Source organism: Molothrus ater, chromosome 5 (assembly GCF_012460135.2).
Source record: "Molothrus ater isolate BHLD 08-10-18 breed brown headed cowbird chromosome 5, BPBGC_Mater_1.1, whole genome shotgun sequence".
NCBI lineage: Eukaryota > Metazoa > Chordata > Aves > Passeriformes > Icteridae > Molothrus > Molothrus ater.
This window is the reverse complement of record NC_050482.2, coordinates 14,934,809-15,040,601: the sequence shown is the minus strand read 5'-3', so window position 1 is coordinate 15,040,601 and position 105,793 is coordinate 14,934,809. Positions and strand designations below refer to the sequence as shown.

Genomic DNA, 105,793 nt, shown 5'->3' with positions numbered 1-105,793 from the left:
CCAAACCTCCTTCATTCTATTGTTCACTGTGATCATTACATTGCAAGGGTTCTATATTGCTAGAGTTTTGTACCTGCTTGATGTTTCTTGTAGGCAACTCCTCTAGGCACTGACTCTTCCTTATCCTCACAGTAGCCAACTAACTCCAGTTCCCCTCAACCAACCAATTCACCCTTTTAAAACACTCTTCTTATTGGCTACAGCTGTGGCCTGTTAAAATCAGGCCTGCTCCTAATCCTTAATAATTGGCTCAGCTGCAACTCTTTAGGGGGTAAGATTCCATTCTATACTACCTGTATGTACTTATGTTCTATCCCCCTACAGTTCACTAAACAAATTTTATTATGAGAGCCCATTTCCATAAAAGGCGGACAGTACTTCTAAACCAAATCCTTCTACAGATTATATAAGACCAGAATATCAGTTGTCTATCATTTAATGAAAAATAAATCAGAAAGGGTTTCAGGCTTATTTATGACTAAATGCTATTCTCCATCCCTGGAAAAGTAGCAACTGACCTGGTATGGATTCACTACTTTATAAACTCTCACCTCATCAATGCAAAGTATTTCCATCAAATTAAAGTTCCAGGAAGTGGAAGCCATATTCTGGAAGCTGCAGGTTAAAAGCTGGCTTTGCTGTCAGCCCTGACACTGCATTGCCTCAGAGCAGAGCACTGTACAGCAGTGCTTTCTCTGAGTTTGCAAATGAAACTGGAATCAGACCAGGAAGAATCCAGTCACTGACTCATTAAGTCGGTTGACCCTTTGGATGTGACAGACTATGAATCCATCAAAATTTGTTCAGTGGGATTTTTTCTGAGAGGCCTGTACCGTGAGGGATAGGCAACTTTGAGAAGGAAATTGTACCATGTGAATTCCCTGTATGTAGGGGGATAGAATATAAGTAAATAAAGGTAGTATAGAAAGTAATCTTACCCCCTGAAGCATTGCAGCTGGGTTAATTACTAATGATTAGGAGCAGGCCTGACTTTAACAGGCCACAGCTGTAGCCTGAAGAAGAATGTTATAAAAGAGTAGATTGGTTGGTTGAGGGGCACTGGAGTTAGTTGGCTACTGAGAGAAGAAGAAAGTCAGTGCTTGGAGGAGCTGCCTATGAGAAACAGCAAGGAGGTACAAAACTCTAGCAATATGGAACCCTTGCAATATAATGACAATAGACCTCTTGCAATGTAATGGCAACACCTGTACAAAGACAAAATACATTCAGAGTGCCTAAAGTTGACTGACACATGCCAGACATCATACTGGGATGTGGAAGTTGAAAACCAGCCCTTTCTGTTGCTGAGAAAGAGGATGTAGCTGCAGCGCACTGTCATTTGTAATTGCTTCTTTGCTTATTTCTTTCTCTATCTGTATTTCAAAAGTCCTATTTCCACCAATGTAGCTGGATGGGGTTTTTTTAATCTATTTTGTTCTGCTGTAAGTATTGAAATCTGCTGCACTTTGGAATAGATCCTCTGTGAAATGTTTTCTTTAACTTCCTCCAGAAATTTTAACAATTCCCTGACAAGCAGCATAGGGGCCAAGGTGATAATATTAAATTTAACATTAAAGACTCTTGAAAGTTGCATTAATAGTGATTTTTTGACCCCTTCAAAGCATTTGATATGTGGATGTGCTAATCCCCTGGGAAGTTTGGATTTTTAGTAGGAAGTGTTGAACAGTCACTAATTCCCATCACAAAGCAATGCCGCTGACTTTTAAAAAGCATCTGTAAGTTCAGTGAGGACTCTGCTTTCAATATGGCACTAACAACACATGGCCCTGGATATATGTAGGAGGCACTTCTGATGGTGCTCTGTGTGAAAGAATGGGAGTTAAACACACAGGACCTCTTTCTAGCAGCTTTCCAAGGTACCAGGCTGTTTTTACTAATGATGCAAAATTTCTGCACCTGCTTCTCTCTGCAGCTACAAATTACATCCCTAAATGAGGGAGATTTGAGCCCATCCGATTTTTGCTTGCATCTAAAGACAGGCACTCAGAGGCTGCCCTCGGTGGTGCCTGGTGCCTGGCAGTCAGGAGGAGCAGCTACACTGCCAGGCACAGTTTCAGGGGCTGCTGTCAGGGACACAGAGATTTTATGGTGTGCTGCACACAGCTGGAATGTGGCCGTGGATAGATACACAGGATTTAGGAAGGACAGGTGGAGAAGAGCCTGGGGTGTTATGCTTTACATTAAGGAGCTCCTTGACAAATGCAGTGCCCCAGTATCAAACTGGAGACAGACCTGCTGAGAGTTTCTGGGTCAGGATCACAGCAAGGAACAACCTGGGGGATGTTGTGGTAGATGAGGACTACAGACTGCAGACTAGGAGGAGGCAGGGGCTGAAGCCTCCAGCTTGGAGCCCTTGTCCTTGTCCCCACCTTGTCCCCTCAGGTGGGGATTTCAGCTACCTGGTTGTCTGCTGGAGGGGCAGCACTGGGCAGGCAACCCAGGATGTTCTTAGAGTGCAATTGTAGCATTTTCCTGCCACAAGAGCAGGGCAGTCATCACTGACTTGTTCATGCTGGCTTGGCTTTCTGCTGAGGAGCAGGGAAGAAGTGGGGTTGAGAGGGGTCACAGAGCACTGCTCAGGCTGTAGGTGGTTTGTCACAGGCTGCAGCAGTCGTGAGGTGACAGATGTAGCAGAGCCAGGAAGGTGAGCCACAAGACTCTGAGGAGATTGAGTTATTCAGGAAATAGCCTGTGGGAAGCAGCTGTGAAGGGGAAGAGTGCCCAGAAGAGCTAATTGGTTTTTAGAGAGAACTTAATGAGAGCTCATGCATCAGCTATACCATTGTGCAGGAGCACAGGAAGCTTCAGCTGACAGCCCATGGGCTAGGCAAGGACCATCCAGGTGAACTACAATACAGACAGGGAATATGCAGGAAGCAAAACCAAAAAGCACTGCTTAGGCACTGAGGAATAAATCAGGGAAGCTAAAGCCCAGCTGGAACTAAAATTAATGAGGGACATAAAGGGTAGTAAGGTAAAAAAAGATAACATGGGTATAAGATGGGTTCACAGGTGGATGGGACAGACAGCATAGTGAAGGGTGAAGTAATCAGCAGCTTTTTTGCACTAGTTGGCACATGTGAATCATGCTGTCCGGCCTTTGCACATATCAGCATGGGGGGGGGGGGGGGGGGGGGGAACAGAAGGGCAGTGAGAAAACAGCAGTTAGGCAGCACTGAGACATCTCATGGGCATTCAAACCCATGGAATCAGGTGGTGGTCACTCAAGAGCATTGGCATTGCTGGCCAGCAAGGTCACTGTCCATCATCTACAGAAAATCATGGCAAGTGGAAGAGGACCTGGTGACTGCAAGATGGTTAATGTTACATTTATTTTTAAAGGCAAGATAAGATACAGGGAACTGTAGGTCAGCCTGGACAGATCATTCTTTGCTTCTCCTGGGACATTTACCTGAGGGAGCACAGGGGTATGCTGGATAAGAAGACAGCTTTGCCCTCTGTACAAAAAGTGTTTGTACATCACCAAGAGCACATGTGGCATGAGTAGTGCTGGGACTACACTGCATGACTGTGTGAGACAGAAAACCACAACTGGTGCAGCCATGTTCATACTGCCTGCTGGGAATGATCCCAGGAGCAATGTATCCCCAGCCACCCTTAGGATTTGTTTCAGGTCCTGTTGGTTGCTCCAAAACAGAGACTGAAGTGATCTACTATTGTAAATTAAAGGTGACTCCGACATTGGTGAGGGAGAGAGAATGATGCATCTGACTCCATCGTCAGAAGGCTAATGAATTACTTTATTATATTTTACTATATACATTTCATCTAAATTGAATCTGCCATGCACTCACTCTTGCTCACAACTGCACAGAACTGCACTCATCTCTGATATTCCTTGTGACTGTCCTGTGACAGTCTGACACACACACACTTGTTGGCCCTGATAGGCCAAGGGAAAAAAAACATCCTCACTTTGGGTAAACAATCTCCATATTGCATTCTACTTTAGCACAACACAGGCACAGCAAGGGAGATAAGAATTGTGTTTTCCTTCTTCTCAGCTTGTCTCACAGCTTCTCTCTGTTCAGATGGCATGTGAATACCACATTCTACAATTTTGCACTTAGACCTTTTATGGATCAGCACGACTTCTCTCACTAGTGCTACCTTATTTAGCAGAGCAGAAGAGCCCCTCTGCTGACCATGTAGGCAGTTGTAGCTCCTGCCTCAACACTTCATACATGCTTAAAGAAGATGGTGTGAATACCACCTTGACATAGGAACTGGGCATGCTGCCTGTACTAAAGCATTCACTACAGAAAATGATGTCCCTGAGGGGCACACTCCCACGTGTAATGCCAACATAAATGTGAGGTCTTGAATTATAGAATGCAACATATGGTATTGTCAATAGAAACTATTGACAATAGAAACTATTGACAATAGAAATTGTCAATAAGGCACTTTTTGTAGAATGTATTAATATGAAATAGATGACGTAAAAAAGGATGGTGTAGCATTCAGTCTCCTCTAAGACATTAACAGTGCAGTTTGGGATGTGTGGAGCTTCTAGCTCTGACAGTAACACACGTAGGCGACATTACGTGACATTGAGTGGCTAGCACAGAAACGGCAGGTACCCGCTGTTAATTGATAGTAGAGGTATCCTCAATATGTCCTAGGGGAGCACAGCCAAACAGCCCACAGGGAGGCATGTAAGTGTACAGGTTTGGGGAGGTAATAGAATACATAAAGGACTGCATCTTGAGTTGAGCCATGACACTGGCATTCTTCACAAAACCACGACAATGTAAACACATTAAGAAAGTGTGAAAGGTTTGGCTACACTAAATGTGTGTGCTTACTCTCAACACTGAAGACTATTAAAGTTACCTTTTTGTTGCAAATCTGCATCTATACACTAATCTTTGTGATAATTTGATTTCAGAGGGAAATACCTAATAAGTGGGAAATTAAGTGGTCTATATTTTTCTAATGGTAAAGAAGTGGGCCTTCTCTAAATGAACAAGAGCTATTCAAGGAACACAATTTGGTGAATATATTTACCACTTATCAAAGATACAGTTCTGTGAATGAGGTGGTTATTTCTTAGGAGCAAAGGCAAGTACAAAGAATCATCATTGTATCATCATTTGTCTTACATTCATCTCTCCAAAACTGGCTATTAGAGAAGTTTGCCTTGATAGTACTATTGTAGATAACATAAGAGCAGGAGAGAAAAAAATAAAAAGATGCAGAAGAGGTTAAAAATGGCAGAGAAAGAAAAAAAATCTTGAACTACAGTAGGAAGAAGTCAGAATCAAAAACAAAAAAATAGGCCTGTTGGTTTCTGGAAACTTTAAAGCAGTGAAGTGTTAAATATTAAACCCCGAATGTTTCGGGGTGTGTCCTGCCTGGCTTCGTCTGGCCTCGCTGCTGGACCAAAGGCGGCAGCTGTGGCGTTTTTCACCCCAGAGATGCCTTTGGCTGGCTGGGTGCTGCAGCTGGGCACTCAGAACAAGTCCAGGCAAAATAGGAACTCAGTTTACCTTTGGTGGAAAAGATTCAGGCAACGGTGAAGAGAAAAGGAGTGGGTTCTGCCGTGTAGCTTAGATCCAGAGTTTATTGTAGCATGGTAGATTTCTGAATCTGGTAACCGCTCCAAACAGTCAGAGACAGAACCACGGCAGAGACCCCGGCCGCATGGTCTCGTGTTCTTTTTAAGCCCCGGGGACAGGGGGAGGGGAGGGACAGGTGAGGGCCAACCAGGTGTGAGCAGGGGAAGGGTCAGGGGATGTGGACGCTGGGACAAACCAATGAGCCCAGGCCTGGGGGGGGCATCTGCCAATCACTCAAGACCTTGCTGGAAGGTGCCAGGCAGGAGGGCAAAAGGGGGAGGGGGAAAGGTTGGCATACCTAAGGGGGATGGGATAGGTGAGAGGAAACGGGACGCACTGCAACATCGAAGATGGCAAAAAAGAGAGACAAGAGAAAAAAGACATGGTGAGTAAACAGGTGGAAATCTAAGTTTTAGACACTGATTCCAGCTGAGTTGGCTTAGGTCAAGAGAGTCAATCAATAAGCAGCTGCTATTGAGGCAAAAAACTCTGAACATCAATGATTTTGAAGAAAAAGAAGTGGAGTAAATAAGCAATTGTTTGTGACACAATCCCTCCCTCTACTCCCTCTTGCTGTTGGGATTGACATTGCTTTAAAAGCCCAACACCATGTGTTTGTCATCTGATGGTGAAGCTGGTATCAAAGAGCTTCCAGGCTGGTATTGGTTAAGAAAATCTTGTGCTGAAGCACAGGACAAACCTTTTCTAGGTTTCTTTGCAGGGACACACAGTCCAGATGGGTGGTCTTTAGATCTGCCTCCAAGTGTCAACCCCACCTCCAGACGTACAGGGGATTTTCCAGTAGGATCTCTCCTAAGTCTTTACGTGAGTTGGGCCCTTGGCAAGGCACAACACAGTTTTTGCTCTCTAGAGATGTGCTCCAGCCCCATCTTTCTATGGGGCAGGGACAAGGGAATGGAACCTTCTACTTGGAACCTTCTTCTCTGAACATCACCAGCCTTCTCCAACTCAGATAATAGCTTGCATCAGGAGCAGCATTTATTAGTACCCTCCCAGCTTGAGAGTTCAACCTGTGCCTGAAGGATGAAATTGCTGGAGGATACAGGCTGGCCCAGCCCCCACATCTGCTTTTTGGAGCCAATGCAGAGCACATGGGAGCAGATCAACTATCCTAGTGGCCATTTGTAGGTAAAGACTTAGATGCTCTCGCACCACCCTTTAATGTGGGTGCAAAGTTCAGAGCCCACTGGAAAGAGGCAGCAAATCCCTCCATCCTGGGCCTCCTACCAGCCCTTTTCAGCCCTTCCTTGCTGATGGAAGAGAGCAGGGGACCACCAAACTAGGCTTGGGTTTCTGCAACAATTGTCATGGGACACAGAGATGAAGACAGCTGTGAGCTGGGCTCTGACTCCTCTACAGGGATCAGCCTCCTCATGAGAAATAGCTTTCCTCAGCTACAGCTTCCTTCCAGGCAGATGCACTTTCGTCCCTGCAGACTTCTCTGTCTGCAGCTCTCAACACAGAAACGACCTCTCTGACAATGCCATTCCTCCTGTTCCTCCAAGCAGCACATTTTACACAAACCAATGTGCTGACAAATTCTGTTTGAACAGGAAATATTACTTCAGCATCACAATCATCTTTCCATTTTCCTTAATAAGCTTTCTGTGTTTATTACATTCTGTTTTGGGGCCAGCAGAGCCTCAAAACACTGTTAGGATTTTGAGCAAACAGCACTATTGGAAAACAGATCCTGGTCTGAAACTGTATAATTTAAGCAAAAACAGAGATAAGGAAAATGGAGTTTGCAGTTATGTTAGCTAAACTGTCCTCCTTGTTCCCCACCAGGGAAATAGAAGGGAAAGTAGCTAGGCTGTGAGATGGATTATTTTTTACAGGCATGCTGATTCCTCAAATTCATTCATGAAAAATGATCAGGGAAGAGAGGCACCACATTGAAGCACTGCAAATTACACTGGAACTTTCTGTAGTACTAATGCATCAGTGCCTGTCACTTGAAATTTCTGCATCAGTTATTTGGGAGTTACATGAATGGACAAAAAAAGTCATGTTTAGTCATCAAATACTCATAACTGATTTGGGTAATAGGGTTCATCAACAGACATAAAAGAAAGCATCCGAGACCTAGGATAAGAGAGGAGATGAGAGGATCCCCATGGGTGTGGGAAATCTTCAAGGAAAAGAATTACTAATGAAAGAAAATACAGGTTTTAAGTAGACCACTGATTTGTTGTATGGGGGAGGACTTCAAAAGAGCAATGTTCTTTCCTCACAGGTATTAAATTGTCTGTGGCCATCAAAACTGCTACTGTCAGCCTGTTTCTGACAATGACGCTTGGAACACAACTCATTGGACTCAGAGGAAAGAATGTTCAGGACTGGTACCCTGGGATGGGACCTGACTCTATCCCTTATTACATTGGGTGGGCAGCTGGAGCTCTTCTGGGGGATGATTCTGGGTGCTGAGATGCCTGTGTGGGTACACTGCTCTCTAGGAACCTCTGTTCCCCCTCCCTTTCTCATGCAACATTAAGAATCAATGCCCTGTTCTAGCTTTATTTTCTAATTGGTCACCTTGGTGTGTTGGACCATTGATTTAAGGTCTCTTCATTGATGGAAGGGATGAATTCTCCATTCTAGGGAGACTTTGACCCACCCCTTGAGAAAACAAATGAATTTATGAAAAGCACCAAAACAGACCTGTTGCCCAGGAGCAATACAAATGCCTGCTTGAGGCCACACTTTCTGGACTAAGGCATACTCACACCAGGTAAATCTTCTGAGCAGCTGAGAATCTCTCACCAGTCTCTGTTAAAATCTTTTTTCTCAACCATTTTTCCCTCCCGAAAATTTTTGTCTCTTTTTAAAAAAACCTAAACTGGCATGTTTTATGCCTCCCTTGTCATATATTCTCAAATACAACTGAAAAAAGAGCTGCTCAAACATCCTTCAGATGGGACTCAAAGCACCATGACTGAGAGAGAAGGAAGTAACAAGTGGAGACAATTTCTTGTAATTCAAGTGCACATTTCTGTAGCTGTAGCATGTGGTAGGACCCTTTGTCTTTCCCTAGCAGAAGTCAGCTGATAAAGATATCAGATTCTCCAGGGTGACCTAAATGCATTCTTGCTGTTATGGTCTGGTGTCTGAACCTCTGTGTTGCACAAAAATCTATTGCTGAGGTTCATGTGACAAGTGGTATTAAATTTACCAGTAGTTTTGATAAAAAAGAAGGCTATGTCTCATTGAAAGTCAATCTCTTTTGGGCCTGGCTTTACCTGAACAAAATGATAGAGGCCAAATATAAACTTAACTATCCTTCAGCATCCTAGGCTAGTAAAACAAACAAAAAAGTGTGCCAGCAATTTTATTAGCTAAGTTCTAGAAACTGTTTTATAAGAGGTTTTGAATATGTAAACTGCTATAGATCTTGTGTGCTACCATCCATTACTTTCAAGGCTTGAAAAGCTTCAACACCAATTTGAAGAAAAATGGTTAGGAAGTTTTGACTGTAAGAGGTAACATTCTTTCTGACTAATTATGTTGACACTTAGGTATTACTAATTTTTAACAGCATTTTCCTTCTTGATTCAATATAAGAATATGGTATTACAGCTGCTATTTTGATATCAACCTCTGCCATATGGAGATTCTGACTTTAAAAAGAAAACCAACCTGGTGTATGCCAGATACTGGGATGTTGCAGACATCTTTTTATGAAAATCCTTTTCTTAAGATTTTTTCCTCCTGAGAAGCTGAGAGGCCTCAGGAGCAAAATGTAAACATTGATTATCTGCTGCTGTGGAATGCAACAGGTGGATCTGTGATTGGCCCATCTTGGATGTTTATAATTAATGGCCAATCACAGCCCAGCTGGCTTGGACAGAGAATCTGGGACAGCTGCCTTTGTTATCATTCCTTTCTATTCTTAGCTTAGCTAGCCTTCTGAGGAAACTTTTTCTTCTATTCTTTTAGTATCGTTTTAAGGTAATATATATATATCATAAAATAATAAATCAAGCCTTCAGAAATATGGAGTCAGACCTCTGTCTCTTCCTTCGACATAAGACCCCTGTGAACACTGTCACACTGGGATGAATGAAAAAGCATTAAAAACTGATTTAAAATTGCAGTATATTAAGAAAAAGTGTCAGGTGATGTAATTAGCTAAAAAAATGCCAGGAAATTCTGATATTTTGTTTCCACATAATGAATTTGTAATGAAAAGCCCCATGACTTTCAAGTCAAGTTCAACTTCTTGAAGCCATGTGCAGGTGTGGTGCATTTTTAGTTAAAGAACACACAGACAAATGCCAGAGGGGGCAATTCTGCTCTTTTAGACTTCCTTGCACTGAGCAGTCAAAAGAATTTTAAAATTGATAGAGTACAATAATTTTTTAGAAAGCTGTCTAATCTCATTGGAAGTCCCTAGAGAGTGCACACATGTCAGAAAATTTACCTCATGTGTGGAAATCTTCATTTCCTAGATTACAGCTTCCAGCTGGAAACTTCACCTGCAAGCTATTGTGCTTTTTTTCTAAAACACTGAAAAGTTTATAATTTCTCATTCCCACATGTAAGCATTTATATGACATTGTCAACCACCTTCAAAGCTGAAGAAATCACTTTTCTTACATTACATATTGACAGATTTATTTTAAAATTCTTCTTTTTTCTGGCTTTAATTATTTCTGGCAATGACACAATTTTCAGTGTATAGACATGGATGTATTTCTTAAGTATAAATATTTTTCCCCTACTTACATTTCTGTCTGAAGATGGCACTGAAAACATTTTGGGAGGCAGCATAGCCAAGGAATTGTGAATAGGTGTGTACCTTTAGCAGCATTTTACAATAATATTTAGCTGTGTAGTAAAGTAGTGAAAACATGAGGATCAAGCAGTCCTAAACAGACATTCTTGAGCATCTATCCAGCAGTTTGAATGTCCTTTTGAAAAAACAGAGCATGCTTATTACACTGAATATGTCACTGTCATGCCCAGTAAGAGGCACCTGACACCTTTCTCCTGTGTGCTTCACTTCACCATTTAAAAGAGTTGTCTTGAATGAAAGGCTAAAGAAGATAACAACTGAGTTCAAGGCAACATTTTTGTTACCAGGAATCAGCACGAAGATTTGAAGCCTTGAACCTCTACCTTCACAACTGCCAGCCTTCAAAACAAGCTGTGCTGGCTGATTGTTATCACAGGGACAGTATGGAGCCCTGGCTACTCCCAGGGGCTGGACTGAAACTCAAGATAGTGCCCAAGTGCAGTCAGATAACAGGCTTAGGGTCTACTTCTAAGTTTGGCTTGGCTTTGGGACCAAGAAGGAGGTGCTACATCTATGATCTGTACCCTCTTCCTTAAAGAAGACCCCTACCACACCATATAATTTTCCTTCACCTCATTCAGTACAGCTGTTGTGGCTGGCAGGCTCAGAACCAGGGATTCTGAGCTCTTGTGTGAAATACAGCATTCCTATGCAGTTGCTAAAATTATCACAAGGAATAAAAGGAAGAGAGTGGAAATAGCAATTAACAGCTTACAGTTCCCAAAATGCTGATCAGAATTCTGTGCAATGCAGAAGAGACATTCCTGTGCATTTCCCCTCCTGAACATCAAAACCCTGTGACAAACTGAAGAATTATGAGAAGAAAAGGAACAACAGCCCTTAGAACTTAAATCTATTGCGGGTACTGATCTTCCCATCTTCACTTTTCTTCCTCCACCTTCCTTAATAAATGCTTTAAGCATTCAGTGTTGAACATACAAAGGATTACATTTACACTGATGTTGCTAGGATTATCTTCTTTACAGCCAGAACAGCAGCGAAAGCTCCCTGGAAGCAAACTTTGAGATACCAGAGAACATTAGCCACAGGATCAAAAGCACCTTCATGGCACATAAATCCTCCTCCCAAACGCCTAAAGGAGACTTCACAGTGTGTTCATAAGGCAGAGATCTGCTCTTGCAGACAATCTGAGGGTCTATTTCAAGTCCTAGGACTTTTGTAAGGCAACCTGCTGTTTCAATCTCTTTTATAGCAGGTAATTTCTAACTCACTACTTTGAAGAATGGCTTATCAAACAACTCAAACAAGGTGGTATCACAGAGGAACACCCTCTGTCTGGTTTGCATTCTCTCCAGCTATTCAGAGGTAGCACTTTGCTGAGTTTACAGTTTACACGCTTTGTAACTTTGCTCAGCTTCTTTCAGGCAGCTATTAGTGACAATTAGTCCTTGTCAGCCTCAGGCATAAACCCAACACCTGCCACGCATCCAGATGCTTCCTTGTGCCTTCGCAGGCATTTCTACCTCCTGCATGGCTCTGACAAACACAAATGCTGTTCACATCACATAGCTACAAAAATACCACAGGAAATAAAATAGACTCTCAAGTAACATGTTTGCAGTTTGTGAATAGTAAACTACACAAAGAGAAAAACCAAGCGTAAAAGAAAAGCCATGTTTCTTCTCCCATTTTCAAGTTCGTATTTTTCTTCAAGGGAGAAAGGCATTGAAAGGAAAACTTCACGAACATTCTTGCTCTTAAGTACGCCCACCAAGATAGGAATTGTCTATTTCACCCCAAAATCATACGTTGCCTTTTAAGTGCCTCATGTGAGCATTGAGAGTACAGAGAAATAGAAGCAATAAGGTGCAAGTGCCTTATGGAAACCCAGGAAAGCTGCTGGTGAGAGGAGGGGATGGCCTGAAGGTGTTATGGGAGCAGTAGCTGATCCCCTATGGGCAAATGTCCTGTGGAGGCCTTACTGATGACACATGGAGTACATCAGCCAGGTATCTTCATCCCAGGGCTCCTGGGCCTGGGTCTCCCACTGGATCCTCCTACATGCTTTTCCTTTGTATTACATCTTCCAAGACCCAATACTGCCTGGTCTTTTGCCATTTGCTGTGTTAATTGGACCGTTTCTGTAGAAGGGACACTATGAAAGCAAAGACTGGTTTGATGTTGTAGTATATGATAGAGATAATTCATGCTATTAATGGATAAAATATTGTAAGATCCAAACTATGTCTTTTGACCACCCCAGCCGGGAGCAGCATCTTTTTCATATTAATCTAGTTCCCGGATGACTTAAGATAACATCGGGCTCTTTAAGGTAAGAATGGAACCTTCCCGGGTGATAATCACCAGCTTCCCTGGGTTGGCAGGGCCGCTCAAGAGTGATTTTCACCTCGAAGATTGTACCTACCATGATGATTAATGGCACCACCCTGTTACATGTGAATACTGACTTCTCCAAAGTTCTCTGACAACATCTAGACACCTGGACTGGACTTTTGTCTAACTCTGCACATGTAAAGCCCCGGTTCTGCATGCGAAGGGACACAAAAGAACATTCGGTCATCTCTGCCTCAGGCAGAATAAACTGTATAAGAACTCGCTGCACGAAGCAGCATTGGTGAACAGGGGGAGAGTCTGACATTCGGGGGTCAGATCCGTGTGTTCACCCGGCGCCGAACCTGGACTCAGCACTGCCCTTGGCTGTGGGGGTTTTTGATGACCGAAATTCGGTCTCGCTGACAAATTAATAAATCATTGCTAAATTTTCTTATAAGTTTGGCTCTCGATTTGATCATTTATAACAATGTGGGGTTGGAAATGTCTGTGCAAAGAAGCATATATTCTAGCTTTGCAGTAATATAGCTCTAGGAATAAGATGTTTTTCAGAGTGAAATATCCATAATTATTTGTGGATAAATGTTAATGAAAATCTTGCAGCAGTCACCGAGTACCTTTAGGTTTCAGTTTCTAGTCATGTAAACTATTTCAGCCTCACTGATTGCTTCTCAAAATATGGAAGTTGCAAAAGCAATTGATATTAAAGTGGATTTATAATTTAGAAAACAGACTATGATGCAAAGGAATTAAGCATTTCATGAAAGAAGAAATGGAAATCAAAATAAATGGTAGATTTGATGTACAGTCAAATACTCATTTCCAGAAATAAGAAATTCCCTCCCCACCCAGCAGTGTGAACAACCACCAGGCAAGGAGCCACCCCAGGATTCTGGGGAGTCTTTCCTTGCACCCCTGTGACTGCCCATGGATTATGTTGGCACAATCATTTTGATCACCAAGTCCTTCTTGAGAAAGGGTGGTTACCTCTGGTTGCCAGGAGTAAATCCTATTTGCAACTTTCCAAAAGGAGCATTCATCCCTATGCTGGAGTCAGGGAATTCCAGGAGTCTTTGCTTATTTCACTTCTGGGGAGCACCACAAAGACATGGCCTCAGGATCATGAAGAAGCAAAAGGAAAATGGCTGGGACGGGGGTTTGCACATTGCAGCACTAACAGCTGATGATGCAGTTTGTCTTCTGAACCCAGAAGGGCAGTAGAGCAAAACAGAGGGCACTGTTCTGCCTCCATGCAAAACCTTGCTGAGCTCTCATCTCAAGCACAATTTGCAGCCCCACTCTCCACACATCATGAAGGAAATGTCAGAGAGAGGGAAGAAGCACAGAAGGGCAACTTAAATAATGGCAGGAAGAGATCAGCTGCTTTGCAGGGAGAACTCAAAATGCTGAGAGGGCATACAAGTAAAGATTACAAAAATCACTAAGCAGAGGAAAAGCTACATGCACAAGCTTTCCACCAAATCCTTCAAGTATCAGAACTTCAGATCACTCACTGAAAATAGAAGGGGATCAATTTAAAATGTATAAACTGGTTTTTTCCCCATGGGCTGTAGCAAATTTGTGGAATCTGTTGCCATAGAAAGCTGTAGAGGCCAAAGGTTCAAGTAGGTGTTGTACCAGCTGCTGAAGGAACAGACCAGGACTTTCCCCTCCAGCATCCCTCACACAATGAACGTGGATAGTATAGGAGTGCAAGTGGAATGGACGGCAAAAAGCAGCTAGACTTGTGCTTTCTCCCTAAACAGCATTTTAAATTTTCACCATCAGAGATGGGTGTCACACCATAGGACATTTATTGAACTCTGGGAAACCCAAAGAAATTTGCAACAGGCTTCAACTGATTCTCACACAGCACCCAAAACCAGCGCTTGTTCAACAAAACATTACTTTTTGTTTTTTTAGTATCTGAGAAAACTCTACTGGGGCAGAGAGCAAGTCCTCAAATAGCTGTTTGTGGCTTTCTTAAACTCAACAGTATTTGGAGTTATTATACCAAGAAAGTTCATCTGTAAAACAAGAAAAACAGACTCAGATGACATTCAGAGTTGCCTACTCTGCTCAAGACAAATCAATGGTGAAATGTACGTTAATTCCATTCTGAAATACATAGTAACAACATCACGCCAAGTATACCATCTGGCATTGCCCTCTCCTCATCTCAGTTTGCTGCATCAGCTTCTCTTTCACCTCTTTTGTTTAAAAAGTAGCTGACATGATCTTTCAACCAAGTCTACTCCTGTAGAGCTGTAAGTAAAGACTTAGATACAACGTGAACCTTATGTTCTCAGTCCTATGCCCTGCAATTGCTCTTCTGTGAGTTCTTTCATCACTGGGTAGGGTTTAGTTTGGATTTAATTTTTTGTTATTTTAAAATTCTTTCTCTTACTCTGCTTTCTAGTAGTTGTTTCTCCTTTTCCAGCCATGGTAGACATGTTGGTGCCATGTTGTCATATATTACAAGAGTTCTATTATCATTACATTGCAAGGGTTCAATATTGCTAGAGGGTTGTACCTGCTTGATGTTTCTTGTAGGCAGCTCCTCTAGGCACTGACTCTTCCCTGTCCTCACAGTAGCCAACTGACTCCAGTTCCCCTCAGCCAACCAATCTACTCTTTTATAACACTCTTCTTATTGGCTACAGCTGTGGCCTGTTAAAATCAGGCCTGCTCCTAATCTTTAATAATTGGCTCAGCTGCAACTCTTTAGGGGATAAGATTACTTTCTATACTACCTTTATTTACTTATGTTCTATCCTCCTACAGTTCCAGGCTTGTCAATCCAAAATAACTAGATTAACTGTACCACTACAGAAACTCCTTCACTTTTTCCTTTCCATCTGGTCCTGCCCTGATGCTTTTTCCTAGCCCTCTCCCAACTACATGTCTCCCTGGATGAACCACAGGCTGCAGCCAGAAGCTTCTATTAGTATTCCAGGTCTGGTGCTCATTTGCCTCAGCAGTGATTAGCTTAGCCTAATTCAACCATATTTGCAAGTTTATAAGGACAGCTCACTCTCTGATGCCTCTCCTTTGTGCCCAGAGACCTGCCTGGCTTTTTGACTGGATGTAGAGTCAGTGAAATATGTTTATAAACAATGTAGCATATTATAAATATATTCTATATTGAACTGAAATTATATTTTACTCACTTTCTGTGATGTTTATCTAACACTATCTTTTAAAAATATCCTAAAATACACATGACATAAAAGGTAATAGAAAGAGGGACAAGGGAAAATTAATGTCTCAAAATTTAAAGACACAGAATGCAGATTTTTAATTCTATCTTATTATTTATTTCAAACTGCCCACGAGGTCCACCCAGCTTGCCTATATTATTATTCATCACTGAAAAAGTTGTTTTCTATTGGTACTATGGTGGCCCCATCTGCAAACCTAGCTTTGGAGTGAACATTAATAATCTTTATGAAAGCAAGTGATCTTAGTCATTCTCAGAGTTACTTGGAACTGTGGAGATTAAACGTGGTATTTACTAAATAAGTATTTCTTTCTTTCCTTTAAGCTGGATGTCAGAAGGAAAGTTTAATTCTCCACTTGACTAGCCTAATTAGAACATTATTAAAATTTCATAGTACATGAACCAAGAGATGGACCCAGCTCCTGACAGAGCAGTGCTTGGTGTTATGAGCAGTCTGGTTCTCAATATTTGGAGCCCCATGTGCTTTCCATACTATGAAACCAACCCAGTAAGTTATACAACTTCTGCAAGGCTTTTTTGGTAATAACATTCTCTTAATCATTTTACATTTACACAGTTCAGTACTATTTGTCAATACTATTTGTCAGATATTAGGAACCGACTATGAGAAAGCATTTATTTTAGGTTTTATTTTAATCACATGACATTTAAGAATAACAGACATGAGCAAGTAACTCAAAGCAGGAGAAATTGCCATGCAGGAGAGCAAACCCTTTTTAAAAAGCTAGTTGCCTGGTGGGATGGTGATCAGCTTTTCAGAAGTTGAAGTTAAAATGACAAACTTAAGAAACCCAAAAACTAGAATCTCTCATTACCTACTTCAATGTACAGTCATAGCCTGAGCTAGTTTAAGTGCTCAGGAATTCTGCCTCCATCTCATTCCAGATCAATAAATGGAGGAAAAAAGAATTTCTAATCAAGACTGCAAGATGATTCAAAATCAGGTTTCTGGTATACCAACTGATGTGGGTAACATTTAGCCTAAGATAGCTCTTAGATTTTCACTTGCTACTGTTTAATGGTTTTCTTCTGCCACTGACAGATATTTTCGATTACTTTAATTTTAAGCCTTTGAAGTATGCCATTAAGAACTAAGTCTGACAGCAGCAGCAGCAAAGAAAAGATATGACAAAGTTATGCTACACATTAATGGAAATAGGTCTAAGGTCACACCTTATCTTTGTGCTCTTGTGCTTCTTAATCCAATGGTTTAGGAGCACTGAAAGTAGCAAAACTGAAAGGAAAGAAAAGAATAGGGAATATAAAATGCACATCATGGCAGGATAATACATCTGGGGTTTTTTCTCACCTTCATAACTACTCCAGCCTTTTTTCTGCCAGCTCTCCATCTATTACAGAACAGATACAATTCACCAAGAGAAAAAGGGCTGCATGCTGCCTGTTAGGATGGAAGAAAAGCGTTCAGAAGCCATGTTTGCATGGCTGTGAATCACAGGGCTTTGATAGGAACTGCACAAGTCCTATCAAAATCTATGCTAGATACCAACTGCATAGGAAAGGATACAGGAGAAAGAAATGAAGGAAAAAAATTTCAGGGATCTCAATTGTATTTTTGTTTAAATATTTTCTCTTAAGTTCAGTAAAACATATTTTGTAATACAAGCACAAAATTCTAAAAATGGGTGGTTTTCTGTCTAGAATAAGTGGGTGACAATATGAATACTGAATATCCAATTGGATTGTTCCAGGTAACCTGTGAATCAGCAAAAGTAATTTTGTGTGATTAATCTGAGGAATAACAGCAGCTGCACTCCATGCTCTAGCAATACAATTTATTTAGCAGATTTACAATCTATTGATAACACCTGAACCTAACAGCAACAACCAAAAATCAATGTGACTATTAATGATTTGAATTTGACCTGGCAAGGATAGTATTTACATGGCATGCAGGAGACTATTAGTTAAATCATGCAATCAAAATATTACCTGACAGAAATTGTGTATTTTAGAATATATTGTGCTAACATATGGTAAACATCTTGCTGTGTGAAACAAGTCCTGTGCAAGAGTACAGGTTTCAATATCTGAAGTCCTTTATCGTATGCAACTAGAGCTCCATTAGTTTTTGTACTTTGAATACCCCTGAACTAGGCCTTAAATTGAGCAAAACACCTCAAATGAAAAAGTGTAGCTTTTCTTTTAGTACTTAATCCATCATTCTTGGCATGACAAACATAACATATTCACAAGTACCAGAGTCTTCCACAGTAAAAGGTTGTTCCTTCACTTTATTTCCATTCACTTAGTCAAGTCACACATGAGAACAGATTCACCAGAAACATTTTAAGTGGTAACAGGAGCCAGAAAAAGTCCTGAAGAAATGCAAATAGAGGTAAGCGTAGTGAAGCAGATACCCAAATTTAGGAAATTTGTCATTACATCTACTTGGAAGTGGTTGCTTTTATAATGTCAGCAGTTAACCACAATTCAAACAGAAAGACTAAAAAGATATTTAGAGTGGTGACAGCTTCAGATTCAACAGATAAAGGAATTCAATGTCTGCTTGAGATATATGGTTCCATTTTCAGCTGTGATTGTTGATGCAGATAAGACTATTGCAAGACAAATTACATCTTAAAAAAATTATGTCCAAGCAGGTTCAGAAATATTTCAGTTCACTCACCCAAACAGAACAATATCCTCTATGCAAACAGTGCAATTAATAATGATGATGCTTTCATCAGCTTATTGCTAAGTATACTTCTGTGCTCTACATCAATCTGTCTTTTAACTCGACATTACAAAGAATCTTAAGTTTTTTTCACTGTCCTCGGGAAGTCATATTAACAAACAAAACCACTTGCCTTTTAGACAGTCGACTCTTCTATCCATGATAAATATGTTGTTCCATTACAGATTATTTTGGCAAGTGAAGGAATCCTCCTTTGACATACATGGCCCTAAACATTAATGTGCCACCCTGAAAAGTAGATGCTTCTTCTTCTCACTGAATTTCCAGGATTGGGTAATTCTGCTTGATTTTGGGCTCCTTTCAAAGACTAGGAGGGACTCAGAGCCTCAAAAGGTAGAAAAAGACATATCATTCAAAGGCAAAGGCTTAAATACCCATTCTTTATCTCCCTACATAAGCAATGTTTTATCATAGCAACCTAGCAATGCTGCCTTCTAGGTAGGCACAATGCTTCTTCAGCAGCAAGGAGAATCACAGCCTCTGAAAACAGGTTGCCTACTTTAGTGCCACAAGCACAGTCCTTGCACTGCACAAACTGTCCAAGTGGTCTGTGAGACCAGTTTAATTCTCAGCTGAAACATGATCAAAGTCAATCTTCATCCAGTGCATACTTGCAGCTTCCACAGTCTGCATCACTTCAGAGCTGGTACCCCACTCATTAGTGTGATCTGCTATTGTCCTAATGAGTCCACTGGCTTGTCAAGAGCCCTGTTATCTCAAACATAAAATAATTGTGTGCTTTTTAAAACTGCTCTCTCAAGAGTACAGGAAAATAGAAAAGCATGGTTCAAAATGATTAATTCACAGTGAAAATCTTTGAGCAGTACATTTAATTACCTAGACATTCTCAATTTATACCTACAAGGAGATAAAACCGTAGTCAACACTTCCAGAAAGCAAAAAAATTTTCCAGATCTTTGGGGTTTTTTAATCTCCTTTTAGTGGATTTCAATTGCCAAAATATCCCAGTTTCCCAAAGCTGGACATTTCTGTTACACTGGCTGCCAAAGTTCCCAATGCAATGCCAGTTTTTTTGATCAAGCTCACTAATAGTTCAGCTAAAACATATCAATAGTTTCACCAGCTTTAAGCCCACAATGTTACTTCACTAAAAGAGTATTCTGCATCAGTCTTAAAGCAATTGCTACTGCCTTTTGGCAACAGTGTGATTTTAACATGAGCAAAGTCAATAACTACCTGTTCTCTAGCTTGACACAGAACATGTGGAACTTCCCAAACTAAATTTGCCATTATACTTCAACTATGTAATAGTATATTTCATAGAATCAAAGAATGGCTTGGCTTGGAAATTCCCTAAAGATCATCTAGTTCCAACCCCTCTGCTGTGGACAGGGACACTTTTCCATCAGATCAGGTTGCTCAGAGCTCCATTGGGCCTTGAATAGTTCCAGGGACAAGATATCCACAACTCCTCTGGGCAACATGCTCCAGTGCCTCACCACCCTCACCATAAAAAATTTTGTCCTAATATCTAATCTAAACCTACTCTGAGTTTGAACCATTCCCCCTTGTCCTGTCACTACAAGCCCTTGTAAAAAGTCCTTCTCCATCTTTCTTGTAGGCTCCCTTCAGGTACTGGAAGGCCACAATAAAGTCATCCCTAAACCTTCTTTTCCCTTTTCCAGGCTGAACAAACCCTTATATTTATAAAGATTATGGTAAATATTAATGCTATTCTATTACAAAAGTACTACTTAGCATTTATATGTCTTTGCTATAGTAAAATTTTTCTTTACAAAGGAATTCAGAGTTCAGGAAGAATAATATAAAATAAAATAGGCAAGAAGAATTCCCTGCCACTTTGATTTATTGTCATACAAAACTTAGGCTCTACCCACAATTAGCTAGCTAATATCCTTTAGAGTGTACATTTGTTTTGAAAATATAAGATAAACAGAAAATAATTACACATGCTGATGGGTAATTTCAAACAATCTCATCATGACAATGTACAGGTTTATCCAGTTCTCCTAGTTGTCTTGTCTGGCTCTAATAAACCAAAGATTTAACTATTTTCCCCAGCAGCAGTACCACAAAAAACTACTCCAAAATCTGTTTACGTAAGACAGAGAGATAAAAAGGGAATAGTTCTTAAGGGAAAGCTTTCCAATAATTTTCCAAATAAAATCCTAGCCTCAAAACAGTTCAGAACTTAGATAATGAGAACACTAATGCAAGCTGTTAATTACTTTTTATTTCTGTGAAAATTGTAAGATATTTTGAGTGTAATTGGTACAGCTTCTCTACAATATTACTCCAAAGGCACTAGGAGGAGCTCTAATTGCTCCCCAAAAGACACTAATTTCCACCTAATAGCTATTAAAGCAGGCCCAGTTTATTGGGTTTGTTGATGCAGATTTTGTGTAACAAGTTCGAAATACACCCATAGCACAAAAATGCAACTTTATTACTAGAGCTAAAAAAGACCTCCTTCAGAACAAATGTTCCTTGTTAGTGTGGTCTTTCTCTGTACATATTTATCTCTATGTCTGTTAACACAGTTCATCCTGTACACATACTTTATGTCTTCCCTTCAGAAGTTGGATGGTGATGGCTACAGGTGACTTGGCCTACCAGGCTAGTAACACTGCCTGAGTGGATACATAATAATGCACATATATTATATAAGAACTTTTTCTGGTTTGGAAGAACACTATGATGACCAGAGATAAAAGGCAACTCTCTGTAGAAACCTGGTTTTAAATAGACATTTAAATAATATCTTTAACTCATTAGACATGCACATTTAAGCTAGATGTGGTTAGGTACCAAGAACTGCATTACAGTTACCTTAGATTACATCTACATGACCACAAACATCTCCCCAGGCAGCAATTTCCTCTTTGCAGCCCAAAGAGCACCATGCAGACCAAATCTCCTCTGTCATGTTCACTCTGTACTTGTAGTGCTCAGTGTCTATTCCATGCTCATAGGTGTCTTCTGACCTGCACACTTCTTCAACACAGCACACACACTGTGTGCGTTTGCCTGCCCAGGACACAGAAACAGACACCTAAAGGATGGCTCCTACCTCTGTGCAGCAGTCTGTACAGTGACATCTACTCTCACTGATCTTACTGCTACATCAGCTGCATTTGCTCCTTGTACTTCTTCCAGAGGGTCTCTGATGTCTTCTCTTTCTAATTTGTGGATCTGGCTTTTTCCAGCATATGGGATCAAGAGAATTGCTCCACACATCATAGGTTTTACTCCAGGTCAAGGGCCTGAGCTGCCCTTTTAGATATGTGGTACTGCTGTGGTAGGCCAGCTCACCTGAGCCACCACCATTCTGTTTCTGATAGGAATGACTAATGTATACACAGAGGATAAACAACAGTGGGACCACAATTTTCTGGGTGTCAAGAAGCCTAACATTTGCTATTTAGCACTAACACCCCATTTCCCAGGACACTATGCTGCCCTCCAGAGCTATGCCATCATAATAAAAGAAAGAGAAACCCATGTATGTACACAATGAACAAGTTTGGTGGGGAAGACTGAATAATTTGAATGTTGGTTTCCCAAATATATATAACATAAGGTTGGTCAGACTCTACCCCCTGCAGGGCCCCTAGCTGCATTGGAAGCATCAAGAAAAATCAAATCCTATTTGTTATCTTCTACGAGGTTCCTACCAAGAAATAAATGTCAAAAGCTCCATCAACCTTGGAAGACTGCTGAGAAAGATGAATACAGCAGCTGCACTTGAGACACCAAGGTCAGAAAGGTAAAGCCAAGATCCTTTTTCCAGGCACAGACACACCAGCCTACCCAAGGTTCAAATACCACCCTAAGGCTTGGGCAGACACTGTGTGTCTCCTCCTCATAAAAACACACAAGTACTCACTGATGCACTCCCACTAGCTTGACCACCTCAGTACCTTGTCCAGTGCATTTGTCAACTGACTACATGATGGCAAACCTTAAGGGGCTGGATGAATACGAATAGGCCCAATCCCAGGAGTGGGATCTGCTTCCCCAAACATGCAAAAGCTCTGCAGCAGTCCCTAGGATAGTTTCCCAAAGGAAATTACTATGATGTCAAATTGAAAGGTCAGTGCCATGGAGAGAAGAGCCATTTGCACACAGCTCTAATGCTGAAAGAAACAGTTGTCACAAGGAGAGAAAAACAGTTTCAGATGCTCAGCTCCAGATATAATTTGTACTTTTAAGATTAAAAACTGCAGCTGGAATTAGTAACAGTCTGGCAGCCATGGAAGCTGTAGAGAATCCTGGCAGTCCTGAGGAGATGATATTTCTGCCTACATTCAGAGGCAGAAGATATTGCTATACAGACCTGTGGTTAAGAAAACTGAATTTTAAAAAAAATGCCTAGGCAAGCTGAGAGATCAGTGAGGCCAGTATCAGCCCATGCAGTTTGAACAGGTCATCCTAAACAACAGCTGTAATTCTGAAAAATAATCTCCTCTCCAGTTGTTGTAGCATCCATTATTGGAATTTACAGCACAGGTTCCAATCACCTCTACCTCAAAAGATGGGCTTTAAGACATTCCATCCTGCATTGAAGAGAAGCGTACAGGTCCAATGAAATGGCAGCATCAGTGCCACCATGGCACTGTTATCCTCGGTGTATTCATTCAAAAGCCCAAGACATAAACATTTTCTTTCTTGGGTCCAGCTGCTGTTCACTAAATGCTACTCACATAAAAGTGGAGCTTTTCTGCATTCTACCTTCATCTTGGTATCAGGTAACTCATCTCTGCATCTACCTTCAGTATCCAGAAGGAATCTTCTCATGCATGAGTGACTTGGATATTTTGTCCAATTCTATGTTATCTCTGTTTTTTTCTAATCTGCTTCTACTTTGGCTAGATAAGGCTGCAGGGAGACCACAGCTTCTGCTTCCACTAGCTTGAGCATCTTAGTCAAGCTCAACATTCCAAAAAAAAAGCTGCTAACATGCCACCTTGTCATGCATCAAGGCAGCATTCTCTTCCTCCTTTGCTACAAGTCCTTAAAGTAGTTAATCTGGTCAATATCTACAAACTCAAGCTTAATTGTATTCAGTAGACACTCTCCCAATCTACACTCTTCCAATAATCCTGAAAATATATGCACAGGAGAAGTTAGTCCTTTAGGCAAGTAAGCCTTTACTTACATACCTTGGAAGAAGTCAGTGGACACACTCCAGTTCTTGCAGCCTACTGCTTTCACACTTGTAGATCTGTTTTGCAGCATCTGGAAGAGCATGGCCATTACCAGAAGTCAGGAGTTAGCAGAGTGAGTGGGTGATGCAAATTTTTATTTTGTCAGCTGAACTGTCATCTGTGGGAGCACAAGGTAAAGCTGAGAAAGCAGAGAAGCAGTACCTCTCTTAAGAAATATTGCAGATGTATTGGATTCTTGTGACACTGAGCAAAAGCTGGAGGAAAGGAATTAGAATAACTTTTTGGTGTCAGAGCTGTCACACAAAACTGAATTTCAGGTAGGGGAATTTAGGAAGGGAAAAGATAAAGTGAGCTGTTTGTGAGCAGGTCAAACTGAATAACAGTCAGAATATCAACAGTATGAAACTGTATAAAATGACAGCCTTTGCCTCCATCTGTCCAAACAGATCACTCTGTTGAGTTTGGTTTTGGCAGGGAATAAAGATTAAAGAGCTTAGACAGGGACTCTAATATGAAAACCTTTCCTCTTAAGACTGGAGCCACACTTGAAGTTTGTTGATGAGCAGAAGAGGGTAGCTGTTCCCTCCAGAGTGTCATTGTGCTGTTCCTCAAAGCCCAAACTTGCTGCAGCTGGCAGTAACACAATTCATACAATACAAATCAAGTTAAATAGGCCAGTTTAATGAGTTTTCTATATTGACTACCCATATCTTCAGGAACATCCAGGGACTCTACCTGCTGAACCTACCTACTCTACCTGATAGTTTGATGCTATTTATTAACTTTAGAAGTGGTTTTAGCATAAGCATCTCACTTACCAATTGCAGCTTGAACTCGTTTGTTATGTATCAGCAGTTTTCAACCACTAGCAATAATCTCCCACTTAGACTTGCTTCAGTGTTGCTTGTTTCCTGCTTCAACTTACAAGACAGAGCTGCTTCTAGACTTCCCTTTTAGATATTGGATGGCCCAAAGATCATGGAGTTCTTCCTGGGGATGAATGATGAACCTGAGGGAACTGGCTGATGCCATTGTAATGCTACTGTATAATCCTTGACTCACCACAAAAATTGGGAGGAATGCTTGAAAACTAGAAGGCGGCAAGTGTCATCCTATCTTCAAGAAGGGGGACGCAGGGGACTACAGGCCAGTCAGACTCAGCTTGATCCCTTGGAAGGTGATGGAGTAGCTAATCCTGGAAACCATTTCTAAGCACATGAAAGACAAGAATCATAAGGAAGAGTCAGCATGGATTCACCAAGTGCAGGTCATGCTTGACAAACTTGACAACCTTCTATGATGAAATTACTATCCTGGTAGAAAAGGGTGGAGCAGTGAATATTTAATAAGTCTTTAGTAAGGCTTTCCAACACTGTACCACAAGATTCTCACAGGGAAGCTGCCAAAGTATAGGCTGGATGAGCAGACAGGGAGGTGGAACAAAAACTGACTGATTGCCAGGCCCAGGGCGTGGTGATCAGTGGCATGAAGGCGAGCTGGAAGGCAGTAACTGGCAATGTACCCCAGGGGTCAGTACTAGGTTTGATCCTGTTTACCACTTTCATTAGGTGGTGATGTAAAGTGTACACTCAGCCAGTTTGCAAATGACACAAAATTGAGAGCAAGGGCCAAAGAGCCACGCTGCCATCCCAAGGGAGCTTACAGGCTGGAGAAACAGGCCAACAGGAACCCCAGGAAGTTGAATAAGAAGTACTAAGTCCTGCAGCTGGAGAAGAACAACCTCATGCACCAGGACATCAGGGGAGACATGACTAAGAAAACAGCTTTCAGAAAATAACCTGAAAGGAGTGTGAAAAGGGGACAAAATCAAACTCTTTCAAGATGTGCCCATTGACACAACCAGAGGCAAGGGTCACAAACTGAAACACAAGTGACATTGCTTGAACATCAGGAAACATTTTTGCACCATAAAGATGACTGAGCACTGGTACAGGTTGCCTGGAGAGGTGCTAGAATCTCCCTCCTTGGATACAGGGTCATAGTGTTGGGCGACCAGCTCTAAGTGGCCCTGCTTGAATAGGGTGGATGGACCAGAAGACATCCAGATGTTCACCCCAATCTCAACCATTTTGTGATATTTATTGCTTCCCTCTCAACTTCACTGAGCCACTGGGACTTTTTCTCGTTGTGATGATACCTTTCATTTCTTCAGCTACACTGACATTTTGGGACAAATTTCTCCCCAGTATTTGCAGAGTAGAGCCCTGGGTGTCAGATTAAAGCACCACACAAATGAGTAAGAACAGACCTGCCAGATGGTAAGGTTTGATCTGAGCAGTGCAAGTTTCAGCATGGTTTCCAGGGATCATCATCTCAGGGATTTCTGAGTCAAAAGTGAATTTTTGTACTTAATAGTAATTGAGATATTTTTCTTCTATGAATTAATCCAATCAGTTTTGGAACACATCTTTAGCTTCCACAATGTCCTGTGATGACCACAGTTCCACAGCTGAATAGGATGTTATGATGAATTATATTTTGCACCCTACCATGGGCTAGGTGGCTTTGACACCCACTAACTCTTGCACAGAATGAGAGTGGAAGAAGTTCCCTATGTAGTTTGTGCCATTCACAGCTTTACACATGCATAAACCAGTTCTCTCTTTGAGATCAAAGAGCCTGGATGAGGATTCAGCAAACTGTCCCCCATACAGGAATCATTTGATTCCTTGATCACAAAATCAGACACATATTCAATAGAATGTTTCCAGTTTTACTATATTCTTGAGATAACAAGAAAAATTATAAAGTGTTCAAGATGTCAGTACACCACAGATTTATACAGCAATATATCCATTTAGTGATGAACAGTTCAAGACAAAAAAAAGAACATGAGCAGAGGATGTTGCTGAGAGAGGATGATGTTAATTGCATCTAAGCTTCCCAATGGAGCATGATGGCTTTAAAGCTGTGAATAAGCCTGGGAAATGCAGCATTTCTACACAAGGCAGTGAAAAGGACTCTAAGGACAGAAGCAGCAGCTGCAAAGAGAGGAACAAGTAGCATCTACAGACTTTAACTATTCATGAGATAAGTCATAGCCACAGTATTGATGTTCAAGACCATAGAAACAAAAGTTATAGGTGAAATATGCAATGACTTTTTGACTGTGTGTATAATAAAATAAGAAAATACAAAGACCAAGTGAATTTTTGTGTAGAAAAAAAACCCCACCTATTACTGTAGTTTTCATCACCAAATATATCAAACAAGAGACCAATTATTTACTTTTATAAACAAGAAGGCAGAAAAGCTTCAGATTTTTGTGAAGACATTAATAAAACCTCCCTGACTCTACCACAGCACTCAGGCATGTCCCATTCACAAAACTGCTGGCTACTTTGGTCTGTAGCAGTATTAGGTTTGTTTAAAATTTGGCAAGCACTCAAATTTTGCTTATTCTGTCTCCAGGAGAACAGCTCTTCTCAGAAAATTTACACATTTCTTTTATTTTCAGACTGCTACCTTCGTCAGTTTTATGCTTCCACTGTTTGCCAGAGCAACTGAAGCCTGTAAAATATCATGTTAGCATGGAATGGCAGCAGTCACTAGATTTTCATGATAACTATCTCCAAAACATGTTCATACTTTTCAAAGATGTATTCATCAGCAGGAAATGTCAGCAAATATACTAGGTGCTTGGAACCTCTTGCAAATAAACAATGATTTTAATTTGCTAAAGATAGTTCAACATATTTATGTAGCAATCTCACAAAGCAATACTCTGATTATTTCAGCAGCTCCTGCAAGCAATGCGCACAGTGAGCATTTTTGTCCTAATAAACACTTCCAGGTCTAAGACAAGAAGTAGAATAGAAAAGTAAGATCTCAAAACAGAACCATGCTTAAAATAATGCTTCAGGTTTACCTCTGATGTTTAGAGAGGAACAAAAAAAATGCAAGATTGAACAATAAATATAAAGCTAAATACAGGGATTATTGCAGCAAGTGTAGTGAGACTGATGAATGAGGATGAATTGCATGAACTTTTTGTTAACCCTCTCTGCACTAAGAGGATAATATGGATATGATAATATGGCACATTTAACAGACTTTATTTTTTTTTTTAATTCCTAAAGAAAAGCAATCTGGCAGAGACAATGCTAATGTCAAATCACTGTCATCATAGATATTCTATTAAACACTTCTTGCATTTCTAACCTTGAAAAACCTTATACTTGAATATTGACTGTGTTACTTTTTTTTTTGGTGATAATGACTAGATTTAGTATAACAATCATATGCTTGTTATAGAGATTTGGACAATCTAGACTGTTAGTCCATAGCCCACCAGTCATACATACAACTGGTGCCCTGCTAAGTTCATTTGTAGCAAAGAGATCTGTTGTATAATGATTTAATCCTAGCAAGTTAGAGCATATTTGTTTTCTATGATTTCTGACTTCATAAAAGGCAAATAGTGCCTAACTAACCTAGTGGCCTTCTATAATCGAATTACTGGATCAGTGGACAAGGGAAAAAGCAACTTATGTATCTACCTTGACTTCTGAAAGGCCTTTGACACAGGAAATTGATCAATATTTACATGTGCCACAATCCAGATTTGGATATTTCTGTAATTTATGTTCCACTACAAATATTTTGTCTTATATACTTAACTTTCAAAAAATTCCACTCATGGTGGAATGATGAAAAAGATAATTAATTACAGTTTCTTAAATTAAACTAGCTCTGCAACAGATATTTTGGAGGAGTTGACTGTGATACAAAGTGCTTCACAGTCTCTATGACTGTCCCAAGTCAAAATCTGATTAATTGTACAGTAAAAACCTTGAATGATCTCCAGACAGGCAGAAAATAGGATGTGCCAAAAATAGTTAAATCCAAAATCTTCCATTGCACATACTTCAAAAGAGCTCAAAGCCCAATTTTTTACCAATAAAAAGACTAAGTCGAAGCATAATTGATCAAATAGGAATAAGATATTTACAGCCATTTGTAACCAATGTGATCAAAGGCAGAAATGTAAACCTATAGTAGCAGTACAAGGAATTTTAACATTATTTCAGTATTGCAGCAAGCAATACAGCCACATGAAGAAATAGATTTATAATAAGAGTGAAATAATTTCAGCTTGTGAGTACTAAAATGAACTCTCAGCCTCAAAGACTTCTTAATGATTGCAGATCCATTTACATAGTACATTCTCTCCACTGTTTTGTGGGAAAAGATTAGCAAAATACAACTGAAAGGAGATCACAAAGCAAGGATTTAATGAAATACATGACAAAAAATGAGGAAAACAGTCTTCCAACTAAAAATTAGTAACTTGCAACTTAAAATGAGTAACTTACTGCACTGAGTGCAATATATTTGGAAACCTCTGACTGACTGAAAAGTAATGCCAGTCAGCAAGACTGGACCAGGATTTTGGATATTGTTGCCTGGCTGCTGACCCTGCAATTTGGGCAACTGGCACAAAACTGCACAGAATTAAGAAGCAATACTTAATCTTTGAATGTAACATATGTGGAGATTAAGACTTACTGAAATTTCTCAGCCACCAATACACACAAAGTCAGCATAAAAGAGGAATTTTTTCCAGTCCAGTGATTTTCATAAATGTTTTTATAGCTTATAAAATTTGAACTGTTTTTGCTTCACTGATATTTTAAAAATATTCCTAACAATAATAATTCATACTAATCATCTAGGCTCAAAATTTTGCTCATGTCCGTTTTGTTCCAGTTTTTCATGAAACAAGACTGTTTTGTACATGGACTAGACATGATCCCTACTGTACATGAATCCTGAGAGATCAGAAATGAAATGCAAATAATTAATAAAAGACCAAGAATTGTTAATCTACAACTAATGGATGAGATTATCCAGCTGGAGGTTGGGACTGACCTCTTTTAATAGAATGGATATATTTGAGATTTGGGCTTTGCAAATGAGCCATAACTGAGGAAAGAGAATTTTTGCAGTGAGAGAAGAGGATTATGGTGAGGTGGATGCTGTCAATGAGACTCTCTCCAGAACTGGACAAATTTTGTTGGGAACAAATTATTCTGTGCAGAAAAAATGAGTTATTATCTGAGAGTATTTTTGAAGATGTATCTTATGGAAAGTACAACTACTGGCCAACATATTGACAACCCAGGTATTCACTCCTGTCACTATACTCCAAAGTCATGCATCCAAATATGGCCTAGTCTGGCTTTGCAGTAGACTTGGTGATACAGTATTCATCAAAAGCTTGAGGCCATACATCAACAGGAAGTCCCACTTCACTGATTACAAAAAGTTATAAAGAAATTGAAAGTCTTATTGCAGAGTATATTTGCAGAACAAAATCTCACTTTTTAGCATAGAAGGAGGAGGATGCCAGACCTCCTGAAACTGTTAAACACAAAGATCAAATACCCATCCAGAAACTCTTCAAGGAAATCACCATGCTTTGAATAGTAACAGAAGTCTGTGAGTCTTTAGTATTAGACTCTTGCACACAGCAGACAAAATCAGCTCAAATAATACTGTTAAACAGTACTTGTGACTGAGAAATTCACTGCTGGTTTGTGTTGTGTGGTACTATTGGCTGACTATCCAAGAGAAAGCAATGCTGCATTTGTCTATACCAACACACACCTTCTAAAACCAGCAGTGTTTAAAGACACTGACTACATCAAAACTGTGCCTGGTTCTTCAAAGAAGTTAAAAGAAATTTGCCAAGCAGTCTGCAGATTGATTTCATGACCTAGTTTTGTGCATTAGGGAAAGAAAGAAAAAAAAAATGGAAATAGATCAAATACAGACTTGCTCTTTTGGGGGATAAGGGGAGCAGAAAGGAATAGCTCTGCTTTCCTCCTAGTCCTTAGAGGAAGAAAAGAAAAATAACTGTAAGGTACTTTGTCACTCACAACCTCATTCACCTTGAATAAGACACATGAGATTCTCACATGAACAGCTGCAAACTTTCAGAACCAGCAGCAGCTGAGTGTCACTTTGCATACAATTGCAAGACTCATATGAACTCCCAACTGATTAAACCATTCTCCCATAGGTAACAGTAAAAAGTCCTTACAAGCTGTGTTCACATTACAAAATAATCCTAAGAAGCAAGCCTGGGAGTGGCCAGACATCTCATCTACATATTAAATACCCCCGAAATTCAAATGGCTCAGTCTAGAATGAAACCCCAGAGTGATTTGGGTAAGATACTAGCAGGGATTGCTTTTCAGAGGTTGCATGGACAAGATCTTGCTAATATCACATCACCATGTCTGTGCCAACAGATTTGTGGCTTCTGAAACTCTGACAAACATCTCAACACCATATTCTAGGGCATCCTATATTCATCCTTTCCTTCTTGCCACAGAGTCACCAACTTAGCAAACTGCAAGTTGCTAAGTTGGTGACTCTGTGGCAAGACCCATTACTTACCCATTACTTTGGGGCAGAGCCTGTGTCTGCAATCATAGCAGGGGAACATCAGAGCCCAATGCTGCAGCCTAAACCAGCATCACACAGAAAAAAAATGAACACTGCGTTACTAACACACCAGGAAGGATGGTCAGCTGCCCTTCCCTGCTATGATGAGCTGTTTAACTGCAAGCAGATGCAGCAGCATTTGATTGTGCATGGCCACTGCTCTAAGGTCTTCTGCTGCTACTGAGGCTCAGGACTGAAAGGGTTATGTGGCTTCTATGTCAGGCCCTCAACCTGACCATGCTCTGAAAGGAATGACATTCTCTCAGTCAGGCCTGCCTCCTTCTCCTCAATGCAAAGCCTCTGAGTTTCCATGGTGCCAAACTCCTTTGGTCCTCACACCTCTTTGTCAGCCACCCACACACATCATGCGGGCCAGGGCTTGAGCAGTGGCCTGGGAACAATTGTTCCTGTGGCATCACTGCTTAGGTGGACAGGGCAATGACCAACACACGTGAAGACCTCATTTTCCTTTCTATTTAAGAACTCATCTGGAACAAACTTATTAAAATTAATATTTTTCCATAGTGAACATCTGGCTAATTTTTTTCAACATGACTGAAACAGGACCACTCATTTATTCCAAATACATGTTTTGTTCCCTCTGATAGTGCAGAGCCTATTGCATAGTTCCCTTTCTAGCAAGTCTTACTGGAAGCTGGTGGACAGACCACTACTGCTGTAGGTAACCAGTCCCTGATATGACATAGAGAGCTATTCAGTGGCTGAAGTGAATGCCAAATCAATTCTGAGAGAGGCTTAATTACACTGCAATACTGACTAAAATAATAAGGACTTTGTACTCAGTACTCTTGTTAAGAGACTGCAAGGGAAAGAAATGAAATTGTGCCCTTTCATTTCCAGAGTTGGAACATCACCCATGGATGTGGTAGGAAGCCTGCCAGGAAGCCAACCACAGCCAATATTGATAACACCAGATAAATGCACATTACAGCAAGCAGCTGTGCCACTGGGTGTTGCACCCTTGGTGCCACAGGCTCAGTTGCCTTTCTCATGAGCACTTTGATACACATACCTTCTTTGGAAAGAGGCAAAAGCATGGAGGACTTGGCACACTTGCAATGAACATTAACTCAGATATTTGACTGACTTTGTTGTGGCTCGTGGTTTTTATCATACTGCTGAGATAAGAACAGCCAGTGTAAGCAGACTTTGTAGTCTATCACCACAAGTACAGGAACTACCTAAGTGTGCTCTGTTTACATGCTCAGTGTCAGTGACAGCATGCTGAGTATCACAATATACTGTTCATACAGCAATGCATTTACTGAAGTGATTGAGCCAACTGCAATGCAATTTCAATACTGCAATCATTTACACACAGTAGATGGAATTGTACCATTAGGAAGTTTATACACCTTAATGCTTTTCGAATCAGTTTAATAACACTATATCACAGTATTTGACAGTGCCACAATATTTTTTGTATCAGCATTGTGTAAGATCCAAGATAATCACTATCAGGAGTAGCAACAGGGATGGCAAGCACTGTGCCAAGCAGGAAAAGGGAGGGGACTGATGCTGCAGCCAGATGTGGCAGTAGGGCTTGACCTTCTTGCCACATGGATGCCTGGCATGAGTCGTGGCACTGGGGCAGGCACCACTTGTGCCTGCAGCAGTCTGGTGAAGGACCACAGGAAACAAACATGCCAAAGTCAAGAAATGTCTTAGGGAATAAGAAAAGTCCTCTGAGGGACGAGAATAGGAGTAGAGAACAAAGATGGGAGAATCTGCCAGAAGTTGGACTGAGAATATGCCAGGAGTTGGACTGAGAGTATTTCTTTGAAGAAAAGAGGGATGCTAACATATCCTTGGAAAAATATGAACAAGGGTTAAACCAGAGGACTGTTCCCTTCCAGTTCTGTTATTTGCTTCACTCTTGATTTGCTACTGGTGATAGACATTAAGAATTACTGTGAAATTAGAATAATGATGTTGCTTAATCTGAGCAGCATGCTGGTACACAAAACCTTGCAAAAATAATTATTGTATTTGATACAGTAGATAATTTGTCAAAAGATTCATGCAGTTAAACTTATTTGTACTAAAGCTGTTCCAATTATGAAGAGGGAAAATATTGATTAGAAGTCTCTTGCAGTGACAAGCAACAAGTTTGAAGCACTTAAATTCTCAGTTTCTCAAGAAAATTAATGAAGTCAACACTACTCCTGCTACTTTAACTGAGGAAATAATGAGGGCAGGCCTTACCACTGTCATTGTTGACAATTTTAATATTTTAAGAAAACTACTTGCCTAATTAAGAGCATTATCAGTACTCCTTTATGTTACTTTGAGAATGTTAGTAGATTGGAATTTTTTTCTAGTTTGAAAAAGGCAATAAATAGATAAACAACTGATTCAGAAAAATGTCTGCTTGGTAAAGCAAATGGGAAGTTTTATGCTCTTTCAGTGGTAAACTAGGACCTGCTATAGGATAGCTGAGCTATCATGTATCAGTTACTTGATACAGCACCAGAAGGCTTGGACAGACATAGGAACACTGATTGTCTGATTGCCTTATTGTCAATCATTTTATCTACTTGCAAATCTAGTGAGTGCTACTTAGAATAATTTTTACATTTAAGCCAATGAAATAATAGAATCAGAGAATGTCTTGGGTTGGAAAGGGACCTTAAAGACCATATAATTTCAACCTCCCTGCTGTGGGACACCTTTCACTAGATCAGGTTGCTCAGAGCCCCATCCAACCCAGCCTTGAACATTTCCAGGGATGGGGCAGCCAAAGCTTCTCTGGGTAAACTGTTTCTGTGCCTCACCACACTCACAGTAAAAAATTTCCTCCTAATATCTCATTTAAATGTATGCACTCTTTCAGTTTTCAGCCATTCCCCCCTGCCCTGTCACCACATACTCTTTTAAAAATCTCTCTCCCACTTTTTTGTAGGCTCCCCTCAAGTACTGGAAGGCTACAATTAGGTCACCCTGAAGCCTTCTCTTCATTCTTATAAAGAAAATTATTTTGATTTATAACCAGAGCAAAAACATGTACTAGACAACAATGCATTCTCTGGAAGAACTAAAACATCTAACAACCTAAAAACCTTTGTAGGAATTAGAAAGTTTATATTTTATCACTGCAAACCCAATAAGAATTTGTTCTATAAATTGCCAAAGTAAATAATTAACCATATGAATAACTGTCCATATAAGAGCCAAGAACCTTCTTCCTTACTAAAACCAGTGTGATCAATCCACTAATAACTGAACAGAGAGGGGAAAAAATATAAAGCTGGGTTATGATTTACCTTGGCACCACATTCTTCAATTCTGCTTCAGGGATTTACACTCATTTGCATCCCCATCTTTATTTGTACTCTTTAAAAAAGCTGATGACAGATAGACATTATGGTACAATGAAAGAGACCCATAAAAATTAAATTAGAAAAGATATACAAAACCCTAGACATAAGCAAAATGCCTCATATACGGCCCTGTAAACCCACTGGTGCTGTATAGTAATAGCTACAGTTATTAAGAAAATACTTCAAAATGAAATAAGAAGTAAAATAATCCCAAGATGAGCAGTGCTGCCCAGGTCAGACACAGTGCTGGCCTCTATCTGGTGAGGAAATTCACTTCTGTAGACATTGTAGTGTCTGTGCTATAAAGAAGTAGCATGAGTAGAGGCAGTACTTTCTAGGAGACCCAGCCTTATGAAGTTCACCATATTGCATAAACCAGTGGTTTTATATATCCTGTTGTATCCAAGGTCCATATATCTCAGCCACTCTGAAAGTGATGATTGTTTCATACTCTTTTTTTCAAGCAGTCAATGTTGTTTTATGTTCAGCTGTGGGAACTTCCTTTTTAAACCTACAACACTTTGCTAGTTGCCATGGCCAAGTGCAAATACTCTCAACCAGGTGGCCCCTAACCCTCCTCCTCACAGCTCTCTTTAACATAACCTTGAAGCCAGTGATCCAGAAATTTAGGCTTTCTATTACCTCCTTAGAGACCAGCCACAAGTCTGCTTTATAATTTTTCAGTTGAGGAGTTTTTTTCCCCTTAAAGGCCTGATCAGGAAAGTAAACACCAGCTCCTCAAGGAACTCATCAGTACAATCCCCTGGGAATCTTTCTTCAGGGTCAAGGGAACAGAACAGAGCTGGCAAATTTTTAAAGACATCTTCATGGAGCACACAAATTAGTGACCCCCAGGCACAAGAAATTTGGCAAGGAAGGCAGGAGATGGGAATCACTAAGTCTGCACCTGCTGGTGAAGCTAAAGGGCAAAAAATATGTGCACAGGCAAAGGAGGCTAGAGCAGGTAACCTGGGAAGAGTATAGGGATACAATCCAGTTGTACAGGGATGGGGGGAGGAGGCCAATGTGAAATTGGAGCTGAACTTGGCAAGGGATGCAAAGAACAACTGGAAGGGGTTCTACAGGTGTGGGGGGGCTTTTTACAAGAGCATGTAGTGACAAAACAAGGGGGAATGGCTTCAAACTGACAGAGGGCAGGTTTAGATTAGACATTAGGAAGAAATTATTTTCTGTGAGGGTGGTGAGGCACTGGAGTAGGGTGCCCAGAGAAGCTGTGGATGCCACATCACTGAAAGTGTGCAAGTTGAATAGGGCCCTGAGCAACCTGGTCTAGTGGAAGGTATCCCTGCCCATGGCTGGGAGGTCAGAACTTGATGGTGTTTAAGGTTCCTTCCAACCCAAACCATTCCACGATTCTATGAAATGAAAGCTTTGTCCCTTTAACAGAAGCTGTTTAATCAGCTGGATACTGGCAGAAAACATCCTGAACATCTCCTTCAGTTTCTAATTTAGAATCACAAAGTGCATCATCAGCTATTCAGCAGGAAACAGCAGGAAAGCTTACTTGGGCTTTGAAGTACTCATCTGCTCTGTTAACATGCAGACCATACAGAGTATATAGCAATGCAGTGTACCCCAAAGGATGATGAGAGGGAAAAGCAGGCAGAGGGAAGATGATTTTCAGAAAGATAAAGGTCAGGAACTCCAGGGATAGCCATTCTTTTGAGGAAATCCAGGTTTTCTCTGGCTTCCTCTAAGAACAGCATAGTTTCAAGCTGCCTTTGTTTAACTTAAAATGCCCACAGAATCAAAGGAACCATAGGCCATGTACTACTGTATTAGAAGTATTCCCACCACTAGGTGTCAGCCCAATTTAACATATGCACAAATTTCTCTAAATAAACTTTTATTTTGTTATACTTAAATACTTAATAATGAAAATATTTTTTAAAGGCAAGTAGAGCACCTGCTTTCAGAAAGGTACATTTCATAGAATCATTTAGAGTGGAAAAGTCTTTTAAACCTATCCAGTTCAATCAATAACCCAGCCCTGCCAAGTCCACCATTAACCACGACCCTAAGGGCCACATCAACGTGTCTTTAAATATCTCCAGGGATGGTGAATTAACCACTTCCCTGGACTGCCCATTCCAGGGCTTGGACAACCCTTTCAGGGAAGAAATTTTTTTCAATTTCCCATCTAAACCTCCCCTCACACAACTTGAGGACATATCCTCTTGTTCTATCACTTGCTACTTGGGAGAAGACATTGACCCCCACCTGGCTACAGCCTCCTTTCAGACTGTGGTAGAGAACGAGGTCTCCCCTGAGCTCCCTTTTTGCCAGGCCTGAACACCCCCAGCTCCCTCAGATGCTCCTCATAAGACTTGTGCTCCAGACCCTCCACCAGCTTCATCACCCTTCTCTGGACTTGCTCCAGCACCTCAGTGTCTGTCCTGCAGTGAGAGGCCCAAAATTGAGCACAGGATTTGATGTGCAGCCTCACCAGGGCTGAGTACAGGGTACCCTGCCCTGGCCCTGCTGGTCACAATATTTCTGATCCAGACCAGGATGCCATTGGCTTTTTTGGCCACTTGGGCACACACAGGCTCATGTTCAGCTGCTGTTGACGAGCACCCCAGGTCCTCTTCCACTGGGTAGGTCTCCAAACACTCTGCTCCATCCTTCAGCACTCCATTGTTGAGGGGTTGTTGAGACCAAGGCGCAAGACTCAGCACTTGACCTTGTGGAACCTCACACAATTGTTCTTAGCCCATCAATCCTGTCCAGGCTGTCCAGTGTCCTCTGCAGAGCCTTCCCACCCTCCAGCAGATCAACACTTCCACTTGGTGCCAACGTGTCGCAAACTGACAGGAGGCACTTGATCCCCTTGTGCAGATCATTGATAAAGGAATTAGACAGAGCTGATCCAAATACTGACCCCTGGGGAGCATCACTTGTGCCCAGCCACCAGCTGGATGTATCACCATGCACCACCACTCTCTGGGCACAGCCATCAGCCAGTTCCCTACCCAGCAAAGAGAGTGCCTTCCATCCATTTGGAAGCTGGGGAGATGGTGCACCTTCACTTACAGAGAGCAGTGGATAAGTATGGGCCTATTCACAGTACTTAATCTTTTTAAAATTTAAATCCCTGATAGCTAAAATGAGAGCTGAAAAGGTTGAGGTAGAATACCTGCTCTGCCACTGTTTTCTGAAGCAATGAATTCATTAACACCACAGAGCCCCTGCTGGTTACGACATAAAAGCAGAGGGACCATTTATCAGCATTTTGTGCAGGGGTGAATCAAATAACTGTCATATCACTTCTGAAAAGGCTCTGTCTGGGCACTTTCTGTCATTCAAATTAATACCACCCCCTCTCCAGCTGCAGGGTTAAAACACACAGAGTGGGGATGCAACAATGGAAAGAATATTTATTCAGAGTATTATGCCTTCAGTGATAAATATGCATGGGCTCTTCAAAGCAGATTTCAAAACCAAAAAAAGGTGGTTATAAAGTCTCACGTAATTAAATTTTCATTCTCCTCTCTGGGGGAAGCATGATGAGACAAAACTGAATGTGAAAAAATGGACCTGAGTGACATTGCTCTCTGTCAGAAAGAGCTTGCAAAGGAGAGTCCTCAGGCAATACCTAATAAAGCTTCTGCAGGCTCACCAGGTGGTGTAAAGCACTGCAAAGAAAATAATGGGAGAGCAGGAAGAAGGAGAAAAAAACCAACAAAAGACAAACAACAACAAAAAAACCTCAGGGAAAAAAACAAACAAAAAAACATTCAGAACCTCCCCCACAAAAACCCAAACTCACTGTCTCATACATTCCGTCCCACAAAACCAAACAGAAAGAAAATCCAAAGAGAGTTCAGCCCCCAAAAAGCCCAACTGAACTAGCAGGGATCCAGGGAAAAGAACTGTTCCAGAAAAACACCTTCCTTCCCAGCAACACAGAAACAACAGCCTTCAGTCTTTCCTTGCACACAGCCTCCCTCTCCTGTCAAAAATATGAAGTTTCAGTTCTGAAAAATACTTGTATCACACTGCAACATACAGTCCTTTCACAGCTGACCCAGAATCCCTCTCTGCATCCAATATCTGACCCTATAAGCACCATAGAGCATTTAAATCAGTGTTAACACCAAAGCTAGGAAGGGTGAAGAAATGAGGGACCTGCTACACAGCTGATAGCAAAAGCCAGTCAGAGATGGCTAATATCAAGGACAGAGTGAATTAAAATTTTAGCAGAAAATTTTATTCCAAACATGAAAATGTGTGTAGACAAGAGAGGGAAATGGGCCCAAGACAAGAAAATTATTTTCAGAAGAGACATTAGTGAGAACAGAAGACAAAAATGGCCCCTTAACAACCCAAATCAACCTGGAGCTCCAACCTGGATTTCATTTCTAAAACAAATCCTAGGAATGGGATGAGACTTAGGCCCAGACAGGGGCCATAGCTCAGACAAAAAAAGTTCTTGAGGGTCTTCTAATGTGTTCTCCAGCAGCTTGCCCTTTCCTTTGGAGTCCTCTTTGCAGCCTTATTCCAACAGAAGCTCCTATCCCAATCAACTTCTGCATGGAGCTAAAACAAAATACAGTTTTGTTACAGCCAAATCTAACATTGTGGTCACTTAGAAAGTTTCTCTAAGGATCAATGCATCCTCTATTCATATATTACACTGATTTCAAGAAAATATAACAATATGCATTATACTTTGGATGATGAGGCCATGGAAATTGCTAAATCAAACCAGAAGACTGTATGATGTGAAATTTCAGCCTGTGGCTAAAAAGAAATTGAGTCCCTGTCCTTGGAGGTGTTTAAAATAAAAATGCTTAATGTGACACTTAGTGCCATGCTCTAGTTGAAAAGGTGATGTTAGCCATAGGTTGGACTCAATGATCTCAAAGGTCTTCTCCAACCCAGTTGATTCTGTGACTCTGTACAGTCTTTTCAAACTATGTGCATAAAACAACACAACACACTAGAGCTGATAGAGAACAGAAGACATGGAATGAACACACTGAGACCCAACAGAAAAAGAACAAATTGTTTAAATTAGTTAGAGATCTGGGGCCCTTTGTTGTGGTCTTCATGTAAGCCATCCACACTCACTGAAGGAACATTAGAAAGAGGTCAGAAATATATGAAACTTCCAGAGCAGAAAAACATTTAAGAGGTGCTCCAGAGGTAAAGTCCTTTGCCCTTTTCTCATGCAAAGAATGACATTCAGACAACTACACTTTACTATCAGACCTCAATTTTCCTGCCAGACATCAACACAAGACAGCTCAGACACAATCTCTAATCACTTCTACAGATCATACAATGGTTTGGGTTGGAAGGGGACTTTGAAGACTATCTCATTCCAACCTTCCTTCTGTGGGCTGGGATACTCTCCACTAGACCAGGTTGCTCAGAGCCCCATCCAACCTGGCTTTGAGCATCCCCAGGGATGGGACATCCATAATTTCCCCGGGCAGCCTGTCAGGAGTGCCTCACCACCCCCACAATAATGACTTTTTCCTAGTATTCAACCTAAACTTTCTGGTTTTGAATTTGAACCCATTCTCCCCATTCATTCTGGTGAAGATACATTAATATCTTCATTGGATTTTCCTAAAAAAATCCAGGAAAACTACAATATAGATGCTTACCAAGATTACCTCATTCTTTCCATTCTCCTCTTATCTAAGTAATTAATGCGCTTCAGGAGACTTTTGCCAAACTCTACCAGACTTCCAGAGACTTGGCAGAAGCTGCCATCGTCTCCAACTAACACTCCAGGGAACTGCTACCTGCAGAGGAATGAACCTTGGGAGACATGTTGGAAGATCAGTGTTTGAGATACCTGATCTCTAGAAGTTAGTTCCTGTATTTCTTCAGGAATCTCAGAAACACTAGCACAGTTTTCTATTCTTTGCCAATATAAGTGGAAAGAAGAGGAATCATTAACTCAGGCTCAAGCTATCTAGCTCAAGAATCTACAGTAATTGCAACAAATTATCTACTGAAGGAACTAAGAGTGATCCAGGACTTCGAGCCAGCTGTGAGCTGGAACAAGCAGAGAGACTTCAACTATACAATATTTACTGTCAAGGTGCACAGAAGATACACACTGAAAATTTCAGACATCTGGTTTCAGGAAAGAGTAATGTGGTGGGGGCCAAAAAGGACTGTGGTGGGTTGACCCCACTGGAAACAGCTTCTCAGCAAAGCCACTCTCTAACTCACGTTCTTATCTAGAGGAGGGAGAGAAAACATTGTAAAAGGCTCTGGGTCAAGATAAGGACAGGAAGAGATCACTCACCAATCACCATTACAGGCAAAACAGACTCAACTGGGGGAAATTAGTTTATTGCCAAACAAATTAGAGTAGGGCAATTAGAGATGGAAATGAAGTATTAAAACACCTTCACCTCACCCCTCCCTTCTTCCCAGGCTCAACTCCACACCCTTCCACAGGGTACAGCCTTTCAGGAATAGACTACCTCAGTGTAGGTATCCCACAGGGCCACACATCCTCGCCCCTCAGAACTCACCCAATCCAGAAACCGAACCCACCCAATGCCAGAGCGCCCCTTGGCCGGTGTTTACAGCGAGGCCCTGCTGGGCGGACCCGGTCCGGCTCGGCAGCTCCATTGGGCAGCTCTTTCGTCAATCACTGTGAGGGGGAGCTGCCCGCGGGTCTGTTCTGAGTGCCGGGCGCTTGCGCGGGGCCCTCGGGCGTTTCCCAGGGGTTACCGGGGGCCACCCGCCCGCCCGCGGGGCCGGTCCTTGGCCGTGTCCATGGAGCGGCGCCGTGGGAGGGGCCGGAGGCCGCGGCAGGGGCGGCTCGGCAGGGCCGGGTGACGGCGGCCGGGCGGCGGCACTGCGGGGCTGCAGCAGCGGGACGGGCCCGCACCGTCCAGCCCAGCCCAGCCCAGCCCAGCCCAGCCCAGCCCTGCGCTCGTCCCGCCGACCGGCGGATGGGCACAGCGAGGGCAGCGGCTCGGCCATGGCCAGCGGCGGCCCCGAGGAGGGGGAGGCGGTGGCGGGGGAGGAACAAGCCCTCAGGAAGCTGGTCGTCCGGCTCCAGAACGTCCAGGAGAGGAAGCGGCTGGAGACGCTGGTGCAGACCCTGAGCGACCTGCTGGAGCTGGCGGCCCGGCAGAGCGGTGAGCGCCCTGCCCTGCCCTGCCTTGCCCTGTCCCGCCCGCCGCCGGTCGCTAACACGGTCTCTCTGTGGCTCTCTGTCCCCCCACAGCTCCCCGGCTCTTCAGCGGCAAAAACGTCCACGTGCCCCTGCTGCTGGTGGTGGATCTGTACCCGGGAGCGGCGGGCGTGCAGCAGGTCAGGGGCCGGGCGGGAGCGGGGCCGGGGCCGCTGCCCAGCTCCGGCTGCGCTCCGCGGGATGAGCGAGCGCCGGGCCCTTCCCGGGATAAAAGTTCTTGTTCCGCTTGTTGATTTCTCCTTAACTTGCCGTGTGTCTCCTGGGCCGCTTCGCGAAGTGCTCTGAGCTGTGGAAGGGCGCTGTCACCGCTGGCATTTAAAGGGACCAAGCGTTCCAGCTTATTGCAGACGCCACTGGCTGCGCCTCTGTTTTTACTGGCAGAAGGAGGCAAAATAGGAAATAAGAATTAAGCCATGTGAATACTTTGTAATGTAGGGTTCTAAATTACCAGTGTTCTCTAATATAATTTTGACGTGTGCATATTGAATTTTGCCATGGTTAGACAAACTTCTGAAAAGCATGATTTTATACTATGAATTCGTATATGTGTAGCTGTATCCTTGAGACTTGTGCTAGCACACGTTTTTAAAGGTGGGGGGAATATTTTAGCTAAGAGTAAGTCCTGCAATTTAAGGTTCTGCCTACCTGCTCCTGTAATTTAACATTGGCCCATTTGGACTAGGTGTGGCACTTGGACAATTCGATGTTATACTTATGGTACAGCTGCCAGACTTGTCATACAAAGCAGCTCCTTCCTGGCAGGCACATATTAAATATCTGACTATGCTATGCATAGAGGATATTTATAAGCTCCAGATTTCTGTGCAACTCGCTTGATGCTTTTTTTTTAAATTATTAAGCACTATGAATATGAAGCAGCAGTTTTTTTTCAAGATAAAGCTCATTAGTTTATAAAACCTCTGCCCAGAAGTCTAAACTTGGAAGTAAAACATCAATCATAACAAGAAGTAGGTGTTATGATAGCACAAGACTCTCAGAATTGCATAAAGAAGACAGTGATTAACTTTCATTTTAACTCTCTTAAAATACTTCATTCTAATGCAGAATTTTAAAATTAATTTTAATCTTCTACCTGCCTACATTTACAGTCATACAGTGTTTCAGGTCAGAAGTTCTCTACCTCCTTTGCATTACTATGTTGTGTTGCAGTGGGAAATTCATAGCCAGTGCAAAGCTCAAATCCCATTCCTCATAAAATGTCTTGGGCAGCTCTTCTTTCACATTCAGTTCTGATGTTTACAAACATTCACACTGTGTAAGTAGATCTCTGTCTTCTTGCTTCATTCACTGCTATTTCTTTGTAATCTTTGTGAATAAATTCTCACTTTACAGTGGTGGTGAAGTAATGAGGTCCTGATTTCAGTGCAGTCTCTTTGCACTTCTGATGATTTTTTATTGAATGAATAATTAATCATCCTCCTTTTACTTTTGGTATTTTAAAAAAATTGACTCACATAAGAGAAGAAACACAGTCAGAGACATACCTGAAGTGAGAATTTTCTTCACTCCCCTCCTTAACTGGTTACAAAGCATTGTGGGTTGATGTTGGAACCCTAGATGCAGTTCCACTAACTTGTACAGGGTTAATTTAGTAGATCAATATTGCAAGTCTGGCCCAAGTCAGACTGCATCCATAAACTCTGCAAGCTCCTTCACCAAGAGGAAGGTACTGGTGTGGAAAGCCAGTAGTTCCTGTAAGTAAAATATGTCTTTAAGTAGATAGGGTAGTTTTCTGCAGTTTCTCTGGCAATGATTGGAGCAGCTTAGAAACTCTAGAGCAAAATATGAGTGCACTTGAGTAAAGAGCAATCAGCAGAGCTTTATTGTCTTATGTAGATGGTGGGAGCCAATGTAATATAAATGAATTGCATGCTAGCAACAAAAAGGATCAGATTTAAAAATAATGAGTTTCATTGCTGCTACCAACTGTTTCTGAATATGGGGACCTGTTTAAATCTTTATAAGGACATCTTCTTTTGCTTTATTTCCCTTCCTTGTAACCTTTAGGATTTCTGTTTTTTAAAAGACCCTTGCTTTCTTACTTAATCTTCAAACAGCTAAAAAGCTCTGTTACCTCAGGTTGTGATTTTAATGTTGTAATATAGTCCACATATCAGCAGGTCAGATGTTTCCATTAGTCTTCTCTGGATCCACAGTTCTGATAAATATTTATCAATACTTGGAGTCCTAACAATCCAAATAAAAATGTTCAATGGGAATATAAAATTCATCAGAAACAGTTAATACAGAAAGGAATTTTCTAAAGTAATTAAGCAAGCTTGCATCAGATTTTAATTTTATAAGAACAGTTAGGATGCTCTTATAAAGTGTGACTTCTAAAATAAAATGTTTTCTAAGGAATAAGCAGTTTATCAATTGATAGTCACCTCTACAACGTTTTTGAAATTTGTACCTGATTGACTGTCACCAATAAACTCTATTTTGCTTGGAATATGGAAAATTAGGAATTATATATCTTCATCTTGGACTGATGCTTACTAAGACTATTCATTGTACCTGCATTTAGTTAGGACTCAGTCACACAGACCAACCTGAATGTCCATGGTAAGTGATTTGTAGTGTCATGCAGGGCAAGGCAGCTTGCTGTCCAAGGAAAAGTGTATGGAAACTGGCTAGTAGTCAAGCTCAGGCTGCAGACATTGAGGTTATAATTGGCTTAAAATGTTTATTTCTGCAAATCTAAACTGAAACAGAAACAAAAATACTGCAGATCTGGGCTGTGCTCACACTGCAACCAAGTATGTGAAAGAAGTGGAATTCCGGTCCCCGGGGAGCTGAATCACCTTTTGCACACTCTACAAAGCTGTCAGGAAAGCTGTCTAAATTCAAGCTCATGCTGTTCCTGTGGGTGACTCTACACTACCAGGCTTGTAATTCCATGTCTCTAGTCTTACTGATTGCAGGGTTAGGGATCGTGCACTTTATATGAACTTTGCTGTTAAACTCTTTGGAGGTAGCCATTTACATTCCTGTTGTTGGCTGTCCCATCTTGACCTCTTTGCTTTACATAACTCTTCTGTGAAAAAATGATCCAGTTATGTATAGAGTCTTTGTGACATATTATCTTCTGCCTTGACTCTATTCTTAAAGCACAGAGGCCTGCTTCCACCTTTTTATTTACTTACAGGCTCAAGAAAACTCACATGCCTTGTTATAATTCCTTTCTGTAAATCTGCTTCATCTTGACTTTTGACATTTCACAGTTCACTACTTTTCTTTCAATACGGAGGGATTTTCTTTATCAGTTGTTTCTTTGTACAGATTTTGCTTACTGCTTCCTCAATGCCGCCTGTGCAGTCATATCAGCCTGTAAAAATTCATAGGAGAGCAGATTTCTCCAATACAAAAGATCAAAGAGGAGCATTTTTAGCTTTTGCTATTATTTACAGATGTTTGAAAGTCAAAGAATTTGCATTGGATGAAATAGGTAGTTATTAAGAACAAATAGATTTGGTTTAGTTGTCTTTCACCCCTTATGATCTCAAAAACATCTACTGCCTTCATTACATTTTGAAAGTACACACTACTGAGAGTTGATGGCAAGAATATGAAATGTGTAGTAATTGTTTATGTATCTCATCCCCATTTTAAACACTGAGGGCCTTTAAAAACCTATACTTTATCCTTACAATTTGCAATTAAATAGCAAGTTCTTATGAAAACACACATTTTTCATTAAAATACACCTGCAATAGTGCAGCGGTTTTTCCTGGCCAATGATAACATACTGTGGAGCACATCTTTCTGTCAGCAACTCATTTAACTGTGTGCCCTTTATCCTCAAGCAGTGCTGAAGCAAATTGAGAGTGATGTGTTCCTGCAAGCAATGCAATCAGAAACATTAGCATATGTTTTACTTCCCTCTTTTAACTTTCCATGCCATTTGTCTTGTGTTAATTAATTTTCCCCTACTGATTTAGCTAGGTAACAGAACAGCTGTCTTGCAAAAGCTGAGGATATTAGAAGACAATGTAGAAGTTCCAAGCAGAATATCTATTCTAAAATAGCTGCATTTTTGTTTTACAGATGGGCTGGTCACTTCTTTGTAAATTAATAGAAATTTGTCCAAGTACTCTACAAAACATAGCTCCTAAGGATGTTGGGAAGGACTGGGAAGTACTGGGTGTTCACCAGTAAGTATTTTGTATACAAAGAGTCTGCCAGAATACTTGGTCATTTTGGCAGCTTATATATGCAATGAAATATATAAAGTTATTACATCAGCTTTTTTTGTGCATTTCTTCAGCCTTCAGAATGGGGCACAAAGAGGGATCTTATCTGTGTATTTCAATACCTGGTGCAGAAAGTAAAGGAGATTGAGCCAGGCCTTTTTTAGTGACACTCAGTGACAGAATGAGAAGCAAAGGGCCTGAATTGAAATATAGACAATTCCACTTACACATTAAAAAAAATCCTAAGTAACCTTTTTGGCAGATGCAGTATTACCTGGATGTTTGTGTGTGTTTTTTTTTCAAATGTGAGGAATTATATCCACACGCCTAGTGTAAATCAAGAAGAGGAGGTTTTGTCACACCTGTTATTATTGTCTATCACTGATCACCTCAACTACCTGTGAATTCAGTGGATACAATTACTTTCAGAAGGGATGGTTTGTTCTGTCTTTTTAGTAAATTGGGCAAATTGTGGTTTGGACTTGCTCAGCTCTCATCCATCAGCTTTCAAAGGAGGCCTAAGCAAGTTTTTTCTGGATGTCTGTGGTTAGATGGGATGAACACACACACAGGTTGGCTCAATTGTTGCCCAGTAGGACAAATGCTAATTGTAGATGTAGGCATGATGCACATGGGGGTTGGTTTGGGGGCTTGGTTAAGTGTTCTCACTCTTGAGCAGATTGCTGCCTTCAGGGCTGATAATGACAGCAGCCTTATAACCCTGTGAATCTGCCTCCATAGTCCTTACCACACTCTTCCTTGGAAAGGTTGCTGTTGAAAAATAGCATTAAGATGCATTTTGATTTTGTGGGGGTTTGTTTGTTTGTTTGTTTTATAGTGGCTAGAATATGTGGTCAGTAGGGGAATGAACTCCCCTGAAAGATGTGTTGGCAGTTTTTGTTGGAAAGCAAAAGTGATTTGGGTTGCTTTTCATGAGCAAGAAATAACTGAGCTGAAGCTGTGCATACTACAATTTCTTTGGCTGCTTAAAACCTTGTTAATTGACTGAAAGTTATCCTGAGAGCTGGAGATACTGCTGCTCATACTCAGGTCCCAGAAAAATGACTTTCTGGGACTGATCTTTCCTACAGCCTCCTCAGCACCCACGCAGTGTGTGCAGTTAACAAAGCATCCTTTTCAAACTCAAACTTCACTGAAGATCTGGTGATAGCACTGCTGTACGTGATTCCTTCTCAGTGCCATCATTTTAGCCAACTGTGTATCCCTGTCTGACACGTTGACAGTTTTCCTTGCTGTGGAGACACTTAGTGGGGGAGTGGACCCAGGCATTTCTGTCAGTGCCAAAAGCAGAACAAGCCAGCTAAATTATGTCTCATATTCCTTGAGCATGGATTGTACTGTGTGAATCAACACCATAATGAATTCATGCTGTTTACAGCAAGGCAGGAAACAGTTACAATAGAGAAGAAAACGTCATTTTTTCCCAGGAGATTTTCCCTTTTGTGTGTCTAACTATTTTGGGAGAATAGGAATATTAAAGTAGAAAAAGCATTTCTTTCTTTTGTCTTTCAGCTATGATCCAACTTGACTTCACTACAGTTATGTTTACAAATGGTAGTTTGCTATTGATTTAGGTGTGTTTGACAGAGAGTGTAATGAATAATTAAATAGTTGCTATCACTGTGAAGAGAAAGAGAATTTCCTTCAGTTATTTGCATTCTTTCACAAGCTTAAATAGCCTTCATGAGATGTTTTGTAATCTCTTATGTTAAACTTTCCTACAGCAGCAGAACTTTAGAAAGGTTTTCATCCTTCTTGGTTATACTTGAAATGGAAGGATAAATGGGAGGGAATTCTCTGAAAGTAAATTTGGAAAGTGGATGTTATGCCTATAACTGATGTTATACCTCTCATCAGATTTTGCTTCTTGTGTCTATTTTGGTCATCATAGCTACAACAATAGTGCTACAACAGAGGAGAGAGAAACTAGCAGCATCATAGTATGAAGGGAAAACAGTGATTCATTCCAGCTTATAAATTTAGACTTCAGCAAGGCAAACAACATCACTGCCAGAGCTGGGGTATGATATTTGGATGAAACTTCAAGTGCTGCTTATGTTTTTCAAGACAGGTCAAGAATATCAACTGAAGTATTACAAACTACTGCACAGTCTATTTTTATTAGATATTATATACGCAAAGATTCACATTTGAATATTATTAAAATTGCTGAATCATAAGGAAAAGTAAAAAAAATAAAGTTTCTTTAGTTTTTTGTGTGTAAGTCTATGCATTTTAATATAGTTTTTAATTACAGTTCCCCCCCTCCATTTTGATATAGGCTTCATTCAGTGTGATATCAATGCTTTTAATTTTTTTTTTTAAGAGGAGTTACAGATTTTTAGTCACTATTTTACAGACGGTAATTTGAGTAAAGGATATTGAAAATATCCACTGATTTTTCTGTGTCCAGTTCCATACATGACCTGAATTTTGCAGTACTTGGCATTGTTTGGCTCTCTGTTTAACAAGTCAGAACAGACTTACAGAAAGAACAGAGTGTGCAACTGGCAGCCTAGGAAATGTTTATTTTTAGTGGTTTGTCCAGCATCATGTAAGTGTTGTAGGGCTGAAACGTACGGTAGAGTTCATCAAGATGCTGTTCAAATTCTTCAGCTGGGAAGCTGCTGCTTCTATTCCAGCAGACCCTTGGTTGTTCAGTGTAACTGAGCTCTGGCTGCAGGCAGAGCACTGCTGTGCTGTCCTCACTCTGTGGTGAATATTAGAGAGCACTCCAATAATCTGCACTCACACCAGTGCTCTGCAGGGTAACCACCTCCTCAATGACCCTGCAGAATTAATTCATATAACTGACTAAAAAGTAAAGTAAATTGGATCAGTTATACATCAGTATTTTAATGAACTATGATCATAGTTGAAATTCTAATATTACTTCATTGGTAACTTGAAAAAATATAAACTGAAATAAAAGGTTTTTTTCAAGTTATTTGAGAGCTTTTTAAGGTTTTGCTAATTTCTATAACTACTTCTGTTTTCAAAGTAACTGTTTGATAAAAATTTGTGTGTATCAGTATTTCTTTAGCTATAACTCTTTTTTCCTTTTTTTTTGTCTTTAATTTTTAGGCAGATTCTTAAAATGCTTACAGTCCACAAAGGAAATATAAATCTTTCAGTAATAGGACTAAAAGCATTAAATCTACTCCTCATGTCAGGTATTGTCTGCTTTACTTTCCTATTTCATCTAAGACTTTAAAACACAGAGCTGATACCAAGTGTGTGATTGTACATGGCAGACTGGATTTTTCTCTCTGTTTTACTCCATGAGTCACTTGTCATTTTTACTTGTATACAAAATAATGAGTGCTATTTTGAACCTTTTTTTACCTAGGTAGGTATGAACTGTCTTTTGATGGTAAAGTTTTAGAACATCAGTACTATTGTAAAATGCTACCTTAAGAGATAACGTTGTCATGGGTTATACAAAGCTGGATTTGAACTGTCAGAGTAAACTTTAAGGAAAATATCAAAGAATTTTGGATTTTATGGTGTTTCAATGAAAATATTGAGAAATAATTAGTGCAACATGTAATCTCTTCTGCTGTTCAGACATAATTGCTTTCCTGCTCTTGGAAGAAGAGGTGGATGTGTTTTCCTTGGTATTTAATGCCATGCACACCTTCCCTAAAAATGAAGAGATCCAGCAGCATGGATGTAAAGCATTACACAAACTTTTTGAGAAAGGTAATTTATCTTGTAGTTTATGACATTAGAAAAATGTATAGATTGGGAGGGATGACAGATTTAATTTAAAGGCAATTAATGAATTTTTGCATTCCAGATTGGTTTGTGGATTATGTCTGTTCTTAAATGAGCTAGCACAAAGCAGACTTTCCAATAAATATCACAAATTCTATAAATTAGAGCAATGAATATGACATCTTTAAAAAAATCAAAGTGTCCCTTCATTTCTAAGTCCAAAGTTAACTGAAAAGATGGGATTTAATTTTGGTCAGTAACAGGAATAAAGAACAGTGACATTTGATTTTAATTCTCAAAAACAGGATTGTGTATTTAAGACTGGTAAATTTTAGTAATGCGAACAGTTCTAAAATCAAACAAAATGTTTGTACTTTAGAAAAATGATTTTTTCTGCTTTTACCCTGACAATGCTAAAAGGTGATCATGTGTCCATACAGTATTCCCATTTATTCTGAAAAATGAAGTCACCATGTATTGAATTTTTGCAGAAACCTCAGGAATTGTGCATGTTACAGCCAGAAGTACCTTTGTTGTAGTCCCCTTGCTTTGAATTGAGTTTCTTATTATTCAAAATAAATATTGAGAAATGCTATCACTCTGCTGTACTTCTTTGCTTCAAAGATAATCTTCAGTTCTTCAGATTGGTTCTCTTTGGCACCATTCTATATTGCTTTTTTAAGTCTTTCTCCTGTATATGTGCTTGGAATTATCTTCTCTGTTCTTTTTCTTTTCCTGTCCCTGAGTACTTTTGCCCTGCTGTATTTTCTCTTCAGTCTCCACAACAGTCTGAAATTCTTATGTTTTCTGTGCATGTTTTTGGTAAGTGCCAGAGTTTCACAGATCTGGCTGCAGGTACAGACCTGCATACCTTCTTCTTGATGGCAGCACCAATGTGACAAGTTCCTAGGATACTCCTGCCTTGTTTTCTCTACCTCTGAGCCACCTTGTCAGTTTTTGTTATGTGGATCTTTGCATAATCTTATCTTTAACCAGATTCAGAAAACAATTATGCTTGTGAAATTTAAGAGGTGCTCTTTCTCATCCTGGGTCAGTTCCCTTATCTGTGTCATTGCACAGCCACACAGTTTTGTTAGTATGAATAACAGGGGCCAGGAAGGGAAAAACCTTAAGCCATTAAGGTAAGATATTATTAAATTGAGGCTTTATGGAAAAAAGTCCATTATTAAAAATATATATATATAAAATGTGAGTATGCAAAATGGCATTCCCTAATTTTACTTTTTTCCACTGTATGCTTAGCTTTTCCCTCACTTATATACTGTTTTGGTTTGGACTAGCATTCTGTGAAAAAGGCTAAAAGACTTCTAAAATACAGATTCACAAGGTAGCATTTAAAAGTCAGAACTCAATTACATAAAGTGTAAGCTAGAAAAAGGTGTTTATAAAGTAGCTCAGTTTTTAGTTAAAAAGGCCATAATCATGGAAGATTATGTGTATGGAGAGTACTTTACTTTCTGTGAAACATAGAAAATAAATGCAAGGAAACTTGATAAAAACAGTTGTCTTTTCTCATGATGCACCAGGGTAAGAATTATTTCCTCAAAACATACTGTATGTCTTGCCTTTCAATTTAGTTCCAGAAGAGCAGCTGACTGAATTTGTTGAAAGCAAAGATCATATGATCATACTGAAAGTATTTAAAGAGTTTCCAGAGAAAGAAGAGGTGATTCTTCCTGCACTTAAATCATTACATTCCTTAGCTGGTCCACGTAAGTATTAGAAGTTATTTTCAATTCCTTTTCTCCCACACTGTGCATCAGCTCTTGCTTTCTGTAATTATAAAAAGTAATCTTTGTGTGATTGCAGAAAATCATTGAGAACTGGTTGGGAGTTGCCAGACAAATCACCTTCCTGTTTTCTTTGGGAAATACCCTCTTTTTAAAAATGGGCTATTTATGATATTTAACCATTGAAGCATAAATCTTTCCCAAATAACAGAAAGATACTTTCTTTCACCTGGAGTAAGTGGTAGCAAAGATGCTTATCATGGTTGTAGAGATTGAAGTTTCAAGACCCTGTCCTGTCATCTTTTATTACTTGAAAAATAAGATATATTTATTGACTAAATAAATCTTTAGTGAGTTTGGGTCACAGGTAAAGAATATTCTTGGCAAAGTCTGTCCCACAAAGGAAAATTGCCCATACAAATTCAGTGGCCAGGCCAGGGAAAAAATATCTGAGTTCAGACACCTGCTGTGGTCATTCAGTGGTGGCTGCAGTGGTGAGCACTGGTAGCACAGTGCATGTGGTACTCTTACAGTGTCCTCAGGAGTTATGCAGTAAGACTGGAAGAAAATGTCTTTGTTAGCTCTTGTCTTCCAGTAGCAGCAGTCCCTGTTCTATGCAAAATCAGATCCTGAGAAATGTGTTTGATGATTTGGGTCAATTTGTTGACAGCAATCTGATCTTGTTGACACAGAGGCAGGTTTTGTCAGCTTCCTGCTGACAAATTTGGGGAAGGACAGGGCAGGGTTCTGCTCTCCATGTCTTTCATGAGGTGCATAATGTTGTACGTCCTGCAGATGTGTTTACTTACAAAACTTTGCTTGTACATCCTGTCTGGCTCTATAGGAACTGTGCTGGCCCCATCAGTGCCCACTGAACAAGAACTAGACTGAAGTGTCCTGCATTTCATCAGACTCCAAGCTATCTAGTTCCTGTTTTTTAAAATTCTTGCTGTTCCAGTTAGTATTTAAAAAGTTTAGTATCCCTTGAGTCAGAAATAATTTTGCCCTAGCCCAAAAGTTAGTGCTGTTTTCTAGGGAGGAGGATGCCAGATTTAAGTCCTTTTCAAAACAGGAAATAGTTATACAAAGTGTAACAAGAGAAGGCATGAATAAGACCTGCTCAAAAGCAGGTATTTAATACTCTCTTTTCTAATATAAAAGATTGAAAACAGCCAGAGGAACAGAAGACTACTTGCACATGAGTGTGCAAAGCTGGTATTCCTACTCTTGGTTGGTGACATCCCTCAAGAACTCAACAAAATATATTCCTTTAAGGCCACCATGGAAAAGATAATTCAGTGTTAAGTACACACTGTAACTTATCCAGTAGCAAATGTGTCCCCATACCCTGAAGTTCAAGTCTCTATTCTGAATGAGTACCTCACTATGCCTTCTTTCATTAATACATACTTACACTTGGGTTATAAGAAATTGTAGGATAAGGGTGTACAATAACTCTTTAATCTCAGTAGTATTTGTGGCATGAGAAAAATGCTTTGCTGCTGACTGTCCTCCAAAGTGGAGTGGTGGATCACAGAATGTTACCCATCTAAATGGCAGGCACAGGGAGGCAGCCAGGCCTGAGCTCTGTTTAATAGGGAGGAAGAGTCAGAGGAAATTTACCTAACCCTAAACCAGCTGGGATGAGTCTCTATACAGAGTGCTCAGATCTCCTCATCCATTGTTGAGAGAACCTGGATAACCAAGTTTTGGTGGTTAAGATTAAATGAGATCTGTTCCACCTCTTTTTCTCTACCTTGTTCTGGGATATGGTGACTTGCTGCAGCTGTGCCATTGCTTGGATCTTGCAGATTTTAACATGCAGTTCATTATGCCATCTCTGTAGTGATCAATTTTGGAATCATCCAACTATTTTACTATATTCATAAGTATCACTTTTGAAATCATAACTTACTGTGGAGTGATGCAATACTGTTTTGTGGAATGTGTGTTTTCAGTTGAGAATGACATGATAAATGGCTGTCCTATTAAAGCGTTGTGAAAGGTACCTTCCTTCACTATCAAATAGAGTGCTTCAGAAATGCTTCCCACTCAGAGCTTGCTTTTTCATCTGGTAGGTTGTCATGATTTAGTATTTAGAGATGTATTATTTTAAAGGTTTGATGATCTTTTGAAAAGGGTGATTATCTTTAATCCTACAGTTGTGAATATTTCTCTTATGTTGTAATCAGGGAAGCCAAGCTGTTGAAAGAGCAATTAAGAAAATTTATAGACCTCAGCAGAGTAATGCTAACTCCCTTGGAGCTGGTGACAGGACTCCCTTTCATTTATTTGAGCCAGGATTTTGGCCAAGATTTCTTGGGTTCATATTCTGTCTCATACCCTGGATAGAAATACTACAAGGATGTTTTTCATACACTGTGTGTTAACTACCCTGATGCTATTTTGCCTGAAATCACTATATGTAAGATCACTCTGTCCTCAGTTGGAATGGATACATTCTGCCTTTGTATGGGCTCACATGATTGTCCTGTTGGTTTCTGTATCTCGCCTGAGTAATAAAAAGTAAACAGGGTGAGAGTGACCAAGCTCTGGCACAGTTTTCTTGGAGGGGCTGTGAAGTTTCTATCCTTGGAAATACTCAGAAGCCATCTGGACAACCCACTGTAGGCAGTCCTGCTTGAACACATGGGTTGGACACAGTGACCTTTTAGCTGTTCCTTCCAATGTCAATCTTCTGTGATTCTGTGAAATAGAATGTGTGCAATGGCTTTCAAAATATTGCAGGAACATTAGATGAAAATTTCAGTACCTTCAGGTACTGAACAACAGGTGTACAGTAGAACTCATTTGTATAAGAATAATAACTTCCTAACTTGCCCCCCTTAAAAAAGAAGGAAAACTCAGAAATGCATGATTAAATCAAATAAATTACTACAGAATAAATTTTATGGGGAAAAAAAATCTAAATCTTTTTTCTGAATTTTATGCCCCTGGGAATATTACTGAAATATTGTAAAATGTATGCTTGTTTACAGTCATGTTAGAAACACCATTTATAAGATTGATATAGTATTTATAAAACAGCTTGTTCACATTTAAGAAAAAAGCTACCTAAGATTAGTTTGGGAGGAGGTTTCTGTTACATGGCCTGATACAGAATGGGAAAAAACCAGAAATGTTAATCTGAATTTTGACTGCACATTGAAAACCGTTGGCTGGATAGGAAGAAAAATCCTAGCAGTCAATTACCATTCTCTAGGTGAGAAAGCATTGCTTTAATGAATAGTTTACAAATGTTCATCATAATTTTATAACCATATCAAGAAATAAAGCCACCTTTCTTTGAAGATGCAAGGTAAAAATTGCAGTATAGTCACAGTTCCCTAAATAAACCTATTTAGCTAAAGTCTGAATTAGAATCCAGTCAGCTTTTTTTCCCCTCTGTTTTAAGAAGCAGTTTTTGTTTCTGTTTCTTTCTTCAGCCAGCAATGTTGAAGTGCTCATGTCGGGAAACGTTCGCTGCTACAATGTTATAGTGGAAATGATGAAAAGTTTCCCCAGTAGTGAAACAGTTCAGGAAGTGAGTTGCTGTTTGTTGCACAAGCTTACATTGGGTAAGTTCACAAAGTTGTTTATGTAAAGACAGCTTATTCTGACTATGTAAGAGTTGGAGTTAACTGGGAGTGTTTACAGACAGCAACTGCTATTCCAGTAAATCCTCAGGGTGGTGCAGAGATCCTTGTGTCTAATGATGACCCTGACCACAGTCAATATGGTGTCCTTATGTGGTAAATATAACAATGAGCAGCTGCCATAAAAGACTCAAGTTAGGGGGGAGTAATGAGACAAAAAAGGGGAAGAAGCACAATAGGAGAATGGGAAATCAGTAGGTCTGATTCTGTATAAAGTTACTATAGAAAAGAAGAAAATTACTAAGGGATTTCATTTTTTGAAGTGCCAGTGGTGAATGTGTGAGAAACAATGGGTGCTACAGAATTAGTTGAAAAGATTCTGTAAAACTCTAGCTTTCCTCCTTGCAGTGTGTTTGTCTTCAGAGACCTGTGCTGCATTCCTGACAGTGATGATGCCTGTCTTGGGGCCTCCCTGTGCTGCAGCAGTGAATGAATCACTGGATTCTGGATTTGCCTTGACTTGAGCAAAAGTACTTCAGTTGTCTGGGCTAAAATGGGCTGGTGTCACATTATGAGAAATTATGTCAGTGGCAAAAAGTTGTGCCTCTTAGCAGCTCTGGTCTCACACTTGTGACTAATAAATCCATTTGAGCACTTGCCAAGAACCACGTAATAGGAAGTTCAAATGAAAATAAATATGTTTTTCCCCCTGCTGCATGCAAGCCCACTATGAGCAGCTGCCTGAGCAGCCCTCACTCCATGGCTGGTTCTTCTTCATCAAGAGTTAGGCTTCCCAATTTTTGCAGGTGGTGGTCTGAAGCTACTGCAGATGCTGGTACCAGTGCACGACTCCCCATAATAAAGTTGGTCCCATCCTTTCACCATCTGTTTCCACTTCTTCATGCAGATATGGCAAAAAATACAGATCAGACCTGAGTGCAACCTGGAGCAATTTCCCATTCCCTTTCAGAAATCTAGATAAGATTTTTAAGGAAATGTGGTGGCTGCTGAGGTGGTAGTTGCAGTGTGTTTTTGGCAAGAGGTGATGCTGACCTTGAACAATCTGCTGTGCAAGGATAACTGAAGATACACAGGGAAACCAAGCACTTGTGGGGACACAGCAGCTTGGTTGAGAGGCCTTGATCTAGCTGTGAGTGCAACCAGCCTGGTTTCAATCAGATGTTTGCCATGAGTTTGTGCTGACCAACAAAGAAGAGGGGCAGAAAAGCAGCCACAAGATCAATTTCTTCTTTGAGCCCTTCATCTTAATAAAGAGCTGCCTTAGTAGAGTTATGGAACAGGTGTTCACAGCACCATGCAATTATGGGAACAGATATAAAATTGTTAGGTGCTCCTGGAATAGTCTGAAAGTGTTGTTTCCCAGATTATTCTGATGGACACTGTCTTCCTAAACCCATGTTAACTGGCAGTGAAATGGTAAAGTTAGCATGTACTAGCTTCCAAAATCAGCATCATGCATTCTTGCTAATATGGTAATGGCTATCCTAGATTTGACTGTCTTTGGAATTTTAACTGGCTGATACCTGTTTGGCCAGCCCAAGTCCAGCAGAACTACTTGTCACATAGCCTAGGTTTATTAATTTCTTTAGGTAAGTAATGCATTTACACAAACATACCTTTTCCATTAAAATACGTTAAGAAACAGTGATGCTGATATAACATGACCACACAACTGATCTTTCACATTACTACTCTAATTCTCATTTTTGCTTATCAAGATTTAAATGAAGTTGAATATCAAAATAGAAGCCATAGCTATCAAACCATATTTGACAAAGTGAGTGTTGGTCTATTATTTTCTACATAATACTTCCAAACAAGGAAGTTATTTGAATTTGCTTGCTTTTTAGAGAGTGCCTTATATTCAGCCTGTAATACAAAATACTGTACCGCTTACAATAATTGTTATGCTTTAAATATATTTATTATCCAAAGGCTTTCTTCTGTTCCAGAAGGACTCTATTCTATATTTGTAATGCTGCCTTGATTTATTTAATGAGGGCAAAACCAGAGAGTAAACTAGGGTTAAATTACTTATGTCAGAGGATAAATCAAATAATTGCAGGAATTCAGGACCAGAACTGCGTTTGCTTCCTGGCAGGAAGTCTGCAAGTGATACAACAATTGTATTTTTCTTATTTTGATGACAGTGTGTGTTTCATTTTGCATTAAACTTCTGCCTCTTGTAAAAAAATTCAAAAAGACCCACAAAGAATGTAGATCCCAATTTTTTTTATCCTTAACCTCTTATTTCCACAAATAAAATTTTGATGTCAAGCCCTTTAGTAAGAAAAGCAGCATTTGTTACAAAGTTTGTGCATGTGTGCTGAGAAATTTATGTTAAATGCATATAAAGCTCTAGATATGTGCTTGTATTAATTTGATATCTTATCTGGTTTCAGGAAATTTTTTCAATATCCTTGTATTACATAAGGTTCCAGAAGTCATTGTGAAGGCTGTTACAACATATCCTGAAAATGCAAAGTTACAAGCTGCAGCTCTCAGTTGTTTAGCTCTTCTAAGTGAGTAAATGTTTGTCTACTTGTTAATTTTTTCACTCTAGCAATTTCCTGTAATAATTTCAAACTCCATTTCTTTAACACAAAAGCCTCAGGCAGGACAGCTTCAACAAAGCTGGATTTCCTACATGATTACAGTTTGCTGTTTCACTATGATAAGTCTGAGTTCATATCATATGCCCAACATCTGCACTGTGTTCAGAGCTGGTAAGTTATGTTGACAGATCTGAACAGAGCAAACAGAGCAAACTGTTTATTTATAGACAAATTTTGGATAATCTCTTTTTAACGTTAAGTCTCCAGTGATAACAGCACTGATTTGACATTGTGTTTGCCAGGTATGACAGTACTCGTACTGTCGCAGTTGATAGCAACAAATCAGTGCTTGTGCTTGAGTTCTGAAATCAATTAAAAGATGTAAACTTTTCCTTGAGTACAGTTCAGACAGAAATTAGTTAGCTAGTGGGAAAAAGTTAAGGACCTGATCCTTTTTGTCCTTTAGTAATTGTTCCATATAAAAGTCAGTAGAAATGCTGTTTATTTAAGAGGCCCCAAAATAGCAAAGATTAGATATCAATAGACATTCCATTGTGCCTCAGATATTATGCTCAGTGTTGGTATCTCTTTCTTTCCCTTAATTGCTGAAAAGCACAGGTAGAAAATTACATATTTCAAATTCTGTTCCACTTTCTGAGCTATTTCTCTCTTAGCAACTGCAATTTGCATTTGTTTTTAACAGCATTGCTTCAGAGTGTAGATGGCTCTGTAACAAGTGGTTCCATGCAAATGATTCACAGTTACATTTTATGTCTGTGGTATTCTGTACATAAATATGCAACAAAAAGAGCTACATGCAGGTCTTTTCAGAGCCAAAGCCTAGACTGACCTGTAACTCTGTGACATTTACTATGCTACACTTTAGTTTTTCACTCCCTTTATAACCTTGAAGACATTTTTCAAGTCTGCATGTCTGTCTCAAAGTTTCTAGCAAAAGATTTCTCCCTTCCCAGAAAAGGCTTATCTTCCCACTGATTTTCACACATTGCCAGTGTGAGTGCCTGCATGACTACAGAAAGGTTAAGACAGAGGTGTTTTGTTTTCACAGTAAGAATTTATTGTAAATATTTCATATTTCCAGCTGAAACAATATTCTTAAACCGGGACTTAGAGGAAAGAAAAGAAGAGGAGGAGGAAGAAAAGTTATGCTGGTTGGAAGCGTGTTACAGAGCATTAGAACTGCACCGAAAAAATACAGATGTGCTGGTGAGAAATTATGGGTGATGGGAATATGGAAAGACTGTATTATGTATTAAATAAAGTGTTTTGAAACATGCTTTTCTCATCTCTATCCTCAGGCAAAAAAAAGGCTGTAATGTCTGGGTTAGATTTAGAATAAATCTTACCTTTCTTGCCTTTCTTTGTTCGTCTTAAGAGGTTTTACTTCAAATCAAATGTAGGTGGTTAAGATGAGGCTTATACCTGAAACTTTGGCCATGCAAAGATTGTTTACATACCTCTTTTGTATCAAACAACCAAAAACAGGCCCATCAGCAGAAGAATTAATCTTGTCCTAAAATAGATATCAAAATGAAAATCGAATAATGAGACTGTCACACGTTTGTAACTCAAGCCTATCTAAGCTATAAAGAATATTACAGTGTACATTTGTTCTATTTCTACATAAAGTGCCTTGTACCTCTTTTGTGAACTGAAAAGCAGTCAAACTATTTAAGTTTTTTCATATATTGTTAATCTTCTAGAGGTATATTTTCTTAATCTTTTTGTTTTGGTTTATATTTAGGAGGCTGCGTGCTGGGCTTTGAAAAATCTGTTTCTGTATCAACGCAACCTTCACGAGAAGATTGGAGATGGAGATAATCAGTTAGTGTTGTCTTAAACTGGATTTTTGGAAATGAAAAAAAAAAGAGTACCTGTTGTTAAGCCATTTGATGTTTCACTTTTCAATTATGTTTAATTTTATAGTAGATGAAATGCATGATGATCAACCACACCTGGGAAATTTTCTTCCAAAGTGTGCTAACCTTGACTCAGGAAAATCTGCTAGTGTTTTCCTAAAGGGTCAGAACACAGCCTGTTAGAGCTAATTTTTACAGTTCATGAGGAATTTTGTCTTCTGATGCAATAGAGATAAAGAATGTAAGAGTTGGGTAAACAGACAAGATTAAGATACCTAGCATGTAAGGAGTGTAGAAAAGCAGTGCTCATTTTCCCACAAAACAGATGAAAAGGCATTGTAGAGGGAATACTGTCTCATTAGGGAGAATCTACTGGGCATGGATAAGACACAAATTTCCATTTTACTTAAACTATTTCTCAGAGTTCCTTAAAATTGTAGTCGCTCAATTTATGTAAGCCTGTTCATACCCTTTCTGGACCTCAGGTCCCTTGTAAAGCATGATTCCAAGGAATTCAGTGAGACTCAGTCTAGACAAAGTTGCATAGGTTAGAAAGAGTTTTCTGTCAGCTGTTGCTCTGGAAACATATTAGAGGCCAAGAGCAATCACCTGAAATTTTCATTATGTTGCATAATACCTCTTTAAGAAACTGAACTGCAGTTATGAAGTAACTGCTGTAATACAGTCAACGTGCAGTGATTTGTTTCTCTCTGAAAGGTTCCCAATAGACAGAGCAGTGATGCTCTCCATGCTGATGCACTCCTCTTCAAAAGAAGTGTTTCAGGCAGCTGCTAGTACCTTGGCAATTTTGTCACAACAAAATGGTAAGGGACTTTAATCATCTTTTCTTTCTCATTCAGCAGAAAGTTTGTGCAAAACTATTAAAGAGAATTTAGTGTACTGTTGAGTGAATTCAGTATTCCCTGTGATTAGAATATTATGTTGTTGTGATAAGTAGGAAGTTTATTTCTTGCTTTGAAAAAGTTACTGTTGGCTAGTATCAAAAAATACGAGGAAATGAAGAGCTCTCTGCCACATTATGTGTTGCAATTGCTCCTTTTTGGAGCAGGAGACATGAAAAAAACTGTGCACTCTTTGTATGCTTGTTTAAATATTTATCACATGTTTGGATTTCGTCAAGAGCAGCATTTGTTGAAAAATCACATGAATAAGGACCACAGCCCAACAAATACCACCTTCTTGCTTAACACAGTCCTGTTGATTTCAGTGGATCAAATTGTGTAGAAAGTTAAGCATGTGCATGACAGTTTTCAAGATTGATTTACTCCTGATTGTGTCCCTAACATGGTTTCCTAACTTTTTTCAATTTGCAGACCCCCTCAAAAATTTTCAGTGGAGATGTGGACCCCTGAGTAGAGTATTTAAGCCTACTGACAGTTGGCCTGCTTTTATTAGATAACTTTCACAGAATCCTTTGAAATGGTTATGGACCTCAAGTGGTTTGCAGACTGCACATTGAAAACCACTGGCTAGATAGGAAGAAAAATCCTAGCAGTTAATTACCATTCTCTAGGTGAGAAAGCATTGTTTTATCACCAGTTTCTTAAGCCATCCAAGTACATAAAACCTAACACAGAAAATGTTTTATAATTATTTATGAGATCAGTATGTATCTATACTGAGAAATAGATCTCATAAATGTATGCATACTATTGTCATATACCAGGTACTTTCATAACATGTTACTGACAAGTGGGCCTCTGGTTCCTTTTGGAAGTTAAAAGCAAGTTTTTCTTTTTTTTTTACATTATTATTATTTTTGTTTTCCCCCTGAATGGATGTGCTTACAGCAGAAATGATAGACATAAAGGAGCTTAGTAAAACCTTCTGACATAATGCAGTATTGCTTGAACTAACCATCTGAAATGGATGTACTGAGCTGGGAATAGCAAGATTTGGTGGTAGTTACTATGATAATTTTAATAATGTTCTGATTTTTATTAATTACAGTTATAGCTACAACGTGTGCTTGGATATTTGAATTTGCAAAACTGAATTAACAAAATAAAGAGAATTAATAAATATAAGTTCATTTTTTAAGTTTCATTTTGGAAGTTAGAAGGTTTTTTTTAAGTTTTAAGCTCTAGCTTTCCTACAGGATCACAGAATTCAAATACAAGGAAAAAGTATATTCTTAAACTTTTCTGAAAATATAAGTGAGGCTATACATTCTTCTTCCCATGTGTTAACTTTACCTAAGTAAAAATAGCAGATGTATAGAAACTTATGAGACAGTCAGAAATTATAAGGTGTTTTATTAAGCTATGCAAACATAAGTCAGCTTCAGCTCAAATTGTTTCCCATTTTAATTTATACTATAATGTCTGTTTGAAGAGGTGAAAACATTGGGAAAAAAAAGGAGGAAAACCAGTTGTGCTTGAGAATTACACAGAAAGAAAGGATTTACTTATAGGATGCTTTCTATTTTGTGTTTTAGTAAATATTAGGAAGACACTACTGGCAAAAGGCATACATATGAATGTTTTGGATATAATGAGGAAACATCCACATTCTCCTGAAATGGTTGAAAGTGCCTGCAGGATTCTGAATCATGTTTTTGAAGGAAGGTAATAAAATTAGAAATGCATGTCCACTTTCATGGTGAAGGGTTTTGAGATTCTGTGCCAAGAGTGATTACATTTAAGTGGTTGACTGGTAATGAAATGGACCACAGACTGACAGCCCTGTTTAAGACATGGAATTTGGTAAGCCCTGTAGTCAAGTGCCCAAGTGGATGTGTGTAGGGAGCTGCATATTCTTCCCTTCATGGTTCTTGAGCAGTGAGATTCAAATGGACAGTCTCTGGGTGGTCTCCCCTTCTGTTAGCCACACTGGATTGCATTGAGAGATAAGAAATTTCCCACAAAATTACCTCTGATTATTAAAATAGCATTTTGTTAATATTAATTTCTTGTTGGCAAGGATGCAGATACTTACATAGACTTAATTAATGGAATGGCATGAAAATAGTTTGCTATGATGAAAAAAAGTACCACAGTTTAATTTATATTTCAGATTTACAGTGTTCCAAAGGGCTATCAAACAGTGTTAATTAAGGATAAATACATGTAAAATTTGGAAATGCATTATTTTTATTTCTTTTATGAACAATATTTTCAGTTTCCCTCATCTGGATGTAATGACAGTAGCAGTATCAGAAGTTGTAAAAGCCATGAGGAAACATGAAAAATCACTCTCTGTACAACTGGAAGCACTTCGAGTCCTTTTACACTTCATGATGCCCAGTAAGTCATCCAAAGGCATGCACCAAATCAGAGAATAGAATCAGATAGCTGGGTTTTAGTCTTTCTTCTAATAAGACAGCCTTTAATGGGACTTCAAAAAATAATTGCAGTTCTGTATATATCAGAGAACAGCTGTAAGTCTTTAGGAACATACAGGATGGGAGAAAATATTTGAGGTATTGAAGGTAACAGACGAAACTGATCACTGCTGATTTCCCCTTGATCTCATCATTGAAGAGTTAGCTCCATTCCTTCTAAGGAATTCAGGGAATGAGTGTGGAGCTGGCAGTGTCATTGTGGTTTGCATCATCAATGCCCTTTAAGTGAGAGCAAGCCATGACAGTGACATGAAAATTGTTGTACCACAAAATGCAATTGTTTTGATAGTGTCTCTTGGAAGAAACATAAAAACTGGACAGTGATCTATATATTTAAAGATATAAAATATACAGTTATATACTAGTTTCTATCAATAAGGAGAAACCAAACTGAGTAGTTTAGTTAGAAATTCCTTTCCAAAAAAAACCTCTTTATCAGCAATCCAGAGGGTGGAAAAATGTTCTTTATTAATTTTATGGCTTTAATAGAATTTTGGAAAACTTTTAACTCTTTTTGTCAGTGTACTGCTATAAGTCTTGCTTTTTTCCTCTGATATTGAGGGTAGGAGTACAGTCATGGGTACTAATTTTTTTTCAGAGCAACTTTTTGCAGGTATCTCTCAGCAGTTTGAGCTGACATTTACAAAACTAATAATTCTGAAAATAGTAACCTGATCAATATGCAGACGGATTGCAGGTTTTCAGGTCCTTCCTATTATCTGAGTTCTAATCCTAATACTTTCCTCTTTTTTCAATGAAGAGCAAGATTTAAATTTGATTTATGTGTTCTAACATGGAGGCAAGGCACTTTGCTTGCCAGTATCCTGGAAGTTAGGCCCTTTTAAAATGTAATCAAACACAGAGAGCACCAACTGGATGTTGGAACTTGCAGGTTAATTAGGGAATAAAAAAGTAATTCATGGGAAAAATAATAATCACAATAAATATGAATGCTGAAGTGCCTATGAAAGGATCTCTGGTTACTTGCTGTAGTGTCACTTGACTGCAAGTGCCAAAAGCTACAGTGGTTAATTTGAAAGACTGGTTTTCTCTGTTTTTTTTTTTGTATATGCTCACATTCCACTTAATGTCATCTGTGTGTAAAATTTGTCCTACGGTGTGCTGCCAAGTGAGCAAGAACAAATAGCTTCTCTATAGTGTCTCCTTACCAGATGGAAGAGACATTCTGAAGTAGGTATCAGGGAACTCCATAGCTCAAAAAGTAATAGATTGCAATGTACCTTAGAACAGATTCTTTGGCATGGTTTTGTATTTTCATAGTAAGCAGTGAGCAAATATGTGGTGAAATTTTCCTTTTAAGCACGATGTACTCATATTACAATGTAAATCTGGAAGGATTCCAGTCTCTGCAATACGGTGTTCTGAAAGTACCATGAGATCTGAAATATGCTCTCTGAGTCACCTCAGTGTTCATTTGATTGTTAGATTGTATCATTGGGTTAACAGTGGGGAGAATATGAAATCTGCTGTTCTGAGGAAGTTTGTTTTCCATTGTTGCAGGTACAAAGAATGAACACCAGAATGGCTCTTCCAGAGATGTGGGAGATGCTGCTTTTGCACTTACAGGAAAAGTCATTAAAAGCCAGTGTCTGTTGGAGGGAACTCACTCATTGGTGCTTAATGCTTTAAACAGGGTACAGTTAAAGCTTTATTCTAATGGATTTTGACATTATTTTACACTTGAAGCAGTGAATCATTTGTAAGTTTTAGTTCTGCATTCTGATTTTGTAGCAATAATCTTAACACCCAAGTTTCATGAATCTTTTAGAGTTTCTTCTTACTTTATTTTCTGGAGTGTATTAGATTCTTTATGCAGTAATCCCAAAGGATATTTATTTAAAAAAAAAAAAGCTTGGGTTTTTTTCAAGGATACAATTTATTTGGTATTTCTATTTTCTTAAAGCAGATTAGTGTATATATGAAAAATGTCCTCATGCCTATACCTCAGCTACACGTAAAACTGAGTGGACAGCTCAGTTGTTTGCATTATTTTCACTGTTCAACTTTTTCCAGCCCCTGTAAAATAGAATGATAACAGTACCCTGAAGGAGAAGCTGAAAAATGAAAGGCTGAAACAGGCTCAGTCTATGCAAAGGAAACTCTGGGAACTTTGCACAGCAAATTAGCCTCAAATCCTAGTGATTGGAAATCTTCATGGCCTTCAGAAGAATCCAATCTCTACAAGATTTTCAAGGTTCACATGATCACAATCAAAATGTAGCAATTCCTAGTTTTTTAGAAGTCCCTCTCAGGAATTTTAAGGTTGCCAAACAGATTCAGTCAAGGAAATTTATGTCTCTTACTATAGAAGTCAGAGCAAGTAATGTATCAGTGAAATAGTTCTAGAGTGTCTAAAGGACATCTTGACCTGAAGGTATCAGATAGAGAAGTTAACAAAGGAGGTAAAAAAATTTTTGCTCCAGAAGGTCTTCAATATTTTGTGATCATCCTGATTGCATTTTCCAATGCAGCTGGTTTGTGGTTTGGGGTATTACAATATCAGGCAGAAGGGCTAGAAATTGACACATTTAATTAAAAACTAGTGAGAGAATAAGGAGGAAGAGATGGACATGACTCCATTGAAGTAATTTTGCAGATTTGTGATGGCTGTGACAGAGATCTAGGCCCTCATCTAGGTTTCCTCCATCTAAAGGTGGGGGATGGTAATAGGTATGTTGCTTCATATCTTTTTCTTTTAATATTTTTCAGTTGCCAGCATGGTTATCACTTTTTCCAGTTATCAAAAAAAAAAAAACCCAAAAAACAAACCCTGTATTATTTCCTTTTTAACCACAAAGGAAGTATATTTTGTCCCTCTGCTTGCCCTAGAAAAATGGTGTAAACTTATCAATGAGAATTTGAGGAGGAAAAATCCGATTTTTCATCAGAAAAGTAGCTAGAGAATATTTTCAGAATCAAAGATTAAAATCTAGGGATGTTATGAGCAGCTGAAACTGGTGGTTGATAGGAAAATCTTTTTCGAATTGTGATTGTTGTTATTTACTGTCACATCAGCTGTAACTTCACTTAAGAACAGCATTCACTTGTTATTACAGAGTGCCCTTAAGAACAAGCTACTCCTCTGTTGCCATTGCAAGCAGAACAATCTTGATCTGATTTTATCTTCCTTTCTCCATTAGTTTATTGGAAATCCTAGCATTCAGAAGTGTGGATTAAAACTGCTTGGTTCTGTAGCTGAGTGCACTGGTGCGCTGGAAATTTTAACCCAGCAAGGAGCTACTGACACTGTGCTTCACACCCTACAGATGTATCCAGATGAACAAGGTAGGGAAAGTGTTTTGTCACAGAATGAGAGTGGCATGGTAGGAGGTTTGTACCAGATCTGTTGCTCTCTTTAGTGCTGGATGTGATTTAGGCAAGAGGAGGCTGCAGTGTTGCACAGTCCTCAGATTCACCCACACTGTAGTTATGCCTGGCCCTATAACAGCTTGTGCAAGTAACTTTCTGGAATGTTACTGAAAGACTACTTCAGTCATGGGTTTATTCCATCAGAATGTCTGAATTATCAGTGTCTGAATAATATTTCTTTTTCTTCTAGACATACAGTGTTTGGGTTTGAGTCTTCTACGCTCTTTGATTACAAGGAAGAGTTTGTGTATTGCAACCATGCACGTCCTGTCAGCAGTTCTGGTTTCTACCCTGCGACGATTTAAAGAAGTCACTGAAATCCAGATGCATGTATGTGTCATTTCTGTCTGTGAAGATGGAAACAAAACTCAAAACCATAGAAAATTATTTTAATATAGTTATATTTAAGTATATTCCTTATTTATTTACTTGATTTTGATTTTATTGAAATTACTAGATTAGTATAAACCTTTGTAATTAAACTGAGATGTTTGTTGTAGAGATGGTTTTCTTGGAGGCGTTTATTCAATCTAGAATGTGTAAGCATAGGTTAAGTGTTTATCTAAAACTTCTGAGATCTGCAAGCTAGGGCAAATTTCTCAGTCATGATCCCTCATTCTGTCAATCTGTAACCATTTCATGAAGTAACCATCATTAGAGTACTGATTGCCCTTCTTCGAGAAGTCATAGAAGATAACTTAGCTCCCAGCCTTGTCACCAGGAATAAACTTAGTGTAGGAATGCTGTATTTAAGAAAATATATTACTGGAATACTATCAGACTTTGGAGCCACATCTGTATATGGAAGGAGAGTTCTTTGTCTTTAAACACACATTTAATCCTTGTGTAAAATTCTGTTTCCTCTGCTTCAGAAGTTTTCCCTTTTTGTTACCAGTTTCATTTTTCTAGTGGGATAGAATGTGCATGTGACATCAGCTTTCTGTGAGAGTTTCTATATTTCTCTTTCATATAAATATGAAAATATTGCAAATACAGCCTCCCTTTTTTGCTTCTGTTTTTTGCCCAGCCTTTCTACATTTAGCAACCAAAATAGAGAGAAATAAAAACAATATGCTGTAATAAGGAAGTTACTTTAAGTGATTTAGTTTCAATTGAGTTTGGACAGAGTCCATAATTTACCCAGTTCATCCTTCTGGGTGAACTTTACTTGCAGAATCATGGGATAATTTTGTATTTCTTCTTAGTTATTAGATGCACCTGTTAATTTTTTTCATTTAGTCTAATAGTTCTTTTAAAATTCAGGGATTACAGAGCAGCACAGTGGAACAGGGGATGTATCTTCATTGCATATCGTTAGAAGGAGATTGTTTCCTCTTTACATTTTCAGGAAATCACAAGTACATTTGTCACTGCCAGGCAGGATGTTCCCAGATATAATGTTGCATATTTGACTTTTCGAAGTGTCAGTTAATATCTGTTTAAGTGAGTCAGCTAAACAAGCATGTAACTACACCTATATAAACAGAGACACCTGCTATTTCTGCCTTCTCTCCCAAACTTTTCCTATTTGTTAACTATTAAAGCATGAATTTTTTGGTTGAAATTTCATTTTATTGCATGACCTGTTTTAAAGTGACACTTTTTAACACTATACTTCTTTCAATGTTCTCATTGTATTCTTAGGGATTTCACGCAATCTTGGCAATTCTTGGTTTGTCACCTTGTTTTGCAAAGCTGCTGATAAATGAATCATTTGACACAGTCATTTTCTACCAGATGTCTATGTGTTTCACTGATCAGCGAGATCAACAGGTATCTTTTTTCTTTGACAGTTCCACAGCTGAAAAATGTTGGTGCTTTTTTGTCCTAACTTTTATTTTTTGTCTTTCATTCAGTTTCAAAGCCTGTGTTGTAGATGTTTTGCTAAAATAGCTGAAAATGATGAGTTAAAAAATACAATGCTGGAAAAAGCATGTATGGAGTACAATAGTATTATGGCTGAATGTTTACTTTTACTGGGAGCTGATGTTAATAAGAAGACAAAGACAAACTCTTTGATCTATCAGGTAATACATGGAAATATATATACAATTTTATTGCTTACAAGTTCGTGCTTTTGGGTTCCTTTCTGTTGTCATGTAAATATTTATTTGGCTGAACACAGAGAACAGAGACACTGCTCCCACATGTCTACAAGTGCTTCTTGCTAACTGTGACCACCTTTAAATTTAATTTTTTTAAGTGATTTGCATAAGCACTTCTTTATTTTGGTTCGGTGTCAGTTTTAAGTAGTCTGAGAGAACCCCACCAATACTGTCTGAAGGGAATTAGGAAGTGTTCACTTCTGCTGGTAGAACTTTGTGGGTGATGAAGCACAGCTGGTTTTGGAACTGGCCATCCATTCATAGAGTGTGATGTAGTCAAATCAATGTAGGAAACCACAGTGGACTTATTAAAGTAACTGAAAGTATTTCTAGAAAATGTTTTTAATATTCACAATCAACACTGGTCTGTGTAGCAATGCAGACTTGGAGATTGGGAGAAGCTGACTGAACCATAGAAACATAAAGGTTGCAAAAGATTTTCATGATAGTGAAGTCCAAATTTTGGCTGAAACCACCTTGTCAACTAAGCCAGAGCACTAAATGCCACATCCACTTGTTTCTTAGACACTTTCAGGGATGGTGACTCCACCACTTAGGGTTTCAATGCTTAACTACCCTGTCAGTGAAGATATTTTTTCTGATGTCCAGCTTGAGCAGCCCTGGAGCAGCTTGAGGCCATGTCCTCTTGTCCTGGCACTGGCTGCCTGGGGGAAGTGGCTGATCTCTACCTGGCTGCACCCTCCTTTCAAGTAGCTAAAGCCAGCAGAGCTGAGCTAACTATCATTAGGCAAGGCTTGATGAGACTGACTATTGTTGCCTGTTCATTAAATATCCAGATGATAACCCCTAAGTGTCTATTTTCCACTAAACAGATAAATAAGTGGAGTTGCCGTAGGCCACATGCAATAACCAAAGTAGATAAATTACCATTCATTTCTGCCTGAAAATTGTGTGCACTCATGACAAAAATTACAATTGCAGATCTTAAGCATTTGGTACATTTGGGCAAAGCCTTGATGAAAGTTAGAATTGGTACTCAGTGACCTTAGGCAGGCATATGTTCCAAGGAATAAGGAATTGCTTAATTGAGAAAGAGACACAATCCTTAAAATAAAGTCACTCTGAATTTGAGACAAGCATCTTAATGCAGTCTGAGCTGTTACTTGAATGCTTCATATTCTTAGTTGTTACTGTTTTTAATTGCTTTTCTCTGTTAGGTTTGTGAGAAAGGAAGTAATCCTAAATTGGTGGAATTGTTATTAGCCAGTGGTGCTCGAGAGCAGGATGTTCGGAGTGCTTTGACCATCAGTATAAAGAGAGGAGACAGCCAAATCATCAGCTTGCTCTTAAAGAAGCTTAGCCTTGATGTCACCAACAGCAGTATTTGTCTTGGAGGATTTGGTTTTGGCAGATTAGAGCCTTCCTGGCTCATTCCTTTGTTCCCAGATAAACTGACTCAAACCAGAAAACAGAGTGAGTATATATAGAAATTGCTGTACAAAATGTGTACAAAATGTGTCAATGTCTTCTGATGATACTATGAATGTGTTTTAGGTGAAGACTTTCAGCTGAAAATCTCTTCAGAGCATTCAGCTTGCTATAGAAAGTTTGGCAAAACTTGAAAATAAATCAAGTTATTTCTGTTATTTTTTGAAGCTACTTAGATTTCTTGGAGATTATTTTCTTTTCCATTTCTTGTACATATAGATGCGGGTTCTGCACTGGCAAGGATGGTGCTCAAATTCCAGATGAAGAACATTTCAGAGGATAGATCAAGAGCCTCCTCTGATCCAAACTTGTCTGAAGATGGAGTGGACAGAAACTATGACTGGAATTTCATACCTGACCCATTAGTGGACAGTATTTTTCCTTTGAGTGATGATATTGATAGTGAAGGTAATTGTTTTTCTTTTCTTTTTTGCTTTTAATAATCCCAGTCTAACGTACTAGGGTAGACTGTAGCCATAAATGAAATAAAGTTGTTTATTTGTATTTGAGATTTAACACCTCCCATGAAGAAAAAACTTCTATCTAAAATTTTATTTGGGGTAACATTGGAAAATAGTTTGTGGTGAGTATGTGCGTCATCTACAAAACTAAGACCTTGAAGAATTTTACCCAGTTATACATTTAGAATTAGTTTGTCATGTGTTCAGTGTTTTTTAGAGAGAAAGAGTAAGATTCTTGCGACTGAATTTCGATTTGACTTTTTCTGTCTTTTTCTGAGCTGCCTTTATAGCCTATGACAAAAAGCAAGAGCTTCAAGAGCCCAATTTGTCTCATCATGAAGTCAGGTGTATTGTGATCTAGAAACTCATCTGTTCCCTGGGTGATCTGTAAATAAAGTTCATACAACCAGATCTGCTATAGAGGACTATGTTATTAACAAATAAAGTAGGTGAAACAAGCCCTATCCCAAAGATAACTAATTGATCTGAAAGTGTAAATGACAGGTTTATGTTCAGGCCAACACCATTCTTTGTAACCAGGACATTTGAATGCCTTTAACTTACAGAAAGACAGCATTTGTGTCTGTAATACCAGCAACTTAATAATTAAAGTATCTTTTTTGTTGTTCAAATGTTGCTCTTGTTTTAGAGCAGCTGGTTACTTAAAATAAACACAGATGAAGAATTTGAATTTTGGAATCAGAGAATCCTAAGGAACTTTTTTATTCTGCTTTGGTTTTTTCCGTATATCATTCAGCACCACTTTTAATTTCTGTAGGTCTGTTTGTTGCCCCATGTAGAAAAGTTGTTATCCTAAAAAAATGCAAGAGTGATTTTGGGGGTTTTAAAAGTAGCTTTGAGAAGAGGGACATCAAATGTCTCCAGATAATGACATATGTCTCCTAAATCACTAAATCCAGAGTGACATTTGATGTTTCATTCTCAATAAATGTGGGAGTGCCAATTTATTTATTTAAATACAACTCTTTTCTATTTTAAAAAATTATTTACACTGAAGTAGCAGAAACATGTGCTATGAAACATGCATAATAATCCCAAGCCACTGGAAATTTTGTATCATAAATCGTCAGTGCAGGTCCTGCAATCACCTCCAGGTCCTACTTGAAGAATGTCAAGTGAGTTTGGCCCCTCTGCTCTAAAACACACTGACAACATTCTTGGCCTATTGCACACAGAATTGACCAGTGAGATCCTGCCAGTATTGAAATGCTTTTGAAATGCATCTCTTCTTTGTACATCAGCATCTATAGTACAGTTGAATTATGAGCCTCATCTTTAAACACATTTTCTCACCTATTTCTCTTCCTGTGTTCAAGGAAATGAAGGCTCACTTTTTACAAAAAAGAAGTCCAATTCCATTGCAGTTGCTGATTTATATTGTAGGGAAATGGCATGTCAGAGAGGTTCTCCTACTTTGCTGCGACATTCCTACTCTGTGGTAAGTCAGATCCATGCTCATTCCAGGTTTTTAAGTCCATCTACATAGCCTACTCCAAAATAGTTAATAATCAAGTGATAGGAAAGGTCATGTAACCAATATGGGCTTTGTCTCATTGTTGCCATTCAGTGTTTCCTTCTGCTGTGGTGCACTGTGTGGATGAGTTTGTCAGAAAAAAATTATGATCACTAAAGAGTAGGCACCCTTTTGAAATGTTCGAATTTCCAGTCTGGTCTTTAAATGGAAATACAGGGATCATGAGCCCAGTCACAATAAATAACTTCCCCTTAGTGAAGCTGATCTTCAGTAATGATCCATGGAGAGAGACTGATTCCCTAAGGAGACGTAAGAGGACAAATTGGTGGAATAGAAGTCAGGTTCCTTTGGAAGGAGCTTGTCTCTTTCCATTAACTGTAAAGGTAAACTGGAGAGACTGGCTTTCCTAGAGAGGGTTATGTTTTGTAATACTCTGCTCCATTCTATTACTGCACCCTGGTGAAAGTCATTCTGGGTTGCCAGAAATGCACTACTTCCATTGCACTTTAAATCTACCATTCTTTCATATTTCATGGATCAATATGTTTTATAAAGATGTGACCTATTGTTGTTTTGAGTTCAAGTGTAGTTTTTTGTGTTCTTCCTATAAGCTCTGATAAAAAGAAATCACAATAAGAAGAGTTTTACTGAATTTGGATGATTTCAGAACATGCATGTGTTCCTAAATACTTTTTCTCTTGGATTTTGCAGGGTCCTGGCTCAGATTATGAACCATTAATGAAACAAAGACGAAAATTCTTGCTCTCAGATGAATCCCCCAGTAAGTAAACTGTACAATTCAAGGTATATAACAGATTTTGCAGCCTTAATGCTTTCATAAGCGTAGCATGCAAAGATTTGAGACACATTTATGTATTTGTTTAAGAGGAGGATACATTTTGGAAATACTACAGTAAAGTACAAATAATGCATATATAGAGATTTTTATTTCTTGGACTCCACAAGTAATTTATGTAGGCAATGAAGTTTCATGAGTGCCCTTATTAGCTTTCAAAAATTCCTTCTGTTGTGCAGTGCATAAACATCCCCTCTTCCCTTTCCCTACTGTCTTATAAATTTCTGTGTCTTAATAGAGTTCTTCATGGATTTGGATCTTAACCAATATCCAAACATTCACTCTCTTCTGCATCTTTAGATCCCAAGCTAAATGATTGTAATTTTACCTAAGTGATAGTGATAAATTAAATGATGGTATTTTCACATTTTTGTTTTACTAGAAAGCATCTCAAAATTGTCATCACATATGAGATCATCAGACAGTCTTTCTTCATTGATCTCAGAGAAAGAATATATTAAATCACTAGATCTTTCATCAAATGAGCTGGAGAACATCGATGCCATCAGCCAGAACAGCTGCTTAACTAGTCATCTGGAACACCTTGAGAAACTGGAGCTCCACCAAAATGCTCTTACAAACATTCCAGAACAACTGTGTGAAGTAATTCTGCATAATTTTATGTAACACAAGTTGAAATTAGTTAAAATAAAGTGTTGATTTCTAATAATGTAATCCATATATATTGTAATAATGTATCCATAGCAATATTACTCAAGAATATGGGTGTATATTTTGGCATGCCTCATACATTTACTCAACTTTCATTCAGTGGATTCATGTTCATTAGAAATAGAAAAGTATTTTCATGGGATTGTTTTAAGTAATTTACTGCAGAGAACTGGTTTAAGATGTGTGATATTAAGTAGCATAATAATGGCAATGGAACTGCAGGCAATTAATATCTTAAATTTTATTAAATGGAGCTAATTGTTTTTGAATAATGCCCTATACTTTATTTTTTTGTAGAAATATTATAGGTTACATTGGTATGATTGCTGTTTTCTGCTACTTTTCTATAGTGAGATAAATATAAATAAATTAATAATTTGTATAAAAATATAACTCAGTTGCAAGCATATAAATTAATCTTTTCTTTTAGCTTTTTACAAACAAATTATCCTTTTCTTTCAGAACTTGAAATGCCTGACTTACCTGGATTTGCACAGTAACCGATTTACCGCTTTCCCGCCGTACTTACTGAGGATGAACTGCATCACAAACCTCGACATCTCACGAAATGACATCGGCCCTTCCTTTGCTTTGGATCCCAGCCTCAGATGTCCAACTCTAAAGCAACTCAACCTTTCATACAATCAGCTGATGTGCACTCCTGAATGTCTTACAAGTGTTGCTGAAAATCTGGAGCAGCTCTCGCTGGAAGGGTGAGTAGCATGAGTAAATGGACTGTAGCATAACAAACATAATAGGAAATAATAGATTTGCCATGCAAAATTATGACTCTTTACAACATGTAAAGGATTGTTTAGTCACTGATAAAATACTCACATTGTCTTCCAAATGTGTAAATTGCTACATTTTTGTAGCTGGATTACAACATACAAGATATGAGAATGACTTTGGACCTTGATAGACTCTGATAGCATTGCTGTTCATTAACATACTAAATAAGTTTTAGTTCACTTTCTTTCTGCTGTTGTACTATTAATCCACAGGGCTGTGTAGTCTGACATATTCAGCTAGGTTTTCTGTATACACAGTAGTTTCCACTGTATTTCATATGCATAAAGCTTTTCTGGAAGTAGTAGTAATGTAATTATAGGTATTGGTATGGATATGTTTTAAGCCACAGAAAGAGGTTAAAACATGTAGCTTTTTGTTTGCCAGCACTTATTATCATATTTCTTAGTGAGGTAATTCATACCCATGTGATATTCTTAACAATGAGATTGGTGATAGCTCTGTAAACTGCAGAGACTGTTTCATTCATTTCCTACAGTTCATGCTAAATGAGATGGTGAACTTTGTTAGTAATACTACCCTGGCATAACAGTGGATGGATCTTTTATCTCTGTGTTTTTGGGATCTTTCTCCTCCTCTTATTAGTGTTCTTCTCCCCAGAATACGTTGTGTAAAATCATATACTCATCCTGAATTGCATTCCATACAGGAATTATTTTTAAAAAAAATTTGTAGGTTGTTAGTAATTCTGTAATATTGCAAACACATACTTTTAGTACACAGAACCTCTCACAAATGCAGCAATCCTCTTTGCATGGGATTGAGCTCCGGTATGTAATCCGAAAATTAAAACTTGCAATACATTTTGACCCTTGCTCTCCAAATTAATTAAGCTGATTTTAATATCAGTCATTTATTCCATGTTGCCACATGTACTAGTGGTTTTGCTGACTAGTCCATTTTTTTGTAGATAAAGTTTTATTTTTGCTTTACTGGTGTAAGGATGACTTTGTCAGATCAACACTACTTTCACCTTTTACCTAATAGTTTCTAAATAAAACATGGATTGTCTTTTTGCTTGTTATTATCATAGAAACAAGATTTCAGGCTTATGTTCGCCCCTATGCTTGAAAGACCTGAAAATTTTAAACATTAGTAAGAACAATATTTCATCCCTTGCTGACAATGTCTTCATGGGCTGTACAAAACTGGAGCAGTTCAATGCCAGGATGAATGTTCTTGGTGAGTATCTGTTAAAATAGGATTCACCTTCTAGAAATTATTCCAAGTCACAAAATTCCTCTGCCCACCTACATTTGGAGTCTTGGGAGAACAGAAAAGAGTAATACTAGTCCTTGTTTATGCAGTTTCCTAAGCATCAGCTTTTGATCACTAAGCATAGAGCATGCTTCCAGTCATTTGATCTGACTCACCCAACTCCTCTTGTTCCTGCATTTGGAGTGGATGCTGTAAAAATGCCTGAGTGCACTTGAGATCGTACACACTGCTGAGGAAGGTTCAAAGAAGATAAAATCATTAAGATTTAGCATGCAAATCTAGTACTAATTCAGGTTTAATACTGTACTGTAATACATAGATGCATCCTGGCTTGTGCCAGCAACAGTGTGGCCAGCAGGAGCAGGGCAGGGATTGTCCCCCAGTGCTCAGCACTGGTGAAGTCACACCTCAATCCTCTGTTCAGTTTTGGGCCTCTCACTTCAAGAAAGACATTGAGGTGCTGGAGTGAATCCAGAGGACAGAGGAGCTGGTGAAGGGTCTAGAGCACAAGTCTGATGGGGAGCCTTGGGGGCAACCTTGGCACTCTCTACAACTGCCTGAAAAGGAGGCTGCAGCCAGTGGGGTTGGTGTCTTCTCCCAAGGAACAGGCAATAGGACAGGAGAAAATGGCCTCAAGTTGTGCCTGGGGAGGTTAGATTGGGCATTAGGGAAAATTTCTTCACTGAAAGAAGCACTGCAATAGGCTGCACAGAGAAGTGGTTGAGTCACCATCTCTGGAGGTATTCAAAAGACATGTGAATGTGGCCTTTAGGTCTTTAGTGGTGGACTTGGCAGTGTAGGGTTAATGGCTGAGCACAATAGTGTTAGAGGTCTTTTCCAACCTCAATGATGCTGTGATTATTACCCATTATCTATTTACCATAGATAATGCTATATCCAGCATTATCTTCAGAACAAGAGAGAAGATTTGGTTCAGTTCCCTGCATGCAGGTGTCATTTGGAACACCCTGAATCATCCCCCTGGGCTTTCAGCTTCTGGTCCAGAAAAAGCAGATCTTCCATAGCTCCTGTGTTTTATCTTCAAACCGTGTGCACACAGCTCAGGTGGCACAGGGCAGATCCCCTTCACTAGAGACCAGTGTTAAGGAACTGAACTTTCCTTAACTCAAACTTGACTTTAGTCCATCCAGAGTGTGGGTCAGTGGCTTAGCATATTTATTGTAAAATAAAAAAATAGCATATTTTTTTGTAAAATAAAAAAATAAAAATTATACAAATTGGATTTTCAATGATACCGTGAGAGTTCATAAATTACTGTTAGAATTTATTCTTTCAAGACATAAAATCTTCCATTTAGAAATTACTGTCACATTATTTCAGAAGGTGAATCTTTGAATTGCATTAAACACAGCTGAACAATTAGACTCATTTTTATAAGAATGAATCAGTGAAAAAGACCCAACAAATCCTAGGTCACATGGGAATCTTTTGTATACTTGCAGTACAGTAAAGGGTAAGTAAGATTATTTTGGTGTTTAATGCCACCAGGAGATGAAGGATAACAATGTATAATTTGTTAAAAGATGATATATTAATTAATTTTGGGACTTTAGTTTTTAATAAGCTTTAAGAAAAAGGATTTGAACTCTGCCTTTGGTAGGTGATACCTTTGTATGAAAATGATAGACTGACCTTCTAGTCTGTCTAAACTCCAGTCTGTAAAATAATTTAAACTGTTCTTAAAATCATAGGATTAACCTCTTTTTCTGCTCTAGAAAAGATACCTGACTTGTCATCTAGCATAACAAGTTTAAAATTATCCCAGAATTGTTTTACTAATGTTCCAGAAGCAATTCTTCTCCTACCACAGTAAGTTACTCTTTTATTCATTAATGTTAATGTCAAGTTCTTGATAAAGAAAATCTTATGACAGAATTGTTGTTCTGCAGAAAATTCTGCATGGTTTACTGATTTTCAGGGAATCCTCACTGGTTAAATCCAGAACTTGGTAGCTTTTAAACTGAAGACAAATTAGTCACATTTTCTTCATGATTCTGAAAAATTCTGTTCCTCAGATTCAAATTGCTGTTGTTGAAAATATATTCCTTGACAGCTGAAGCTGTCAATTCTTTAACTGAGAATACTAGAATTCTCATATTTCCTTGGAACCAACAATAAAAATATATCAGCAATTTTTTTAGCTCTGCAGACTTTTGCACAAGACTACTGAGATTAGTTTTTCACTTCCTAAATAACACGAGATACTTATTCTCAAAGAAAAACACTTCCTCCAGAAGGAGTTGTGGTAAAGAAGCATGTGACATTTATTTTGGTATACATTCAAAGCATTGCTTATGTGAAAATTGGACTTTTGCTTTTTTTATAAAAGTTGCTGACCTTAACAGATCACTAGAATGAGATTGTGGAGGGGGTGCCTGGAAGGGGTGATCCAATAGGTGTGGGGAGGTGTGAGTGCTGATGGCACCAGAGAGAGAGCAGATCCACAGATTTGGAAATTTATATTACTGAGATGAACATGATATTGCACAATTTCAGCATGCTAACATTCACAACTGCCGATTTAATGGATGTGTTGAAAAAATGCAGTTTTCAGGTTCTACATCTCACAGCTCAAACAAATCAGGAAGGTGTTGCTTGCAATTTTGTGTGCTTCATGTTTCATTGTAACATAGACTTGTCCAATAGGTCTAGGTGAACTGTGTAATTTCTGCACATACATATATTTGCATACAGTTATATCTACTTGTATTTGGATTTCAGTCAGAAAACCATCTCTTCTGATAGGTAATCCACTTGTTTATTAAAAATTAATACAGCTTTGGTTTCAGCTAATCTGGGTTTTATTTTTTCATTTGCTAACTTCTCTCTTTTTTATTTTCATATTTTTAGTTTGAGATCAGTAGATTTAAGCCAAAACAAGATCACAAGCCTGCCTGGACCGATGCACTGGAAATCACTAAATTTGAGGGAGCTGTTATTTAATCATAATCAAATAGATGTCTTGGACTTGAGTGAAAAGGCATGTGCATGGTCTAGGCTAGAAAAGCTACACCTCTCCCACAACAAGTTAAAGGAGGTAAAGTGTAAGATTCTACCTAGAGAAAATTTAATTGCTTTTCATTTGAATGCAGGTTTTCAATGTTCATTTGATTTTTGTGTCACCTCTCATACAATTGCATTGTGTTAGTGAAATGTTATGTAAGTGCAAATATTTCCTTCCCCTGTGAAGGAAAATTGCTATATGCTATTCAGCTTTTCTGCCTGTAATGTGTCATATACTCAGTTTGTATACTGAATTACTTATAAGGTCTTTTCTCTCTTACTGTGGGATATTTAGGTCTGTTTATTACAAAAAAAATGAACTGCAGCAGTAAAAATAATACCTAGTTCTGTTAAATAATTAATGTATTCATGTTCCTCCTTTTTTTAGCATTTAATTGCCCATTAAATGTTCTTTTATTTAGATTCCTTCTCAGATTGGCTTCCTAGAGAACTTGACTTCTCTGGATGTAAGTCATAATCCTGATTTGAGATTCTTTCCCGATGAAATGGGAAGACTGTCCAAGGTCTGGGATCTTCCTTTGGAAGGACTCCATCTAAATTTAGACTTCAAGCATGTGGGATGCAAAGCCAGAGACATTATCAGGTTTGTTGCCCTATTGTTCTTGAAGATTCCTGGTTTGCTTTCTTGGGATTTGCAGTAAAAAAAAGAATTATTGAGAAGATAACATGCTGTTTTGAAAAGACATGCTGGTTTGTCATATGAAATCCAGCATGCTGTTCTGTGGGAGATGATGATAACAACACACACAGATAAAATAGAGTGGTTTAGACCATACTATTATTACCTCTGGAATTTGATGTTTCCACAAACTGTGCAATAAGTGATGCTTACCAATTATTTGTAATATGTTTATTGTGTTCCCCAGTTCCTCTGTGCACTGCACAGAGCACAGTTTTGGGATAATTACTAAGCAAAAAAAGACATATTCTGAATTAAACTTTAGCTTTCAAATCAGAAATTAGAGTAGACAGTTAAAAGAACAGTAATATCAAACTGTAATATCAAATATCAAGATATTGAAAATTTGAAGAAAATTGCACGGTTCTAGATTTTTCTTTGTCCTTGAGTTCTGTTCATCTTTTTCTTTGTTTTACACTTCTGTGAGTTTTGCAAACTTTTTCTACCAGGTTTCTTCAGCAGCGACTGAAGAAGGCTGTGCCTTATAACAGAATGAAGCTGATGATTGTTGGAAACACTGGCAGTGGGAAAACCACCCTGCTGCAACAGCTCATGAAAAGCAAACAAACAGAATTAGGCTCTCCAAAAGCTACAGTAGGCATTGATGTGAAAGACTGGATCATTCAAGGGAAGGGCAAGATGAAGAAGGAGCTTATATTAAATGTGTGGGACTTTGGAGGTATTTCCTGAGTTGATTTTCCTTTATTATTGTCTTTTCTAACATTTTAATGCATTACTTATTCTTAGAATCAGCCTGTGGTAATTCAAACTGGGGACAGTAGAATCACAAATGTGCACCCAAAGTCCAATAACCACTTATAAATTAGTGGATTCCACTATGAATTAGTGGATTCTGTAAATTCGCAGCTAATCCCTCAAAGCCTCAGGAATTTCTTATCACCAAATGTGGTTTGACCACTCATTTCAACTATAATATTTAGAATAATCATTTCAGAATAGTAAGAAATTGCCTGTAATCACCAGAAGAATCTCTGTGATTAAACTCTGTTTCTCCATTTTGTAGTCCAGGTCTCTCTAGGCTCTGCAATATCACAGGTTTGTAAGGTCACAGACAACAAAGCACTTAGGATGAGTCTTTGAACCTTGTATTTCTGGAAATCTTTCTAAGTTTGGGGGAGTACAGAAGCACTTCTAAAATCCAGGGCTAATTGAGACTGTAGAAAAGTTATTTTTAAACAGAGGTCTGTCATCATTTAAATACAGTCTATCACAATGCATAAGCTCAGACCAGTGCCATTCAAGCTGGATGTTCAGCTTTAGTTGTAATTTTAAGTGCTTAATTATGTGAATTTATTATGTGAAATTGCTGAAAGTATAGGACAAAGGAAAAGAAGAAAGTAAAGGGAAAGGAAAGAATAAGAGAGAAATTCAGTATTTAAAATAATCACAACCTTTTGTCTATGCAGCAACCGTGTTTATCCAGTTAAATCTTACATTGGTATAAAACCAGTGTATGTGTTTAAACATTACACTTCAATCAGTGAGCTACCACAGAGTCCCTTCCTAAAATTCATAGTTTTTATGGTTTCCTGTCAATTTATATGAATTTCTACAAACATTAATTTCACTTCTGAACTCGTGGGCTGGGGACATGTGTTCCTCTGCCTTTTTGTGATCTGAAGATGTTCAGTCAAGGAAGTACTAAACAATGGAAAATTTTGGTCATTAGGACAAGAAGAGTTCTACAGTACCCATCCTCATTTCATGACCCAGAGGGCTTTATATCTTGCTGTTTATGATCTCAGCAAAGGACAGGCAGAGGTGGATGCTATGAAACCGTGGCTTTTTAACATCAAGGTAAGACTTACAGAATGGAATTCTCCTTTCCAGGGAGCTGTAGGTGAACAGCAAATTAACCATAAATATTTATATAGCGGAAGAAGAAAGAAAATTGTTCAAAAAGTAAGAAAGAACAGTAATATTAAACAAGAGCTGAAATACATCATGTATTGGATATGACAGTAATTCTAGACATAAAAAGACATGATCAGCACCATTTTGGACTTGAAATTGTACAAAGTGATGTGCAAAAGAATAGTTTGCATATTCTGGCAATATTTTGAATTTACTGATAATAAGAAAGGAATAGTATTAAAGAAATAATGAGTTAAACTTGCATTTTTTTTACACCAGTATAACTTTTGGGGAAATCAGAATTAGACTAATTTAAAACTGACTAGATACAGGCTTGAAACCATGCTATTAAATGTATGCTTAGTATCCTATTATTAATAGGAATTATTCCAGAACTGTGATAGGGAATGGATCTGAGAACCTCCCTATGTATTTATCATTTTGTCTAAGTGTTTATCTCCATTTATGGAGCCATTCCATGGTGAGTGAGCATTACTTGTCTTTTCTTTTTGTAGGATGCTTAGCCATGAATGGGCAATACACTCACATAAAGAGTTTGTTTACTGTTCCTGTTAATGAACTTGTCTTTTCCACTCTTTTCACCTTGGGCAGTGATACAGGACACAGCAATCAGTTTAGCATTGATGATAATCACTTCTGATGTGCTCTCCTTTGCTGTGCAGTACCTGCTGATGTTTCCCTGCTGCCCTGTTCCAATGACAGCTAGCAAAGTACCAATTATTTTGGCTATTCCATTTTGTTGGATGTTCTTAATGAATAATGTCCCTCTATTTTAGTGCCAACAGTATTAATCTGCAAAGAATGAAATACAGATGTACACTCCTTCCTTTTAGAAAAAGCTGATTTTTAAATATTTCTCTTTTGCAATAGACAGCTCTCTGAATGTTTGACTAAATCGCTCACATTTTATCTGAATATAAAACTCTAAAATCAGCATTTGCTATTGAGTTAATCAACAGTATGGATCTCACTATCAGGCTCGAGCATCAACATCCCCTGTGATTCTTGTTGGCACTCATCTGGATGTTTCTGATGAAATGCAGCGTAAGGCCTGCATGAGTAAAATCACCAGAGAGCTGCTGAACAAGCGAGGCTTCCCAGCAATCCAGGATTACCACTTTGTCAATGCCACAGAAGAGTCTGATTCCATCATCAGACTTCGGAAAATCATCATAAAGGAGAGTCTTCACTTCAAGGTGAGATACGTATACTGGTTTTAATGTTGAAAACATCCTTGTTTTATTTAAGTGAATGCATTTTTGAACATTATTGCATAATTAAATAAATTCCCGTGTGATAGCAAAGTCATCTTGCCTTCTATAAAGTGTTACAGCAAAATAGTGAATGAAAATCACCAGGTTTGTTTTAATTTGATTTTCTTCCCAGAAAATTAACTTAAAATCCCAGCAAAGTTCTGTTCTCAAGCACTAGGGCCATAAATCAAGTATTCAATGAAAAACAAGCCTTCTTTGTCTTACAAAGAAATTTCATTAAAACCTTGGTTTCTTGGGCGGCACCATGTAATTACAGTAAGTATTGCAAGATTTCAGGGGACAGGAAATAGGATGTTGTGGTTTGTGAAAACCAACTGATTTCCCATTTACTGTTTTCAGTTTACATAGCATGAAACTATTTCTATAAAGAGGAAAGTGAATTAAAAAGCAGGAAAGGAAGATCCTGTGGTCTGAGTGATCCTCCTAGATTGGAATATCTGCACTTGTAATTCTGTCTCCAAAGTCATCCCAACTCATTCCCTGCCCTATCCTTAGCCACAACATGAAGCCCTGAGTGTGAATGAAGAGACCTGCCCAGGCATGGACCTTGTAGAAAGACAGGATCTTATCTGTAACAAAAAGAATATACTTTTTTTTTTAATTTATGCAATAACACATTTTTCATTTTTCATTTATGTCATAGCACATTAAAGAGAAAAGGTGATGTCCTGTGCTACTTAAATCAATGGCAGAGCTTCATGAATCATACCAGAACCCAAATTTCTTCCAAATGACTGTTTGGAAGATTTTATAGAGCAAATGATGTATTTATGACTAGCCTCACTCGAGTGGTGCTACAAATGAGTTAAAGTGTACACACCTCTCTTGTTTCTCTCAGGAATTAGCAGCTTAGCCATATCCAAATTGTCTCTAACTTCATTCCAGTGCAAGGAACAGCTAACCAGTCCTAAATGGCGAGGAGGTGCCCTCTCAAGTGAAATGGGTTAATTCCTCCTCTCATACATCCTGTAGGCATGAACTGAGCTGGTGTTGTTATGTGGCTCTGTGTCTCACCATACTTATTGAACACCCCAGAGGAGAAGTTCTGCTTGCTGAAAAATGTTGTTCCTTTAATGTCTACATCTCTTGAGACTATGACTTAAACTGATGGTTAAACTTCTACACAGATGTAAGGTGGCCTGAAAGAAATAATTACCATAAATTATGTAGGTAATTTGTGAAAGGAATGTTACAAGGCTGCAATCTCTAATCTGCTTAGAGATTAGCCCACATTTGTTAAGTATTCAGCATTGTCATCAAGTACTCCGGAGTCTTTGAAGTTACACAAGGGACTAATTTCATCTGCACAAGGTACCAATTATATTTTTGACACATTAAAAACATCACAGTACATTGGTGAGAGAAAAATTACAGTTATGAGGCCAGTTTGTAAATATTGGGAAAGTTGTTTCCCATTTCCTCAGAAAAGTTGATTGGTCAGCACGCATGGAGGAAGGAAAACCTGACTGGGTACTAGTGATTACCAAAAACCAAAGGGTGTCTGCAGGCAGGAACAGAGGCTCAGAGCACCCATTTGTGTCACTCATGTGGCTAAATTTATTTCATTCTATTCTCTTGTCCACTGACTGCCAACAGTGGAGACTTTTAATCAAGCTACTACCCTCTTCCCCCCCATTTACCTAAAGACATGGCTAGAGATATTACATACTACAAGAAGTATAGGTTTTTATTATTAATTTGTCTATTGCTCTGTATTAACTGAAGATGTATGATACAATCTGCTCATACAGTGAATATTTTCCTTTTACTTTGAACAAAAGTTTCTCTTTGAAATAACGTCTTCTGAGAGACCTCATTTATTATTTTTTATGTACAAGTAATATGGAAATATTTTCTTCTCTGAGTAGTTATTTATAGGAAGACATTATCATTCTAAAAGAATAATTACTTACATCTACCTTTCAGAAGCCATGTTAGTCAATAAATGATTGTTCTTGGTCCTTTCTGCTTCTATTTCTGCTTCTATGTATCTACATACACTTTATATCTTAGTTTTATTTTCGTCATTTCACATGAATAAATTAATATATATAATAAATAATAAATTTATTTATTATTTACATACTTTATTATACACATAAGAAATAATAAATTTAAGATTATTATTCATAATTTTACAGATCAGAGATCAGCCAGTGGTTGGTCAGCTCATTCCTGACAGCTACCTGGAGCTGGAAAAGAGAATTTTGCTGGAACGTAAAAACGTCCCAGTGGAATTTCCTGTAATTGATCAGAAACGCTTGCTGGAACTGGTACAAGAAGGCCAGTTACAGCTGGATGAAAATGAACTCCCTCATGCAATTCACTTTCTGAATGAATCAGGTAAAATATTCTCTTCAATATGTGTTTGTTAACACTTTGTTGTAAATCTGCAGCTGACAGATCTGTACATGATTTTATGTCTTTCACAAGGTAGCCTCAAAATGGTAAGCTGAGGTGTCTGAGCTTGGGTAACATCAGTTTGTTAAACCACATTATTGGGAAGGGAATGCCATGATGTGAAGGATCAGTACTGTAACAGTTATTATCTCTTGCTCTCTTTTACCCCTCCTTGGAAACATTCTACTGCTGGTTAGGCAGTACAGTTGCTGAAGAAAGATGCAATTGCTCCAATCACTCAGATAGAATTGTGGTTAGAGGAATACATGTAACAGCTTATCTCAGTGCAATACTGACTTCTAAAATTAAATAATAAACCACACAGATCTTAGCAAAAAAGCAAGTCAGATTAAAAATCTAATGAAAATTCTGAAAATGAAGGTAAAGCTGAGCATGCTGTGCTTGCACTCTACTATTCAGAGATACTGACATCAGTAGAGCTGTATTTAGTATTCAAATTGTTTATGTCAAATCATATCATAAAACCAGCCCAGAGCAGAGTGCTTACTTTGCTTAATATGGATCTTGAGCAATGCATTGCTAATTGCAGCATTCTTTGTGCAGGTGTTCTCCTTCATTTCCAAGACCCAGCACTACAGCTGCGAGATCTGTATTTTGTAGATCCAAAGTGGCTCTGTAAAATCATGGCACAGGTCAGACTGATCACTTTTTGTGTATGCAATTATGGTACATTTCCCCTGTCTAAAGCTACTGTAACTCATCAGTGTTCCTTCTTCACTATTTCTTTATTGTTTCATGATCTAGAATTTTCTCAAGAACCACATTTTTTACTTTGTTCTTTTCTGTTTCTGTTGCTTTCTGGACAACTGTGTTATTGCTTGTCTGTTCTTACATTGTAATGCCCTATATCATTTAAACTGCAACAGACACAACAATACATGTAAAATAGAAAAACCCCATGGATGCAAGGTAATCCTGCAGTATGTTGCCACAGGTTGGAATGAAAGCTGGAACTTTGGGCTAAAGGCTGTAAGAATGAGGGAAATTTGTAATTGTATGCCAGGTAGAGATGGCAGAGACAAGTGAGTGCATATGAAGTTGGAATGGGAGAGCAGCAGATAGACTGCTTAAGTGACACCATGAAATGGTGATCTAGAAACACTCTCAAAATTTATTATATGTATTCAGATTTTCTAACCTCTGAAACTTTTATCTAATGATGAATCTACACCTGAAATTGTTTCACTTTCTTTAAAAGATTCTGATGGTGAAAGTAGAAGGCTCTTCTAAATACCCTAAGGGAATTGTGAAGCGTTCAGATGTGGAAAAATTCCTTTTGAAGAAGAGCAAGTTCCCTAAAATCTATATGTCACAATACTTTAAGCTTCTGGAAAAGTTTCAGATTGCTTTGCCATTAGGAGAGGACCAACTACTAATCCCAAGCAGGTAAGCAAGGAGCTAAACCCACAAATGACAGCCTTAGAGATTGATCAAAATTGAAACCTCCCATCAGGCTAACTAGTTTCACTGATCATCAGAGCAATTTGGTACATGAAAGCATGACAGACTCTTTGTATATTACATTTTAGTAAATGCTTTCAGAAGATATATGTTAAACTGATCTTGTAGCAGATAAAGCTTATGTATCAACATGCTGGGTAAATGGAAACTATAAATTATAGAATACTTTATGAGTATAGTACTTTTTTTGCAGTTACCATGCTTCAAGACTGCAGCAAGGAGGTTATAATTTAGCTTCACAGCACTATGCCAGCATTACAGATATTTATTGAAATTTAAAAGATAACAAAACATTTCCATAACTTATTTGCATGAAGTGAGAACCACTGACAAGTTACTCAGAGTCACTATCTCCTTCAAAAGTGTACATACTAAATGTGGTGACAAAAAAGTGCTATGACTTTGAATGTGGTATTTTGGTTTTATCTGAAGCAAATAACTCAGTTTCTCTGTCTCAGTTACAGATTTCCCTAATGTGTTTAGTAATATTTATGTTGCCTAGTGGAGAGAGTGTTTCATGGCTGCACTAATTCGGATTTATATGTCCTTCAAAGCCTTGACATAGGAAGATTTTATCTGAATATCTTACCTGCTTTATGTGTGTCTCAACTTTTTCTCATATTTGCATTAAATATCTAATGATCCATTAGTGAGCTACTGTTGGGTTTAAATTACAGTCAGAACTTCACTTTGACACAAACAAGCATAATAAACAAACACACTATCTGTTAGCTCCCTTACCATCTGGATCATGCATTCATTAATAAATCATGCATTTTACATTATAAATAATATATGTCATAAGCTCAGATATATTACATCATCAAATATTTTTCTTCTTTCAGCTTGTCTGATCACAGACCTGTTATAGAGCTTCCCCACTGTGAAAATTCTGAAATTATCATCAGGCTGTATGAGATGCCATACTTTCCTATGGGATTTTGGTCCAGGCTCATCAACAGGTTGCTTGAGATATCTCCTTACATGCTATCAGGAAGAGGTACAAATCTTTATCTTCAAAAGGAATAGCATGCAAGTTTGCCTTGAATGCCAACCCTGCATGTTAAAGCTTTAGTCCCCAACACTGTTTTGCTTTAGCTAAATTCTGAACACTTCAAAACTGTAAGAAAAATACAGTGGTTGTTTTTGTAATTTAGACGTATCCAGGAACAGATAGTGCCTGATCTTGCAGTTGTGTGTAAAAGAAAGTTAAGGTTGTAAGAAATCCATATGTTTCCTGTATTCTTTGTGGAAGCAAATAGCAGTAAGGGATATGTCTTCCACACAGAAAAACAAACTGCTTTTCTTCAGGTTCATTAATTCTCCCTTTATTTAAGTCTCAAAGCTTTGCTTTTATCAGAAAGAGGGGATATGATTTTACTTTTTTTCCAAGAATTCCATGCTTTCACATGGTAATACTCTACAAATATCATCTGTAAATGCCTGATGTCCTGGCATTTGAGTTTCTTCTGAGCATCAAATTCCAGTTGGATCCTGCTATTTCATGAGTATGTAACAGGAAAAATTTAAATCACAGCTTTTTTTCATATTTTGCCTGAGATATTCTGTGCTTGAACCTGAATGTACCTAAGCATTTCTGTAATGCCTACCTGCTGCATGACTTGCCACCTGGTTAAATACAATTTGTGGGTATTCCTTCTAGAACTGAACACAAGTTGACATATATTTCATTTTTGTGGGGCTGTGCTGCCTGCAAGGTTGTAGCCTTTATTTTGTTTGTTATTTGGGTAAGTATAACCCTACAATCATAGTTATACATTCAAAGTACCATGAATTATTCTGAATATTTTAAGATTGACATTCATATTGGAGATCAGACTTGTAATCTAATTTTGTGTTTTCTAGAGCGAGCTCTTCGTCCTAACAGAATGTACTGGAGACAAGGCATCTACTTGAACTGGTCTCCTGAGGCTTATTGTCTAGTGGAATCAGCAGAATTTGACCACAACCCTGACAGCTTTTTGAAAATCACAGCACCTTCTTGCAGAAAAGGTTAATTATTCCTGAGCCTGAATTTTGCTCCAGTTTGATTGCAGCTTGGCATTTTGGTTTGTTGTGCTTCTGCCTTTGGAATATAGAATTTGTCTTTGCAATTAAAAGTATGGCAGACTGGGTCTGTAATTCCCCTCTTTTTGTTTCTTGAAGGGTGCATCCTTTTGGGGCAAGTTGTGGATCACATAGATTCTCTTATGGAAGAATGGTTTCCAGGTTTGTTGGAAATAGATGTTTGTGGTGAAGGGGAAACACTGTTGAAGAAATGGGCGCTGTACAGCTTTCAAGATGGTGAAGAACACCAAAAAATACTACTTGATGACTTGCTTAGGAAGGCTGAAGAAGGTATGCCATTTGAGGTATATAGAGGAGCACTTGTATCTACACAAATACTATGCAACATCCCCTTTATAACATTTGTGTATTTCGTGTTATTTAAAAATGTTTCATTTCCATAAGAAAAAATTAGTTTAAGTCAAAAGCAGTTTGGGGTTTTTTATGTCAGAGCTGTCTAGTATATATAAGAATAGAATATGAGACATTGCATCTACTCTGTGTAGTTATATAAAAATAGCCATAATGGAAAGAATCATTTTGTCATAATACTGATAATGCAGTTTCAATCTTGGAACTGAATCCAGCAGATAGCAAAACTAATATTTGATCTCTTGGTTGGATCACATGGCACAGTAATTTAAAAGACAATATTCAGTATGGCATTCTACATACTGACAGCATTCTTTCTTTTTACAGACACAAAAATTATGTCTTGGTTAGTGTTACATTGCAGCCATTTTTTTCACATTTAATAGGTACATATATAGAACCTTGAAAATACTTAAACATGGAGGAACCAAGAATTTGAATGGCAAAATTAGTATCTATGTCTGTGTGCATGCATATGCATACATATATATATATATATATATATATATAAGCACATATATTAATCTTATTTTAGATACATTGATCTTATGCATTCTCAGAGGTCCTCATGCCTTTCAGTGCTTTTTCACTGATACCTTTCTTTTTTTTTTTTCGTTTTCATTTTCTCTTTTGTTTTTCTTAGGTGACCTTTTGGTAAATCCAGATCAACCAAGACAGACCATTCCAATTGCTCAGATTGCTCCTGATCTGATACTTGCTGATTTGCCTAGAAATATTATGTTGAACAGTGATGACCTGGAATTTGATGAAGCTCCTGAATTTCTCTTGGGTAAGCATTATTTTGTAGGGTGTGGGGTTTTTATGGAGATTATGTAAACAAATCTATTGAAGTCAGTTCTGCAACATATGAAAAGCATTTTGGAGATTTATTTTCTGAAGAAATTTATTATTTTAAAGTATTCTGAATTCCAGGTTATTGAGTTTTGAATTTTCCATTAATTTGTGCACTAGGACACTGGTTTTTATGTGTTTAGTTTACTGATCATGAATCTTAACACAGTAGATGATCCACATATTTTAAAACTGAACCCTTTCAGCTATTATTTTTGAGAAATGGTTGTTATCCCTTTTTTAATTATACTCTTCGATGTTATTGTTCAAAAGGTGATGGTGGCTTTGGATCTGTGTACCGTGCATCCTATGGTGGTGAAGAGGTTGCTGTAAAGATTTTCAATAAACATACTTCCCTCAGGCTCCTAAGACAAGTAAGGAATCCTGCCTTTTTTTCTGTAATGCTGCTTTTGGAATACCAGCCCTAGCAAAGAGTTTTAAAAGTTTAAGTAAATTACAAGTCCTCACTCTAAAACATTCCTCAGTTTACTTCAGATGTAGAGATTATGCTTTTTGCACTATTTCATCTGATTTTACAATTTGCAGGAGCTTGCAGTGCTTTGTCACCTCCACCACCCCAGTCTGGTGTCTTTGCTGGCTGCTGCAATCCGTCCCCGGATGCTGGTGATGGAATTGGCCCTCAAGGGATCTCTTGATCGTTTGCTTCAACAGGAAAATGCAAGTTTAACTAGAACACTTCAGCACAGGATAGCTCTACATGTAGCAGATGGCTTAAGGTAAATGTGACTTCTGCGTTGCTGTAAAAACAGGATATAGCTTCAAAGATGCTACACTGCAGATGAAAAGCTTCTGTTCTCTCACATCTCAAGCAGAATATTTCCTGGCTCTGACAAATTCTTGTATTTTTATGGTCGACTGGCTGATATGTAATATGTACTTTCATGATCTGTTTTTTTCCTGCTAACAAGTGATGTTCATATAAGTAGAGAAATTGCAAGACTCCAGGTGCAATTTCCATGTGGCTGTTGATTTCTTACTGAAATGTCATAGAAATTAATTTAGTGCATTTTTCAAGTTCTGAAAGTCCATTAATCACCTCACCTCATTGCAGTGTGACTTTAAAATGACAAAACCTGCAAGAGGGTTAAGCTTAAGGTACTAAGATGCATTTTTCAAACTATCAGTGACTCTTCAGATAAAACTTGGTACTAAAAGACTGCAATGTAAATAGTAAAGTAGTAAACAGTAAAATGTATTTCAGAACAATTATAAATGTCATTATCCAGAAAGGCTGTGTCTTGTTGGTGATGTTTGACATTTGTAACACAATATTTCATGTTTGAAAGCACAATTTACTGTTACAAGAATAATGCACTCAGTGTGTGTCTACAGATGCATCCCTAACTTGTGAATGCTTTCAGTAAATATTTTTTGATTACTAGGTACCTGCATTCAGCAATGATCATCTACCGTGATTTAAAGCCTCACAATGTGTTGCTCTTTACCTTATATCCCAATTCAGCTGTTATTGCAAAAATAGCTGACTATGGCATTGCCCAGTATTGTTGCCGAATGGGAATAAAAACCTCAGAAGGCACACCAGGTATGGAAATAGGATTTGATTTAAAGTCCATTATGTCCAAAAATAGCTAATATATTTTTAATGTAGTCTGTAAGAAGTAACTCAAATCTATATTCTAGTTGAAAGTCACAAAAGGGAGTCCTAATCATATTACAAGTTGTGATGCCAGATTTAGACCTCTTGGTCATTACTCCTGTTCATGTTTTAACACCTTTTAGAAGAATCAAGAAGTATATTAAAGGTTTAAAAAGAAGAAATTAAATTGCATGCATTCATAATATTTTTTTGTCTGGTTTTAATATGGTTATTGTGATATTTTAATTATACTGCTAACATTTTTTGCTTTAATTTCCAGTAAAGTGTATGTAAGTCTTAATTTTTTTTTAAGGCAATAAATATCTTCACTGTTCCCCAACTTTAGAGAGAACCTATTAGCATCCATTCTAAAGCCCTGAACAACTCAATCACTTTGAAAAGTTCCTTTAGATCCTTTAAATTGTGTTTGGGAGCATCACTTCAAGTGTTAAATGTTAGTCCATCAATAAAGACTGCAGACTTGCCCTTGATTTTCAGCATTCATTGATAAAGCAATTATTTTACATTAAAAGGGGCGGGAGCTTTGTAACTGATGTAATGTCCCCTTCTTTTATACTTACTGCTGATATTTTTGGACATGTACCAAATACAAGCTGTTGCCAGGCCAGAAATAGTTTGTTTTTCCTTGCACTTCCTGTGCCATATTTATCAATCATTGTTTACTTTTTAAAGTACAAAGATGGCTTCATCTTGACATGAAGCATACTTATTAATGAATGATTTATTTGCAGGATTTCGAGCGCCAGAGGTTGCCAGAGGAAATGTTATTTACAATCAGCAAGCTGATGTTTATTCATTTGGCTTGCTGCTTTATGACATTTTCACAGGAGGAGGTAGAATAATGGAAGGCTTGAAGTTTCCAAATGAATTTGATGAATTAGCAATACAAGGAAAATTACCAGGTATGCCTTGTTTCTAAAAGTTTTAGCTTTTGTCCTGTCTCCTCCAGAAATAACATGTCTTATGAGTTATGTTGTATCTAACAGTGATCATAGAAGGAGACTTAGAAAAATATAACATTCTTCATATTCCTTCTGCATTACAATATGGAATTATTGGCTGCTGGAAGGAAGATTAAACAGGCCATCAGGCTGGAGGTGATGTAATCATCTGGACAATATAACTCAGGACACCATAACTTGGGCAACTTCTGCCAGTGTTGAGAGCTGTTGAATTTTTATAGCACTACAAGCTGAATGTCTGGTGTTCTTATTTATTGCCCAGCAATAGTGGGTATACCCATTAAGCATTCTTTAAGGAATGTTTTGCTCCATTTAGGAAAGAACAGCATCACTCAGTCTGGCATAGCTTCTCCATTATGAGAGGCAGAGTGTTCATACATTTTCTGCTCCTTAAGGAGAACAGTCCAGTTCTAAGCTCAGACAGTTTCCACCCCCTTTCTGAAGAGGATATCTCAGGAACTGATGACTAAGTATCTCCTAAATGCAGCTGTATTGACTGTATTGTAAGCCCTGTGCAATAATTGAAGTATTAGTTTCTGGAGTTCCTTCAACCTATGCTCATAATTTTTATAATTCCACCAAAAAGGGGCTGGCTGATCTCACAAGCAAGCAGTGCCTGTCTCTTGCTGCACTGAATATGTTCATTTGCAGGTATTCATCACTAATGTTACCTGTCTGAGGTAGGACTGGGATATTTGCTGTGGATTATGATAAACTAAAAGGAAAAGCAATACAGGCACCATCATGAATGATTTATTCTCAGAGTTCAGCAGCTATAGTCATAAGATACATATTCCAAGCACTATGTGGGAATTTAAATTTCCATATCTTGTAAATGCTATATGGAGTTGTTTATCTATTTGCTTTTATTGGAAGTTCATCTGTATTCCATATAACTCAGAAGAATAAATGTGGAAAACAGTGTTTACAGGAATTTGAAAGACTGTTGACTGAGGTGCCATAGCCTTGAATGTCCAGCATTAATGGAAACACAGCCCAGGATTCAGTCCCAGGCACAGGGACATTAAAGAAAAAGAAAAAGCAAAATCTGTTTCCTTTAACTGCTGTTAATTAAAAGGGCTCTAGTTCTAGCATTTTATGCTCTAGCCTATAATGGCAGATGAGCAATTCCAAGCTGTTCATGCTGACATTTTACCTAAGAATGTGATATTTCTTAGAGCAGCTCAGTAAGAAGTTAGATGAATTCTAAAAATAAGAAGGTTAGTTAGAACTATGGTAAATGCTGGTTAATAAGTTATGTAATTTTACATTCTAGATCCTGTCAAAGAATATGGGTGTTCCCCCTGGCCTGAAGTTGAAAACTTAATTAAAAAGTGTTTGAAGGAAAACCCTCAGGAACGACCAACATCTTGCCAGGTATTACTTAGGTTATTTGCTTTTTTATGATAGATGGCAGTACAAAGTTGTGGTTTCTGAAAAGGAATCAGACATTAAGTTAATGAGAAGCACAGGTTTCTTTCTGTTGTTCTTTTCTGGAATGGAAACTGCCATGAAATATTGCCTGCTCTCACCTTCCAGAATAAACTGTTCCATTGAAATCTACCAACCACATGTTCTAGCTTGCTATTTTCCCCTGTGTTGCTGTGTAGCAATTGGAGTGAAACACAATTCAGATTACTTCTTGGTCTTTACTGGAGCTATGCAAAAAGCCTTTGCTAAGTAGTAAAAAGCCTTTGCCAGTGCAGTTACACTCTGTTCTGTGGCAGAACAAATGACCAGGACTGCTGAGATACTGTGTCCAAATCTAAAAAATGCTGTTATCTGTTGCTTGTTATTTATTGCTGTACAAGCCATTGTTATCACCATGGGCATGCTGTGTCTTTCTTTATAGGTTTATGAGATCCTGAATTCTGCAGAGCTTATCTGTTTGATGAGATATGTCTCCATACCTAGCACATCTACAGCAGAGTGCATGGTGGCTGCCAATCAAAGCTGCAAGAAGGCAGGAGTCTGGATAGGCAATGGGAACACAGAAAAGGCACAACTTTCATTTGTTAACCTAAACACAGATGGACATACTTGTGAGGTATGTGGGAAAGTTGACATTTATTTTATTTTTTCTGGCAGACAGATATATTTCAGAAAAATTAATTGCATTTTTACAGCAGGATATTACTTCTGGAAAGCTAAGCTTTGAGGAAACAAAGATTGCTCATAAGTGAGTCATCTTTGTATCCATGAAATGAAGTAGAAAAGCAGTTGCTTTTTATTCTCTTCCTGCTATCCAGCCTGAACTTTCTCATAATACTGTCTTTCTACTACTGGATTGCTTTCTTCTACTGAGATGGAAACTATTTCTAGCATGGAGACTACAGAAAGGAGTTAACAATTAGGCAGATCTTCGTATCTCTACCTCCTTTTTACAATCCAGGTTGTCTCTTAACAGCTTCTCACTTTCCACAAAGGCCATCTCCTTGTGCCACTTTGGTGATGCCCTCCAGTTCTTTTCATTTGATTTTGTACATCTCAGTCCTATCCCATCAGCAAAGAGGAAAGTTTTTACCCAGGACTGATGTGCTGTGATGAACATGTGTGCCAGAACTGAGCATGATTCATCATCAAAGTTCTTTCAGTTCTGTTTCCATCTGCCATCTGTTGACCATGATACATCTGAAGTGGTAGCTTTGATATAACTTAAAAGGGTTGTTTTTCTAAAAATAAAATGAGAAAAAGAAATATTAGGTCAGTATTTTCATTGTCAGCAATTAGTATTGCAAAAGTTCCATTTTTTTCAATTCTCTGATGGCTTCAAGACCGTTGATTAGAATAAAAAGAGTATCTTTTTTTTGTCAGCATTCAGCTGAGAGATTTTTCTGTGTACTGTTTGAGGAGTCCTTCCCAGCACTTGTAAGATAGGTGGCCCAGTTGATGATGTATTCTGCTAATAGGGAATTAGATTTCTTAAAGGGGAGGTTAGGCCATGGGTCTGTCCAGAGTCCAAGAAGATTGTGCTATATTTTTATCATCAGTAATTTCTAGCATTTGCCATTACTGAAATAATGACCAAGTTGTTTTTATTCTTCTTTTCTGACTCAGGATATTGCAGACAGTAAAATTATAAGTTTGGCCTTAGTGACTCTTCCTACTGAGAAAGAAAACTGGATTGTAGCAGGAACCCAGTCTGGTTCTCTGTGGGCAGTTAACACAGAAGATGAAACAAGAAGGCATCGTCTGCAGAAAATGTCAGATTCTGTCACTTGTTTATACTGTAATTCTCTTTCAAAGCAAAGGTATAAATGAATTATAAATGTTTTGGGTTACATTTTGAAAATTCTGCTAAACTGAGGTGTTCAGAAAATGACATCCGTACACATTGCACTTTTGTTCTGACAACTGCTTATTTTGCCTGTGTTTCCACTTAATTTTGCACCCAGTGCAACTCAGGACTACATTCATGATCATAGGGGTTGTGCTTGCTTTTAGTGTTTAATTGAATACTTGAAATTCTAGAGACTTCTCATTTTAATTTTTCTTACCTGATTAAGGCACTTCTAGAATTAATTATTTTATTTTATTTCAGCAAACAGAAGAATTTCTTCTTGGTAGGCACAGCTGATGGCAAACTGGCAGTTTTTGAAGACAGAGCAGTAAAGGTAGACAACTTTGCTGTCTGTTCTACAGAGTGTTATCAGTAATATCTAAAGCAGCTACCAAGAGTAGCTTTATTTCATGCCATTTATTTTTAAGTGCTTCTCTAAAACTAAAATTAGCTTTCTATTGCAGTCTGAGAGGAACTGCACACTTTACAATAACTGCTATAAACAAAAGAGTTAAGAGGTGGAAAATTCCTTTGAAAGGCCTGGCAAACTGTCTAGAGACTGACATTACTGGTTTTTGTTAAGAATATTCTAACAGTTTTGACCTCCTTTATTTATTGCTGTAATAGCTCCTTTTCCCTCTCATTTAGTAAATTTTTGTATAACAGCTATGTTCAAAAATAAAATATGGTTTAGGTTTTCTGTAGATCAGAGTTCTGCTCACAGAACAGATGAAGAAATGCTGGGAGCTGTTTATATCATCTGGCACCTGAAGGTTTAGTTCCTGACCATATGCATTTAGAGCAGTTATGGAGTTGCAGTGCATTTCAGAATTAGAATATGGTCCAGTGTAGGATGTCTTCAAAGACACAGAAGTGTATTTCCAGCCAGTCTTTGAATTGTGCCAGGGGTTGCAGAAAGTGTCAGTCCCTGCTCTGGCCTGTTTCTGCTCTCAGGCTGTCTCCTATGGGACATCCATGAGGGGAATGTGGTGCTTTTCTGGGAATGTTCTGGGCCATCACAAAATCTGGATGAGTAAATTTCATTCAGCAGGCTGTGTGGCCTTGTTTTAACAGCATTCTGAGTGCCTGCATCCTCCTTGCTTCTAATGCATATATTTTTGCATATATTTCTAATGAATATATTTTTTCTTGCAGTGTAAGGGTGCTACACCTTTGAAGATACTGACTATAGGAAATGTTAGCACACCCCTTATGTGCTTAAATGAATCCTCATGCTTCTCTGAAAAAAATGTAATCTGGGGAGGCTGTGGAACAAAAATCATTGCCTTAACCAGTGACTTCTCTGTTCAAAAGCTCATTGAAACAAAGACAAGTCAACTGTAAGTTTTTGATTTTTATAAGTGATGTTATTTGGCTCATTTGTTTTCTTCAAAGGTTTCTGACAGTACTTTGATGTAATCTTTTGTTCTAGAGCTCATTCTTTGAGTTTGCTTGTTTTTCTTCTTTTCTTTCCATAATGCAGATGGAGTACCAGCAAGTAATGTTGAAAGTATTTGTTACTGCTTTTAAGCAAGTAAATACATTTTACTCCATAAAGGATTGATGAAGTCAATATCTATACAACTGATCAGTTTTGTTCTCCATTTGGTCTAGTCCAGGCCCTGTTTACTTTACTTAGAATTACACATACATATTTATCATAGTATTTGTCCTTCCATGTTTGTCAGTACGATATGCGTGCATATCCTTGCCCTGTATATATTTAATCATGTCTGATTGCTGAATTCTCACTATTTAGAAATTATTGACTGAGGATTTGGGAATGTTTGAGGTAATTCTCACATGGACAAATCCTACTCTGAAATTCAGGGGAGTTTTTCCTGAGCAGGGAAAAACAGTGTTTGATGAGAAAGATTTATTAATAGACTTTGAGCATTAATGTGCCACCAAGGATGTCAGCAGCCTAACTCTGTTACTATGAGAATTTATGTTGAACTGTAGGAAGATTAAAGCAAAGCCTTTCAGTTGTATCTTAGCCTAATTTGATTTTAAGGCTGAATGATTCTGCAAGAGTCAGAGGGAAACTAATCCCACTCGAAGTAGTGAAGTTTTTCTACTAGGTATTTTCTATGTATCTGACTGGAGTTCTTCTCTCTTCTAGGTTCTGTCATAATGCTTACAGTGATGCAAACATTATTTCAATAGCAATAGACAAATCCATCTACTTGGCCAAGAAAAACAGCCATTTTGTGGAAATCTGGGACAAGAAGACAGAAAAACTTTCTGAATTAATTGACTGTGCACATTTTCTTAAGTAAGTGGTTTATTTCAGATTTTTGGCCTGGTTGATAGGAAGGGGAATATCAGATTGCCTTCTCTAGCTTGGTACCCTAACCTGCCAGAAGTCAGGCATTTATCCAGTTTGTTGGATTTCCTATCCTGTCTTTTGGCCCAGAACTTCAGAATATTCCATGCAGAATCACACTTTTAAAGACCCTTACTGTATTTCCCCAATTTCTCTATGATGTCAAGAAGGCTCTTTTAGCTCAAGAAAGAAGAAAGTCTTTCGCTGTCCTTCAGGTCCTAAGGCTAATCCAGCTACTTCCTGCATCCCCTGAACAAGAATGTTTTTACAGTGCACAAATTCAGTAAGAAATCAGATTTTTATTAACTGTGACAACTTTTTCATTTGCATTTAAATTGTTCCTCTGCCTTAGCATGCCATATCCATTTATTTTTATGGTGAGGTTAGGAGCAGGTATAGGTGTGCTTTGCTGTGCCATTAACCTCCTGCAGACGGGGGGAGAACTGAGAAGTGTTCCTGCCTTCTATTTAAAGGTTTTCTGAAGCAGACCAGATGGCTCTTTGGAGTCCAATAGTTTTCATTCCAGTTTGTTTGCATGAGAATTTTGTGTTTGGCTTGGTGAATGATTGCTTAAAAGTCTGGTATCAGAGTGTCATTTTAGTAGGTGCAGAATAGGTGCCACCAAATTCCAATGCAAATTCTTTCCATACTTATAGGAACAAAGTGGAAAAATTAAATAAGGAATCAAAACACAAACTGGCTTATTCTGGAAGAGTGAAGACCATTTGCCTGCAGAAGAATACTGCACTGTGGATAGGGACAGGAGGAGGACATATCTTGCTGCTTGATTTGTCAACACGTCGTCCCGTACGAGTTATAGACAAGTTCTGTGATTCTGTTCGAGTCATGATAACAGCTCAGCTGGGTAAGTAAAACCTTCAAGTGGTGAGTACTTTGGAATCACTGCTAAGTTTAGGTTTGCTCTGTACTGCTTGTTGTGGTGTTCCAGGAGCAGATTAGCATTATCCAGGATTTGTTCATTCATTCTACTCCACAGCTGTCCTCTTCCATCAGTGTCAGACTCTGGGGTGTAAACTGAACACCAGTAGGCTGAATACCTGTGCCCACATAAATCAGCAGCTTTTCCCTGGCTTGTCACTGGTCTGCAGGTGAACTCCCCACCTTACCTGCATCCGTGTGCTGCGCTTCAGCAGAGCTCTCACCATCCTCTGTCTCGTGTCACTTTGTCTTCTCTTACATGTGTCTGCCTTTGCTCTTTCTCAATCTCAAGTGTTACACTTATAGCTTCTCTCTCTGTAGACTATATTGGATTTTAATAATTTTTCTTTGGTTATTGGCTTATTTTCATTGCTTATTGGCTAGTTTTCTTCTCCCAGCCTCATTCAGGAATGGTTCTTTTAGATTTGGGTCACAGGCAGATCACAGCAGAGCTGGTAAAGTGCTACACACCTGGACTTGGGGTGTGGACTTGTACAGATGTGCTGCTGCTGTCATCAGGGACATTGTTTTGAGCTGCTGTAGGCAGACAGGAGTTGTGAGGTTTCAGTGGTGACCACCAACAGCCACAGGAATGCAGCTGAGGAAGGGACACTCCTTGGCTGTTGAAACTTCCTTCACCTGTGCACTGTCCTGCACCTTTCCCAAAAGTAATGAAAGCCATACAAACTCAAGTTTGTGGCACTGCTGTGATGAATACAGTCAAAATAGACACAGTTCAAAAAGTACTTTGTGGCACAATATGTGGATTCCCATTACTTTCCACTGTGTTTTGGAAAAAACTCTGGAGTTTCCCTGTCAGTGTTATTTAAAGTGTGTTTGCTGTCCAAAAAAAAAAAAACCAAACAAGCTAACACTGAAGCTGTTGTGAATTCAGCAGCGTGCTGTAATTCTGCTAGCAGATATCACAGTTGCAGGCTGTGGATGTTTTCTCCTTACCATCAGGAACTTATTCTGTGAGCTGTTTCTTCCTTTCTGGCACCAGAAGAATCCATAGACTACAGTCAGGTCATAGTGCTGGCAACGTTGTATAAGTCAAATGTACCTCACCTTCCTCTGACTTTCCTTTGCCTGGAACAGCAAGTGTTACAGTCTGGTCAGAGCCCAGTTGGTAATGGTGCCAGCTATAGCAGGCATTATCATTCCATCTAGTCCTGATGGCTACAATGTTAGTATCTTAAAGGGACATTTTATTTTCAGCATTTTGTAAAGAATAGTTGCCATAAAAACATAATAATTTTTGCCTTGCTGCTGTCATTGATTGGGAAAATACATTGTATAGAATAGTGTGATTTTAAAAGCCTTGAGGCTCAGTCACATCAACATTTTTAATCAGAATTTTATTTATAGAAAAATTAATATTGAGGAGTTTAGCTGCATTTGCACAAATCTCAAGAACAGCAAATAAGATTGATATATGCAGTTTGATGTGTAGTTTTTTCTTTTGATCATTTTTTTGCAGCAATTATTTATAAGGGCTAGGTTTTTTTCTCCTAAATTCAAGGACTTGGTTTCTACTGGAATCCCTGAAAATGGCACTGAGGCTGCTGAGCTGTTTTTCAACGGTACCACATTGCTTATATGAAATAAGAGAAGATAGAGGGAAATAGTTTTTATAATATTTGTGTGAAATAGTTTCATTTAAGGTTAAAACATGTAATGTCAAGCAGAGGTAAATATTTCAGGAAAAAGAGATTGCCAGACTTTGAGACATTAATTTTATCTAGAAGAATATGGAAATACAATGTTGTTTTCCAACTCTGTCACCTAACACATCTGTGTTCAATAGGCATGAGACTTACCATAGAGAATAATTTAGACGTAAATCTGTAGTTTATTTTGCAAGTGCAAATTTAGATTTCTATTTAGTAAGACAGGACCCAGGTCTAAATAAGAAACATTATACTTAAGTTCCAATCACTTTTGTAAGGAATATGGATAGGACTGGCTATAGAAAAAAAATTAAATTTATGAAAAATCTGAGCACGGAGCATGAGTATGGTTCCCACCATCCCTCATCAACTATAACCAGATTTACATCACTCTCAGAGGAGAATATAGTGCTGACCTCAGGCAGGAAAAACCTCTCTCTACCTTGCAGAGGTCCCAGGCATGTTAAAAAACTTCCCAACTGCAGCTTTCACAGCTAAGCCATATTCCAGTCTATTTATGCCCCAGGAACTGCTCCCCTGCTCATGTTTGCCCTGGGAGCGTCTGGCTCCGTGCTTGAAGCTGCAGTGGGGTGTCTGCACGGGGGGGCTGCTCCTTCCCTGGCCTGCTCCTCTCCAGGCACCCAGGCTGGGCCCTGGATTCCTCTGCTGGCTGAAAGACAAGGGCTCTCCTCCCTCATGTGCTGCCAGTAGGAACAGGGAGCTGCTGTGGCAGAAGAACACGTGACAGCTTCTGTCTATCTTTGCAAGACATTTATAGACGTGTCTTGTTGGAAATAAGCAGGAAGTTGATATTGAAACACTGGCACATTCTGTTTATCCTTTTGTGATCCAACCACTCCTGTCTTACAGGGGTTTTTTGTGTTATTCAGTAGGCACCTTCTTATGATCTATCCCCTATTTCCACTTCCTATCCATATGCCATCATAAGTTTAAAACTTTTAGTTCATAATTTTTACTCAGTTTTTTGTTATATTTGGTTGGTTTGGTTTTTCATAACTGAACTGGTATGTTTTGCTGTGCACTGGGACTTCACTTGCAGCCTGTCCTTTTGCTGTGACATCTGTTTCCTGTGACTGTACCACCTCTGCCTGTGCTGTATAATAGGGTGCTTTGTTCTTGGGCTTGTTCAGCAGGCTGGTTGGCTGATCCTGTGCTTATGCCTTGGAACCCTGATAAACCCTGACATTAAATGGAGATGGGAACTGTATTGTCTTTGTGTCTGGGTTTTCATGGTTAATGATTTTGAATAAAGGGTCTGATTGATTGAACTCTGCTTTCTGTCCTCTTATGCTCTTATGCCTTGATGCCATTTACTCTTTCTGTCCTTAAATTACAAAATTCACATTGAAATTAAGATTTGACATTTTATTTCTTTGAAAAAGGGAGTCTCAAGAATGTGGTCCTTGTTTTGGGATATTGCTATAAAAGTGACACCGAAGACAACAAATATCACAAAGGTATCTGAATTGTGTTTTACTAACCTGTATTATTAGTGGAGGAGACACTATTGTGCTTGACTACTCACTGAGAGTGAAGAATTGATCATCATTTGACAAAATTTTATTGAAACACTACTATTAATAGTTTTTGTTTTCTTTTGCTTATCTGGGCTCATACAAACTGAAAGTAACTTCCAAAAATGTATCTGAGGAAGCCACTATTTGAAGAATATAATACAATTTGTTGCAAAACTGTATTTGGAGAGTAAATGTCATTGTCTAATTGGAGAATGTATTGAATGGATTTCCAGAGGTGTTTGTGCTAGGTCAGGAATCCCCAGTGTTTTCATGAGTGATATGAATGAAAGAATAATGAATGTACTTGTTAGTTTTGCAGACAACTCACAGCTAAGACAAGCTCCCCAGAGGGCAGGATTAGAACTCAAAGTGACCCTAACAAATAGACCTAATCGTCTGGAAGGAAATAGGATACAATTCTGTAAGGACAAATGCAAGACCTTTTATTTAATTAGGAATTATCTGCTGCACCAGCATGAGGAAATGATCAGCTTAAACAGCAGTGCTGCAGAAAATGGGTCAGAATTGATCAGAGGCTGGTCATGAATCAGCTCTGTCACGTGGGTGCAGATGAGGCAAACACCACTCTCACACCATGAAAGTGGTGTCTATAAGACATGAGCTAATTCTTACACTCTGCTGAGTGCTAATATGGCCTCTGCTGGAGGAGCCTAACCATTTATTGCTGAATGATCTGGACTATTAGGAATAGTCCAGAGGAGACAAATGCAACCTGTGAGAAAATGTCACAGGGAGTTAAATTGGCTAATATAAATAAAGCTTAGAGAGGACATGATAATAGGCTTCAAATATGTAAATGAAGAGGAAGAGAATAAAGACTTCTACATATTCCCTGTGGGTAGGATAAGCACTAACAGGTTTCTGTTACAGCAAGGGAGATTTCGGTCAGACATCAGTAAAAGCTTCCTGACAATTAGCAAAGTGCTGGAAGATAGAAGATCTGCATCTTTAGATTTTTCTAAGAACAGTTAAAATTGATGCTCTGATCAATGTCCTTCTTCATCTTTATCTCATCCCAGTTTCAGTGACCCCTAAAAATGTGGCAATGACAGTATAAAGTTAAGGAGGGCAAGTGTAGATGAGCTGACTGAAATGAGTTAAGCTTTAGAGCATTGGGTTTACACTGTGGTATTCCCCAATTCCTGTAACCATAAGAACATTTATTGGCTTGTTAGCATTTTTATTTTATTGAAGAGTTACAGAGAAGAATCAGAGACTCCAGAATCCTTGGGGCCTTAGTTTGTAAGCCTCAGCTCATGTAAGTGTTCTCAGTTGTCGCTATTCCACTAAAAACAGTGTGAATTCTTCATGAACAAAGAGTTGTTTCAGTGAATGGAGACTGAAGAAGTGACCTTTTTCCAGTATATTCATTAGCTTATGAAATCAGTTTTTATTTTACAGTGAATGGGGTTTGAGTCTCAAAGGCATTTAGGGTATATCTGCTTGGAAAGACAGAGATGAAATTTTAGCAGCACCTCAGTATTGGCATTAGCTGTAGCTCAGGTCAGTTCCTTAAGCCCCATGGGCACCAGAAATGTTTTTTTCAAGTACTTTTAAATGGGATACTCTTAATTTAGGAACTAGAATGCAAATCACTGTGCAAGTACAAACAACTTGTAACACAGAACTGCATCACTTCACACACAAAGTGTCATGGAATTTGTCTTCTGGGTCCTAAAGATAAATTTACCCAATGCTTCATTGGGTGAATTTATGAGTAATTGAGAACAAGCAGATAAGCAAAATAATTTCTATTTGTGCAATAACTCATCTCTGTTGCAGTTTTCAAATTTTCTTTTTTTTTCTCCAGAGTTACAATCCTGTGTGTCAGTGTGGGACATTAACCTGCCCCATGAAGTGCAAAACCTGAAAAAACACATAGAAATGAGACAGGAATTAGCAGAAAAAATGAAGAGCTTTTCTTTGGACTGAAAAGTCACCCTGCAAGTCCCCTTTTTTTTCTAGTCTTCTATCCTAACATACTGTGCAATATTTACAGCTTCTTCCTGTTGTTTTTAACCTAAAGCAGGAAGAAAATTACCATGAGAATATTCATAGGATGACAAGAAGAAAGAAGTTACTTTTAATATTTGAAAGGACAGAAAACTGTTGGGAATTTCTGATTCTAAAATGCTATCATGGATCTGTTGTTTACCTGTGAAGTTCTGCTCTCTGCAACTATGGCTCAACTTAAGTATGACATTGTTCATCCAGTTTTTGATCCCAGTTAAACTGGGAATAAGCCAGGAGACTATAAATGGCTCTAATTTGCTTAATTATCTCTATGAGTTGACACTTTAATAAGAAGCAAAATTTAAGCCTCTATGTGTTTACTGCAGTTTGCATGTATGAATTTGCTCCTATGATTCATGGTTTAGTAATGTCAGAGCTTGTGATCCTATGAAAAAACATCAACTTTTATCTAACAGCAGCGTTTAAAGGGATATGTAATTACTACATTACTCTTTAGAAACAACAGGCAGAATTGTCTGTGGTTCTTCCACGAATAATTGACTTTTTTTTCATTATGACCAGAAAAACCCTATTGTGCTCCTCTAATAAAATAGCTCTAGAGGAAGCACACGGTGAGGCTTTGGCAGGTGGGTGTCCCCGTGCAGCGCTGCTGCAGTCGGCCTGCTCCGGGGAGATGCAGTCACACCGCTGGGCCTGGGGGCGCTGCCAGGCACAAAGCTCCCTTGTGCAGCTCTGGGAAGAGAGAAGAGCAAGCACAGGGTCAATGCTCTGATCGAATTGCTGCTATGACTTGTTCTTAGTCCAACTCGCTTGTTTGCTTACCTCAGTCTAAAAACAGGGGAACTTTTGCTTTGGTTTTCCTAACATGCAAAGTTTCCACTTATTCATTCTTGTTGGAATTTATGTTGTTTTGGGGGATAATCAGGGGAACCTTGAGGAGTGTAAGAACTGGCTGCCTCTTCCAAATTTGTTTCCACACATCATCATTCAAGAGTCACTTTTTGCTGCTTTCTGGCTGTAAGTCCAAGCTGCTGCTTACAGCCCACACTGACCTGCTCTAAGGAAGTGCCTTATTTCTGCCCTCCTGAAGACAGACACTGTTTTCTTTTTTGATACCAGAAGAATCCACAGGGTGCTCCCAAAAACCTCAGGGAGTGGAGCATCCAGAGCCATTCCTGAGTCTAGGGAGCTGAACAAGGTTGAGCAACCAAAAAGTTCTCAGTTTTTTGTTTGTTTGGTTTGGTTTTTTTTGAGGTTTTTGGGGGGTTTTTTTGTTTGTGGGTTTTTTGTTTTTTTTTTAATTACATACTGGGACAACAGCATTACTTGTGTCCAACTCTAGCATTGTTCTATTTTCTGCCAGTTGTGGAATGCATACTCAGGATTCTTATCAGATATGCATCCCTGTTTCTATGAATTCTTGTAATCTGTGTACTGAGAAAACTTTGCTATTTATATGGGATTTTATAACTCAGAATATATATATATGTTAGAATGAATATGGTTGGTTTTTTTAAAAGAAAAGAATATATGCATTGTGATTAAGTTTATTTGTAAGTCATTTTGAAATGCAAGCCTAAACATTTCTATTAAAACTGTGCTTTGTTAATAATGTCAGTCTACTTTCTCATGATTGAATTTTTAAGGAGGGGCTTTTCTGTGCAGCTTTTGTGGCATTTATTTCCTTCAGGATGATGCAAAATCCTGCCTCTGTAGGTATTATTGACAGAGCTTCATTCCTGCTGCACACTGCTCTGTTGCAGTGCATGTCTTGAGCCCTTTCCCCTTCTCCCAGAGATGGGAGAATTGTCCCTGTAGTCATTCCTCACCTCTTCAAGGCTCTGGATAACATTGATCCATAGATGAATTGGGTCATGCATTCAGTATTACAGGGAGGGCAGAGAACAAAAGAAACAGCAGCCAGAAGAGAGTCAGGAGCTCATTGCAAACCTGACTC

At 38.6% G+C, this 105,793-nt stretch overlaps 1 protein-coding gene across 1 annotated transcript; it reads left to right on the top strand.

Moving 5' to 3' along the window:
• The first annotated feature begins 41,302 nt into the window (after positions 1-41,302).
• LRRK2 (leucine rich repeat kinase 2) lies at positions 41,303-105,448 on the top strand. The gene is made up of 51 exons (XM_036400892.2): positions 41,303-41,789; positions 41,879-41,964; positions 45,914-46,020; positions 49,165-49,253; positions 49,648-49,782; positions 51,396-51,530; positions 54,995-55,126; positions 57,568-57,687; positions 58,823-58,947; positions 59,486-59,565; positions 60,318-60,424; positions 62,059-62,188; positions 62,742-62,866; positions 64,486-64,619; positions 66,126-66,270; positions 66,545-66,684; positions 67,999-68,127; positions 68,211-68,381; positions 69,638-69,893; positions 70,128-70,316; positions 71,707-71,828; positions 72,576-72,645; positions 73,103-73,323; positions 73,855-74,105; positions 75,236-75,384; positions 77,157-77,250; positions 78,292-78,478; positions 78,867-79,048; positions 79,594-79,823; positions 80,835-80,962; positions 82,018-82,236; positions 84,456-84,657; positions 85,279-85,367; positions 85,934-86,121; positions 87,042-87,196; positions 88,063-88,209; positions 88,363-88,554; positions 89,279-89,425; positions 89,761-89,861; positions 90,034-90,224; positions 90,891-91,051; positions 91,858-92,028; positions 93,365-93,465; positions 93,941-94,135; positions 95,146-95,339; positions 95,630-95,702; positions 96,524-96,708; positions 97,491-97,643; positions 98,351-98,559; positions 101,707-101,781; positions 103,673-105,448. The coding sequence occupies exons 1-51, from the start codon at positions 41,630-41,632 to the stop codon at positions 103,792-103,794; spliced, it is 7,599 nt and encodes a 2,532-aa protein (XP_036256785.1). The 5' UTR covers positions 41,303-41,629; the 3' UTR covers positions 103,795-105,448.
• The last annotated feature ends 345 nt before the right edge of the window (positions 105,449-105,793 follow it).

What these genes read in the sequence shown, in the direction of transcription:
- LRRK2 (XM_036400892.2), top strand. Translation starts at nt 41,630, where the DNA reads ATGGCCAGCGGCGGCCCCGAGGAGGGGGAGGCGGTGGCGGGGGAGGAA. An exon ending in ACATTCCTTAGCTGGTCCAC is followed by an intron (nt 51,531 to 54,994) that starts GTAAGTATTAGA and finishes TTCTTTCTTCAG; the next exon opens with CCAGCAATGTTGAAGTGCTC. An exon ending in AATACAAGGAAAATTACCAG is followed by an intron (nt 92,029 to 93,364) that starts GTATGCCTTGTT and finishes TTTACATTCTAG; the next exon opens with ATCCTGTCAAAGAATATGGG.